Raw genomic sequence first — 144,179 nt, 5'->3', positions numbered from 1 at the left:
GAATGCTTTTAGAAATGCTAGTTAAATTGAGCGTAAGTAATTTACCATTTTTAAATCCCTTGCTTTTTTATATTGTACTTGATAATATTTGATTTCAAGCCTATCCATTGCTTATAGTCGAGTTCTGAAAGGACTGATGGAAAAGATGTTACATCCCATCACGTCTCCTTATTCTGATTAGCTCAATCGGAGCCAGGTTAATTTATTGTATGTGAATGAAACCAGTGCTTCCCACTCCCTCTTACTGGAGGGGTGGAGCCCAAGACTGAGTGGATTAGTATTGCAATTTGGGAACAGATTTGGCTTTAGCTCTATCTATTAAAGAAATAATATACTGTATGAGCCAAAGAGCTTCAGCAAAGGTGATGACAGAATGGAGGGAGGGATATGATGAGTGCTTGGTATGGCTTTTCAAATAACTGAATTTATACTTGGCTGGGCATGGCTAGCTCTCAAGCTTTAAGTATAAACTCAATTAAAACAAAAGATGGGAAAACAGTTCTCCTATGCAATAGATGCAATAAAGTCATCACAGAGTTAACATACAGTACTGTGCAACACATTAATTAATGAAGCTAGAAGGCTCCAGAAATGATTAATTACTTCTTTTCAAATGAGAATTTTGATGTTTTAGTAGCAAGCTGGTCAACTAAAATTAGTTTGCAATTATTTTTTTCCAATTTGGAAAATGTCAGACAGTATCTCATGTCTAAAACGTTCCATAGCTAACACCTTTAATTTGTCTGCCTGACAAAAAATACACCATCCATCCATACAAAAAACACCATCCATATACTTACAAAATCATCTGCATGTGACATATCATCTATTTGTTAAATTACCCAACAGTCTCTTGAAAGATAACATTTTTTCCAGATTCTAAATGAAAAAAGGCAGTGTATCACAAGAATAATACAAAAAGTACTATTATACCACTTTGGGGTTATAATTGATAGTTTTGATTTTCTTCTCTCTGTTGATAATAAGGTCATACCTGGAAGACATTTTTAGTTTATCAGTTGTGAATCTGAGGTTAAATTACATTTTTACTCAGTAACTACTCTTGGTTATCACAATTCATCTTTTGAGTTATGTTTTCCTTAGAATATATAATATTTCTGTATATAAACTGCTGGAAAAAAGAAATGCAACATTTTCTGGAATGAGAATACAATAGTTATAGCTTATGTACTTTCACAAAAAATTGTCAATTTGTTTTAAGCCCTCTGACCAGCAAGACAGCTTGTACAGTGAGGCATTGCAACTTGCCACTCACATGAAAGCTCGTAGGTGCACTTTTACCCAACGAGGTCCAGATGGAACAATGCCTGATAAGGTCACCTTTAAAAAAGCCTTAATTCAAGCATGTTTTCTGTGATTTCCATAATACCTCAAATGTCACCAGAGGCAAGGGAGAGGGCCATTGGCATGTTGCAGGCTGGCATGTCATGTGCCAACTTGCCAGACTCTATGGCGTAAGCCGCTCCACCAGGGACACGCAGAGCTAGATGGCTACAGTGGCTCAAGCCCCTGCTCATTTGCCTTCATTGGCCCAAGTGTCCTTTATTGCTTGTTTTGCTTGTTGCCACTTGACAATTCTGCTTCTGTATTTAGTACAGATCTCCCATTAGGAAAATAAATGTTAGAAACTAATTGATCTCATCCCAGCAGAAGATAAGATAAGATGACTTTATGGCCATATACCATGTTTTGTATTAGAAATTTGTCTTTTCACATACCCCAACTTGCTCTCCGTGAGACACACAGACAGGAAGAAAAGCTTGGGGTCAGAGCGCAGGGTCAGCCATTTATACAGTGCCCCTGGAGCAGTAGGGGGTTAAGGGCCTTGCTCAGGGGCCCAACAGAGTAGGATTCCTCTGCTGGCCACAGGATATGAACTGGCAACCTTCCAGCCACATGTGCAGATCCTTAGCCACAGAGCCACCACATTGCCCCCCAAGTCCCTGCCTCGTGTTTATTGTAAAAAGCGAAGAAAAAGCAGCGATAAGCAACGCAGTAGGCTACTACTGTACACCTCTGGAGGTCGTGTTAAACATTTTTGAACAGTGAGGAGATGCAGAGATTTTTCAGAAGGACTGTACAAATGTAACACACCAAGGGTGTCATTTTAAGCACTTTGTGTTTAGGAAAGATTATTTCATTGACTTATTCTAAGTTTGCAAACCGACGAACTCGCCACTTTATTGTCTGCATGGCTATGTAGCTACCTAGATTTGAGATTTCCTTAGGAAAATTTAGTTAGCTGAGTAGACAAGCCAGTCTTTTTGTATTTGATATAAACAGCTAACATGCATATTCTTTGTTGTATATACAGTATATGGTTCAGGAGAGCATGTCTTCTGAAAAAAGAAGAAGATAAAAAGAAAGAATTTAGGGAGGCAGCTAAAGGGAGTACATCGCTGCATAACTGAGTCACAGCTAACTGCAGACAAACAGGTAAATGGTAAAAAAAAAACATTCCTTAGGCTATATCCCACATACGCCTCAATAACAGAAGAGTCTTGCCTCACAAGAATGATTACATCGGTAAATGTTGCACGACTTAAATTTTGATTAATATCAAAACTCCCTGTACCCTATTTACAAAGAATATACAGGCTATATAAGTAGTAATTCTATGGGCAAAATTAAATGAATCAAACCTAATCAGCAATTATGGATGTAGCGGCGAGGCTTATTAATAAGGCAGAATTAAGTGTTCTGAGCCTTCCCAAATGAGGCCCCATTTCTCTGTTCATCTCTGTGGTGCAGCCACAGAGAAACTATTCATGCAAGATGTTTTCTTTTGATAAGGACAACTCCCAAAGGGGGATGCACTTAGCTAAGCCTGGCTATCATGATCAATGGTCATCCATTGGCGCCTATCTGTCTAGGGAGTGCCAGTTGGACATCTGGACTGCATTCCTAAGTGTCAGGAGTAAGTGACTCATATCTCACCTTGATCAACCAATCAGGGACTGGTACGGCCGAGTAACCCACGTGGGACTCTGATGCCCATGGAACTTTCAGCCAATCAATGAGCTGAAGTTCCTCCAGGTAAAAACAGGCAACACAGAGAGCCTGTGAGATTCAGATTCACAAGATTCAGAAGGGATTCAGGAGAATTCTGTGGACTGTTCTAAAGGGAATTCAAAGGAGAATTCCAGGGCAGGACGGCCCAGGAGCAGAAGGCTCCCAAGGGCAGGACATTCTCGCAGCAAATCCTGAGACTCAGCCCGGACAACCACAAAACGGCCAGTGTGTCCGAGTGCCAGAACTTTCCTTTGTTCTAAGAGTCTAGAGTGGAGGTTGCCAGAGAGTAACCAGCAGCAGGTCTCGTGAACAAGTCGGAACTGTGGAAAGCTGAATCACTATTCAGAACTAGCTCTTCATCAGGAACGAACCGGTCCTCTTCCTGACTTGCTGGGACCCACAGTCATCTTTTCTCCTGTGCACAAACTTTGCTAGTTAAAGCCAACAGTGAGCATCAGCAGCGCACCGTCGCAAGCCGCACAGCACAGCCTGGCACGGAGCCAGAGAGCGCTGATTGGACAGCAACAAGCCTGCAACTGTTTCTTTGTGCCCGCAGGAGATCTGAATCCCCAAAGATTGGATGAGTATTCAACTTCACTGCATTACAGCTCGAGAATTCAATTGTTATCAAAACCAGTTGATATCAATTTAATTCCTAAGAGTTATGTACTTGTTTCGAGTATCTAATGTAGAAATTATAACCAAGTTCACTTTACGAAACGGTCTTAATGAATGATATACTGAACGTATGTCCTCTTGATATGTGTAACACTTCGTAACTGACTGAATATATATCTTTTGTATTCTGATAACCCTCTCGATAAGATCTGTTAGTTTTACATGCATATTCTATGTATTAATAAATGTATCCTCGTGTATTAGTACCTGTGTGTGCGCGTTGTTTGAGTTATGTCGCATGGTTGGATTCTAAAGCCATCAAAAGAATCAACTTTGTGATTTACTGCTAGAATTAATAATTGTCTCAGTAAATGTCCAAACCCTACAGAACTGGTGCCTTCAGAGAGCCACTATGATTACATATTTGGCGTCCCTGAGCCGGTTTTCCTACATGGACAACCATTTTTTTTGCCAAGGTTGTGAATATTATAATGGCTCTGAAGTCACATCCAAACTTTCTGTAAAATTAAAAAACAGAAATTCAAGCGGGCACTTATTTGTGTCTAGGATACTCTAATGTAATAAATCCTGCCCTGGAAAGTGTCCCTTCTCCCCTTTGGAGCCACTGCCCACCAAAAGGTTTCTGCATGTTTCTACGCTCCACTGTGTCCCAACTGCAGAGAAGGTTTTAGCAGACCAGCAGGACAAATGACCGTCCAAGATCCAGTCTCCCTCGAGTGACCACACCAGAGCAGGACCGACACATCAGCCTGGTCCATCTAAGAGATCGTTTCAGATCTGCCACCCATACTGCTGCTTAAACTGCCAGCAGACACAATGCCTGCATCAATGACAGGACAGTGAGGCTCCATGCTGCTGGCCTGAGAGCAAGGCTACCTGTCAGAGGCTCTGTGCTCATACCTCCTAGATGTCACACCTGACTGGCTTGGCCCAGACAGAGGCTGCGATGGATTTGTCAGCAGTGGCATCAGGTCCTCTTCACGGATGAGTCACTCTTCAGGTTATTTCACGCAGATGGGAGGTCTAGACTGTGGCGGAGGAGGTGTTGCATTTCTTTTTTCCATCAGTTTATATATATTTGTTCAAGGGTAAGCTACATCAGTGTATGTTTTGGATGAAAAGGAACAAGTAATAGTTAATTCCACACAGAAAAATAGAATGGTAAACACGTTTTAAAAGTTGAGTCTTTTTTCATACTTTAAGAAGGACCAACAGTTGAAACTTCGCATTTCTTATTTTTATTTTTCAGTATGGGATTAACTTTTACTTGTTCCTTAATATATATTTTAACTCCAGAATATGACAATTCTTGTATATACAGATGCAGCCATTCAAAATGGGTGAGGTATTTCGCGGCATACTCCGGTGGGCGTGTCGCGGTATCACGCTGTATCACGCGGTATCACGCAGTTCACGTGTGTCACATGACTAACTATCCGGCGTCGCCTTGTAAAACCGCCAGGGGGAGCTTAACCTCTCATGTACAGCATTTGAGCCTTTAATTTTGAACTGTGTATTACAGCATGTTAATCATCAGTCATTAAAATGTTGGTATATTTTATGAAAGCAAGATTGCTCAGTTGGACAAAAGTACACAACCTACCTTTATCAGAAATATTTATGCATCAAAGCCTTTACTGAAGATATTACTAATAGTATTAATAATGGATGACTTTGGAGAAGCTGTATACTCAAAGTATAATTTCTTTAGCACATTTGTACAAGCACTTGGAATCTGTCCAAGCCATACTTTGTCAGGCATTTTGTTTTACTTCAACGGGCATAAAAACTTCCTTGCTTTTAACAGGGCGTTTCATAATTTCTAACTACGAAAATGATTTAAAATGCAACACCTATCATTCAACTAGAGCTTAAAATATCACAAGGAAAAATACACACCGGTATTCCATTTCTCCCTAAACATTGTAAGCTTCGAAGTCTTTAACTAACGTGAAACCGGAGTCAACAAGCATACTTTTAGAATTTGATTAAAAGGGAATATAATATGGAATCACGTATCTCAAGAATTTAAAGACCAGACAATCGCAAACTCGTTTTCAATAAAATTATTTTATTCATTCAGCAGTTTGTGAGAGGGACATCCAGCAGGGAGAGACACACACACCGGTCTTCATTGACAAAATTGTTTTTTTTCAATTCCTCTTGTCTAACAGGAATGTTTTGTTTGTGGACAGACTGTTAGACAAGAGGAAAAGACCGCCTCCTCCTACGAAGCATTTCGTTGATCCGATCACGAATCCTTTTACAGTCGTACGCAGCAAGGGTTGAGAATCTCCGATTCACCATCGTACTAACGGTTTCCCGGAGATTGCAAGGCAAGGCACTTTTGCCTCTGGACCCATCGAAATTTACAGACGTGGTCCACCCCCAGTAAATTTCAAAAGTCACAAGATTTCGAAACACGAGGGCGGCTTAGCGGTTGGCTCTTGCTTTCCCGTCTATGCCGATGCACTGCAAGTACAACCCCCCCTCCATCTCCTGGGTGATGGGTATCAGTTGGACATCTGGGAGAATTATTCGTCCCACTGGCATCTGTGAATTCCGCTGAGCTTCACTTTTCGGGAGACAGCTGCTCAACTGTTTGACTGCTGGAACTCTAGCCTCCCAATCCTCCCCAGTAATGCATCGTAATGCTCCCGCTGCTGCCGAAATGTCTCCATACAGGTGCTGCTTCTACAGGTTGGCACCCTGGCCAGTGGCCGAGAGCAGAGACCCACGGCCTGTGGCAAAATAACATAATTCATGTAAGAAATAAAGTCACACAGTAGTATTCATCAGTCACGGAACAGAAGTCAAAATAAACTTTTCTTTTTTTCCGTCTTACCGCTTTCTTTTTTACTGTCCTGGTGGTAGATCGTTTTGCCCGTGCAGTGTTTTCTTGAAGAACAGGCTACGAAGAAATAATTATAATTGAATTTAAAATTCAAAACGGCAATAATACCTTGTAATATGCGCTGTAATCGTGTATTTCAGATGAAGTCTGCTGTATTTGCTTACCCTTCGCTCTTTGGAAGCTGGGGCGGCAGAAACACCCCGTTTCTTCCCGTAAAACGCCTTGGTCTCCATACTGTACTATGGTCGCTGTAGTGCAGGTTCGCAGTTTTTTTTTTGTGATGGGAGCTCACCCAATCCCTTGGTGGATATTATGGAATATAATGGATGGATATCTTAGTTATCTTTCTAGTTCACAGGTTTGCATGCATAATTTAATTTTGAAAGCCACTGAGACATCAGGTACTACTGTTGTATTTATGAAAAAGAAACAAAACAAAAAACATACTAACAACTGTGCCATCCTACTCCTTAGTTAATACATTTTATTATTCATAAACAGTTAACATTGTTAGCAAAATATTTTGAATTATATTTAACCCTATTTTTTCTTTAGTTTTGTATTTAACTTATTATATGATAGTCAGACTTAATGTATATTTGAACAATGAAAATATATTTTTACAAGATTTTACATTAAGCACTTAAAATTAATATGGTTAATAATAGTAAACTGTAACATGCTGTAACAAGATCGGTTAAACTGCGAAGAAAATGCTTTCAGAGAAAATGTTTCAGGTGTGAAGAACATAGATCTCCAATGCAATTTCAACCAAACCTGTTCCCACACACCCTGCCCCCACTACCATTAGAATATACACAAACATTTTAGCGTTTCATTCTGAGCAGAAGACCCTCACACCTGAAGAGTGCTGGCTGTGACGAATTAAACCGGTTTTACAGGTTTCAATCACAGACCATGTGACATGGGACTCAGTAAACTAAAACACAGCGCCACTGGATTTGATAATACCTAACCAAAATCCGCAATATGGAAACAGAACCTGTGTAATTGTTGATAGATGACGTACTCGTAACATTTTTTCAAGACGAACTACAACATTTAAAAAATGACTTGTATGTACTTGATATGTCTAATCAATCCACGGGTTCCAGCACAAAACGAATCTAAAACGCATACCGTTTCGCGCTTCTTATTAGTTGCTCAAAAGTAATTTGACCGTATGAAATGCATAATATAAACCTAGAAACATATACGTGAGCAGTACTTAAGCACTGTAGTATCGGTGTTAAGACATACCTCTCAAATACTGTAAATCAAGTTAAAAATATATCAAGACTGATTCTGGTCGTAATGAAACCATGTTTCGTGTATGTTTTCTTTTTCATCTTGAAATAACTCATTTCTAAATACCTTTTTCACTGTTAACATCTTGCAGCAACTTTGCGACAAAATATACACTCTGACAGTTCATCCTGCTACCAACATTAAATAAAACAAATCTTAAGATTTCTATATTTATGTCTTTATTTAGTGGTTTCATTCGAAGCTTACAATGTTTAGGGAGAAATGGAATATTGGTGTGTATTTTTTTCTTTAAAGTACCGAGACCAGCCATATACTGTATGTTTATGTTAAGATTTTCCTTCAGTGGTAAACTTAGATATGAATATTCAATACTTAAACGGGCACAGTTAAGACATTAAATATACATATACATATTGTATACAGTACAGTTTGCATACGGTAATATGTTTATGTTATGCGATTAAAAAATAAATAAATAAAACTGAAAGGTCCAGCACCAGCTGGATTCGAACACACAACCTGCCAGTTGGTAGTCACGCACCTAGACCAGTAGGCTACAAGACAGCTCTCATGAACAGGCAGGCGAAACAGCCCTACACAGCCCTGCCGCAGAACACGGATATAATCATACCGTTATTAAATTCTTGAGATACCCGATTCCATATTATATTCCCTTTTAATCAAATTCTAAAAGTATGCTTGTTGACTCCGGTATCACGTTAGTTAAAGACTTCGAAGCTTACAATGTTTAGGGAGAAATGGAATACTGGTGTGTATTTTTTTCTTTAAAGTACCGAGACCAGCTATATACTGTATGTTTACGTTCCAAAATTAATATCGTTTATGGCCTTCACACGCGTTACAGTATGCTCCTATTCTTTTTATGCTCAGCTACTAAGATTTCCCTTCAGTGGTAAAATTCAATATCTACAACGGGCACAGTAAAGACGTTTACAGTAAGTCTTTCTACGACAGACCAACGGATCACGAGTGCCCCTGTCGGTCAACCAATCACGCACCGCGGTACCCTGTGTCATCTTACCTGCGGTACGTGTCTGTACCGCACACTTTGAATGGCTGCATCTGTACTGTATACAGTATACTGTATGACTCTTATACTGTAGTATTCACTTACTACTCAAGAATAAAATTTGTTCCATTTGTGTTTATAAAAGAAGTTAATTCTGTTCATTTTGGAGAAAAATAGTTCATGGTTGGATTCTTAAATATAAGCTATTTTCATAAGATAGAGTGAAATAATCGTTTCATTATTAGGTCAGTAAATTTCATGTTTCCTTTACTTTAATAAAATATGAAGCCAACTCAAAAATTAAGAGAATGATTGAAAAATATTATTATATAGTTTAAATTTAACATACCCTGGATATTTGATGATATACAGTATGAACACATAAATGATATACATACAGTTTGCCTGTTACAATAAGAGAAAAAGAATCACAAAATCCAAAGAGCCCAGAATTACATGAATTTATTCCCTGAAAACTTCTCTGGAGTAAAAGGTTTAGTACTGACTAATAAAGTAAGTAAATTAAATGGATGTTGCTGTGTTGATTCAGTGTAGCAATAACAAAAAATGTAAAGCGAAGCTTGTCAATATGAAATTTTTTCGACTTCCCAAACTAGACCACTATTTTTAAAGTAATGTGAGAAATACTATTTATGATTTAATTAAAGGGAAAAACAGTGTATGATCATTATCTCAAAGAAAGACATTATTGGATGAGTTTAAAGCAATCATATATATCCATTGCTTTTATTGAACAATACTATAAGCTTCACATTCCCACAATAAAGATATCATGTTCATATATGTATAATGAATAACTGTATAATGAAACATTAATAATGCTTCTTAGGATATTTCAAGCAGTTTGACTGAATAGCAGTCCATCAGATTACAGAAACTGATTAAACTTTAATAAAGCAACATACAGTTCATATTCACTTATTTTGTCTGTGTCTTATTTTAAAATTAAATTTTATGCAATGTTTATTGCTTTTATCCTTTGTAAATTTATTGGCCCATCTTGCTTTAGAGATCCAGGGGAATTCTTTTATTTGTATATCCTACAACAGAGCTAATATTGTTATAGCTACAACAAATGTTTCAAGGTACCTACAAATGCATCCCAAAACTTCAATACTACAAAATTGACATTTTATTTATTGTACAGTATGTCATAATAATTGAAACCATGAATCACAATTTATGTTTCTTACAGAATTTCTCCACAGCCACTGCACTACAACCTCTAAAAGCACATTATAGTTATCTTCACATCATGTCACATAACATACTATATACTTGTACTATACTTGCCCAGGTGGGTAGCAGCTCGCAGCTGTCTGTTGCCCCAGGAAACATTCTAATGAGTGATCGCGTTTGTCCCAAGGTCATCACAACATATTCAAGCCATTTTCCAATGTATTCCTCACGCATTCTAATCAATTCGTCACCCAAATAATCATTGATCATGACCTTCTAATAACCCCCTATCTCTGAATTGGATTCATAACTCTTTTCTCCTCCCCACTGAGAGCTGATGTGTGGTGAGTGTACTGTATATCCTACAACAGAGCTAATATTATTATAGCTACACTATGCACACTATAGCTGCCATCACATTATCCAGGTGGGTGCTGCACATTTTTGGTGGTGGTGAGGGGTCCCCATTACCTGCAAAGCTGACACTTTGAGTGGAGTGTCCAGAAAAGCTCTATATAAGGGTAAGGAATTATTATTATTAAATTCTCCCTATTTAAAACACATTACGCCATTGGAAAGGTGCTCTGATATTGAGTTTCTTCAGGAAGTGCTGCACTCCACTCTGTCCCAGTAAGTTTACTGATCTAATGGCATCTTCCCGTAACCATGTCTGTAGTTTCCACAATTCTTTCACGATGTCTGCCAAAACTTAACTCCATTCCTGTTCTTCCTCAGCTGTCTCCAGTGAGTCCCGAGTACCTTCAACATCTTTCTCCTGAGCCAACAAAGATCGCCAAGTCCCTGCAACTGGATTCCTGCCTGTCAGTTTCAACTAGCCGTGGTATAACAGTATTATCTTTTAGAGACTGTAACCAAGATTTTATAGAAATCATGAGTTCAAACCTTAGTTTGAGGGAAACCCTTAGTTTAAAGTATCTTTTTATCAATAACTCAGTTCCTATTAGAGTCATAGTAGTGGTGTAAGGTTTTTGTTGTGCCATACAAATCTATTAATATTCCTATTCTCCCTGCCTCAAAAAGAGTTTTGTAGGAATAATTTCACAGAAGTCCACTATTCTTTTTTCAGAGAGGAAAATGTGTGAAATATAAACCTTGTGAGTCTTAATAAAATGCAGACATTTCTAGTTGAGTGCAGTGGTGTATTTTTTGCCAAGACATTTTTCTCTACAATACAATCTTGTGTTTATGCCTTCAGTATACAAAGTCAAATAGTGCTTGGGTGGCAATGCAGAATCGCTCTGACAGTTTCTAAAAATTGTTCCATAAAAAAGACTCTTTTTCATGGTACTGTACATGATCTCAGTACAGTATTCTTCTTCTTGTTTCCTTTTCTAGTCTTCTGTATCTGATCATACCAACAAATGATTGATTATTAATGATTCAAACATATTTAAGTAACAAAGACAAATTAGGTTTAATTTAAAATAATATATGCAAATAATGTCACACTGTACTACTTCCATTTCAGGTCAAGGTGATCTTTACCATTTCCCTTGTGAGGTATTTTGAGTTGAGAAGTGTCCTAAATAGGCAGTAAAAAATTGCATTGGCATCTGGAGGAAATATAATGATGTTAAAGTTGAGGAAGGATGATTATGCAAGAGTAATGCCATATAGTACTGCTGGGAGCAGAATACATTTAAATAAAATTTATAGGGGCTTTCCTATGTTATTAAAATGATCATAAATGTCTTACTACAAAGGCTGAGAGAATCTTAATTTTCTTCTTTTCCAGCACTAAAATTATTTTATTTCATATGAAAAGGCTAAAATAAAATTAAAATTCATATATTTAACTAGTTTACAGTATATAACCAGGAAGAGTTTTATATATGTATAACATTTTACAGATTCAAAGCACAAGTACAATTGGTAGTTTGACCAAAAGATCTCAAACCCTGCGACTAATGACCAGGTGGTGTCATAATTTTGACAAACTGTACTTGCATTTTGCAGATTTCAAAAGCAGTATTTGATGATGACTTTTCACTACCTCCTCAGAAGCAGGAAGACTGTGTCAAAGGGCACTATGTTTTGGCTGGATAAAAATGTCAGTTTAATCATGGTGTGCATTATATTTTAATTCATTATATTATATTATCAGAACAGATAACGAGCATTTATGTAAAGTAACTGTTACTATAGCTTTTCTGTGAGATCCCTCAGCAAAAGAAACAGAGGGAAATGCAATTATTTTTAATATTTTATTTTAAGAACTTGAACTACTACTATTCTGCATGAACTCTCATTTCAGTTCCTTACCATACCCTGTCATTTTCCGTTTTCTATTTCTCTGCACCTGTTTTAGTTCACAGCTTTACTTTACTTCTTTCTTCATCTACATTTCCCTTTTTGAATACTTATTTTGATGTCTTCTGTTGTTTTCTTTTTGCATGCACGCTCTTGCTTTCCCCTCTCTCTATGGGTTCTTTTGTTCCCTTCTGCATAGTCTTTATTTACTCTATAACCACTCTTCCTTTTAGTTGGTGCATTTAAATTCCCTCATATCATTCCTTTATTTCCCATCTTTTCCACATTCTGGCTCATTTTGTTCCTTAAGAGTTTCAGATGTTTAACGTTTTAGCATTTTAATTTTCTCCTCTGTTTCATCTCTTAGTCTTTGGTGACAGGTCACATTTTACTCTTAAATTAAAAGGTATACGGCTATACAGTAAGCAAATTTTCTATTTCTTATTTCAATGCAGAGCTTAAAAGCAGTCAGATGTTACTATAATTATTGCTTTTAGTCTTTAGGATGCAAAATACTAAACCATCCATCAATTATGACATAACAACTAGTTGACGGTAAGGGTTGTGGTAACTCAGAACCTACTGTATGCTATAAGTACTGAATATACTCACATGAAGAAAGAGACACTATGCAAACAAACAATGGTCATCGGTTACCATGGTCCAGCAAATACTAAATTTTTGTATTTGTAAAACCTTATAAAAACAGTGATTGCATGGAACGAAATGCATGAATACCTATAATATTCGTTATTTTAGTTTTTCAAAGAAATGTTTATTTGTTAAAAGAAAACTCATAGTGATTGCTGGATTTGAACACCCGACCTCACGTCAATCACTTCAGCTAGCATACCACAGATGCAGTGATGTAGCATAGTGGTGAAACAGCCATACACATATCAATAGAAAGTCTTATACTACTGTTTGTGCAACAGTACATGAATATAATTATATCGTTATTAATTTCTTTAGATAAGCGATTCCATATTATATTCCCTATTAATGAAATTCTAAAAGTATGCTTTTGTTTACTCCGATAACAAGCATATTCTCAGAAAAGGTTAAAACGATCAATTTTCACAAAAGATAGAAACGTACAGTAATATGGACAGATGGAGCACTTAAAAATGTTTCCGAAATAACCACATGTAAGACTTTGATGCTTAAAACGTTTAGGGAGAAATGATATACTGGTGTGTATTTTTTCTTTAAAGTACCAAGACCAGCCATATACAGTACAGTTTACATAATATGTTTATGTTCCTAAATTAATATCGTTTATGATCTTCAGATGTGTTATCCTCCTCCTATTTTTATGCTCAGCTACTAAAAATTCCCTTTAGTTGTAAAATTCCATATAGATATTCAATACTAAGTGAATTAAAATGTTCACAGTAAAGAGATTAAATTATTAAATCTTTTCACTACCGACCAACGAGTGCCCCTGTCGGTCATTTTGGCCAGCCAATCACGTACCACCGTATGGCGCGGTGGTTCGTGCGTAGTTGCATGCAGTACGGGTTTGTACCGTGCATTTTGAATGGCTGCATCTGTATAGTATTGGTACAGATGCAGCCATTCAAAGTGAGCGGTACAGACACGTACCGCAGGTAATTGGCTGCGGTGTCGCGCATCATGACGCAAGATGACGTGGGGTACCGCGGTACGTGATTGGTTGACCGACAGGAGCACTCGTGGTCCGTTGGTCTGTCATAGAAAGATTTACAGTACAGTAAACGTCTTTACTGTGCCCGTTGTAGATATTGAATTTTACCACTGAAGGGAAATCTTAGTAGCTAAGCATAAAAAGAATAGGAGCATACTGTAACGCGTGTGAAGGCCATAAACTATATTAATTTTGGAACATAAACATACAGTACTGTATATGGCTGGTCTTGGTACTTTAAAGTAAAAAATACACACCAGTATTCCATTTCTCCCTAAACATTTTAAGCATCGAAGTTTTTAACTAAAGAGATACCGGAGTCAACAAGCATACTTTTAGAATTTGATTAAAAGGGAATATAATATGGAATCGCGCATCTAAAGAATTTAATAACGATATGATTATATTCGTGTACTGTGACAGGGCTGTGTAGGGCTGTTTCGCCTCCCTCTTCAGTAGCCTACTGGTCTACGTGCCTGACTAATAACTCACAGGTTGTGTGTTCAAATCCAGCTGGTGCTAGACTTTTCTTTTAACAAACATTTCTTCGAAAAAATAGAATAGCGATATTATGGACAATCAATTGACTTTTATATTTCAAAATATCACAACATGATCGATTTTAAGTCATTTTTCATAACAATGAATACTCACCTTCTTCCCTTCTGACAACGGTGCCTGATTCTGCTTCCTGCTTCTATTGTGTGTGTGTGTGCAATAGAGTAAATTTTTATAGAGAAATGGAGGCTGGACAGTATGCGTTACAATATAAACATTTATATTGATTTAAATCGTGTTCTGATTTAAATCGCAAACGCGTGTTTAATTATATGTGTTTTTTAATCATAATCAGGCTAATGCAACATAAATTGATACAGTATCTTTGTCTTCTAAGTATCTTAATAAACTTTCAGCATAGCTTTCTACCCGTTTAGATGTATATTTCTTGGGATTTTGGGATCAAACGTGGAAGATCAAACGTTTTTATTTGTCAAATACGTGATTATATTTCTGAATGTTATGTTACACCTACAGTAGTTCACTGCTTTAAATACATCGAATTAAGAAAGTTATGTGTAGCACTTTAGATCTTTTTTTCTGAACCAGGGAAAATCTGATCATGTTTCTCTATAACAATAATAAAAAACTTTATTTTACATATCACCTTTAAAAGTGGTAGTACCTTTTTTAGAACTATATTTTTGTATTATATTCCCTATTAATCAAACTCTAAGAGTATGTATCGGCTTGTCAGTCAGGTCTTTTTTCTCTATTTGAATTGTGGTTTAGACATCGCACGACTTTAAAAGCTAGAAAGACAGGTTTCGATTGACATTAGCTGGCGAGCCTTGTTAACAAAAAAAAACAGACAATACCCATGGAGGGGGAGGTCAAGCCAGAGAGAGAGTTTTTTACCCTCTGTCTAAAAACCCAAATAACCCGGGGCAGAAACTCCGGGGGGATCATTGCGTGGTACAGAGCGGAGCTCAATCAATTCTTATGGAATGTTTTCTTTCTTCTTTTTTTCAGCATGGAATAAACCTGTTACTTGATTCATATGGATGCCCGGTTCCGCCAGGGATTCAAAACATTTTTTATTTTTTAACATTTTATTCACAACAGCAACATATGAAACGTTTGCGCGTATAGTTAAGTTATTACTTGGTTTTCAAAGTGCAATGAAATACAATATTGTTGTTATTGCTGTTCTTGTTGTTTTTATCCTGTAAAGCGTTTTGAAAAGCCACCTTTAAAGGCGATATATACTGTAAAAGCACTGATTCTTATGGAATGTGTTCCGGCGGGGATTCAATTTTTTTTTTTTTTTTTTTTAATCGCCTATCTAAGGAAATCTCAGTATAACTTTGTTCATGAACAAACAGTGGCATGTTACATTATTATTAGTTTTTTTGTTAACAAAGCTCGCCAGCTAATGTGAATCGAAACCTGTCTTTCTAGCTTTTAAAGTCGTGCGATTTGTAAACCACAATTCAAATAGAGAAAAAAAGACCTGACTGACAAGATTTAAGATGTGTCTGTCAATGTTGGATTAAAAAAAACACATTGCCCGACGTTTGTTGCATTGCTTGAAAAATAACTTTATTTCGAGAGACTGGATAAGTAATTCAAGTGTTTTTTTTTAACTTCCTGAAAAACAACTAATAATTTAACTATATGTGCAAACGTTTTATGATATGTCGCTGTTGTGAATGTCTGTGGACATGTGCTGGCTGGACAGGAGGCTCCACTACACAGAGAGGGGTGGGAGGAGGGGACAAGCCGACACATACTCTTAGAGTTTGATTAATAGGGAATATATATATAACAAAAATATAGTACTAAAAATAAGATACACTCTACAGACATTCACAACGGCGACTGTCAGAAGATAGGACACAGCGGCTCAGGCACCTGCTGAATGGAAAAGGGGCACTTTAATGTTCTGTATGGCTAATACTAAAGCCAATACTGGCTCAATACCCTCAATGGGCTTTGACGTGCTAATGCGTTGGTTTAACAGTCCGTGTGTGGCAAGCTTCCAATGTCAACTCGACTCGATTGGAAAACAATGAACGTATTTTAGCCCTAAATGAATTAATAGCAAACATGGTTTACATAAAATATATTTTTCCAAGAAAGCGTATAATAATATGATCTATAGTTGAAATCTGAGCCTAAATATAAAGGAAAAGCATTTTCTGAGAGCAATCACGCAGTGTTTATGTAGAAAAAGCGATTAGGTTTATGAGCAATCTAATTACCTATTCGCTTAAAATGCTATATAAAATAAAGTTTATTTAGAGATGAATGATCAGTGTCGCAGTTAAAATAATTTTTGTAGGAGGGCTTGGACAGATTCCAAGTGCATTTTTGCAATTTACGTTGCATTGTCCTAATAAATGTTCTGCTGTAATACAGTTTAGAATACAGTTAGTCTAAGCTTTATCAGCTTATTTAAAATACATTTTTTGAATCCCCGGCGGAACACACTCCATAAGAATCAGCGCTTTTATACAGTATATCGCCTTTAAACACATATATTTAAACACGCGTTTACGATTTAAATCAAAACGCAATTCAAATCAATATAAATGTTTATTTTGTAATGCACAGGTGACTAGTCATTGTTATTAAAAAGACTTAAATTCGATCATGTTGTGATATTTAGAAATATAAATTTGTTTGGTGCGAGTGAGGTTTTATTTAATCTCTGACCAAGGGAAACGTTTCATTTTTTCAAAGAAATGTTTGTTAAAAAATAAAGTCATAGTTCCATGGGATTCAATCACATACCATGTGACATGGGAGTCAGGAAACTAACACACAGCGCCACCAGATTTGACAACACTATAAAAACGCTATAAAATAATGTGACTAGGCACAGAACAAGTTTACAGCACAGTACAATAATAAATGCTGACCATGACTTTAGAAGCATAAATTACCTTACACTCAATTTAAACACAAGCTGTCTTTAGCCCTCTAAGCTGGTTCATACAGAAATGTAGAAATGCATTAGCCTGATTATGATTATCGCTATTCTATTTTTTCGAAGAAATGTTTGTTAAAAGAGAAGTCCAGCACCAGCTGGATTTGAACACACAACCTGTGAGTTGTTAGTCAGGCACGTAGACCAGTAGGCTACAGGGGAAGTCACATGAAAAGGGAGGCGAAACAGCCCTACACAGCCCTGTCGCAGTACACGAATATAATCATATCGTTATTAAATTCTTTAGATTCCATATTATATTAGCAGAAAAGCTTAAAACTACCACTTTTTCACACGCTATTTCACATGCTAGTTAAATACTTCAATGCTTAAAATCGTTAGGGAGAAATAGAATACCGGTGTGTATTTTTCCTTTAAAGTACCGATTCCTGGAATCTGACTGGCTGACACCCTTCTGAAGTGGTTCCATAAAATCTGGTATACAGAAAAGAAAGCGTTGATACATACAAGTATCTTTTAATACAGTCTTTGCTGTGCTCTTGAGGATCCTTGTGATATTTTGAGCTTTAGTTGAATGATAAGTGTCGCATTTAGTTGGAAATTATGAAACGCCCTGTTAAAAGCAAGGAAGGTTTTATGCCCGTTGAAGTAAAACAAAATGCCTGACAAAGTATGGCTTGGACAGATTCCAAGTGCTTGTACAAACGTGCTAAAGAAATTATACTTTGAGTATACAGCTTGTCCAAAGTCATCCATTATTAGTACTATTAGTAATATCTTCGATAAAGGCTTTGATGCATAAATATTTCTGATAAAGGTAGGTTGTGTACTTTTGTCCAACTGAGCAATCTTGCTTTCATAAAATATACCAACATTTTAATGACAGATGATTAACATGCTGTAATACACAGTTCAAAATTAAAAGCTCAAATGCTGTACATGAGAGGTTAAGCTCCCCCTGGCGGCTTTACAAGGTGACACCGGATAGTTTCCGGCAGAGCGTCAAATGACGCGCGATTAACCACGTGACACTGCGTGACACCGCGTGATACCGCGACATGCCCACCGGGGTATGCCGTGAAATACCCCACCCATTTTGGATGGCTGCATCTGTACTTCTGCTCTCATTTTGCGTCCAGCATCTCCAATTCTTTAAAACTGATAGGTATGAAATTGAAAGATTGCAGAACTATGGTTGATGTGTAAAAATTGTTAACATTCTGGACACACATGCAACCAACTACAAGAACCAATGTGATGTCATTTAACAGTACAGTGTTATACAGTAGCTGTTATCTATGGTTGCTCTAATAAAATGGCAGTGATGACAGTCCTGTTGATTCATATACTATACTGTATGAATAAGCATAGTTAAAACACTAGGGCAATCCTCCATACGCTATACCAAAGAGTCGAGTCCAATAACCAAATCTGATCCGTAAAGCAGGTCTGTAGTCGGTGGGAAAGCAAAATCCGTAATCCAAGGTAGCGAGACAATCAAGCAGCGAGAAAGGTTTGGCTCAGGCAAGTAGAACTCAAGAGTGAGCATGGAGAGGTGCGGTAGAAAGGTTTAAGTAGAGAAAAAAGGGAAAAAGTGGTTGGATAATAGGTTAATTGTAGTGAACAGAGTGCCTTGGAATGTGGCGGCGAGTGCGTGGTTGTGTGGAGACTCTGACACATACAACACATCATTAAATTACCTGCATTTTTTATTATCACATACACGCATCAGTATTCATCTGAGATGAATCTATACTATCATTTTCTTAACTTGTACTTAAATATTGTAAAAAAAATCCAGGAGTTTAAAGCAAGAAATATCTCCATATTGTTTAATAGCAATCAGTCTCATATTGCAATAAATCTGGTGATCACAACATCATGATATTGCTACTGCAATTGCATTATATACTGTACTCCCATGTCCACTTACTGTATATCTTGCAGTAGCTTCTGTGTACCTGACTTTATTATTGCCCTGTGTATACAGGCCACTTATTCACATTATAAGTGCATACAATAAAGGGTGAACAGCTTAAATACAGCAGGAGAGTTGCCTGTCACTGCCTGTATGGTTGTGTTACAAAATTGCATCATATATTGTACAGTACCTCAGTCCTGATCATGCTACATGCATTGTTGAGGACAACACTGTGTGTGCTACATGTGCTCCATTTTAGTTTTGCATTCACATGTATTTGGCATCTTAATTCACAGGACAGCTGTTATCCACCTCAGTGTCCATGCTCAGTGATCTGGGACCCCTCAGCCCAGATCTGGGCTCCCCTTTTTTTAAGTGCTCCAGGGCAACTCCACCAGCCAGACTAGACCTGTTTTTAGCCTTATTTGTCATATACAGTAGGCTTTGGTTCACAGACCTATGGCAGCTTCTCAATGGTTTGCCTTGACAGATTCTTTTTCAAGATCATATCAGGTTAAAGGTACACCTTGTCACGAAAAAGTGCCCCTGCGCTAGAATGTGTACTGGCTTTAGGCTTGTTGCTAGCCATTCTAAGTACGCTCCAGAGGGCGCCTTGTATGAACCAGCTCTACTTGTAGAAATGACAGCTGGTCCAGTGTGGAAAAGTGCCAATTGTTAATTGCCCAATTGCAGTGATTTTTTGTGTGTGCTACTTTATAATTTCAGTTCTAAACATATTGCATAATTGCTGCATGTTTCAAATGTTCTCACATGGTACTGTATAACATACACATAGTTGTTAAGAGGTTATAGTGACAATGTTAATTAGATCATTGTGCTTTGAAAAGATGGAATGATGTGTAAACTCCTTTCCATGATTGCTTGGAAGTATGCAAGAATTATCTGGACAGATAAAAATTCATCCCACATATGCACAATTTACTATATTGAGTAATACAGTTTAAGGATGGAACATTATGCAAAATTTGAAATTATACAGCATATTATAATAGTTGCTAATATGAGTGTCACTTAAGAAGGGCACATTAGCCCAAAAATGTTTACAAAGCTCTAAAAGTAAAGCATTAAATGCAATATTCCAGTGAACACAGGAAAACTATTTTTTTTTTATTAACAATCCTGTTGTAAATTTTAAATAATCCACATGACATTTCAGCACTGTATTTTATTAGAAATGAAATATAGAGATAATATTGTGTATCTTCTGAAGGTACTTTAAACTTGGCAGGAACAGGATTTTAAAAGTTATTATCAACCATAGCTTTTATTACCAATTGGCAGCAGATCCAAATATTTCTTACCATCAGGATAATGCCTAGTTGGGGAGTTAGTCTGCAAAACACTACAAACTTTAACATCTGCCCATCTGTCACTTCAGATTCCTGCAATTATGTTTATTCTTGAGGCTTTACCACAAGTAATCTCCACCCTTTTAAAATATAAATATTTATACACATTTTTCATATACTAAAAACAAAACAAGAATTTGTTTTTAGTAAGTAAATTGAATTCACAGCTGTCTCAAAAGATTTTAGAAACAGCACCAAGTAATACATAAGTATTACAAATTCTATAATGTCATAATAATCACATGTAGTTTTTAAAAAAGGTAATAGTCTATAAAGCCTATATTTTTCATTTGGGTACAAAACAATTCCATTCCTCATTAGTTTTGTGATTTTTTCCAAATGTTGTATTACACTTTATATACAGTATATCATCCACAGCCTCTACTGTCAGGTATTCCTTGTCATAACCATCACCTACTGTAGATGTTTATGAAGGTAAAAGTCTAAAGAAAACTATTCACTTAATGTTACGACCCCAAGTGTCTAGGGGAAAAGGGGTGCAACATTTAGGATAATTCTTTTGGAAGCAGGGGGGTTTTGGTGAGGGACTAGGAAGCGTGATACAAGGGTTAGGAACTAGAGTGGTGCCAAAGGAAAGAAAATAAACAAAATGGAGCTGGCTAGGACAGTGAGGTAAAGCTAATCTGACTACAAAAGAAAACCCAAAACACATGGTCTACGGCGTCTTCAACACCCTAGCTAACCTGCACTGACTACCCAAAACCATACAAGACAAATGGCACTCACCCATACTAAACTAGTGTACTAATACAAAATCAACTAAGTGTGTAAGTGTACCCAACAACCTAAACTAACCTTATATACAAAAGTTCACACAAAAACACAAGTGAACCAGGAATACAAATAAGGGAAAACAAGAGTAATCAACAGGAGCGGGGTACAAAAGAACACAAAAGTTGAACATGTAACACTGGGGCAAGGTAATGGCAAAACAAGGATGAATACACAAACAAAGGAAAATACAAAGAAACTAACAAAAAAAAACAGCCGAAGCTTTACGAAAATACACGCACACAAAGCAAAACAAACCAACAAACGAAGCCGAAGCTATAACCAGAAGCGAAGCGATAACCAAAACCAAACGGGACCGACATGTTATATAGTGAATAAAATTAGTTCTGATTGGCTGAAGGCTGATTGATGATGACATCATACGGAAAGTGTGGTGTAATGGTAGGCCAATGGGGAAGGGAGAACAATCAAGGGTCAGCAGTGTGGAACATAGAAAAAAACACACACAGAACACACACTGGGTCGTAACACTTAAACTAACAAAATTTATCATGATTTACTATTATCATAAAGCAAAGTGGCTAAAATCATGTAAATTATTGCCATAGCATTGTATTCTTCATGAAGGAGAAAAAATTCAACAGAATAGTGAAAAGTTACAGCCAAAAGTGTATACTGCTGTCTTGATCTGCTTTCTGGTAGCAAAGCATCTGATCTTCTATATTTATTGTGGTATTTCTCTAGCTGGTTAGTTTGCAGAATATAGTTGTATTTCTTCATTTTAGGACTTTTTTACTGTTAAGAGAAGTCTTCAGCAGTGACCATATTCCTGGGAATACCAGCATCAATATCATTATTTCAATGGCTATGTGGACAGCTTTTCTGTTCATTACATCTTAAGCTTCATGTCCTACAGTAATGACATTTAGGTTTGGGGTCTGAGACATCCCAAGTGATGTGTCATTCTCAAAAATAGTTTGACACTTCCTATTAGACTCAATTTGACAATGCGGAAATAACTATACATGAGGGACTTTGTCTTGGTTACACTGTAAACAATTAATCATTCAGAAATACCAAAAATGTATTCCATAATAGGACATTTTTAAATTGAATACATTCTGTAATTCATGCTGAGACCTGTCAATTGCACATGATCTAGAAACAGAACACATTGATGTCAACTTGATTATTAGCATCTTAAATTTGTAGGAAGGCATTCATTAAGTACAAATAAAATTAAGGCCTTGAGCGCTCCTAACTTTAAATTTTAAAATGCAAAAAATAACACTGTTCTTGTTTTGATTTTATGAATACAATTGTGATGCCACTAGAGGTGCTGTCATCAAGGGGTGGTACTGTAGGAAGTGTGTCCTAGACTTCACAAAGCTTTTTGTCAGCAAAACGGCAGAATGGGTGTAATGATGTAAAACACCCAGAAGATGGTACACTGCAAACAAGGCAAAGATGTGCTACCTTCATTAGGGAATGCAAGTTGAGTCCTGGGCAAGAGATGTGGTAACTGTCCTGCTTCTGAGAAAATGAAAAACTGCAACTACTTCACTAACGCTGGCTGCTTGTGAGTATGAACTAAGTTTTTCCAATTAAGCAGTGAGAACTATGAGCACCATGCCAACTATGAGCACTCACTCAAATATTAATTGTTTGAAGGAAGAACAACCAGGGAACAAACACCTATCCTAATAAATGGAAAGGTGTTTTTAAATTAAAAGGAGAAAGCACTTATTCTTTTCACAATGGGTCAGTTTTTTGCTACTGCCCTATATTGAAATTTAGTCATAATAGGAATATTTCTAGAAGCTGATTTTTTTGTTGTTGATGGAACTTTATTTCTCATTTAATAAACTTTTTTGTATTAACAGTTCAAAAGAATTGAGGGTGCTTTTCTTGTAAAGGCCCCGTTGATATTTTGGCATGCAGGTGACAGCACCCCCTGTCACGGATGTCTGAAAAACGAGACGAACTGTGGAGAGGCAGAAGAGCAAAAATGACCCTATGCGTAGGGGCGAGACGGGGAGTTAGCCCGGGCTCATTAGTGCAAAGAGTTCAGGAGTGCCGTATAGAAACCTATGCCCTCAGGTAGCGGACCTGGGGCGACCTGGTGCTAGGCGGTTTTTAGGACATCTGAACGTCAATGCTGAGTGAGGGCAGAGTGCAAGACCTGGAAATATATAGCCCCAGAGAGAGAAACACCGGAAGGATAGCAAATAACCGGAAATGAAAGACAGGACAGAGTAGGAGCGCCCTCTGGCTGCAGAGGGCGTGATTCCCCCTGCAGCAACACACAATATAAAAAATATTACTGACTTCAGTGACTCTTTCTGTTACGTCCCAGTGTGTGTTCTGTGTGTGTTTTTTCTGTTATGTCCACACTGCTGACCCTTGATGGTTCTCCCTTCCCCATTGGCCAACCATCACACCACTGTTTCAATATGATGTCATCATCAATCAGCCCTCAGCCAATCAGAACACATGTTATTCACTATATAACATGGAGGCTTTCAGAAAGAAGAGGCCTTTCGTTTGACTTCGGTCCCGTTTGGTTTTGGTTTTCCCTTCGCTTCGCTTCGCTTCTGGTTATTGCTTCGGCTTCGTTTGTTGGTTTGTTTTGCTTTGTGTGTGTTTATTTTCGTATAGCTTCGGCTTTGTTGTTTTGCTGGTTTATGTTAGTTTCTTTGTACTTTTGTTTGTTGGTGTGTTCATCCTTGTTTTGCCATTACCTTGCCCCAGTGTTACATGTTCAACTTTTGTGTTCTTTTGTACCCTGCTCCTGTTTAGTACTCTTGTTTTCCCTTATTTGTATTCCTGGTTCACTTGTGTTTTTGTGTGAACTTTTGTATATAAGGTTAGTTTAGGTTGTTGGGTACACTTTACACACTTAGTTGATTTTGTATTAGTACACTAGTTTAGTATGGGTGAGTGCCATTTGTCTTGTATGGTTTTGGGTAGTCAGTGCAGGTTAGCTAGGGTGTTGAAGTCGCCGAAGACCGTGTGTTTCGGGTTTTCTTTTGTAGTCAGATTAGCTTTCCCTCACTGTCCTAGCCAGCTCCATTTTGTTTGTTATTTTCTTTTCTTTGGCACCACTCTAGTTCCTTACCCTTGTTATCACGCTTCCTAGTCCCTCACCAGAATCCCCCTGCTTCCAAAAGAATTATCCTAAATGTTACACCCCTTTTCCCCTAGACACCTGAGGTCGTAACACCTTCAGTTTAAGAAAGTGAAATTGTACTTTTACTGTACCTACTGTGCCATGTATTAATGTAAAGAACAAGTCATATACTGTATACTGTACACAGTGGAATCTGGTCTCAAATAAAGTGCAGTTGCTCAAAGGGCATTCTTGATGCCTAGGAGATAGTAAAAAAAAAAAACATGAACTGTACTGTTTGGTTTTACTCCTGATTAAAACAGGGAAAATGTGGCTTCTTTGTACTGAGAACATTTACATAAAATATGCACACAAATAAATAATTTGTTGTCAGTTGTTACCTTCTATGAATGCTCTAAGGCATAGAATAAGCACATTAACCATTTCACATTAAAAGCAGGATTCTGTGTGTAAAAGGGCTGGGCTGGGCTGGGATTGTTTCATTATTTCATGTGTAAATAAAGCTTACTGTATCATTAAATTCTCACGTTTGGCTGTTTTATTTTCTCCTGCTTGTATAAAGACCATGTAAATACAAGGTTTGGAAGCTTGCCTAATATCATCTGCGAATCATCTGAAACCATCTTTATTACTTTAAAGGCTAGTGTCTTGAATCGTTCTTTGAGTGCTACTGTGAAATGTTTTTTTTCTTCATGACACAGTATTTTTTCAGATCTCAATTTTGTCTGATTTCTAGAAGAGGTTCATGTATGTTTACTTCATTTTTAAAGTCCTTGGAACACTGATGTCTGGTGATACTGTATATTCTATTACATCTACTGTATGCACCATAAGAACATAAGAAAAGTTACAAATGAGATGAAGCTTCTGTCTGCTCCTGTCTGGCCTATTTGGTTGTATCAAATCAATTAGTGTCATGGATGTCAGAAGGGACAAACCGTGGAGAGGCAGGAGAGTGAAAAAGACCCTTTGCAAGGCGGTGGAACGGGGAGTTAGCCCGGGCTCGGCAGAGCAAAGAGTGCCATATAGAAACTTATGCCCTCAGGCCACGGACGGAGTGGCAACCTGGTGCTAGGCGGGTCTCAGGACATCCAAATGTCAATGCCGAGCGAGACAGAATAAGTGAGCCGGAAATAGATAGCCCAAGGAAAGAGGGAAACCGGAAGGACAGCAAAGCAGGAAACTAGGGACAGGACAGAGTAGGAGCGCCCTCTGGCTGCAGAGGGAATGACAATTAGCTAAAGCATAGCCCAAAGGTTTCTGTTTGTTTGTAACCTTCCAGGTTTTGTAACTAACTGAATCAAATGTCCTCTTGCATTTGATGCCTTCTTGTACTTGAGGAATACCAGACATGGTTAAAGACAGCATTCTCTGCACCGTTCAAAGACTTCCTAGATGACTTGAATTTGAACCATTGCAGGGACATGCAGGGCGGGGTGGCTTCAGTGGCTCAAGCCCCTTTGGCCTCATTGGCCCAAGTGCACTTTTTTGCTTGTAGAAAAAAAGTCCAACCAATTTAATTAAATTAAATTTTTCGCCACTTGACAATTCTGCTTCTGTATTTAGTACAGACGGGGAAAAAAAAATGTTGGACCTAATTGATCTCACCCGAGCACAAGTGCCCGCCTCCAGTTCATTGTAAAAATCTGAGAAAAAAGCATCGATAAGCAATGTAGGCTGTCGAGGTTGTGTTAAACATTTTTGAACGGTGAGAAGATACACAGATTTTTCAGAAGGACTGTACAAAAGTAACACACCAAGGGTGTCATATAGAGCACTTTGTGTTTAAGAAAGACTATTTCATTCACCTCTTCTAAGTTTGCAAACCAACGAAATTGCCACGTTATTGTCTGCATGGCTACTTAACTACCTAGATTTGGGATTTCCTTATGAAAATTTAGTTAACTGAGTAGACAAGCCAGTCTTTTTGTATTTGATATGAACAGCTAACATGCAATTTCTTTTTTGTATATACTGTGCATGGTTCAGTCACAGAAACAGGAGAGCATGCCTTATGAAAAAAGAAGAATATAAAAAGAAAGAAAAGATTTAGGGAGGCAGCTAAAGGGAGTACATCGCTTCATAACTGAGTCAAAGCTAATGGCAAATGAACAGGTAAATGGTCATCAAAAAAGCCAGTTCCTTAGGCTACAATCTACATATGCCTCAATAACAGAAGAGTCTTGCCTCACAAGAATGATTACATTGGTAAATGTTGTAATGCTTAAATTTTGATGAATATCAAAATTGCCTGTAGCCTATTTACAAAAAAGATACAGGCTATATGAGTAGTAATTCCATTATTACTTTTGAATATCTCTGCCCAGTTTTTTTTTAGGACACGATCAATAAATAATTCTATTGGAATTCATAGCTTAATATATAATGATAAAAATTGTTTTGATGTATAAATTAATGTGTAAAGTTTTAGTAGTGTATATTGAGCAATTTCAAGAGATATCCAGTGCATAATAATAATGAGATATAATGCTTTATAAGACAAGTACATTATCTGTATCATTTTATTTAAGCTGGCAGATGATAATTTGTCGTGGCTTCCTGAATATTTGTCCCACAATTGACACTTTTGGGGAAGAAAAAAGTATTTGATTTGATGTGCTATCATGTGAACTCTTGCTCTTAAGATGGAAAGAGATTGCATTTGGTACTGCATGTAATTAGATGGTTATTATTGTATTTGCTCTGTCCTCTTGTTAAGATGTGTTATATCAGGAAAATAAAATACAGTATATGTTCAGTAGAGGGGGTGTAATATCTTGTCTGTTAATCAAACAGAATCAGTGATTATAGACAACCATTTTTTTGCCTAGGTTGTGAATATTATAATGCCTCTGAAGTCACATCCAAATGTCCTGTAAAATTAAAAAACACAAAAATACAAGCGGACACTGATTTGTGTCCAGAAAACTCTAATGTAACAAGTCCTGCCCTGGAAAGTGTCCCTTCTCCCCTTTTGAACCACTGCCCACCAAAAAGGTCACTGCACATCTCTGGTCCATTGGGCTGTATTTAATCAGGAATCCTGCTTGTTTTCTTGGCTGGGTGAAACCCATAGTGTTTGAAAAGTGATGACATTCTATAACCTTTGATACAACAAGAAACTGGAAAATAACCAATATTTAAAATATTACCTGTTGGTATATTTTACTTTCTTGTTTATATTATGTTATGACGTTTTTCATTTATTAGATTTCAGAGAAAAATATACAAAAATCTAATATTTAGTTTACATAATTTTGTTTAGCTCTCTTGCTTCCTCTCATCTTTTCCAAAGAAGCCTTCTGACAGTTGTATTGGATCTGTCCAATAAATGGAAGCAACATTTCCAGCTTTTAAAATGTCTTACTAAGCTCAGTAAGTGAATATGATTCATTAATAATACTTTGACCTGTAATCATTAGTAACTATTCATTTGATAATTTATCTCATGATTAATGATTAATGATTAATGATTAATGTGTTTCATTAATAGTAATCACTCTAATTTAGTATTCTGCCTATACCTACAGGTATACCGTAGCTTTAGTGTTGATCAGTAACACTTTTTACAGTAACAGATTTTTTTTTCAATTATTTTCAGGACAAATGTGAAAGTACTGATACCTAGTCTTGAACGTTTTGTTTCAGGTATCCAACTCACAGTAACATTCTGTTTCTGTTGCCTCACAGCCCCTTAGCTCTCTGATATCAGCTTTAATCCCCTGTCACAAAAAGATTTAAGCTTATTTCCATGCTGTAACTAATCAATAGGCACAGGGTCTCCTTTATCTGCTAAGTCTCCTGCTACTAAGACACTAGTTATCTTTCTGCTCCTCCCCTTTCACACTGCTTCTTAAAAGGCCTTTCTCCAATTTAGATGTAGTGCATCAAGATTTCCTTTAATTTATTTATCTCAATTCAGCCCAATGGGGATAGTGGGATTTATTCTTCCATATTGATCAAAGTTTCAAAGCTGTAAAAGAACATGGAGATGCATCTTTGCTTGACGTATGTATATAAAATACTTTATTTCAGCTAGCTTGGTCTAAAATGTGTTTTAAATAATTCTTTTAAATTTGTTTTTTTATCAAGTAATATTCTTCACTTGTGACATAAGGTTGCTACTAAAAGGGTAATTATAATCAAACACGGTAGCTAAGCATACTCTTTTTATAGTCTCAAGTTGATAGAGCACTTACAGCCTAACAGCAGAATAACTGGGAAATTCCACCACCATGCTGAGAAAGATTAATGAAGATAGCCTGTGAATCTTGCAGGTTATATGTAATTGGTTGAAAATGTTTAATGGGCTCTTGGTGGAGGCATAGTAAATTAGTAATAAAAATGACCAGGTTCATTATATCGTGTGCAGTTTAGAATTTTTAATCTGTTTCCAACTGGTTTGGATTTTGTTGACTTTGAAGAAAAACAAAACATAAGGCAAATTCAGATTTCCACTGCATATTAGTTGTGTCTCTTGTCTAATATTCATATGTCTGTTTTAAAGCCTATGAAAATGTAAAAGAACTATTTTATTTCAATAAAGAAATGGCCCTATGTGGAATTCTTCTAGGCTTAAGTCATTCCTTCAGGATGAAAGTGGTTACTAGGAAATCAAAAGATCCCATGGCCTTCAGCTGGCTTCATTAACTGAAATTTCAATGAGACTCAAAGTAGCTGAAAATGGTGAAAAATTGAACGTAGAAACTGCATTGTAAATTTGTTTTATAAAATAAGGAGATTTCTATGATAATAGTTCATATTTCAACACAAAAGATACCAAAGTTCTTCAAATATAGAAGAGGATCTATTTCATCCACCAGTGATGTGTAGAACCCACCTGGGTGACACATGGCAGCCATTTTGCACCACCATCCCCACTACACAGCAGATCATAGGGAAAACAAATTAAGGGGGAACATTAGTTAGACTAGATTGTGTAAGCATAAAGTAGAATTTACTCAGGACACTGGAATAAGCACCTCTTCTCTTACAAACTATTGTGGGATCTTTAATGACAATGTAGTGTAATTAGGACCAGTGTTTTAGTATCTAATCAAAAGAGGGTACCACATACAGTAGTAAAAATTGTAATTTAGAAATTTTGGTTAAGAGGGCATCAGCCTTGCTTTATGTCCAGGTTTTGAATAAATCAGGCTACAAGGTGGTAATGCATTATACTGTACAGTATTTCCTTGCCTTGACTGCTATTAAAGCAAATCTGTGTACTAAGTAAAGCGGTTTCTCAATTCAATACTTTTTAAAAACATGATGTGCAGCAGGCATGTTATGTTATTTCCTATTAGTAACCTAGTATGAATTTCCAATGTTATTTTAGGGTCACCAACAGAGGCATTTTACATTGTTTAATTTATTGCTGTTGAACATTGATCAACAGATATGAGATCAGATTCCCATCCAAGAACTTAATATTAAAAATAATAAAATAGGAAAAAAATGAATAAAATAAAAAATATAAGAAACTTTAGCAAGTTTCCTCATAATTAAAAGGTTGAGCTTTTTGTCATTTATGGTACATGTACTGTGCCCAAATGCCCTTAGAGTAATCCCGATTGGAAGCTTCATTCAAACCTTTCAGCACACTATTACAGCCTAATGAATACAGTGAAATGAAGTGCGTACCATGTGGTTTTTCATCAATCTGACCACCGCAGTCATTCTCTGCACTAAGCAGTTTATACTCTGCTTTAAAATTGTACTGATATTGAAACGGAACTCCCCTTACTGAATTTATATTAAACTTTATAAGAAAATGTATGACATCAAAAACACATTGGCTGTGTTTTTTACTTTACATGTGAGCTAGATGTAAATGTTGTAACCTGAATAAGATCATCCCTTGCCCAGATCAATGTTCAATATTCAATGATCAGTGAAAGCAAACCTTACTGTAGTTCTATTACAGTTTGCACACATCCTTAGTTATTTTCACATTTTTCACATCATCTGGAAATGCTTTATTATTATCATGCTTAAGTTAAGACTCATGTCATCAATGGACAGTTGTGAAGGAATGTTTCATTAATAATAGGCTAAATCATTGCTTGAACAAGCTGGAATTATTGAAAACCTTGATTTTTTTCACACAAAGTACCTTAACATTCTAGATAAGAACCCATACAATAATCACCATGTTTGTTATACAGTACAAGTCACAACATATTTTGGTTCCAAAAGGTCCTTGGGAGATTATTCACTGCTTTTATTTTTACAAACTGCCAGTATCTACAAAAAACTTCACATTTTAATTTAAAATAAATTGAAACTTATTTTATTGATAAAAGACAACAATAACTTATATCATACTTGGTAGCTGAACAAACAAACCAACCACTGCAAAATTAAAACAATACTACAAGTCCATTTTTAGAATCTTAACAATCCCTTTCTATATAATATACACATAGTGATGTTGAGCACATGTATGGCCATTGTCATGACTGTTTTTTTTTTCATCCACTCAACAAAGATAATGCCAAACATGGATATTAGCTGGTCACAATATCATGATTTTGTTTAAACAACAATGCACTTACAGACAACAACATTTGAAGATCCGTCAATATACAATACCTTCAGCTGAATCTCATTGATGCTGCAGAGATATTTAAAATATGAACAGGTTTTCTTACTTCCAAATCTAGAGTGGATTATACAGTATATGTGTACTTATTGATAGGCATTAAAAATGCAACAAATGGTATTAGTTCTATTATTCATTTTTTGCATTTTCAACGTCTATTAGTATATATTACAATTTGCATAACTGGTGCCATAATTCAAATGATTTCACTGTGATATGAATGAATAAAACACTGACGTTTTAAAAAGAGCTTCAATATGAAACAGTTTTAATCTCTGAGCACTTGTTTACTTCATATTATAAGAACGGCTTCACACATTAGCCTTACAAAACTGAAAATTGGGAATTTTAAAGAAGTATGAAAGAACTGTACTCCATTGGATTCCTCTGCAGTATTGACACTGGAATATTGATCAGGATTTTACAAAATAGACGATCTGATGTAGTGGTCGGCAATCCTTTCACAGTATTTGGAATTGTTTATTGCAAAGCCGATGCCTTTTCATCTCATCTTCCTCAGCCTCAGTCTATTTTCCTTATCTCGTTTTTTCAGAGCATTTACAAACTGATTGAAGAAATGTTCCTGGTCTTTCTTTTTCTGTACTTGCTTGAAACGGTGGTCTCTGCCGTACTTCTCAGAAAAGTCCTTGAAAGTAGACCTACAAGGAAAATCAATTCAAGATACATGAAATCAAACGTCATATGATACATTTTGTTTTTAAATTGTTTATGTGGCTGATATTGATCAGTGTATTTAATTTTTTTTATTTGAAATCTGTTCAGTTTTGTTCCTGATTCTACTTTTTATCATCCACCAATTCTGTTCACTTCACTGTTCTCAATCCTAGACATTCTTGAGTATAGAGAATGAATATTTTGCTTCCATTCTGGAAATCTGTTCTGTTACATGAGGTGCTGCATTTATTTTGTATTTTGGCTGAGAACATTCAAGACTTTATAGATATTTCATAGCAAATATTTAATCAATCATGTAGGCCACAGCTGTCCAATACTGATCCTTGAGGGCCAACGTGTCTGTAGATTTTCCACTCAGCCCTTAATGACCTAAGTCATTTCTCACTGGCTTAATTGGACTATTGTCACCACTTCTCACTGCTCTTTAGGAATTGCTGCTGTTAAGATACCTAGAAACTTGCAACCACACTGGCCCTCCAGACTCTAGGATTGGACACAAAATAAGTATAAAATCAATTAAAATATAATTTAATCATTATTTATATAATATAATGTATTCTTTTTTAAAGTATTCAATGAAACATTTGGCAAAACTGGTGTTTAACACAATAATACAGCACACAAAAAAACTGGTTGAGTGACTTTGTTCTATTGTAATCCTATTTGTAGTACTATAAATGCAGAGCCTATCCCTGACTGGTTTAAAAAGTAATTGATATTGTGGGAAATAAGTTTAAGGTGCTATTTCTACATTTAAGTCTTAGCTGCTTGTGTCTCACTTGATAAGAAACAAAGGAAAAAACACACTGCATCACTAGCTCCACAGCACGCAATTCTGCTTTGGTTTAATAAACAATCCCACTGACACCCTATACTATTAATATGCTCAATGAATACATGTATCACAAGGTAGCAGCTACACAGATGACTCAGGATCAATGGATGTTGCAGATATTTCTGTTAATGGAAAATAAATCTATGCTTGCATATTCCTACTGTCTCTCAAGCTGACAGTAAACAATTCACAGTATCCTACAAAATCTCTCACCATTGCATGTTTTAACAATACCAGCCAAATTAATTATTGGCTTTTCCTTCTGCTTCTGATACTCTGATACTCATGTTTCTTTTTTTGTGTTAGCAATTTAAAAAATACTGTAGATTAAAAACCTATTGGATATGAAATTATGTTCAAATATTTAAAGTATCTATGTGCATCTACAGATAGATAAGGAACATGTTTAATTAATTTAGATGACGAAATAAAAAGTTCCCTTTTCTGGATTTTTCTTTTTCTTTTTTTTTACATGACAGATAACACATTTCAAATAATTTAATTTCTCCTGGAAGTAAGCAAAGTAAATAAATAAATCTATCATTTTAAAAAGTGTTTTATTTAAATAATCTAACGAAGGTATGATACATCTTGAATATCAACATATTTTTCATTGTACATTGCTCATTTACCTGGATGTTATTTTTGATTCCTCAAGAAGTTTCCGAAATTCCTCTTTGGCCTGCTGTAATTTACTTTTTTTCTCCTTATATTCCTCTTTTATTCTTGTTTTAACAAATTGTTCAAACACCTAAGACACATATGTACAAAACAGACACATATTTAGCTCTCTACCTGTGCCCATTAAGCATATTTCCATATATGAACATAAAGACAATATATATATATACATATTTAAAGTGTAAGAGCCTATATATGTAAAAGCAGATAGACAGCTGGATAGATATGATTCTATTTCAGCAGCCACAGACAGCAGTTTCTCCCTTAATTGTTCATATGATTGATATGCTGTATGTGATATTTACAGTTGACTTTGACTTCACTCAAAACAAAAATTAGAGATCTGTTCAGATCTATCTGCTTCCTTTGTTATTAAATGACCAGAGCTAATTAACATAAATTCCTAGAAATCATGCTGACTGTTCTTAACAAGACAGCATAAACCTGAAAGGTGTTTCTTGTAAGATAAAATTCAATAGACAAAAAGTATGGTAAAACAGAAAATGTTCATCCCCAGTGTGACAGCTGAGTAAACTATTTAACAAATATTATTGAAGGAAGCTGTGTGGGAATATAAGATATTAGACCCTTGGTTACATTCGCATGACATTAATAAATCAGAGAAAAAAGTCATGGGGATTACAAATCACTGAAATCAAAAACAGCATAACAAGGGAAAGGTTCATTTTTAATAATGTTTTTCTCTCATTTTGTACCTGTTTCCGTTCCTCTGAACCCAGCAGGAGATAGCGAGGATCAAATACTATTTTATGTAATTCCTTTTCCCAAGTGGAAAAAGCAGATACCTAGAATAGAAAATGGAAAATTATGTTTTTTTTTCCTGAACTGATACTTTTATCAATCAAAAATAAGTCAAGTAAATGTATAAAAAAGATTTAACTTTACCTCATCTATTATATTATATACCTATATATCTGGAAATGAACTTATTATAATGTAAACATGACTGGTGGCTTACAATGGAGTTGTCTCATTTCTTTTTTCCATATGTGAGACATTAAAATCTTATTTGATTGACCACCATTTTTGTTGCATTATGGTTTGCACAGTGCATGTTGGAACTCTGAAATGTTGGATTGAATCTGGTGCATTGACCAATGTCATTTCAACGCTTGAATACTAGTTAAACCAAATGATACAGTAACTGTCAAAGAGGGCGTTTTTTGACAATAATGAATTAATGAATGACACCCTTGTTCAGTCTGTGTAATGTTTTCATTACATGGTGAATTACAGCATTTTTATAAATATTTTTGAATATTTCATTAACTATGTATTTATATTGTAAATATAACAGATTAGTTTTGCACAGTTGATTTATAAAGTATGAGTGAAGAAGAGTTCAGTTGCAATGAAGGGTGAGCTACCACAAGCATCTTTCATAGTTAAGAAATCCATAGATTTTAATCTGTTTTCATTATAATTAATTTGCTTGATGCACATCAGCTCACATATGATTGGCATCTTTGCATTACCTCAAACTAATAATCCAACCAAGGTTTTTGTTTTTCTAAATACTGTTTACAGGGCATTGAAGTATTTGAGAAAAAAAGACCATCACAAACCTATAATAAGCTAACACACAGAAATATACAGTATCACTCACATTGGACATTGCTCCAGGAGAGATCGTAAAAGACCCAATTAAATATACAGGCATGACAAAACCCAGATTAATGTACTGTAGGAGAAAAGGACTAAGCTGCTAGGAGGCTTCTTATTCACACATGAGCATGAACTGAAATCCTACAAAAAATGAATTCTGCAATCCTAGGGATGAATTGTCTGAATGATAAAAGCATTTAGATTTACAAGGCAATTGAATAAAAGACAGCCAAGAATGACAAAGAAATGTGAAATGGTGCAATGCCATAGTTAGACCTTATGTGCAGTTTTCAGTTATGGGCACAACATCATAAGAAATTGTCTTTGAGAAAACTGATTATAAAATACTTTTTATAGTCTTAGTAAAAGATGGTTAAGGGTTGACATACAGTACACATTTCTAAAAATTACACATTGATTATTACTTACTATTTAAATATTTACTATTTTAGACAAACAAATCTTTCCAAAAACAAATCTACTGCACAATGCAGTGACTTCTTTGTTCTTATGTTTAAACTATTACAACTTTACAAGATAGTCAGCTTCAACACCTTCAAAACATGTGGTGGGTTGAATAATGACTAGAATATACAGTCTTTATCTCCAATAAAAGACATACTTTAAACAATGAATATAGCCTTACCCCCCTTTCTAGAAGCATATCTCTGAAGTGAGTGATGCGTACTTCTAAAGGAAGAATTGTTCGGTGAGGTGATATTTTGGCAGACTTCTCTTCTAAATCATTTTCCTGATCAGATTGCGGAGGTTCTTCAATTCTTATAAAAACGGAAAAACATCATTAGGAACTTTCATTGTGGCACTGAGAGAATTCTACAAAATCGACACTTTGTTTGCATATAAATATATCTGTGTTTGCATATAAATATTTTAGTGTAAATACAAAAGGTAGTGAAAATAGCAGTCAAGATATTACATCATTTATGGCTATATCTAAATGAGATTTGCAATATGAAGAATTTGAAGACTTGTTTAAAATAAAAACAACCAATATAACAAACTACAAAAATATATGAGTAGCTACAGTACAGAACCTAGAGAAAGCAGCTGGATTTGTCATTTATTTGACAAGCTCCTATTTTTAGACAGGTATCAGAGGTTATGGCATCAAGCTGAGATGGCAGATGGTAAATAATTACTGAAGTGCCAAGAAAATACTTCATCTAAGAATCCTGGAATGCTACAATGGCTAAGGTTAATTATATATTCTTTGAAAATATAAAGGTGGTAAAATATGCTATGATGGATTAAACTCATTTAAGAAAGTCTCCAGGGTAAACTATATGTGTTTCATATTATATCTGTAAATGACACACTCCATAACATTTCTTTACTCAGCAAGGGTACAGCTTCACTCCTTTGGAACAGCAGGCTTTGCTCTAGATTGAAAACTTATATGTATGTATTATAATATGTATGGTACAGTATAGGGCAAATAAGAAATAAAATTTTCTAAGTGACAAAGCACTAAGGAAAATATTACTGATAATATTACTGATAAGATTTTGATTGGACCAGTTGCAAAAGGTGATGATTTTGTAAAACTTTTGGATTTTAGATGAACTGCTTGTAAAGTGTACGTGAACTATTTATGCTTAACAATAATCCTATTTCTGTAAAAAACATTAATGAACAATAAAAACTGAAAATGTAATATTTTATTTGTTAATTGTGAGATGGTATACAGTACATGATGTTTCTATCAACATGGAAGAAAGAAATATGCAGATACTGTACTATCTTGACTATCTTGGATACTCCAGTTGTGATAAAAATCAATTTTTGAGTTTAACAAATAAAGGAATATTTCATTAGTTACTCAATTTAGTTGTTATTTATACAAGGTGCTGTATAAAAGAGATCTATAAATCCTGAATTTGGTATTCCTGTTTTAAAGCATCCTAAATGTTAGGACTTGCATTTCAACCTTTTAGCCTGATTTTGTCAGAATTCAGAAACTAAGCAATGATGGGAATGGCCAGTGTTTGGATTGGATATTTTTAAAGAATCCAGGCTGCAGCTCTAAGTGGTGCTGGTGGAGGTCTATTTTGGCAAGATCCCATTGCACTGTTTGTAAGAAGATGGTTTTAACCCGGGTATTCTGTCTTCCACTCCGTCTTTGCACAAACTGGTCTCCCTTTAATTCAACTGGTGAAGCACTTTCTTACTTCTCCACCTGATGTTCAGAGGCTCCTGTGCATTACATTATATATAAGTTATGCTACCCCAGCAAATGAAGTAACTACATACTTGTTCCTTTTTGTTTTTGCACTGTGATCCTCACTCTCATCATCTGGTTGAGAATTAGAGCATTCATCCTCTGAAACAATTGAACAGGGAAACATAAACAGATATAAGACATATTATGAAATATAATATGGCAAAAATGACAAAGTATAAAGTGAAATGTTCTTCACCTTTTTATAAATACTGCATATACAGTACATATAATGTATTATATACAGTATATACAGTATGTCCATCATACAAAAAAAACTAAAAACAATTCTTTCTGAGCTTTGCCATAATATGTTCCTTTGGCTCAGTGCTGTTTCCAGAACACAGAAAACATTCTGAACATTTTTTGCTCATAACCATGTGAATTATTTCAGTAAATAGTTATTTTATTTAGTGGTGGTCCTTATGTCTAGAATATTGAAATCTCATTCAAATCCTCGTGCACATTTTTCTGCATTCAGGACTGTAGCTTTCATATGCAGGCTCCCAGAAGATCAAGGTGTGGTCAATTAAATAGAGCTGTCCATTTCTAAACTATTCCTCTGAGGTGTTTAGCTTACTCAGTTTACGTGGCAGCTATCTGTTTGCATAAACAACAGATAGAAGTTCTTACTCATTCCTTATTGCAGGTTCTCATACCATTTTATGTTTAAGACCAGTAAGTGAAAAGATCACCTCATGTGAAATAAATGTAAAGGTGCTATTGAAAGGGTTGGAGTGGATGAAATAGAATGTGTCAGCCTTTCCACTGTGAAAGGTAAAGGTAAAGGTTTCTAAAACCAAAATCACACTACAATAAAATTGAGTTACAGTATAGCCAATTGTGAAATAAATGGCTTATACATAATTGCCATGTGTTTTATTTTTCCCCAACAATTAACGGTTTTAAAACTGAGTGTTGGGGTTAAACTTATTTTTTATTGTTCCCTTGATAATTCTCTCTAGAATATTATTTCCATCCATTTCATTACCACAATGGACATTTGAGTTATTCAAAAACAAAAGAATAAGCTAATGAGCTGTAATTAACATGTATGCTTTACAATTTAAATTTTGTGTCTGTAATTCTTATATTTAATTTCACAACCTTATCATTATTTCCATCAAACATTCAAATGCACCATTGAATCTGTAGCCTGTCTCAATAGTAATAGTCTCAATTTTTATTTTGGCACCTATTTAAAACAACCATAAAATGAAGGATATTTAGGGGAAAAAAAGAATTAGAAAAGCTGAAATACGTACCCCTATTGGGGATGTACAGTATTAGAAAGATAATGCAGTAGTCTACTTTATCTTCAACATTATTCTTAATCTCAAATAACCCCTAGTGTATAGAAAATAGACTAAAGCCTTAAGTATTTGGCTCCTATGAGATAATGTTACTGTTGTTTTGTTCTTATCAACACTTATTTTCCACTCTTTGTCCTTGTTCATTCTTGATGAAGCCTGTCACAAGTTATTGAATCATGCATTGCTAGATGAATCCTTCAACAGAAAATGTTTTGGAAAACTCTCTGTTTGAATAGTTCAAATACTTTAGGTCATCTAAATATAATCAGCCAGTAATTGGAATACAACAAAATCAATAAAAAACAAATTTAACAATGATTCTCCAGGGAAAACCAGTAGAGCAGATAAATAAATCCCCAGAAAGATTAAGAGTACTTCAATATTTATACAGCCTATCAAGCCAAATAAGTTATTAAGTCCTAATCTTTATGAACTCTAGTTAAAAAGTTGAAACAATTTGAAATAAAACAGCCCTGTTTAAAAATAATCAAAATGTTTTATATACTAATGAATTAAAAAGTGGATATTACCCACTTCAAGTTAATGATCTGGAATGATTTAATTTTATACTGTGAAAGAGTTAAATATATTGTATACAGTATACAATTGTGAAGTACTGTATGTAGTATCTGGAAGTTTTGTCCTTTACAGAACGTGGTCTGAAAGATCCTTCTCTGAGTTCATTTTGAACATTTGCCAACACATCATTTGTTCCAAATTGCCAAACACTGTTTTCCTGTTTTTTGTATCTGAATAAAATGTTAACTGGTGCTTAGTTTTCATATCATACTATTACTGATAAACAGAATTACTTAAATAAGAAACTTTCAATGTATACATCTAAATTAGTACTATATTTAACACTGACATACATTTGGAAAGGTATTGCTCATAAAGTATTAGGTTTTCAACAAAAAGAAATAAAAAATCAGGGCATCTGATTCTAAGTTGAAATCTTTAATTGTCAGATAATTCTTCTGCATTCCACAATACCAATGTCCTTCCTGATAAATAAAGTCTAACTGACTCAGGATCTGTCTTACTTGATAGTGATTCCTTTTTACGTTTGTGTGGGGGATCTTCAATAATTTTGTTGAGATCTCCACGACCTTTTAAGTCCATAGGCTTCTCCCATACAGACAGTTGCATTGTGGGATTAAAGAAGAAGACTCGGTCATCTCCAGTCCAGACAACACACCTATATACAGTATAAAAAACACAAAACTGTGATGATGGAAGCACATTAGATCTTCCAATAGTGAGTTGCTAATCGAAATACAATGTACCAGTGTAATTAAGCACATGCCGAACTAAAACACGTACTATTCAGGGGATCGATCTTAATACTTGCTACTAGAAAATATAGTTTGTTCTTCATTCTTGTCAATTCAGATTGACTAGAGTGAAGAAAAGTTTTGGAAAACATCACACAGATGTACAATAGACTTGCCCATGGGTGAGTATACAGCTGACAGCAGTCACAATCGTCTGCAATGCTGTAAGTTTGTAAGTATGCATAGCTAATGTGAGATGTTAGATTCTGAGAATGGCCACAGTCAGTTGTCATAGATGCAATGAGTCGATCTATGTAGAACACATTAATAAAAAATATTTTTCTTTGGGGTGAAAAATAAAAGGACTAAGTAAATGAAAAAGAAACATCTAAAAGTGTTTATTGTGAAGACAAAATTTACCAAAAGGATAACCTAATATAGAAGTGATTAGAAGGGTATAACTATGACTGGTTTTACCTACAGCGAAGAAGAGTGTTAAACATAATTACCAATTTTCAAGTAAAAATGTTTTGACAGCCATGGTTCAGCTTTGTAGATCTTATGAAGTGTCATAAATATTTCCATTTCCAACCAATAGTATATTACTAGAAAAACAATGCAGTTATTATATATATATACTGTATATTGTATATATTTCCATCCTACAGGATGATTCATCCATTGGGGCCCTCTTTTCTGACCGCCCCATCATCTCATATCGCCGACCACCTAATCTGCATAACCTTCTTGTTCACAGCTCCCTTGACCGCCCTCAGCAACCCTCCACACCAGGCACTTTCCCTTGCAACAGAGCTCGCTGTATCACCTGCAAGTACACATCTAACACCACACTCATTCAAGGCCCTTCAGGACAATTCCGGATCACTGAGATGGCATCTTGTACCTTCAGCATCCTTATTTACTGTATCTCTTGCAGTAAATGCCCAGCCATCTACGTTGAAGAAATGGGAAGGAGACTCGGAGACCGCTTCAGAGAACATGTTAGGGCTGTGAAGATTAAAGATCTCCCCAAGCTCATTGTTTCCCATTTCACCTCTGACGGCCACAACCACTCTAATCTCCATCTGTGTTCTCAAAGACGGTTTTCCAAACTCATACATCAGAAAGACTACAGAAACAAAAATTACCCTGCAATTAGGATCACACCTTCCCCTTCTCTTAACAACAGACTACTTTTCTTCTAAATTCTCTCAATTCATTGAAGGTTTCATTTCACACCTTTCTACACCTATTATGACTCCACACCTCTTGATTGGCTTCTCTTTCTGTCCCCTGCTCCCGCCTCTCGCTCCTCCTCTCTCCCAGCTTTTGTTCTCCCACTACATTACCTTTGCTTACTGCCTTGTCATTCTCACACCTGAAGAAGGCTTCACAGCTGAAACGATGTGTTTTCTTTCTCCCTTTTATTCAGCATGGAATAAACCTATTACTTGTTCCTTTGCAGCCTACACATGCTGATGCAGCCACCCACCTGAACTTATATATACAGTATATATGTAATCTTACTATTTGTTTTCAGTATTACACAGCAAAATAAGAGTTAATAAGTGTGAGATTGTTACAAAAACATTTAGACAAGGAAGGAGACATGGCTATATAAAAAATTAATACTTCACTCTGGTGTTCCCCATGAAGAAATTGACAACTTGCCTCATGATGAGCAAAGACAAAACTTTAAATATTATTAGCATAGAAGTGTTACTGTACATGTATTTGTAAGACACATAAACAGATCTCCAGGTAATGTGAGGTATACTATCAGTTAAGGTTAAGGAAACAAGGGATATTACCCATCATAACATAGAAGCTGTGTCAAAGCTGTTTTTCACATAATTTGACAGGTGATTGTATGGCTTTTCTGTTACCAAACGTAATCTTCCCACAGTCATATCATTACGCAGTTATGGAAAGACTGTAACCTAAAGCCTCTCTCTTTCTAGTGCATGTGTACTTCAGTACCGGATACCCCACTTCCTGTAATACCCTGGATATTTCTAACCAGGAACCTTACTTTGTGTGAATCTCCTCCAATATTATATAATGTCATGTCTGTTTAACCTCCTAAGAACACTCTTAGCTAGTTACTGAGGTCAGGACTCTGAATATCTTCAATGATAAACCATAAAAGGTTTCTTTGTTACCCATCTTACTCCACCAAAACAATCCAAATACTCATTTGTATTTCTAAACTCTTTTCTCTTGGATTCCCGGACTCAAGTATCAATATCTTACCCCACCTCGGCATGATATAGCTCTTCGATTCAGCGCCTATTGTTATACAATCCTAACTATTGTATAATAGTAACTAACTATTGTATAATGCCTCTCAGTTACTACTGAGAACAGGGGAGAATCAGTTTTCTTTTGTTACCACTTTCAGAGGAGTAGTGTTGTAACCACATCACACTGCAAGAGGACTTATCCACTAAAGGACCCATTGGCCCTTTGTTCATGGACTTTGAGCTTCAGGATGCCAACAGTTGTCTCCAGTGTACAGTGGAATTGCGAGTGAGTAACATTTCTCTTCTGAAGGGAATTACCCCCAATTCTTTGTGGAATGGTAACATTTCATGTTCAAGCTTATCAAAGATGAGAGAAGTTGCCATAGAGAATAAAATATTCACGTGTCAGTTAAAATAAACCTTTTAACAGTTTTAAAACTCATAATATTTTATATAGAACAAAATTTCATTAGGCTACTTATGATTCATACTGTATGTACTGTATTCTAGGTACAAAGTTTTGATATAATAATAATAATAATTGCTTACACTTATATAGCACTTTTCTGGACACTCCACTCAAAGCGCTTTACAGGTAATGGGGACTCCCCTCCACCACCACCAATGTGCAGCATCCACCTGGATGATGCGACGGCAGCCATAGTGCGCCAGAACGCTCACCACACATCAGCTATCAGTGGGGAGGAGAGCAGAGTAATGTAGCCAATTCATAGAGGGGGATTATTAGGAGGCCATGATTAGTAAGGGCCAATTGGAAATTTGGCCAGGACACCGGGGTTACACCCCTACTCTTTTCGAGAAGCGCCCTGGGATTTTTAATGACCACAGAGAGTCAGGACCTCGGTTTTACGTCTCATCCGAAGGACGGCGCCTGTTTACAGTATAGTGTCCCCGTCACTATACTGGGGCATTAGGACCCACATGGACCGCAGGGTGAGCGCCCCCCGCTGGCCCCACTAACACCTCTTCCAGCAGCAACCTTAGTTTTTCCCAGGAGGTCTCTCATCCAGGTACTGACCAGGCTCACACCTGCTTAGCTTCAGTGGGTTGCCAGTTGTGAGTTGCAGGGTGATATGGCTGCTGATATAAAGCTTTTATTTCGTCACCCCTTTTTGTCTGATTAATATCTGTTTACCTGCGGTGTATGCTGTACACAAAATATATAATAGTACACATATTTAGTAGTTCAAAGCTTTGAGATATTGTCAGGTTTATGTTTTTTAGTTTACTTTGAATGAACATGAATGAATGAACACGTTATGTTCCTATTACTGTCATTTTATTACTGGAACAGACAATATGGAATGTACTTAGCAGTACAAAGCTTTGAATAAACTGTGCCGAGTTTTCCTTAGTTTACTACGCCTGTTTTGAGTTGAGCCTGCTCATTGTATCACTACTTTTGTGCAGGGATAGACGAGATGACATTCAATGTAATCAATTCATCAAAGCAGAGAATGAAAAAAAATACGGTATCTGCCACCTTTGCCACTGAAAAGAAGCATTTTGACTTGTGTGACCAGCAATGTGACAGCATGAGAGGGTGTCCCATTACGCTTTTTATAACAGTGCGCACTTGAAGTCCAGACTTGCACTACGTCACAGAAGTGCAGACATGGAGGAAGGGCTTAGGGTGTGGTGTGACAATTAGGACACTGCCTAGAAAAGCATACACAGTATACGGCAATTATATTTTAGGGGGAAGTCATCATGATTTCAGAATAAGTAAATCATGTTTAACAAAATTATCAACATTATTTTGATTTTTTTAACAAACAATAGAAATAATGACTATAAGGCATATGATTAGGGATATTAAGATAGATAGATACTTTATTGATCCCGTGAGGGAAATTGCAGTGCAATATCTTAAAGATACCTTAAAGCAGTGGTTCTCAAACTGTAGTACGCGTACCGGCAGTGGTACGTGGAGTGCCGCCAAGTGGTATGCCAAATGACCCTGGAACTGTGTCGTGTGCGCTGAAAAACCGGGACGGGTTTTCATATTTTGTATTTTAATACGTGTCGAATACGCAGCCTACGTACTACGATACAGTGCATGCTAATAGTTCAGTGGACACAAGAGATACTCTGTAATTTTATACCACTCTATAGGAAGGCGTGCTACGGATGCAAATGACCAATTGTATTTAAAAAAAGCTACTGTATCTCCAGCAAATAGGGTGAAAGGAGAATGTGCGTGATTTTGGAACAATGCCAACATTGTAAACACAGGAATGCATAGAAATACGTGCTACGAACGCAGGTAATCTTGTGAGCACACGAAAGCGTGATAACAGAAAAATATTTAAGAACTGTTCTAATTTGAGAAAAATACACTGAGCGTCTCTGTGTTTTTCTCCCATCCGCATGAAATAAAAACTTTAAATAAATAAGGAAATAAAAACGGAAACGCGGGAAAAATGCAAGCTTGCGGATTGCTAAAGCAGGTAAGCTACAGTACACTATTTCTGAAGAACCTTATTTACCGTTGGCAAAAGAGCTGACACGTATTATGTGTGGAGAAAAAGCTGCTAAACAGCTCGACCTGCTGCCCCCCTCCCCCTGAAAGACACAGTCATTCATAGAATTATTGAAATGAAGGATTATATCAAAAGTACACTGAGTCTGTAGTCGATTTGGCCAATTTGCTTGTTTACGTTAGATACGAGTTTGAGGGCATGTCCCATGAAGACTTTCTGTTCTGTAAACCGCTACCAACAGGAACTTCAGGAGAGCACATATTTCAGCTTCTGAATGAATTTATCGAAGAGAATGGCCTCGACTGGATAAAATGCGTCTGAGTTTGTACAGACGGTGCTAGAGCAATGACAAGCCGACATAACGGTGTAGTTGCACGAATTAGAGAGGTTGCTCCAGAAATTAATGTACGCATTACAACATCCACCGCGAGACCTTTGCCGTTAAGAAAATGCCTGACGATTTAAAATCTGTTAGACTCTGTTGTGAATTGTATCAAGGCTCGAAAAATTAATTCACATCTGCTTTGCTCAACCAAACAGGCTCACCCCTCTCACTAAAATGGTGCTTTTTTATTAGTTGTTGTTAATGTTTTTTTTTCTGTAAAACACTTTGAGAAGCCACCTTTAAAGGCGCTATATCAAATTAAGTTTATTATTATAATATTTATTATATGTATGTGTGAGTGTGTGTGCACGCGCGCTCATGTTGGTCACTGAGAATTTCTGGGGTTCCTATGAGATGATGACTTGTAGGTGGTACTTGGATGCTTTGGTTGGATTAGGGGTGGTACTTGGTCCAAAAAGTTTGAGAACCACTGCCTTAAAGGATCTTGATGAAACTGCAAAACTAGGTTCAGCAAAACTCAAAACTTAATCATATTCTCAGATGATACCAAAACTGGTGAATTAGCAAACACTATAGAATCTGCAACAAAAACCTTTCCAGACAGAATGTTGGAATATATATACTGTAGTTAAAAGTGTATAGTTTAAATCAAAACATATTAAAATTGTACAACACAGTAGTAAGACCTACTGTATACAATTTTGGTAACTGTTTGTTAATTTTGTCCCATATTCTAAAAACTATTGCTGCTCAAGAATCAATCTAGAGAATAAATACCAGATACAGCTCTGGGCATGAAGAACTGCCTTACGCTTATAGGATAAAAAATTCTTTATTCTTAAATGAAGAGGACCTCATCAACACAAATGAACACATTGATCAACAGAATCAACAGAGACACATGAACCAGAGAAAACAAATGGAAAAGGGAGTGAGTGCATTTAAAACAGAATACGATTTTTTTTCTCATTCATAGGTAATGTCCTCTAAGGACAGAGCTCTCTCTCACACAACATCAGTCTGGGTTGAACAAGTAAAACTGTATTCCAGTGGTAGTCTATGCAGAGCCACAAACTTATATGACACCTAAGGGACCCCATCTAGAAATTGCATAACTTTGTTTTTATTTTAAATATATTTTGAGTTTTATTTTTTTTAATTTATATTAATTTGAAAATATCATGAGTGGATGTGTATCTCAGGGAATAGAGTATGAATGCAGCATACATTTTGCAATTTGTCTTTCATGTATAATTTAATAATATTTAAGGGAGAAATGTGAAGCAGAGTCTAGTAAAAATTCAGATATAATATTAACTTAATTAAAAATGGAATTGGACTTTCTAAGAAGATATCTTGATGACTGCAAACAGTGTGCGTTTAGCCTTCTGGCATTTAGGTGGTCTCAAAACTATTTTACCTTTCCCAAGCATGATGTTTTCACCATGATGATTTATGTCATTTATCAGTAAAGCCTTTTCATATTTGCAAAAGAAAAAAATAATTTGAGTTTTAGAACCTTACTTATAAAGTACATGGCACATTTATACTTAACATGACTCATTCTGAACCCCCTAGTGCATTCACTGGTTTTATATGAGTATCACTAATCATTCACTGTGACTCTTCATTTTTTCCACAGCTAAAGATTTGTGACATTTAATTTAGAATTAGTTTTTTCACATTACACATTGCTGGCCTTTTTTCATTTGCAATACAATATATTCCTCATCCTAGGGGAAAAGTTATGGTTTTTTTTTTTTTTTTAACCCAGGGCTTACTGATAACCTAACATAAACAAAACACAGGTTAAGCCGGCAATTTTACAATTGCAAGTCTTAGGACAATTGTCAGTTTGACTTGAATAACAAAGATTTATCTACTATCCATCTCTCCTCAATCTCTTTTAAGTGTAACCTAAAATGCATGCTGGTATAATAAAATATAAAACTTTTTTTCTCCTAGGAGTGTTGTCAATATACAGTATAATATGTTTCAAAATTCAATAAGGAAACTCATTGCCTCAACAACAAGTAAATGAAAATAATTGTATTGTTAGAGATACTACAGTATATTGTCCTATAATGTTTTTTCTGGTTTTACAATAGATACTGATTATGTGCTTATTATTATATCAGATCACCTTAAAAAAATGTATACATTGTTTTAATAAACCAGAAAGACAAAAGCTAAGTACATACATAGACCTTTAAATATTACGCAATTACAAGTGTAAACACTGCATACTGGTTAAGACACTACTGGCAAAAATGTATTGATTCATAGTATATTATTTAAGTGTGTTATGTATTCCTCACTGTTTTAATTTTCACAAATATAAGTTATCTCTTCAGGACAGAAAAGCCTGTGGAAAACTTACACGATGGTTGTTTTCAAATTGCTGTGTACAAACTGAATTCCAATACTGCTGCATATACATGATCATAGAAAACAATAATAGAACAGAATATTTTTAAAGCAGTAAGGAAATCCATCTATGTTTGCTTCCCAAAACATGCTGTTTAAAACTTATAGGACTGGATTCATATCAGAATCCTGGTGGGTCCAAGAAACAATGTTATCTTTAGAACCAGTTATGCTGTGCTCAGTGACAGGTGTACAAAACATTTATCTAAATTATTTTAGGTAGCGTGTAAGTGTATACTTCCAAGTTCACATGGCATAAAACAGTAAGCACATTCACATCTTGTTTAGAACCAATAATTCCATGGAGCTAACTACCAAGAGCAATTATCTGTGAAGTTCACAAAGAAACTAACAAAACAGATGGCTCTGTTGCTCAGTAATATGATAGAAAAACAAAGCAAAATTAGAAAAGCAAATGAAATACAAATGTATTCAAATCTGCAAGCACTGTCAGAAGCATCGTCTACCACTCTATTCCCTCAAGTAGAATTCTTTAGGGTACACCAAACATTATGTGATTTTTAACTGAATTTGGCCCTAAAGGCTTCTTTGTTCAGTATATACAGTACATTTCACCTATTCAGTGAGGAGAGGACAGACCATTCTCAGTGTCCCTCAATGTTTGTCATCAACATTAATATTTATTTTTTTATTTTACTATACAGTTAAGGTTCAAAAGGAGAATGGTCATTTGTACCATTGACAAGAAGTGTTGTTCTGTCTCAAGAATAACCAAAACCAAGAGTGTAGTTCCCCTAAGCATTCACTAGAGGGAGAAGGGAGTCAGGTTTTCAGCTGTGATCTGGGGCAGCAGATGAGCACCTGACTGTGGAATGTTAAGTACCTGCATTCTCAGGAGGGATTCAGCCTGTAGGCTGAATCAAAGGTAATGTAGAACAGCTGAGGGAATGGAGCTCCTCTTTAAAAGAGGCAATTCTGCCAGAGCCTTTTTAGTCTCAGTATGTACAGGTAGTAGTATACTATAGCAATAGGGTTCTCAAAAAAAAAAAAAAAAAGGTTGTTTTAGAAGAAGTACTGGGTGGTTCTAGAATTTAGCAAATACTGTACCTAAGCATCTTAGAAGTGTTGTAGTGTTGATTAATTGATTAAAAAAAGTAAGAGCTTTTATCTTGGGTGTGTATAACCTGAAATCTGTAGGCACAAGGTGGGAATACGTGGGACTGTACAAAGCCCTTTCTGAACTCTGGCCAAATGCACCTTGCTCGCAAATTGTTATAGCCTGAGAAACTCTTCTGCGACAGTCAAAATCCTAGTTTCTAGAGATGTATTTGAGGAGCCCCCTCCTTGACATTTCTTATAGCATCTGGTAGTGATCCTAACAAACAAATTCATACAGTACATGTTCCTGGTAGATCAGCATTTGACTGAGGTATTATTACAGTTTATAACTCCTTGATGTGTCCCAGAAAATGTCCGATAGCTGCTTTGTCCAGGATGAAGGATGATAATTTTGTAACGTATAAGAATAAGAATGTGGAGTTGGCCATTTTATTTTACACTGAGTGTATAGATGAGAACCACAGTTCCAAAGGAATGGAAAAACAATCCTGATGCCTTTAATTATGACCTTGATTTCCCCACAAGACTTAACATCCTGTTTGAAGTTAAGAATCATGGATGTGTCCTATGACCTGGTGTACACTCATCAGATATGCAAAAACATAGGAGTAGTACCATGGTCTTCCTGCCCCACCCCCCGGAGATGGGTTGCTATGCAACTAGACATTAGGTCAAACAATCTGATGCCTACAAAATGCCCAGAAGTAATTGATTACCAGGCAGGAGAAGTGCAAATTTCTTACTACCCTTGACCTTTGCTAAAATGTACTGGCAGGCATGCCTTGCTGAGACCTCCAAAGGCAAGACAGCATTTGTCTACCCAATTGTTTTTTTCATTCTATGGTATTACCATTTGGTTTGCTTGAGACACAAGAGAACTTGAAATAACTTAAAATCTTTCATTCTGACACAAAATAACTCCACCTAACTGGAAGGTGGAGTTTGGACTGAGATGTTTGACAAGTGGGGCTGATGGTAAACCCCATTAAAAGTAGAATGGGGTTTGCTACCAAATTAATATTTAGACCCCAGTTAGATGAGGCTGCAGCCATTAAGGACTGACCCTGACCACTCACAAAAACAGGCCTTCTTTGGACTTATCGGTCACTACCACTGTTTAGGCTTGGTTTGGTAATGTTTGCAGATCTGGTTATAGACCTCTCAAAAACTCTGCTCCCAACTTTGATGATGATGATGATGATGATAATAATAAACTTTATTTTATATAGCGCCTTTAAAGGTGGCTTCTCAAAGCGCTTTACAGGATGACAATAACAATAAACAAGAAGACTACAACAATAAATAAGAAGATTTCACGAGATAGGACCCAATTATAATTACAAAAATACAACAATAACAATAGAGGAGACCGTGGAAGGTGGTATTAAGAAGAGCAGAGGGATGAAGAATGGAACCAGTTAAGTAAAGGCTTTTCTGAAGAAGAAGGTTTTGAGTCTGGATTTGAAGAATTTGAAGTTTAGAGAAGGTGACTCTCTAATATCCTTGGGCAAAGAGGATGTCGCCCATACAATGTAGACGGGCTTGGGGGACAGTAAGGAGGGCAGAATTTGAAGAGCGGAGGTTGCGAGGTGGAAAGTAGGGCGATAAAAGTTCAGACAGGTATTGAGGTGCCAAGCCATGTAAAGTCTTATAGGTGAGCATGAGGATTTTAAAGTCTACGCGGAATTTGACCGGAAGCCAGTGCAAGGACTCCAGGATAGGAGTAATGTGAATACTTGCACTAGCCCTGGTCAGGATTCTGGTTGATGAATTTTGGACATACTGCAGCTTGTTCAGAGTAGATTTAGATACCCCAGGGAGTAGAGCATTGCAGTAGTCAATTCGAGAGAATACAAATATGTTGATAATTGGACCCCTGAGGCAGAATCGGTGTTTTACTGACTTAAAGTGGGTTCTTTTCACCAATCAGGAATGTTGGGAGTAGATCACCAAGTGCTATTCCTAGGATGCAAAATTCTATCTCATTAAAAAAATGCTGTATAAGTGATAAGGTCCCAGTGAAGTAAACTATTGGTATTGTCATGATAACTAATAGAGTTCTACTCTTCCAGTTTCTGGTCGTATCATTTTGGATCTGTATCCCTGTATCTTCACCATGATACTTTAGGTGGGAACACTCCATAGTATTGCTGATATTTTCAAAATGCATTGTCCCATGGCAGCTGAAACATTCCCTTTGGGCTTAGCTTGGAGGGAGGATATGATCATCTCTGTCTCTTGGACAGGTTTTGGATAAGCTTTAAGCTACTGTATGATTCTGACGTACAGTAGCACATGGGATTTGAATATGGAATTTTGGTAACCGTATTCTCAGAAAGTTGTAAACTGTGTCAGAGGTAATGCAGTACAGCTGAGGAAAAGGATTAACTCTTTTTAAGAAGCGTCACAAACGACCAGTTTGTTCAATCTTCCACAGAATCTCATCACAGAACAGCTGTAGCTCTTGGGTGTCTATCAGAAATTTCTGAAGCTGATTCTGTAGAAGTACAAAATTATTTCAGAAAGAACATGTCAAGCCCTTGAATACAGAAAAGGTTTTGAACTAAAGAATTGAGAAAAGTATGGATGTTCTGAGTATTGTGTTAGTTGAGAACTAAAGGCAAAAGAAACAGGTCTTCAACTGTTTACAAAAAAAAGTGTACTAAACACAAAGACATATCTCATCTCCCAGCTAAATCTTAGTTGTGGGAATTTCCCCTGGTGGCACTACTTGTACTATAGGGAAATCTCTCATACTATCTGAAGAATTATAATTAAAATTTATTATTTAAAGACAATGGAGGATTAATTAGCTACTGTGGAAGCTGACTTTTATTAATGTACACTATATACTGTATACAGTATATGGCCATGTTTTATTACTTTGATCATGCAAATCTGGAAACCTCAAGAACTTGAGCAAACATTAGACCCTGTACTTTAATTGAACACATGCATCTTGCAGCTCACTACAGGACAAGCATCATTGTAGTGTATTTCAGAGTTCCTTCTTTTAAAATATTTTTTTCAGATGTGAATGCATTAATAGTTATTGCTTGAATACTTTAGGAAGTTATATTTATAAAATAATTTAGAATATTTTTTTGGCAGGAAGGGTATGTGATAGATCAGCTCCAGAATATCCAAACCCAAGGGTGCAGCTGTTGACATTCAGGGTAAATGGTAGCATCAGTACATGAGCCAAGACCTCCTTTGTCTGTCTTATCTCAGAAATGACATTCAGAACAATGAGATACTCCCACACAATAGACTTGCTTGTTTATTATTGGATGCAAGACCAGATGGCACAAACTTGCCTTATAACCCAGCAACTAGGATTGCATGACCACTGTCCTACAATAAATTGTGACAGTTCTGACCTTTGCTGATTACTGATAACATCAATTTTGTATGCATTCTAATTAAAAAGAAACGTCAAGGCTTCAGTGCTGGGCACATTTACTCATCAATTACTATCTTATCATGAACAGGTGTCTTTTAGTAAGAAGTCAAACTATAGAGGTAGTACCAAATTTTCTTTTTTAAGTCTTGCATGCATATTTTTCAAAGAAAACATTTAAATAACATTTTCTCCCTACTAATTACATTTGTTTGACAATATTTCATGCCACTAGGACACAGAGAGTTTACCAGGGTGATCCAGGAATGGGTGTTGAAGCCACAGGTCTGTTGTCCTTTGGAGTACTTGCTTCCTCAAGGGAGATATTAAGAGCATCATCCTTCAAGAATCCAAACAAGCATTTGTGTGTAAGCTTACATCATAGTGTTAATACACAATAAAGAGCAGTGAATGTATAAACAAGCTTACCGTTTTCAGCACTATGCCGAATTTCCAATACAATTTGGCTAATATTTGGAAATATGTTAAAGTACATTCCATGTAGGAAAACCATTTTTAGATTATAGAACATCAGTCTAGACACTAACCATCATGCAGACCTTTTTTTTAAGTGTCTTTGGCACAGGTTTGCATATTCTTTGAATGTCCAATTATGTGTCTACAGGGCACATGGTTTCCACCAACTTTTGGAAGATTTTATTGCCACCAGCTACAGTACATCACTCTGCAGCTCACAACTGGCAACCCACTGAAGCTCAGCAGGTGTGAGATTGGTCAATACTTCATTGACCAATTGGTCAATAATCCCCATATATGAATTGGCTTAATCTATCTATTCTCCTTCCCACTGATAGCTGATGTGTGGTGGAGGGGAGTCCCCATTACCTGTAAAGCATTTGAGTGGAGTGTCCAGAAAAACACTAAGTGTAAGGAATTATTACTACTTATTCTCATACAATTATTTCAAAACAAATGTTTTTAAATGGGTCATACCTTTACTTCTCAGAAACATACAGTAGGTGTTAATTATTGGGTCACCTGTTTCTGGTACTTTGCACAATCCCCTCTGGCATAAATAGCATCTTAAAGTCTTTCCCTATTACATTTAATAAAGTTGGAGAACAAAATGGGTGGAATCTTGGACCATTATTCTATGTAGAAATTTTCCAAATTATTTATGTCCTTGGGTCTGAGCTTATGTACTGCCCTCTTTGATTGAAAACCTGTGGTTTGAATTGAGTTTATGTCCGGAGACTGAGATTCATTAAACAACCATTTCCTTGTTGACTTTGAGGCGTGTTTTGAGTCACTGCCATGTTGGAAGGTCCATTGGCTACTAAGTTGCAACTTTCTGGGGGAGGCAACCAGGTTTTCTGCCAGAATACTCTGATACTAACAGTATATGACATCATGAACTTCACCATGACCTCAGGGTCAGTGGTAGCAAAACAGCCCCACAACATCAAGTCTAGCACCATATTTCACAGTGGATATGTTCTTTTCTTTGTATGTCTCCCTCTTCTGAGACTATACGTTCCAATAGTGTGGGTGCCCAAGGAGGACAATTTTGGTCTTATCTGACCATAGCACCTGTTTTGAATCAAAGTCCCAATGGCATTTATCAAAATCTAGCTGCTTCAGTTTGTTTTCTTGTTGTAAGGGCTTTATTCTGGCAACCCTTCCAAATAGCCTGATGGCATGAATGTATAGTACTGTTGATTCGGTGACTTTGCGAGCCCAAAATGCAACCAGACACTGCTGTTCTCCAACTTGTCCTTGGATTATTTTTTGCCTCCCTCACCATCACCTGACTGTACATGGGAACATGATGCACTTGCGTCCTCCACCTGGTACGTTAACCACTGTTTTAGTGGTTCTGGAATTCTTGATTATTGCCATACGTGTTAAGAGGTGTTTAACATAAGTTACATTTAACTTATGTATTTTTGTATCCATTTCCCGGTTTGTGAAGCTCAAAAACCATTTATCTCTTTGATTTGTCACTTATTGATCTTATTCCATAGTAATGGATAACAAAACATTTTCTCATTTACTGTATGTTACCTTTTTTGTTACCAAGATGAAACAAGAAGTCCTGAGTTGCATTTAAGTAAGCAGGATTTTGTTACAGATTACATTTTCTTTGATTTTCTTATAAAAAACATTGGGTATCCAACAATTTTGATGTCTATGTTTTTGAGGAGAAATAGTACTACTCATTTAAAAAAATATTTTGCTTTCTAAAGTGCACCAATAATTTTTGAATCCACTATATATAACATTCTGTAGGATTTAACTAATAAAACATGCTGTGCTTTGTCTTTAAAATCTTTTCAGAATTTTTACTGTATCTTTTTATTTTTAGTTGATATAAATTAGTTCCACTCAATTTACTATATGGTATGAAAATAAATCCAGGAAAAGCCAAAGGGGTGTAAAAATAGTCGATTGTTCTTCCCTCTTACCATTGAAATAAATTTAGCTGATATTGCATTTACTGTATGTGTAGTTTTTTCTTCATTACATTATATATTTAGTGAAGACATGATTGTTTAAAGGAGTGCAAATCTAGGACTAATCCACTATAGTTTACCCACATCCCTGATATCAACATTTGGGTTTTCAGACCTTTTGGTTAACTACTGTATGTAACTACTGAATAACTGCTATGGTCATTCTATTAAATACTGTATATTATTTCAAATCAGGGATGCCCAATTCTGGTCCTCTAGAGGAACAAGCTTGCTTTTGTAGGTCTATCTAAATCCATAAGCAGTTTTAATTGGGATAATTCAACCCTCGCAGTCTAAGACTCCAATGTATGCCTCTCACTAAGGAATCTCAAACTTAGTCCTGCATGGTCTCTGTATATTCTGGTTTTAAACCAAGCTTGAATTCTCAATTAGCTTAATGTATTTAATTAAATGTATTTATCCACAGAGCTGACAACTCTTAAATATGCCACATATTACAGGTACAGCACTTTCAGAAAGTCGTGGTCTTGGGAAACAGTACTGCAAGTTTGTCAAACAATTAAAGCAGTTTAGTAATTCACAGCTTGGGGGGAAGAAATGAAAGCTAGAAGACACTGTGGCTCTCCAGCAATAAAGAGCTACAGTTGTTAATGACTTCTGTCTCTGCACATTTTCATTTTAAATCAGTTCTTAACTACCTAATTGATCCAATTTGTGGCTTAACTGGGATATACAGTACAATAGATATAAATAGATGTAAAATACCAGTATATTTTAGTCCTAAAATTCAAGAGAATAAGAGCTACAAAACTTGTTGGACTGTTGCCCTTGAGGATTGAAAATGTGAAGTCTTGCTTTAAACAAATTACTGAACAAGTGGATAATGCGTTGATACCTTAATACTTGGATTGATTCCTTACTTTGAAGAAGCCTGATTTGGTGTATTGAGGTTTTTTATTTGAAAATCAGGCTATTTAGACCATTTCAATTGCCCATAAATTTCATCAGTCCTAAGTAATAGATAGAAACACCACTAACAAATGTTTTAAATCCGATTAGACCTTCCAGGGACTAAGTTACTTCTGGTCTTTATTCCATCAAAGTTCTCCATTACTTGGTTATTTTAATCATTTAATTAATTGTAATATTTTTAGTCAGATTCCAAGGTTAAGGTTCACAGGAAACTATTTTTAGTGAAGAGAATATTTTGAGTAAACAACAGTATAAGAAATTAAAAATCCCATAAATATGTTAATTCAAACACTTAAGCTTTTCAAACCCAATTAACAACTACTGTATAAAAAAACTTTGACACCTCTGGTTTTAGTTTATGAAACCCTTTAAAAAATCTTAGAGAAGTTAATCAATTTTCAAATTTGCTTATGCAATACAGGATTGTGGTGGCGTCGAGTCTAACTTGGAAATCAACAGGCACAAGGTGGGATACGCCATGGATAAGCCAATCCACTGCGGGGCACCCACAGACAGTCACACTCACACCAGGGTCAATTTTTAAAGAAGCCAGTTAACTTGCCAGCATTTCTTTGGACTGTGGGCCCAGGGCCCCAACTCTGCCCCAACTCTCTAAAATACTTCTTTGTAAACCCTACTAGACTATATACTAGTATACAATCATAAAGTCAATGATGCTGGAAATGCATGGCCAACTTTGCACATTAGGGACAGTATGTTACTGACTTTGTTTTTGTTTGTCTTAAAATGGGTAGAACATTTAGTTATTTTTTTACTAACCACTATGAAGAGATTATTCTGGAGGAAAACATAATAAAATATGGAGTTTCCCTGTATGAATGTCACTTTTTCCATCCTGGTTTTCCACTGGTGAAATCTGACTATGTATGAAAAAGTGAAATCTTCTTTTGACTCCAGTAAAATAATGTGAAAAGTTCTCTTTGTGAACTCCATAGTCACTTGAACCAAAAAGTGGTGAAATATTTGACTAGAATTCTGGATATACAGACCTCACTTTTGCTTTCAAGTGGTTTAGCCTTCCAATCTGCATGCAGCACGAATGTCCCAGTATGTGAAGTTCTATTCACTTCAACATTTTTATCTGTAAATATTAAACAGAAAGACTTTTTGGCATTGTGAACATAATTTTCTTCATTACTACAGTAAGATTCAATATACAGTATAACCTTATATAACAGTGCATAACCTTATTATATTATTCAATATATAACCTAGAACTTTAAATTAAGATTCTGAATTTTGTATTTAGCTTTGTTAAAGAGGAACTGGAACAAAACAGTTAAATGTTAATGTATTAACATATCAGCTGTCAGTTACTCTGGAGAATCAATGTCTTGATATACACCCAGTAAAGTGCCTTGCAAAAGTTTATACCTCTAGTAAAGTTTCCTTGCAAAATTAGGTAGTTTAGGCAACCTTACAATTATATTGAGAATCTACACAAATGTGCTCCATACTATAAAGCTACAAAATGCTTTTTTTTAAATGCTGACAGGTTCTCTTTTTAAGAACCCCTTTGCTATGTCAACCCTAAATCAGTTAGGTGCAAAATAATGCTTTGAGAGGGAATAAAAATCATATAATGGTCTTTGTGTATAAAGAGCAGTTTAATTTGCTTTAGAGTAAGTGCAAGTTTCTCCAGACATTAAAAATTAAGCCACAATTCGCATAGTGATGCAAAAAGTCATTAAGTTATGAACACTAGTCAATATCAAATTGTTTAGCAGTACAGGTGAAGTATTACTTAACTCCATTTATTGCACTAAGATTCAACATTAAGAAGTGGAGTGGAAATCATACTGCCTAAACACTACTTGTATCAGGTCACCCTTCCAAATTGAGCAGCTGGGTAAGCAGGAGACTGCTTAGAGATGCCACTGTAAAATTAAGAGTGGCTTAAAAAAAATCATATTTGGAAGTCAATGGTCATCCTGGTAATTATATTGAATTGTATTATATCCAGGTTCCAGCACAAACCTGGCCTATATGAGTGAGGAGCAAGAAAAAAGCCTTTATGGTAAAAGACTGACAACCTTAAGTCTCATGATGTATATCATCCCAATTGTCAAGCACATAGTGGCAGCATTAATTTGTAAAAACACTGTTTACCAGGGATAAGGAAGCCTATCAGGACTGAGGTGCAAAGGCAAAGGATGGCAAAGGATGGTGCAAAGGCAAAAACAAGGAAAACACCTGAACTTTGTAAAGAGGAAATGGCCTTGAGTAGTCCAGGCCAAGTCCTGGTTTAAATTTAAAAGAATTAATGGGGAGGCGAGACAATTGCAGTCTCTTCGCTATTGCCAAGGAACCTGTCAGAACTGGAACAATTTTCCATTAAAAAATAAAGCAAAGCTAGAAGAGACCTATGCAAACCTACTGATACCAATAATTGTGGTGCATTTTCTTTGCAGGTCTTGCCACTATTCAACCTCCTTCACATATAACAGTGTTCTATTTGATTATTATTCTTTAGAATGAAAAACATATTACTTGTAGTTAATTAAAGTGTGATTACTGGCAGGAGATGAATACTTTTGCAAGGCACAATGTACAAGTTCCTTGTATACTGTATACAAGTTGTTTTTTTAATATACCTGTGAACTGCTAAGTCAATCAGAAAACCTGTTGTCACATAATAGATGGTTAAGGCTCAGATGGTTAGGTACTTTAAACTCAGCCCTTGTTCAGCCACATGTTCCAATCTATACAGTTTTCCTTTAGATCCCCAGGTCTGTTCAAAGTGAATTAAAATCATTACCTTGGTTACAACTGAATAAATTGAAAGGTTATGTTCATAATCATGTAAGCTGTACTTCATGACATCATTATACACAACTCCAATAATAAAAATAAAATGAAGTATTTAGGTTTTTCCATTCAAACTTGCTTCATATCCAATATTAGATCATTTACTTATTTTGTCTTCTTTTGTAGTTTTTATTAATACATTGTACTGTATGTTACAAGGTTCCAAGGTTTTATGCTTTCTAAATTTTTATATTTGTATTCTTGCTCTTTAGAATCTTAACCACCTGCTTTCTGGAAAAGGCTATTGTGCACCCAAAATGGACACAAAAGTTTGTGGGTTTTTTTTCAACAAAGGAATAATGAGTTGAAATTTTGTGGAAGCACTGGGGCCACTACTGAGTAATATTTGGATTTCAAGGAAATTATGGAGATGGGTTTTGAATGTCTCAGTATTCTAGACTAGATGCTGCACAAATCAGTTCAACGGGAATATGCATGTGCCACAGGGACTAATAACAATGAGCATTCTGCAATGGGTACATAAATCATTTTAAAACATAGACAAAGGTATCACTAGACACATAAACATTGTAAAAATTGAATCAATATTTCATATTCTACTACAGTAAGTGCTTGAAATGGATATAAAGCAAGTGAACTAGTAGCTTTTAACCTTCATGCAAGGATTGGCATGATGTGTCCGCAAGAAAATGAAAGGGTAACTTGTCATAGAACTTTTACAACTTTCATTGTGTGCCCAAGAGTCCAAAGTTATTTTCTGTAAAATGAAATAATATACTAGGAATAGACTATAAGAGATCAATAGGTTCAGCAAATATGGTGGTTCTCATCTGAAGCTACATTCCCAAAAAGGGGGAACTACATTCCCCAGAGGAACTGCAATCCTCTGTCACCTGGCTATTTGGAGAAATGTCTGATTGATTGTTTTGAAGCTGGAAAGAAACAAAGCTTCCCAGCTGTGATTTAGAGAAGGATTGAATAAGTCAGTCAGAGCTCAAGAGCTAAGGATTTTGTCTGGTATTTTGTTTTTGCATTTTTGTTCTATGTTCCTGCATTGTAAATAAAGAGCTCTTTTTTTTTACTTGAAGCTGCCTTGTGTGTCCATTTTCTCTGAGAGCCTGCTATTCTAAAGATCCCGTCAGGGCTGCTTTCCCTCCCACCTTTTCCCTCAGGTATGCCACAGTATATAAAACTATTCTGACCATTAATGCAAGAAGAAAGTGGAGCATTTTAACTTCTGTGAAGCCCTAGAGCAGTTATTGATCTCAGCAGAATGGAAATCATATGAGATTCTCTGAAAAAAAAGAAAGATGCCTACGAGTAAAAGAGATCAGACAGCTATCTACTCACATATTAATATCAGAATAATTTAATTCTTTGTGGAACAGAGGGATCTGAGCATTTCAATAACTGATTATACCCAATGTCAGTTAAATAATATTGCTCTAGCTGAAAAGATTTTAACTTCTGTTTGTGACATGCAACAAAATTACCAATCTGATTTGATCAAATTCAATGGCTTTCTGAATGTTTGATGTTCATATTTACTGTACCTTTTTATTAAAGCAATTTAAGAAGTCCAGAACAAATTAATTATCCTAACGGTGACTGTGGTATGAAAACTTACTAGGAAGCAGTACTTTAATAAAACACTATACAAACTAATTCCTGCACCAGTCAACGCACCATGGCACATAAATGTATTGCTTGCTATTTTTTACACTACCAGAAGGTGCGGGCCCTACTTCAGGTAAAGAGAGGATGAAAGGATGACTTAACAGCTGTTGAAAATAGCAACCCTTTTATACACAGATGTCATGTCTAATCCAAAGGGGTACACTAAAGAGTGCTTTAAAATGTTATTCTGAATAGTCATTTTTCTGTGTAGGCATATTTTAATAAAAATAGAATAATCCCTTTGGAAATTAAACAACTTCATAAGTTTAAATATAATGCAGCAATTTTCATTCACCTCAGTTGTATTCAAGGAGTTATGATAGATTTTCTGGAACTGTATAACATTGATGATACTGAAACTATAAAGTTTAAAACTGACATTTGAAGACTATGCACATAAGAAAATGACCTGAAGCTCGTGTGAACAAGTTACAGTACATGTGATGCATTTATTCTCAATTTGTGGAAAAGGCATAAATAAAATGGATGGAAAAGTGGTTCTGATTAGAGTATAAGTAGAGGCTTGTACAATACCTTCAGTAGAATTGCCATATTAAAATATGTATGGTAAAAACTAGCAGTTGTTAACTAACTAGTTTGAATCTAAAATTCAGTGGATTGGAGACACCACCATCATCTACAGATCGATAGGCTGGTACAATCCATTCTAACCTTTTGGCAAATATTTCTGTATTTTTTTATTTGTGTTGCTAAAATTGCTTGGTTACCGCAGATCCCCCCAAATCAGGTCCTTGAGGTAAAGATTTTCAGCAACTTCAACAGCACTGGACCACAGGGAGAGCATTACTTTAGTTTGTTTAAGGCTTAACTGAAGAAATTTAACACTTACGCATGAGTATGAAAGTACTTTTGATCTAAGATCTACAAGACCTGCTGGACTGTTACCTTCTGTAGCTAAACTTTGGCAGACCTAGCTCACCATTCACCCATGTTTCATCAAAAGAATGACAGTTTTCTTTTGGATACAGAAGCCTTTTGGTCAATTTTGCTTAAAAATATCAAAAGGGCTTATTTTGTAGGAAAGCAGTACCAGGTGACAAAAGTTTTATTTAGGATCGTACCTGCTGGTGTTTGGTCTGTCCAGTCACTTGCCACGAAAGTCACAGCTGGTGCTGAGACTGCTGTTATCCTGGTGACTTGTGCAGGCTTCACTGGGCCTATCTGTCCGTCCAAGGCAGAAATAGCCTCTGTGTAACAAACAGTAAGTAAAGTAAGGACTGGGCCAGGCACAAGGCTTGAGCAAGAACAAACCTGAATTCAAATATTAATGGAAAGGTTAGGCACATTTTCACATGTCCTGACCTACCAAGGTAGTTGTGTAATATTTTGGTTTATACCTTAGCATAACTTCATAACTCTTTATTTTTTTCTGTTTCAATGCAGCAAAATCTGCATTATAAAGTACAGAAAAAACACAGCAAAGTGATAACAGTTTGAAGTTACCGGAGGTGAAGGATTTAATTGTAAAGCTTTATGGAGAAAATAACATAAATCCACTTATAGCTCAAATTGTCCCTGGTGCTGAATCATGATTTATTAATTCTGACCTTTATCGTCACGGTAGAGTGCATTAAGTCCTATGAAACAGGGGTAGATTACAACTGGATACTTTGAGAAAAATATGCTGTTCTCCTTAAAAATCTACATCAGCCAGCAGCTATACAGTATCACCCTGCATCTCACATATGACAACCCATGATTGAAGCTGGAAGGTGTTAGGGGGCAAGTAGGGGGCACTCACCCTGCAGTCTGTGGGGGTCCTAATGCCCCAGTATAGTGATGAGGATAATATACTTTAAAAAAAAAAGGTGCTATCCTTCAGATGAGACATAAAATCGAGGTCATGACTCTCAGTGGTCATTAAAAATCCCAGGGTGTTTCTCAAAAAGAGTAGGGGTGTTACCCCTGTGCTTTGGGCAAATTCCCCCTCAGGGCTTTATAATTCGTGGACTCCTAATAATCCCCACTTATGAATTGGCTTCAACACTTCATTTTTATCCCCCATTGATAGCTGATGTGTGATACTGTAAGTACACAGGCACACTTTGGCTGCCATTCCATCATGGTGGAGGGGAGTCCCTATTACCGGTAGAGCATTTTGAGTACAGTGTCCAGAAAAGCGCTATGCTGTACAGTATGTACAGTAAGTGTAAGGAATTTTAATTATTATTATTATTAAAATGTAACAGCCAAAAATGTCTTTTATTTCTACCTTTCAGTATGAGATTAGCCTCTACTTGCTCTAATACATAACTACTTTGTTTCCACTTTAGATGTATAGAATAGCTCAGATAGTGAGTTCATCTAAATTTAAGTTAGTGAATTTGACCCAGACTTCACATATGTGAATAAGATGCACTTCCTCATAGAAAGAAATACCTGTTACATTTATTTTTTAATTGAATTGTAATTGAAATCTGAAGTTTATAACTTTGGCAGATTTTTAAAAACTGAAATACTGTAATGCTTTGGTTTTAGATCTGTTACTGTAAGTCTCAAAATTATTTTGCTCAAGAGATCAAATACCAAACTCCAGGTATATAATGGGTCAGTAATGAACTTTAAATTACATGGAGATTAAATTGACCAAAAGTAATGTTTTGCATTGAGAGCTTTAAGCTTTTTGAGAAGGTGACTCGGGAGCTAAGTAATGAAGGATTCAAGACACTGAATTGATTATTTTTCCTATCTCTGCACACACAAATATGAATCTTTTAAACTTATGATTGCCATTCTGTTTATTCTACAGCATTCAGACTGACATGTAAATTAAAAACAAAAGCAACAAAAGTGGTAGCTGAACTAATCAGGGTTTTCTATAGCTGTCAATAAAGTTATTTGATTTTTTTTAATGTCCTTACATCTGCCACAGATATCTGCTTTTCAAGCTCTCCAAAGAAAAATGCTAGTCTCTTCCCTAAACAAGTCTTATGGTTTGCAACTCGCAATGGAAAACAGACTATGTTGTGAGCTGTTTTGAGCACCTTAGTATACTGTACATGTAGAAGTGGTAACTTCTGTGGTGAGGTCTATTTTCAACATCTACAAATCTACACAAGGTTATACAATATCTGAAATAATTATGGAAAGAAGGGGAAGTTGAGAAATTTGATGAAAATAGGTTTAAACATAATGTGTAATGCATACAAATGCATAATTACAGTAAATATGCACAGACAAACAAATTTATTAAAAGAATTAGTATAACATTATTGCATTTTGCTTTATACAAGCTTGACATCTTGCCTTCATGTTTTATGCAAATATCCTGTAACATTTAAAATTCAACCAATTTGCTTGGCTACGTTTTGTAAATTTCACACTGCCCCATATGGCCTTTGCTATTCATATCAGTAATTTGAGAAGTCGCAGCATCTCTGTTAGTGTTCCATCAGGATACTTACAGGTATGTTCCAAATACAGTAGGTTTTCAACTTTTGACTATACTTTTGAGGTCATTGTCATGTTGAAAGATGAATCCCTGCCTTATGAGATGCATTCCTGAGGTTATATCATTGTGAATAACAACCTTCTTATACCTATCTTACCAGTAGTCAGGATAACCTCAATATTTTGTACTATACAGTAAGTTTGAGATTTAGCCCCACAATTGTATTGATCTGATGTTGTGCTTCTCTGTGGCTGTTGTCTCTACAACATTTGTGTGCTGATTGTTAAACTAATTTCCAGCTCACCATTTAAAAACAAATTACTAAGCACTCTGATATACTGTAACACTATTAAGTAACATTTCATTTTTACAAAAAAGATACAACTATATGTCCTGTAATTTGTATTGTAAACTTATATTTTTATTTCCAGTACTACATGTGTGTGAATGAGTTATTTACAGTAGATATGAATTGTTCATTTCTGTTCTCCAGACATTGCTGATTCGGTTGTCCTCAGGCTTCTTCTGTTTCTTTATGACGCTTCCTTCAGGCACTTATGTCATGATAGACTGTCATTCATCACTAATGATAACCACAATGTATTTCATATAATGCCTAAAGGCAAATCATCTTGACTTGAAATTAGATCTAATTTGATCAAATAGCTTTACGTAGGGGCTGGTCAGAAATTGTCAATGCTCAAGTTAAATAAAATCAAGTCTTAAAGGAATGCATGTTAGATAAATTAAATTTGTTTTTTGATATTATCCTGTCATTTGCTAAAAAAAATAGCTTTAGCTGTAAAAAAAGAGTGCCTGTAAAAGAGAAAGGTCTATCCCATAGATTTCAAATATTGCAGCTTCTCTAATTTAAATACTGTAATTGATAACAACATTACTGAATAAATGATAATAATAGATGTTTAGATGTTTTCTTACAAACATACAAGAAAAACATACAGTACAAGCAATTCTTGATTTTGTCTGAAGAAATACTTATCTAATATTTGCAAAAATATTAATATCAGTCTTATTTCCATCTTCAGTAAAATAAAAAACCTTCAGGAGTAAAATATAGATTGCCCGAATTATAATACAGTATTAAGTCAAATGTAATATTATTAGTATTATACATGGAAATCAGGCATGGAGGTCTAAAGGAAGAAATGGTTATTATGTTTTAATATTTTCTTTCATAGATTGGGAAAAACCATCAATGGTAAAGACAGCTGAAAAAGACGTGATTGAATCTTTGCTCAGTTTGTCAGGCTACCTACTAGAGGGAATGCCTGTTTGGTTTAGTGTTCTCAAACAATCAAGATAGAATGAAGGAAACAGGTGAGAGAACCATATAGGGCAAGGGAAGTTATTTCACTTAACAATTAAGTGTTATGAAAGATGTCTAATAATCTTTGTATGCCTTGACAAGGCAGTTTGGTGCCTCTCTGTATAAGTGCACAACAATGTCCTAAAGAGGTTCCTCTGATAAGAAAAATTGGAAAACTGTATCTCAAATAAAGGTCAACAGTGTATCAAAGCTCAACAGCTCATCAAGTCTGTTTTCTTCAGAAAACCACAGGCTCAAGGTAACTGTTCATCTCTGAAAGGAACATCCACCAATGAGTTACCAGCAATAAAACAGTATTTGATAGCATTCTGACCAATCACCAACTTGTGATGTCAGACATGTACCTTAAAAGCAAGAACCTAGCTCGTTTCCATTGGTTAACTCACTGGCTCCTCATCTCTCCAACTTAACTGGCAATCTGACTTTTGCAATCATGTGACTGCAAGCAGTCCAACTAAGGACATAAAAGTTTCTCCAAAATACCAGATGGAAAGAGGGAGTCGGTAAAGTACAGAATCTATTTCTGAAAAAAAGAAGAAATCTTGGTTCACGAACCCACTGTTATTTTTGCCTGATCAACAAAACTAAACAGGTGGACTTTTTGTGTCAACATCCTGAATATCCAGGTACTGTATATTCAAGACCAAGCTACAGTATAGCCAGAATGAGCTAAGTTTTTCCCATGTGTCTAACTTACAGCTAGACCCCAAGAAGACAAACTGTGCACAGACAGTCTTTAAAGACCTACTGTAAGTTCAGCAAGAAGCAGAGTTTGTTGAGTAAAGCAAAGCTCTCTCTCTCTTTTGTCAGCATTGGTACGGTACCTTCCCAGCACAAAGCATCTGCAAGTTGGACCATGGACCAATCCACCCAAAGTAGTCAAGTACTCTGGTAATTTATGGTCAAAAGTTCTGAAATTTTACAGTAAATTAAAACACCACATCACCTACAGTATTCACAGAAATAGATTTTAAATCTGTTGTTTCCATAACTGTGTTTATGAAATTCCCTGTGAAAGGAAAGGTCGGAGGGTATAGTAACAACAAGATTAGGATTAGAGGAGTTATATATGCAGTACATGCTGTATACAGTATATAGTATAATATTAGTGGGGGTCACTATAATATCATTCTTAAAGGATTTTGTCTGAAATTTAACACCTTTTCCATTGACTTGGACACCATCCAGAGTAACATTCAGAGACTTCTTCAATGTTTTTCAAGATAACTTTCTACCATTTTCTCCCTCAAACAACAGATTAGCTTCTTTGATGTTGTTGTCAGAAAGAATACATAATTTTAATGGCTAACAGCTCCACATCATCTTCCCTTCATAACTAACTTAATCAAATTCCTGAACTCCAAACTTTACCAGTTGCTCACTACAGAGAAGGATAAAAAACTCAATCATCTTTTACAGAAAAAAACATCAACACCCCCACTACCTCTAATCTTGTTGTTACTATACCCTCAGACCTTTCTCTTTCACAGGATGAGCAATCCTTTCTCAGCAAAGGCCTCAGTTTTGTACCAGTCCCCAAGATGCTGGACATCCCTCAAACACAACTGCTCAACCTTAACCATTTTTACCCAAGGATATGGCTCAGAGCACATTTTGCTGATGGCTCCTCTTCACCAGCAGCTGTCAACAACCCGGTTATCGATCCCATTAACGATATCAATCCTAAGCAGAGCTGTTGACTTCCCCCTCCGGCTGTTTTCCGTCAGTAGATTACTTTATTAATCAATACAGCAATCAAGCTCCCAAGACCCTTTCCACACCCAGGAAACACAGGTCTAACCTCACCCAAGAAGAACTTAAGTCACTCCAACTCTCCGCAATAGAGATGATACTGTCATCAAACCAGACGACAAAGGCAGCGCTGTTATGGTTTGGAAAAAATGTCATGGTGTGGCTTGGTGTATATCAATGAAGCCTCCAGACAGCTAACCAAAACTTCTGCCTCCTATCCTCTCCCACAGGATTGTACCACTAACTACCAAAAGGAAGTGGTATCCACACTCACTCTTCTGATCAGCAACAAGAAACCCCCCCAGGAGGCAAACCGTCTCATTGTTGAACATCCTCAGGCATCCAAACCCGACACCCCTAGACCCTTCATCATATCAGCATGTAACTGTCCCACAACTCACATCTCAGCCTTCCTAGACAGCTTTACGAAACCACTGGTTGAAGGGGTTCCTTCACATATCAAGGACACCAACCATAATTTCCAATGTTTTAATGATTTCCAGTTTTAGGGCCCAGAATTGTAACTATGCACATCACATCCTTACACACCATCATTACCCACAATATTTGTCTTACAGCCCTCAAGCACATGCTGGACAAATGCATAGTGCTTGATCCACCTCCCACACTCTTGTATGTCTTGTAGAATTGGTTCTCACACTGGATGCGTTTCTTTCTCAACAGGTTAGTAGAGTGCCTACCAGGATAAAACCCAGCTATGCTAATTTTTTGTCGACTGGTCAGAAGAATGCTTCTTCGCTTCCTACACTGGTTTTGTCCCTGACCTCTACAGGTCGATACATTGATGACTGCGTCAGTGCCGCCACAGGCTCTAATGACCAGCTAGAGCATTTCCTGCATCACTTCACCAACTTCCACCCTTCCCGTCAAGTATGCAGTTAACATATTTTCCACTACTCTTCCGTTTCTGGACAACCTATCAATTAACCATCAATGACTCTCTACTTCTGTCTACTACAAACACACAGATTCACACAGCTATTTCTTGTACAGCTCATTTCACCACACACATAATAAAAATTCTCCCCATTTTTCACAGTTCCTCAGGCTCTTACCAATTTGCAGTGATGATGTTGGACTTCCAAAACCAAGCCCCCAAATAAAATGCATTCTGTTTTCATTAACAAAGAAAACCCAACCCATGTTATTGACAGGGTCCTTTCCTGAGCCAAAAATATTACTCCATAGCCCTTGGATTATCAACTCAATTAGGAACTCCCAGCCTCACAAATGCATTCCATTAGTGCTACCCTACCACACTATGCCCTTTCTATCCCCAGGACCATTAATAGGTTCCCCATCTTACAGGATGATTCCTCCACTGGTACCCTTTTTTCTGACTGCCCCATCATCTCATATTGCTGATCACCTACTCTGCGCAACCTTCTTGTTCACAACTCCCTTGATGCCCGCAGCAATCATCCACACTAGGCACTTTCTCCTGCAACAGAACGTGGTACATCACCTATAATTATATATCCAATGCCATACATAAGGCCCCTCTGGACAATTCTGGATCATTCAGATGATATCTTGTACCTCCAGCAACCTTATTTCCTGCATGTCTTGCAGAAAATATTTAGCTCTCTACAGTACATTGGTGAAAGAGGAAGGAAACTGGGAGACTGTTTGGAACTCCTATTGCAGGAAGACATCTGAAACCAAAATGATCTTGGAACTAGTATCACACCTTCCCCCTTCTCTCAACAACAGATTTGTTTCCTTCTAATCCTCTCAATCTCTCTCTCTAATCCTTTTTGCAGGTTTTGAATTCACGCCTCTCTTCACCTCTCTCAACTTCATACCACCTGAGTGCCCAATCTGCCTCCCCCCTGCTCCCGCCTCCTTTCCACTCATCAGCTGTCAATTTTCCTCTCTTTCTCACACCTGAAAAGGGCTCCACAGCCAGAACATTGTGTTTCTTTTGTTTTCAGCATGGAATAAACCTTTACTTGTTCCTTTGCAACCTACACATGCTGTCGCAGCTGCCTACTTGAACTTCGTTATACGAGATAAGTCATCATGGACTTAATAAAAGTAAGTCTTGCTTAACCAATTGTTTTTAGAGTTCTTAAGCAAGAGCAATAATGGAAATGGAGCACATGATATACTGTAGTTTATTTATAGTATATAGTACTTATTGGATAGAAAACTGATTACAGTTAAGAGATGAATGTTCTTACTGGGATCTGTATAAGGATCACTGCTCTTTGTAATTTCTATCGATGATCTAGATTCTTGCATAGATACTGTACAGTATGGTTTTGTGTGCGGTGTGGTGGCTCTGTGGCTAAGGATCTGCGCTTGTGTCTGCAATGTTGCCGGTTTGTGCCCTAAACTCTAACAGCTCCAGGGGTACCATATAAATTACTGACCCTGAACTCTGAGCCCAAGCTTCTCTCCCTGTCTGTGTGTTGCATAGAGAGCAAGTTGGGGTGCGAAAAGACAAATCCCTAATACAAGAAATTGTATATGGCCAATACAGTGATCTCTCTCTCCTTCTCTTTAGCAAAAACACTAGAATCTACAAAGGAAGTTCTAAAGATTTAGATGGTACTCATAACTGGGCAAAGACCTGGCAAATGACATTTAATGTACTGTATAAAAGAACAGTGTGTTACATGCTGATAACAAAACAAACCATACTGTAAGTATGAAATCTGAAGCACTGAGGTTGAACAATCTATCAAAAATAATTGATGTGTACAGTATGTAAAGACATTTTCATTTTTTAAACCAGAGGGAATAAACCTCAGCACACCATGCCTTTCCGTTTTGTAATAATTTAAATACTGAATTGATCCTTAATTGCTAATTAATCCAGGTGCTTTCGATCACTTTGATAATTAAGGATTAGCTAGAGCAAACACTTGCGATGGAATGGCATCTGTGTCAAAGTTGACAACCCCTGTTCTAGACAATATGGGGAGGCAATAAAACACAATTTTACCATTTCATCAAAATAACATAATTTAAATTAAGAGATGCTATGTTAAAATTATACAATATAATTGTAAAATGCACAGACCTCATTAAGAATGTATAAAATTCTCATTGTATGTTATAATAATATTTGTACTCTGGAAATATTTCAGATAACAGAAATCAGATACATTCTTGGAATCAAAGGATTATCCTACTCTGGCATACTGAAAGAACAAAATCGTTTTAGTCTCAAAAAGAAAACTACAGTACAAGGAGAACTGATTTAAGTATTTAAAATCCTCAAAGGCACTGACAAAGTCAATTCTATGGACCTTTTCAGAATCAATACAGAAACGTGCACCAGAGTGCAAAAACAGACCAGAGTACACAAGTTGTTTAAAACTGAGAAAAGGAATGACCCAGTCATGTGGCTGCAATTGATACCATCACTTTTTTTCAAGAAATAACTGAGATCCTCAGACCTGATCTCATTCGCACATTTTATTCTTATTTACTGTGGCTGGTACATACTGTATACAAGAAATCAACAATTTACAGTGAATAAGCTAACCAACCTTAAGCACCAAGTTTCAAACATTCAAAAATAAATCTAATTTAGACAGGATGCACTTTTGTGCAGGATATTAGGAATCCATTTGTCATAAAGTGATCTCACTTACTACATTTTCAACACTGAAAAGATATTTTCAAAAAACATATAATCTTTGTTTCCCAATAAATGTAAAAGCTACTGAAAGCTTATTCCACACAAAATTATGTGCAACAATTCAGTCTTTATTTTCATTGTCTGCCTAAATCATTGCTGATAACTAAAGTTAGGTTAGTTATGAGAGGTTATTTGTTTTTGTAATTAGCTAAGGATGGGTGAAGATTTTACTGAACAGAGTGCACGCCCACTCCTCTATCCATATTCAACAGCATAGCACCATTGAATTATTTCTCTTGATAACGTATTGTCATTCGTTAAATAGTACAGGTTAAGCGTGTGATTTTTTACCACATATTTTCTTTGAAGAACTGCTTCAGTCTTCTGTTTGCAGTTTCCTTACATTCTCAATGCCATGGTAGCTACATTAACCAGCTTGTAGTACTGTCTTGTCTCCTGTACTTTCAGTATAGGTTCCAGGTTAGCACAACCCTTAAAATAATTAAAAAGCTTTCTTATGATAAATGACTTAAGTTGTACACCATTTCTACTCCGTGTAATGTAGTGGAAAAAAAGAAAACTTCTCCTCCACCAGCAGTTATTTTACTTGCCCACACAATGATATGGTAATTGTAAAACATGTCATTGTTTATTTAACAGCTCAGAGCTTTTTATATTGCATTTTTATACCACAAAATCAGGTTTGAACTATAAACAGCAAAAATAAATGAATTTGTTTTTAAATAAATTGTTCTATCCAGCTGGAACTATTCAAGAAGCACGATATGGTATTGTATGAAAGGATTAGAATCTGATTAACCTAATTTCACCGCTGGAACAACACATCTGGTTGATGTATGCTTAACAGAAACTGGGACTAGAAATGGGAATACATTAAAAACAAACCCAAGAGAAAAGATAAATGAATGATGGAGGCAGAGAAAAGGACAATGTGTTGTCCATAATTATGTTTTTTTTTTGCAGTGGAATTTGGCATATCTACTGTAAGTATATCATTGTGTTCTGTTGTTCTCCTGTTGCACACTTTTTTTTTCTTGTACATATAATCAAATATATTATGTTATCTGAAGGAAGAAGCAAAAAACATGCATATAGCCTTCCTACAAAGTCCACTGAGTCTAGGGCATCACTATATCATAGACAAAACAGTGTTTATTCTTCAGTGGACAGTTCAACAAGATATCTGGCTTTCCAAGATTCATTTTAAGGGTGATGCTCTATGTCACTGGCCCCTTCATTGTCAGTGGCTTCTACAGTATATCAAAGGAAATGTTTTTTTTTATATGCAATAGTGGTCGACTAAAACAAGTATTATATATTTATTGTATGGTTTATTTTTTTGTGTGAAAATTATTTACTTGTCATTAAATACATTTTGACTGGCAACAATACACCATTACAGTTCTGTATTTGTACTTAACATTATATACTGTAGTGCAGTACTGCATTAATTTTATTGTGAGGTTACTGCTCAAAAGCATTTTTCTAAAATCATGGAGCATTCTACAGTAGCCTGTTACTGCGGCTGTTGTCATTATTACAATTTGTATTGCTTTTGCGGTTATGAAATTTTCCATTTTATGAGTGTATGTCATTACTTTGTATATGATGATCCCAGTAAAACACTTTGCATTCAAATGTGAGAAAGGGGAAGGAAAGAATTGGAAGGAGGAGTCAATTATAGCAGAAAGCATACAGCTGATACTGCGCAAATTTAGTGACGGTCTGCAGTATTTCAGTGTTTGCATATGAGCTAACTGGTTCTGTTGTTTTATTAAATGAAGTTAATTCTTTCTACCAACATTCCCTAACTAGTGGCCTGTGGCACTATCAGGGAAGGAATTTGTTTCTAAATGCATTAATGATTAAAATGTTAGCTTATTTAACAGTTCATGAAAAAAATCCATCAAACAATGCCTTTTAGCAACTTAGTTTTAAGAGGAGAGCTTTTCATTTAGTGTAGTTGTTCTGCAGCAACATTCCTTAAGTAATCTCTTTCTAACTGCTTTATGCACTACAGGATCATGGGGGAGTTGGAGCCTATCCTGCCAAGCAATACATGATCACAGGATACACACAGACACACACACAAGGACCAATTTTCCCAAGAGCCAATTAACCTGCCAGTATGGACTGTGGGTGAAACCTAGAACCCTAATGAACCATCACAAGCATGGAGAGAATATACAAACTACAAGCAGGTCCACCCAAGTCCAAAATTGAAGCCAGGGCCCCAGCATTGTAAGCCAGCAATGCTAACCACTGTGCCACCATTACCATTCTGTTTCTATTCCATTAGATGAAAATATCAGTTGCTTTTTAACACCCAACACTGTCTTAGAGAGTTTTGGATGGTTCATAGATTAACAGGTACAGTAGCATGTTATTACACAAAGCTAATCTTTCAATAAACTAGAACACAGAAAATCCTGACTTTAGCTGTAAACATTGCTCCTGGCTTGTGCAATTATGACCTGCCTTTGTCCTCAAAAGCAAGTCAGCAGTAACACACTAAAGGTTAACAATGTATATTAACTATTAACTATTTATTATAAAGCTAACAAAGAAATTAAAATACTAAATAAAGCTCCTTTATATAAAATCTGATAGACAACAGACTAAAATTGTAGACTATGTTAGAACCTGAGAAGACACAAAGCTTCTAAAGATAATTAAATTAAGATCCTGTAATCCTTAATTCTTCATTTAAATCCTATTTGCCTAGACTTCATGCGACTTTCAGAGACTTTTCTCTTTTCAATTATACTTAATCAACTGCTAATTGCATTTACACCCTTACAATAACCCGGGAAAAATGCCTGTAGGTGAGAGAGAGACTGGGATAAACAACTGTTTAATCATCACAGATATATAGATTAAATAACATTAATGATAATTGCTTATAATGCTCCTTAAAATGTTTTTAGATAGATCTGTAATAAACTGTTGTTGGCATCCTATTCCAAATATTTTAAGCCAAAATATTATATATATTTTATTTGTAAAAAAAGCTTTACAGTACAGAGATACAGGATTATTCAAAGTGATTCTTATTCATGATTTTTAAAGCATGTTGAATCTGTGTGAATTGTGCTCCTCAACCTATCTTAGAGAGAGGAAATGAATAAGAATGATTAAACTACTTAATGGAGTATCACCTACTCTGTGACAATGGGAGGGAATGTACTGTAGCTGGAACTTTCTATAATCTGCTTTGTTCTCAAAACATGGAAATTGAACAAAATCCATGTTCATTTTAATGTCCCCTCACAGACATGTTAATTAGCTGTGTGAAAAACCCCAGTATTGTGTTACCCTAGAGATAATTAGTGCATATGTGATTGGTTATGGGAAACACATTACCATAATTGAAAAAGGGGACAAGAATTTCATATTTACTTAAATTTCAACATGTAATATCGGATATATTTGTTCTTGAGTATGATAAGAACACAGATATCCAATGTAATGCAATATTACAAAGCATCTGCTCTCTCTGCTGGATAACAGAATGGTTTTCAAATAAAAAAAATAGCATTTACAAGCTCAATTAATTTCTTCACACGCCCTCTGTATTTTTCTGCTTGGTTTGATAATTCTGTTAATCGTCTCAATGACCTGTAGTCCAGCAAAGCCATGGGGGGAGATTTTATTTTTTTCCTTATTTGTTTAGAATGTCATTCTTGAAGCTCTTTTAAAGTGAAGGTTTCCACAGGTTAAATAAGATTTAGTGCTAAACTTCAAAAGACTAAATATTTTCTTTGAAAAAAAGTTTGTTTTATTTTACTCAAGAGTGTTTGCTAACATCTTTGCAAAGTATTGACCAATCCATAAAAGAAAAAGTGTTCTATTAAATGATCACTAGCAGCAATTTTAAACCTTTCTGCACTCATAAAGCACAATTCTTAAGATGAGGTCAAATGTAGTGCTGAGGGTCGATGAACACATGGTATTACTTAAAGTAAGGCATGAGGATTTAGAAGCGCCACTGAAGCCTGAAGTGACTTGACAGAGGATGACAAGGGAACAATATCTGCAATCTGTTATAAAAAAAACAGCACAACCAAATAGAGAAAGTGACCCTTTAGCTCAAATGACCCATCCCACTAATTTGTATAATGTGAAGTGAAAAGTGTATGGGAGGATATGTGAAACAGCTAATAAAAAAAATCCCTCTTTAATGGGGTTAAAAAGGTGACCCTCATCTATCATATCTGAGACTGAGTCAAAGATGTAATAATTCAGGCTTTTATGTTTATAAGAAAAAATTAGGTAATCTGAATGATTACTTCAAAAAACCAACAATCCTAATGTCCTTGAGGCTTGAATAGTGATTTCCAAAGTAATTTCCTCTACAGTGTATGGATCTTAGTGTACAGTTAATACTAATGATTACAGCTCATGTGACAGAGACTAGAGGTTACTGTTCTTACCCGTATTGCATATCCCATATCACAGACTTACTTTCTTCAAGCCTTCCTTATGGTTTTCCACAGGACTGTGCTGAAATTCAGTATTCACTTGACTTTGTTGTATTTTTCGACTGACATCCATCCATCTGTTATCTAACCACTTTATCCAATACAGGGTCACAGGAGTGCAAGAGCCTATCCTGGAAAGCAACTGCAGGATACACCATAGAAGGGATACCAGTTAACCTACCAGTATGTCTTTGGCCTCTGGGAGGAAACGAGTGCCAACATATAAACTTCATGTAGACAGCATCTCAGGAATTAAATCCTGGGGCCCAGCGCAGCAAGGCAACAATGCCAACCACTCATTGTGTTCAGTTCACAATGTGCCCAATTACTGTAGGTCCCTGCCTGCTTATCATCCCCTGGGCTCTTTTTATTGAAAGCAAATTCAATTCTTTTAAAAGAAAACCAGGTGCAAGAGGTTCATCTTTATCCAGTTTCATGCAGACCTCTGAAATCCTGCCACACTAAATATCGATCATAATAAGTGACTCATAATAATAGTCAACAAAAGGATCTACGAGAGCTACTTTAGGACTTGTATGCACCACGGTTAAACTCATACTGTAACCGTTATGTATACTTACTGTATATTGTTATAGTTTTGATGTTAATGAAATTACATTATTACATTTTTATAGATGAATACTGCGACATTACACAAATTTTTAATGAGTCAATTCCTTCACCACCTAATTGATCAACACCTGTAACTTGAAGATAAAGTTTGGCCTCAAATCAGGGTAACAGCTACTACAGTGCCTGTCCTCCAAGGTTGTAACTATGATTGTGCTCCAAGGTTGTATGAGGAACATAGAAATAATTATTTTATTCATCTTGCTAAAGAATATAGAGAACAAGCGTTCTAATTCATTTATAAAGGCCATGGGTCTTTTAAGCTATCACTTTGTATACTCTTTTTTCCATAATGGGTGTTTTAAAAATAGTACATGGACATTAACTATATTATATATATAATATACTATAGTATATATATGAAATATTTTAATTGACTGAAGCATACAGACATGATTAATTAATCTTTAATCAATTAAAAACAACCTATATATCTAAGAAATAGTAATTGATCTCATGATAAATGAGGACCTGACAGCACAGTTAGCAAAAGCACCTTAAGCTCTTTTTCACCAAGTGACCTAGAGTATATGATATTGTACAGGATGATATCCAGATCATGAATATATTATGTTTCTCACTGATATGCGTTTGTTTTAAACCATGAATACTGTATACCCTGGGACATACATGCAATAGCTATTAATTTTTAAAATACAATATTGAATTAAATCTCATAACCATTTCTAATGACGATTAAGTTAAACAGTGATGATAAAGTAACGTTTGATCATTTTAGAATCAGGAAAATGCCCATTTCAGTTTTTTTAATAAAAATTTAAAGAAGGTTTTAAAAAATACAAGGTAAAGAGAAGTCTTAAAGCCAGGTGCATAATGAGTGTTTCTGTAATCCACAGTGTCAATACTGTAAATGGGTTTCTTTGCAATGGTGTGTCAATTGCTTATTAATTGCAATGTTGTGTTAAGAGTGGCATATGCTTTGAAAATGCTGTCCAGGGAATCTTTCCATTTCCATAATCAAATGAAATCACAAATTTAGTATCTGGTCTTGTTGGTTTGGAAGAACAGCTATCCAAGTATTATTTGTAATGACCACACACAGAATAAGATTTATGGAGTACATCAGCACCTTCAAAGTAAATTAAGATATAAGCAGGGATGGAGGCGTGGTTGAATGTAGGTTCTTTCATTATTACTTCACATTCAGAAAACTGTAATAAAGGTCTGTTTTAATTCAGGGTGTCTAAGCTAAACCCTAGGTGAAATTAGAAAAAAAAACTCAATTACTTAGAGTGAAAATAACACTTTCAAATGTGGTATCCTCAGCTTAAGCTTTCAGTGATAGAGGATGGTGGAAGTAGGCTTGTCCACATTTGCAAAGTGTGCTAATATTATCGCATACCATAATGCCACTTGAATTGTGAACCCAGAGTCACTTTCTCTGTGAATTCAATCATACATGTACATTGCATTTAGATTGCCCTGTATTTATTCTTTCAGAGAAAATCCATCGTCATAGCCATATCATTTGTGAAATTAACTTAACTTCACTTGTTCTTGACTGACACTATTGTGTTGCTTTTATTTATTTTTTATCTCCATGTTCCTATTTCTCATTGCTTTACATTATTTGCCTACTGAGTTTCACCCACCAGATTACTCTATAGCAAAGCATTTACACAATTTTTAAGCTACCCTATTTCAACACAGATAAATCCTTTTACAAATAAAATTAATTTTAATAGGGTCAAACCTCAAGGTAAATTGTATCCTCTGTACATGAGAAATAATGAATACATTACTTTTAGGGTCTTCTAATTTAGACTTTGCCTCTCAGCTACAGTACAAGTGTAACCAAAGCTGCATATTCTTTTTAAAACATACTGTATGCTTTTAGGTCATGTTTTAATACCTACCATAATATGACAGTGTTTCAAGAATAATAAAGAACCCAATCATGTCACATACTGTAACACAACAGGGTTCAGGTGGGCGCCCTTGCCGCATTAGGTCGGCCCCACACCGTCGGGGGCTTGAACCCGGGACTCCCGCATCACTTAACAGGGACCCAGCCCAGTGAGCTAAAGAGAGATCTCTCCTCAGCCCAGTGGCTGTAGTCCTGCTATCACAGGGAAGGGCGGTGACGTCACCTGCTCTGGTACGCCGGCTCTTACACAGTACCTGGCGGCTATATGCGTTACAATACTGTAGGCTCATTTTTAGGCTCATTACAAATGGCTCATTAAGTTACATTTGCAAACAGATGTAGTTCTTATCTTGGCAAACAATGGAATCAGAAGACCTAATGGATGAGACAAAGGTGCATTTGAACAGGATTCTAGACAGATACAAAAATAAACCCTGATGCTGAGTTATGTTATTTGAAAGTAAAAAAGGCAGTCTGACACCATATGTCTGTGAGGTTTTTCCCAGGATTCTGGTAACTTAATTTCTTCTGGGTCAGGCATTTGCCTGACTCTACACATTCAATTTGTCCCACTCCTGAAATCTGAAATATCTGACAATGTTCTATCTTGATAGAATCACAATTACTATTACTATTGCATTATTTTTTTATTCCAACACTATTGTATTACTATTATTGTAACAAACATATACGTTCTGGACCTCAAGATGAACCTGAAACAAGTGAGTTTTAAGGCATGCAAGGAACAATAAAATCAAAGAATTGTTCAGAGATATAGGTACAAATCACAGTTTATATAGAAAACTTCAGCCGTTTCAGATGCAAATTGTTACTGTGATACTGGTGGGAGGTCACCTGTGTTCGGACACTCTCCAGACCATGAATATTTTGAATGGTGATCTCTTCTTCCCATGGTTAGGGAGTCTCTAGCTCACACTTGGAATCTCTTATCGGTTAACTCCCATCCCTGCTCAACTCAAAAGTACTTAAGCATGGAATGTCTTGTACAAAAATAAGTATTTGTGCAGAAAGAAATAAGTTAACTCTTTTTTCACCTCTTGTATCTTTCTTCACTATGTTCAATGTATTGTGATGATTTTCAATTTTTATATGTTTCAATCTTGTTTTTTATAGTGAAGCTTTGGTAGTGATATTACTTTTGTTTTGCACAGTTAATAAATATGTAGACTTTTTTTCAATAATAAACACAAATTATTTGTCCTTTGAATTGACTTTGTTAATGCTTTTTAGGATTCTGAATACCAGGAATTCTCTATGTTTAAGATTAAAAAGGTTCAGTTTCTCAACCTGTCAATGTAGGACCTTCCCGTAAACATCAGATTGTATCTGGTTGCTCTTTTCTGGACTGATTCCAGAACAGCAATATATTTCTATAATGTGGTGACAAAATGTTTCAGAATATACTAAATGAGACTTTTCTCATAAAGTCATAACATTTTACTGTACATACCATCACTTATTTTAAACTATTAATTTTCTATATAATACTAGTGACGAGTTAATTACTGTATACAGAAACTAGATTATTGATATAAATTAAAAGCAGCTGTGGTCCTTGTACAGATCCCTTGGGACTCCACTAATTGCGTCACCCCAGTTTAAGTACTTAACCCTAATTGGTACCTTCATTTCTGTATTCAATAACCAGTTCTCAATCCAAACACTCACATTTCCCTGAATACCTACATATCATCTGTAAATTTGCATTAGGTTGAGTCTTCTATAAGCAGAGTAGATGGTGTGCTGGGGATTTAGGTTATCATTTTTTTATTTATTTAGATTTATTCATTTTCAATTGTTGCATACATGTAGCAAATTTGTAAATGGTTCTGTTCTAAGTACTTTTTATCATACACAAAAAAGTATATAAAAATTGGTATAATCTGATTGTTTTTTATGCAATTAAGTGCATACAATTAAGTTTATCATACTTAAATTCAATGTAATACAAAACTTTATCCAGTTCCTAGAAATTTATTGTAGACTTCTGGCAAAGATTTTAAGATATACTTCAAAAAACTTTCATAAAACTTTTAAATAATCAAGAGACTGAGAGAAGTGAATGTGACCTATTTAGCTCACATTGGAGTCCCAAGATACAGCAAACTAAAGATGTGTTTTGTGTCAAAACCAATGAAGATTGATGTGCAGTGCAGCTAGAGGTAACAAGCTATCCCTTTGTTTCTCAGCTTCACTACCTGGGTTATGAAGAAAAAAAATAAGAATTTGATTTCTGGTATTGGAAAATGTTTCTCTGTTTTGTGAAAGCAATATCAATTGTCTTATGAAAATATAACTAAATTAGTATAACCTGTTAACTTTGAAAGGATGAAAAGGAGTGTTTCCAAAATTATAGTTTTTATAGGCCACAAATTAACAGGAAAGCCCCTTATGTAATTACATTTACTTTTTTCAAACAACTATCCATTGTCTAATCCATCCATAGGCATTTACTCATCAATATGTTCAACTGATGTCATTAATACAATATGACAGAGCCAGCAACTTGTTGTGTTTTACTTTATGGGTTTGCACCACTATCAATATGGCACACTGGTGTGGTGGTCAGCCCAGCTCTTGGGTCCTGGGGTGCCTTCTATGTACAGCTTGAATGTTCTCCCCTTGTATTAAACCACTAAATAACCCATAAGTGCTTGTGTGTGTCTACCCTATGAGGGACTGGTGCCCCATCCAGGGTGTAGTCATACCTTATGCCCTGTGCTTATGGATAGTGACCGTTAACAGAAATAAGTGGCTTTCTGGTAATGGATGGATCACTAAAGCACTGCCACTGGTGGGTTCCAGGCAAAAGTATTACCACTGTTTCTAGAGTGTGCAAAGGTACTTTGTTGTCATTTATATAAAACCTGAAAATGAAACATGGGAGAGAATGCCATTAGGGCTGGCATCAGACCTTGGTCAGAAGACGATTCTCTCTTCTTTGTGTTTGACAGATGAAAAGAGCAATCCTAACAGTTAGAATGCTGATTTCTGGTTAGCAATCTGACACCATCACCTGAACATGACAGGGAAGCAGAAAAATAAATTTTACTGGTGTATTTGCTTAAATTGTGCTTTTTATATAAATAGAAGATATAAATATTACAGGATTACTGTAAAATGAGACCACTTTAAATTGTAAAGACATTAATGAAGAGGTTCAGAGAAAATCAGAGACATAAGTTTTATTATTTAAGCAAAACAATGCTTCCAGAGCAGTACATAAACTCTTACAATTTTAGTACATTTATAACTTGATCTACAGGTTTTACCAGAATTAGTTTTAATAACAGTCCTATGTCATGTCATTTGCCAAACTACTTTGCCTACCCGGCAAGCAATGAGCACAAGGCAGTGTACACCCCGGACACTGTGCTAGTCCATCGCAGGGCAAGTGCAAGCCAATTATACACGGGGACAATTTGGAGGCCACAGTAAAGGCAGAGGGGGAAAATTTGGCCCGGGCCCTGGGATGACTCCCCACTTATCAAGAAATGCCCGGGAATCTTTAATGACCACTGAGAGTCAGGACCTTTGTTTAATGTCTCACCCGAAAGACGGCACCCACTACAGTATAGTGTCCCTGCCACTATCCTGGGGCATTAGGACCCACACAGACTGCAGTGTGGGCACCCTCCGCTGTCCCACTAACACCATTTCCAGCATCAACCATAGCTTTCCAGGATGCCTCTCATCCAGGTACTGACCAGGATCAACCCTGCCTAGATTCAGTGGGTAGCCAGTTGAGAGATGCAGGGCGATAGGGCTGCTGGCAATAGTCACATGTATGTTTTTTTTATTGGGTCTTGTTGTGAAGCAGACCCATGAAAATCAGCTTGAATCCAAATAAAATACATTCAAAAGCTAAATTGCATTTTGTTGAAATAATTGACTTTCATATTGATTGCACTGGAATTCAGAGCATAGGGTTCTCATATTTCTGTTTCATGATAAAATAATTATCCTCATATATTCAGAAAGTCAGTATAGATTGAATCCATTAAAAAATGTTTTTGATGATGAGGAGGTACATAAAAAACAGGTTTGGTTAACATACATGATTGCATTAGTCATAATAAATAGGGTATTGTTACTGTACGGTATGTACAGTACATATTCCCTATTCCTTAATAGCATTATTTTGATGGTACTGACCACAATGGGATTGTATTTTAAAGATTCATTTTAACATTGTGAAGACTTGACATGAAGGGGTAGGATGTAGAATTAAAATTCCAAAATTTAACTGCTACTCATGAATGATTCATAATTGGTTTCTATACGCAAAGAAGATTATCTTCTGTTTCAGGCAAAACCTTTAAGAACTAGATGAATGTGAACTTGATATTTCTCATAATATGCACTGCTGGATGTGATTTCTTGGATATGATTAAATTGTCACATTTTCATGCAATGCTTTCATACTTGACAACAGAAAAGGAAAGCTGAAAAATCTGATGAAAGGGTATGCATAAGTAAATGTATTTTTTTTTTACTTACAGTACTTTACTTGGTATTGGAGTTCATAATGAAAGTATGGGAGAAGGAAAATCACTACAGTATAAATGCAGACCTTTAGGCCTTTATTTCTTTGCATTCATCAAACTAAACACCCCTCCGCTTAGCACCGCAGCCGATTCATTTGCCCCTTGGCTGATTGGGAGTTACAACTTCCCTGTCCATAAGGCCGGGTGTTCATCCCTCAAGCCAAGCAGGCTCGAGCTTCAATTGTTGGAATGTTTCTAATAAAGTGTTCTTGCTTTTCATCACAATGTCAGGGCTTTTCTGCATCCTGACACATCCTGTCGGAAATGCATGCAAATGTGAGTGATTGGCCTTGGCCAGATTATAGGATTTACAAATTGCTGTACATTCAATGAAAAAAGATCAAAAGGTGCATTGGAGGTCATAAGATCTACATTATGGGCAATTACAATTAAATACCACTACCTTCCTCAGACATAAAAAATCACTTTTTCAAAAGGTCATTTTGAACTTGCATACCACTGAGCTGGAAATGAGCAAAATCTATTTCTCCTGCTAGGTAAACAATAGAAGACATTTTTCCTAATGTGCTTTATGTGAGCTGCCTTTTACTGAACACATGAAATGCACATTGTAGATATTGTGCAGTCTTCTTTTAAGTCTGACAAATTGAGTCAAATTATGTTCTCACTATTCTGAGAGTTAAATTCTGTTCTCATTTATCAGTTTTTTTTTTAGCTGAGCTTTTTTGCTATTCATATTGCATTGTTTTAATCAATTACAATTTGGAATATTTAGCAGTAATAAAACTCTTGTCTTTTGCATTTTCACATTCAGAACTTATAATTGATTATACTAATATGTATTTTGAATTTAAATTACATTAAATATTTTAATCTCCTTCAAATTCATGCATTTAACTCATTCCAGAGTATTTAATAAATCAGGTTGCTTTAGGCATATTTCGAATGACATCACAGATAAGATTTGTAGTAAAAGATACAGCATGATTAAAATAGCCAACTATTTAAAAAGCCCTAAGAAAAATGTAAGCTACAGCCCCTATCTCAAAATAATAAAGAACTCCTTATTTGGCTCACAGATGTCCCTTTTAAAATAGCTAATAGTCGGAATTACATTCATAAAGGCATAGTTTTTGATATTGTGAGAATATTTTTTTATTTGTGGAATACATTTAATCTAGATGTAAAAATATTGCAAACCATTAAGCACGCCAGTTCAAATAATGTCCTCTAACAATCAGAGAACCAGGGAAATGTTTCCATAAGAACGAGAACATAAGAAATAGAACTTTCTAACATACATAAAATCACCTATTCAGTTTGCAGCTAGACCTCCAACATCCTTGTGTCAAAAGATTTGCTTCATAAACAAATCTGTTGCCTTTTGCAAAAGATGGAGAAACTGAATATAAAGCTACCATGTCAGCCAAAGCTGGCTGCATTCCACTGTAGCTGATTGTGCATACAGTACATGGTTCACAAGGTCTGATCACATGAAACTTCAGATGGCAAGCAACAATACAGTGTAGGGGAGCCCTTATTCAGCTAACTACTTCTCAGTTCACACAAGTCTTACCCTACGAACAACCTCACCAATTAATATTGTTAGTCCCTTTATATCCCAAACATTATCCCCAAAATTTATCCTTATGTGAGTCTGTGGCTTTGAAGTCCTATACCAATAACTAATTAGACAATTCCCCTTATGTGGTACTACACACAGATCATAGAGGCCAGCCTCTAGTGGTAGGATAGCTAGCCTACCACACTGATATAAGACTTCTCACAGTGGGTTGGGCAGAGGCCATCCATACAGTAGCTTTGGTATCATGTCCACCATAAACTGCAACCTGCCATGATAAGCCAGCAAAGAAATAGGTGGAAGTACCTGCAGGAGGGTATCCTCGTTTTCTTCAAAGCTACAGTCAATAGGGAAAACTACTAAATGTGCCAATCCCCAAGACAAGGGTTGAGAATTCCTGCATTAAAAGAGCTGGAAGGTTTTCTTACAGTATTTGCCTTCACCAGAGTCAAAGACTGTGTGGAGCAATCCAGAGAAGAGGAGAAAGCCAGGTTCACGCAGACTCATTGAAAAATATGAGATATGGGCTGTTCTTATGAGTGGGATCAATCACATATACTTTCTGATAAGGAAACAAAAGAGGAAGTGCAAGCAGCAGATCGACCTTACTGTATAATCTCTCAGGAAACAGATGTTGCTGGCAGCATTAATATAAATGCTTACTGTATATCCCTTTGGTGGATGCAAGAAATGATAATGAAACTTGGTCAGAAGATTAACTCACTCAGATCACAAATTTGCTCCCTTTTGTAGGAGACTATTATAGGTATGAAATTGGAAACAAACTGCCCCATGTTTCTTTGAATGCAGTTATTTTCTTTATTTACTATTTAATATAGCACAGTGCAAGATAACCTATAAAATATTTCAAAATAACCTAACAAGTAATGATTTACAGTTTACATTTAGATTTTGTCTTTCCTTGCTGACCTAAAACAAAAATAGCAGAACCTTTTTATGCATCTTGTTTTGCCAATATGTTATATATAAGGACATTATTGTAACATTCTGTTGATGCCTACAAGGAACTAAGCACCACTTTTTATCAGCAACTCTTGCTCACAATAGAATTTAATAATTGATTCACAAGCATTAACACTGATAGCATGAGTCATTCTAGACACTATAATGAAGATCTTCTCTGTTACCTGTCTTCATTAAATGTATAATTCCCTCACTCCTCACATTGTTCCTCAAGCAGCAGAATAAGGTAAAATAAATATGCAAGCACTCTAGCAGTAACCTAAAAGTAAAAGATGAAAGCTAATCATTTGTTGGGGGAGAACTAACATTTATCATTTACTTGGTTGTCATGCTGAACTTAAAATAAACTAATTAAAAGCACAATGTTTACATTTTACAATTATCTATTTTTATTTAACTAAATATTCCCGTATATAACTACCAAGAATTAATATGAAATGTTTTAAGTTTCAGTGTATTCGTGTTCATATGACTTACTGTATGACATACTGTATGATATATGACCCTTATTTCTCATGAAATAATCATGAACAGCTACTTACTGTATTATAAAGTTTTTCAGAAAAAAAAACACAACACATCCCTGGTACAGTCTTTAAAATTCACAGATACAACTCACTTTAACAGTGTGTTCTTCCCTCATTGTTCATCTGCAGTATATAACACTTTACCTCGGAATTAAATCAAGTAGAACAGCAATGACATTAACCTTGTTAGGTCCAAATTGAGATGGATGGCTTAACGAGCAGGTGGTGTTCCAGTAGCACCCCCCAGGTCTTTTGATCAGATTTTGATTGCAGGATGTCATGCAATGTCAACACTCTAGGCTCAGAATCAGATTAACATAACAGACAGGCTACATCCTAGGACAGAACCTCACAGCAAAAGGGCTGATCTACAGTGTTCCAATCACAGTTGTACAATCACTCAGTATTCTTTAATACAGACGTATCAATTCCAAAGAACTCGAAAGAGAAAATATACGAAAGTATACATCAAATACTAGAATGAAGACATTGAAGGAGTTGGGACAGTCAGTATTGTTTTCTAAACCCAAGCGGTTTCAGAATCAGATATGTCCATCTGTAGTGTTCAGGTCAGAGATGCTCCAAAAATCATTTTTTTCTCTAAGAAAAATCAGCAGGCTAGAGCTGCTTTTAAAAATGATTTGAAGTTGAAGACTGAACTCTATTTTATTAAATACTAACAACATATGCATTTTGGTGTATGTAGGGAAAAGTGTGATCTTGGAGAAAAACAACAAATTGTGAAGTTAGTGGGCAAAGAAATACAGCTGGTTTGTAAAATGTACTATTTTAGCAATAGCACCAACAGTAGAAGTAAACAGAAGTAAACAAAAGATAGTTGTTTCAATTCCTTACTTAGATTAATCTTTCTAATTTGTAATCAGCAATAAAAAAAGAAATAATAAAAGCTGAAAGAGGCTATTTTTTATCTTAAACTAACTTTCAATAAAATAAATAGATGGGTCACACAGATGTCAATGTATTTCATGATTTGAGAAAAAAGATATAAGACTACCAGATTATACAATGACAGACCTCCTTAAAGCCACAATGTTTATTACAAAAGAATCAATATCCCATACAGTTTTCATTGGTTTGCATGTAGGAAAGCTGATCCTGCAAAAACGTTTATATATTAAGCCTGTTTTCTGCCCATTCAGATATCAATAAAAACTACCACAAATCCCCAAGGCACTGCCTATTAACTACAAATTGTTAAATTACTACTGGCTGGCTCGTGCGGAATTTATTTTGGACAAATTGACACTTTCTAATTGCAATATACAAATTATGAAAATCGTACAGTAATGGGGTTCTGTTTACTAACATCAGCACTTTCTTGGAACTTTGTACTATAGTAAAATCTAAATCTTTGTAACACAGATTATATTTCCTATGATCTGCGCCTAATGGTGGGGGGGGGGGGGTATATTTAGAAAGAGCCTGACTCTAGTTAAAATACAATCTAGAGATGATAATAATAATTAATAATATAATCATTATTCATCATCATCACATAGTGCACTTGGTCTTAAATATAGTGTGCATAATAAGAATATTTTTCTCCTCCACTACAATGCAGCATTTCACTAGTAAATGAATGTCCCTGTGAAATGAAGTTATTTACTTTATCACTAAGCAAGGTGATACTGAAGATCAGTTCATCAAGGTTTCTGGTGTTTTAGTTGTAACTCAAATATGACAGACACTCAAGTAAAAAGATAAATCTCATCGGTGCAGATGAATTACAAATTCTTGTTTTTATTCAATGTGATGTAACATTGTTTACTGTATATCAATCTATACTTGGTTTATGATTTTCAAAATGCATCCTTCAAAAATATTTCACTAAAACATCATGTACATAAAAATAAGTATCCAGGTTAGTTCAATGTACAATATACAGTTTCCCAAACAACCAAGTACATTAACTTTTAGAAAACAATGAATCAAAAAAGGACTCTATGCTCTTGAGAGCAAGTTCCTTGCCCAGCTTGAGAGCAAGTCAGGAAGCATAAAAAGGATCAACCTGTATTTCTGTTTGTTGCATTGCCAAAAACAATAATCTCAACCTATATCAGCTTTTAGGGGTTGATAAATATTCCTTTGTCCTAATGAACAACAGATAAGTCATTTTGACAGCTGTTCTAAAAGTATTATACTATATAAATTACTATTCTTTAACTTAGTTGTGTATTCAAGACTTCCATTACTCAAGATTAAAAAAAAGAATATACAGTATATCCCTAAATTTACACCCCCCGCCCCCCCATTATTTTTACCTAAATGGTGGCCTAGTGGTGTCCTACAGATTGGTTGCCTTGGTTCAGATTTACACCATCTGCAGCCTCCTCAGTTTTTACTCAGCATATTGGGTAGGAGTAGGAATAATTGTTGAGTCTAGGGCACATGGCAGTTTCAGCAGGTCACTTTTGCCTTTCATTGTCACAGAGTACCTGCTGTCTGATGGTACTCAGATAGTGGTCCAAAATTACCTTCTTTACTGATCACAATAAAATAATTCCATATCTTTAGAAATGGGTGTACTGTACTGACCTTTAAAACATGCTATAAATAGAAACAGACTTAAGCAAGGCAGAAAGTAAAATACATATGGCTAGAATATAAACAGGTTATCTGAATTCCAAGACTAATCATTTCTAAACTAGTTGTTCTAATTTTCAAATTTCAATATCACATCAAATCTCTATTTAAAAGCAAGTCAGTAAAGCAACATCTTTGAAAAGCTGTCAAAAGATTGTAAACCTTATATGGGGATGAGAAAAACATAGTTTTCCTAGAATGGAACAAGTAATAGGTTTATTCCATGCTGAAAAAAAGAAGAAAGAGAACACAACGTTTCGGCCGTGGAGCCTTCTTCAGGTGTGCCTGAAGAAGGCTCGTTTTCCTAGAATGGATAGTAAAGAAATAGAATGGTTACTAAACCACAATGATCAAAATAACAAATAAAAAGTCACGTGAAACATTGAATGAATCTATCCCCTGCTTTTTTTAGATGATCCATAAATGTTTATGCAAATCCAACCCACGATTTGGTATTTCTTACCTCATTAGTTGTGCTTTTTTAAGATTCTCCTGGTGAGGACATAATATTGACCACTACTGTACTGTAGGTCATAATCTTGCACTAAAGTATAAAATACAACTCACTGAAATACAGACTCCCCACAACCAGAATTATTTAGCTAGGTTGTTGCAGTTTTTGGCAGTCATCCTTCGCTGGAAAAAATATTCTGTGTTCCCCAAAGCAAGTATATATTTCCCTAAAGCTTTTTTTAATCCTTTGCGAATGGACTTCTTCTAAGGTAAACCTCCAGATGATATATCTACAACTACATGAAATAGAAACACTACAAAATATTCCCAAAGACAACTAAGAGTGGGAGGACATGCACACTGACAGTTATCTGCAGTGCTAGAGACAGAATCCCTACAGCATCACCACTGAATTAGTCTGTGTCTGTTCTCCTTGGTTCTTACTAATCCTCCCAGATTGCACATCAGAAAGGCCATTACTGTAAAATTAAGATATGAGAACATCTGTGCACAATGTGAATGTAGCTTTGTACTATTTTTCCAAAATTTAACACTTTTTTGCCTGGGAGAATATATTCTTTTGTAATGTATCTGAACAATCCCAATATCACTATCATTTTAATAGTTTAGCTCTGTTTCATTTACATATTTGTACACAGATTACTTTAAATTGTCTACGTTCACAGCAAAATCACAAGTATTTGCATAGTAATTGCATTGCAAAATCACTGTCTGATAAATAGAAGCATTTATTTTCAGACAAAGGAAAAAGAAGCAAAGAATTGGCACAGTGTGAAATTACCTGTTATTCAAAATGGAATTGGATGAAAATGTATGTTCTCCTAAAAAACATTTTATTTGATTAATTCTGTTGAACCCAAACTAATAAATTCTAATCACTTTTCTGGAAGAAAAGTTAACACAGAGCATTAAAGGTGTTTCAATGTATTATACTTCAACGATTGTGCTCAGCTATTGGAAATCAGATAATATCTGACATTCACTGAATACCACCAGATAGTGCGAGACCAATAATTGAGATAGTCAAATATGCATTATGGGACTGTTTAATTTTCACAGCAACAGATGCTAATTATGCCATTGCATTTGTCATGCCATCCTTGGCAAGCACCATGACTACAATGGTAAATAAGTTTGACACTGGGACAGATGCATCATGCTTTTCACATTCTGTCACGGCTTGCTCATGGCGCTGTGCTCTGTCGGCCCTTCCAACAGCAAGAGGCAGAAAGAGGAAACCAAATAAACATCCCCGGCAGATTGTAAGTCAGGAACAACAAGTGAAATCACAGACCAACCTGGCTGTTCTTTTTTTTTTTTGACTGTCTACAAAAAAAAATCCCTATCCACTAAATAACTGCAGGAAATATGGGGTGATTACTAGTGGATTGAACATGCCAGGAAATTACAGGTTGAGTGTTTGAGGAAGAGTGTTTAACCCAAGTGAACTCCCTCTCACCACATTAACTGCCCAGGTGTATCTCGTGTAAGAGCACAGCAGGGGTAGAAAAGATGGCAGGTTTGGTTGCTCCATATTCCCCAGAAACCTTGGGGTATTGAACTGCTGCTGTCACCTGTCCAGTTTTGTTCCAGACCAGTGTTTCTACATATAGTAAGTGATACTCATTTTCTGATAATTTCAAAATACTTTTTTGTTTTAGGTGTTGGAGTGCCCATTAAATGGCACAACCTATTTAGACTTAGGCTGCATTTGAAACATCATTTTTACATTGCAATAAATGATTTAGAAATGATGGTCTCTGATGCCTCCTTACAAACATTAAGGAACAATGTTTTATTCATTATTGAGTTAGGTTTATAGAGAGATTGAGAGATATTGTGTATTTGAAAATTTGCTAAAATTAAATAAATAATGTAATGTGTAATGATCTCCATTTAACTATGAATGCTTGCAAAGCTGGGCCATTGATATTCAAAATTTGCATTTTTAAACTGAGGTTTGCATGTATGCATAGCTTAACCATCCAAGCCACACAACCATTACAAAGACACAAGCAACAAATTGAGATGGTTTTCAAATTTCAGTATCACATCAAATCGCTATTTAATAGGAAGTCAGTGAAGTAACATCTTTGGAAAGCTGTCATAATGATTGTAAACCTTCTAAGAAATGAAATACTTTAAAATGGATACTAAACCACAAATATAAAAAAAAACATTGTGTCATGATCGCTACTCCTCCTCTTAAGGGCACTCCAGCCCTTCCTTGTTCTGCCCCATTACCCGCACCTGTTCCTTATTCCAGCCCCTCTTCAGTTCCCCCTTAAAAGCCAGATGCAGACGTCATTCAAGGCTCTTCATTGAATTTCGTTTAGTGAGAGCCCGGGTCCTGCTGTGTCTGGCTCCGTTATGGTTTTAACTTTCTGTTCCTGATCCCCCCCGCCAGTTCCTGGTTTTTAATCCCCTGGATGGGTTGCCTGGCCATGGACTTATGCTTCTGTTTTGGTTTCCCGTTTGGACTTCGTCTTGGATAGTTTGCCCCGGACTCACTTCCCCTGGACACCTGCACACCTAGGACATGCCCCCCTGTCTCCATACCCATCTCCTGCATGACTTTTTCCTAGTGTTTCCTCACTATTCTGGATTGTGTCGTATGCACAGGGCCCAGAAAGAACTGTTCGTGACACATTGGAGAGAATTGATATAGACACATGAAACGTTGCATGAATCAAAAATAAGAAGTAAATTAGGAAATAGTATAACATATGAAAAAGCAAACTTTAAAACAAGTGCACAACAGTCAGTAATTCTATGCCAAGTCAAGAAAGGAAGGCTGTCACATTTCATTTCAAGACACTAAGGATACATAAAATATGTGGAGAAAGTGTGCCCCCTCAATTTGATACAGCTCGACTGTATGTAGGAATTAGCATTTCCCTTGGTCTTTAGCCTCAGGCATTTAAAATCTCCATCTAGAGTCAAATCTTTTTGCTTAAAGTGTTTTATTTTATTGTGTGCTACATTTTTTTCATTTTTAAGTCTTGATCTATTATTTTGGGGGGTTTTAAGTGAATGCTGAAAATGTATATTTTATGCTGTTACAAAGTAGTGAGTATAAAAAATCGTCTGAGCAAATTAATCAATCAATTAATCAATTAATTGAAATAATCATACTGTAACTTCCAGTTTGGCCAGATTTTGCCAAAAATATACCCAAGTGGCTGGTAAAGTTTGAGCCACCTTGGTTCTTTGTTCTATGGTACAGCTTTGATGAAAAGAGTAATAACTCAAGCACACTGGGTTAAACAAATATTTATCAATAATGACGATACACTCACTAAACAAAATACCCAACACGAGTTACACTATTTACAAACTTAGAAACTAGGTATCTCAAAGGCCTACATCCTGAAAAACCTGAAAAATCCCATACTGCTACCAAGTTTTCGAATCCTACATAATGCTTAAACAGGCCAACTGAAAGAAGCTGCCTTCTAAACTAAAGAGAATATGACCTACAGTATAGTTAAATCTCTCTATATATCAATCAGGATGCTACAAAGTGAATCGCAAACCTATAAACTTATAATAGAAATGCATCCACTAACCAGGAATTACCATTTTAACCTGGAGATTCTTTACAAAAGAAATTAGTTTCCTAAAAACAACTGAATGGCATGCTCTTTTAAAAAGGTTCAAATACATAACTCAAATGTTGTCTTAAAGGCTGAATTGAACAAGGAGTTTCCACCTAATGTCTTCTCACTTGTGTCTCCCCTTCTGTCTGTCTTTTTCTCTCTTCTGTCTACCTGCCTTTTTTATGCTGTATTCCTGGAATGTTGATGACAATCATTTATTCAGAACTTAATTAGAGGATTCCTTAACAGAGGATTCCTTTGATCAGTGTGTCTCAGACCTAAAACAACACAGGAAACACAGTTCCACTCTTGCTTTGAAGCTCCCTGAGAACCATAAATGTTGACACTAGCCAGTCGATACTGTCTCTAGATTCTTAAAATATTTCAATATTCACTTCTGATATCTTTAATAATCTAAACAATCCCTAAATCTGAAATAGGAATAAATACTAATACATAATAAAATACAAAAATATTGTCATATAAAGAGTGCAGTAAGTACTGTATATAAAATTATTTTTATCATTTTAAATTAACCAAACAATATGCTTCCTGGGAATCAGTAGAGAAAACATTTCAGAATAAAGATTAATATTTCAGAAGCTGTTGTCTTAGTCTTAGGTAGTCACTGAGGTTTCAGCCAGTTCACAGAGTAGCTGGAGAATAGCAATGTAAAAGTGCATGATGTGTACGCAACAGCAGAATAGCAGTGGATGGATGGCTCTTGAATGGCCTTATGTCTTGGTGTTGCAATGCTCCTGCCAGCACTGATCCCAGAGTATATTTGCTCTATTTCACTTTGCTGTGGCAGTGTTGTAATGTGATTAATACTGACATACCTATGTCCTTTCTTTCCATGTATAAACATTGCCATTGTACTGTATGTGTGTCAATGCACATTTTTTCACATCTTGTCATTTTGTAAAGCTAATAAACAGCTGTAAAGGTGACTGCTAAAAGTTTCTAAAAGCACAATTAGGTGTAATATACTGTATCACACTTTTGATCATTAAGAATGAAAAGTGTGTTGTGATATCTTTAACTAGATACAAAAAGTTATGAGACTTGAGGACAGACTATAGGTCCCTGTAGATTTCTGGTTGCTCAACATGCATTGACCATTAAATTAAGCCAAATAACACATATTCTGCTCCATAAACCAAGCTTTTAAACATTATTTAGTTTCAAATGGTTTTTATTTCATTCTATACTTTTGTAATTCATTTTCCTTTTTTTTCCAGTTATTCAGTTCATAAACCACAGAAGAATGGAATAATTATAAACATGCAATTGAAAGAAATGAAGTTGGTTTTTGTTGCTCCCCTGATGATGTTGTGTAACTGCTGTATCTTAAATGGTGTTTGCTATTGGTCTGCTGAGACAAATAATCTAAAACAAATATTTGTAACTATTACTGAAAATAAGTTCCAGCTAAGCTCTAAAATGTGAGCTTTTGAATGTTGAGTACAAATTCATATTCTTTTTCTGTTTTCTTCTAAATGGTTTACTCATATAATGTAAGTACCATTCATTTTTGGACTGATTGCTCCAGTGGGTGGGAAAAGCTGCCTGGCTTCAATATAAAGTAACCAAAATGACCATTTGGAAGTGGCCAATAAGTATAGTAAAAATAACCAAATGAAATTCACTTCAGAAATATAAGATGAACTGCAAAATCTAAAATTAAAATCCAGAATATCCAAAGTACAGTATGAAAACTATATCAAGAATCCTTAATTGTTTTTGTTGATTATAAAATGATTTTAGATCCATCATATGATTGATCACTGATTATATATTATTTATCTCAGCAGACCAATAACATTTCATTCTTCTGTGTTATATAAACTGAATACCTCCAAGAAGGGAAATTAAACTGGCCAGCATCTAATTTATAAATGGTGGCCCACAATTTATTTATGCTTTAATAAGAAATTTGCAATTACCAAATTCACATTCTGTATACTATTTTGTAAGAGTAAGAGTAAGAAAATCCACAATTTAACATCTCTATATCTACATTATGATACATGTATTAAAATTGATAACTAAAAATGCTAATCTGATCCAATTAATCCAGAGTGATTTTTCTTATTTATACATTAAGAAAAGCAAAGTTAAAGAAGCACTTCAAGGAATGTTATCCAGATTCCTAACGTTCCACTTCAGTATGTTAATCTGTTTGTATCGCTTTGAATAGCCAGCAAACCACTTAAAAACAGATAAAGAATAGCAGCCAATTAAGGATAAGCAAAATATTTTTAAAAGTTATTTCAAACCACTACAGTCTCAGTGATTTTTGGATTTCATCAGGTGAAAGAGTGGGATGCCACAAGGACTCTCAATCCAGGGATTGCCGCTGTTCAAACTGACCAGACATTAACTGTTGGCATTTGAATCCCAAAAGGTGAGTCTAAAGGCCAAATAATGGAATATACTGCTGTAAATGCCTGAGTCTGTGCATTCATAATAGCTAAGCACCATAGTTCACCTGATATAATAAGACTGTATAGGAAGCAAAAATTAACTCTACAGAGACTACAATACTATAGACAGTAAGGGCCCAAATATCTTTTAATGTGTGAAATCAGTTTCTGTATTTCCTTCTGCTCTTATCACTGCCTCTATTGTCTGTAATCTTGTTTGATAAAGTTTGTAGTCCTTACATTTAAGGCAGGACAGGGGAGACTTTATCATACAAGAAGGCAATTGGAAGGAAGCTGGCTAAATCACTGAAGCCTTAGGATATGCTAAGACACTGTTGTTTTCAGTTGAAGCTGTTTCAGGAATAAAGGGATATAGAAAACGCAGGTCTGGGACTTTTGTTTGAGACCAGTCTTTGTGTTGGAATTCTGTTTGTCATACTAATGTTGGTGAGTGGTCACTGGGGAAAAGAAGTTTGTGGAAACCCTGAGAAAAATATAGGTAATGGCAAAGACTTGTAAATGGTCTATAAAGCCTGTGTTGGATTGTAATTGTTTAATGGCTTATAAGTGGTTTAGTTGCCTAACATTTCAAAAACTTTCAGACTAAGAATTGAAAGTGTAGTTACAGTAGGTTATAGGTCTTTAGATTATACAACATTATACAATTTTGATTTGCAAGAATGTTTCTGAAAAATAAACACCATGTTACAGTATATGCCTTGAAAATAAAAACTTTGTCAGTTTTTACACTCTTTACATCTGAGGACAAAGGTGAAAGAGACCAACTAGTTGACTCCTGGCGCCCCACATTGTCACACTGGTAAAGAACTAGGAAACATAGTGATTACATAACCTCCAATGACAAAGCTTTGCATTGGGCTGTACAAAAGAAAGCTTCAGAGTGTAGCTCACAGCCTTCTTTTGATCTTAGAATAATAAAGCATTATACAGCAGTAAAACAGTCTTTCTGTCTCTTTCTCATTTTAAGTAAATAGTATTTTCAGTTCTTGTCTTGGAACCCAGCCTCCCCTTCATGTGAGCTTCAAAAAGGAATTGAGCCCTTTGTTTAACCTGGTCATAGATAACTGTAGTGTCTTGTGGAAAACCAATCTCATTTTGAAAGATCATTTTACATCAACATCAACAGTAAGGGATTATTAGGTGCTCATAAATAAAATATATTGTGCCTGACATGGTGTAGCCACAATGTAATTAGCTGTCTTTGGGTAATGGATTGTTAATTATTGTGTGCAATATCTACTACTGCATGTCTCAGCTAAATCTTTTTTGCCCTTTCTCCCATTCAAGTTCATGAAGCAGACAAGCCTGAAACTAATTTGCAGAGATCTAAAATAAATAAACATGCAAACTGATTTGACAGAACACCAGTTAATTTTGGACCCAAAATTTAGAGTGGTATAGCATGACCAGGTTTAATGTTTTTTTACTTCCTTTCACTTTCTAGCAGTATTAAAAGTGCTAAAATGTGGTGTGGATTAGATTTTGTGCATTAGAATGTGTATGTTTCTTATATATATATAATGATATAAAAACAAATATATTTGTATCCTAATGATAGTACAGTTATATACAGTAAAATCAATGCTGTAACTTTGTTAATTGAAAGCATGTGAAGAACTGAGGGGTGATCTTTGGCCCTGAGTGGACATTAGAATCCCATACAGTAGGTTAATATTGTAAAGACTGTTTTTTCCAGCTATGAAATATTGCCAGACTAAACTCTTTGCTGTCGCTGGCTATGGTTAAAAAACTGGATCGTGAGTTTGTTCACAAATTGAATATTGTGTTATACTAGCAGGAAACTCTAAAACTACACCATTCCAGTCATAGGAATGCTTGCATTTGACACTTGCCAGGTATTAAGTTGATTTTACCATCCGTCTGCTTACTGTACATTAAAAGTTCTATATACAGTAGCATGGCTCCCCTTATATTGTATCACTATGTAATCTGTTTATTTGCCCTTTGACTGACCTTTGCTCAGCTGATTCTGGTTTATTTTATATTCCCTCTGTCTGCCTAAATTTTATGAATGAGGAGGCCTTTTGTTGCATGTCCCAAAGCTTTTAAACACCAAGTTTCTGTAACTACTTTGTTGGGTTTTTTTGGCTTTGGAGTTTTCATTACAGAAAAAGCACATACCATGTTGTCAAACATTAAATGAAACATTAGTAGAAATCAGCTCCTACAAAGATACATTGTATTAATGGTCTTTTACTGATGCAAGTTAAAAACGAAACATATCTCAAGAGAGACCCACTAATAGCATCACATACTGTAACTGAAAACAAAAAGAAGAACATACTGTATAAACATAATAATCAGGAGTTTATTACTGAGGGCTGTAATAAAGCAGATAAACCTGAATGAGGCAAAATAATGCAGAGATTTGCAAGCATTGCACCTCCTTTTCTAGATTTGTATTAAACATTAATTCAGAATTCATATTTGTCACAGTGCGATGGTAAAGACGTGCAGCGATCTTCTGACGATATTGACAATGAATTAAACATTAGCTGAATATTGTCAGGAATAAGAAACATCTTTAAACGAGTTTTGAATATGTATTTGTCACTTTCTCAGCAACGTTTTCTTGAGTTATGATTTTTTTAGTGGATTAGAGAATGAAGTCATCCATGAACGCAAAGAAAGAAACACTGCTGATAAAAAATAGCATATTCAACATGTGCATTCAGAATAGTAATAGAACAGAATATGTAAATCCTAATTTCTTAAGATACCCCCAAGTAATAAAATAAATACCACCTTCACATCATTATGCAAGAAACAGTTTAAACTGGTTAAAATAGAAAACAAATTTGATGCATACAGTATGTTTGTGGCAGAGCTGTTGGATTGAATTCTGTTTAGAGAACTGTACATTTACTTAGCACTTCAGCACTCTTCTCTGACCATAAAACTTAAAAAAGCACTTTTAAAAACTTCACAAATATACAAAGATACACATGGTCTATATGTAATTTATTTAAGGGGAAGGTTTACAACTATAAACAATTCAAGAGATGCATTAGAAAGTGTGTATTACAATTGGTTACACACAATACCTACAGTACCAGTAGAACATAAAAATGTAATTCTTTTATCTTGCCTTGTCCCTGTGGCGACAAATAGCTCTTTCTTTCAGATAAACTAAGCTCTTACTGCTGAAATATATATGAAATATGCCCAAGTGAAAACTAATCACTGAAACAAAACACATCATCGTCTATCTCACACAAACAGAACCTCATGTAACGACCATCAGAGGTTATTTCCGTTTCCCCATCACAGCCAAGTGTTTACCATGTCATCTTCCCCAACCTGCATGAAAGCGATATATGAGATAGATGGTATCCACTTATAAAATAGATTGATAGAATTCACTGAAACTGCCTGCTGAATGTGTTTTTAATAACAGTTGGCAGCAATTGTTTTACAATATCTGACATGCATGTATTCTGAAAAAATGTAATCCATTTAGACTAAATGTATTCCTTTTGCATCAAATGAACTGAAGTGGACACAGTCTCTAAAGATTAATGCTTGATGAAGATTTTTAAAAAAATACTGTTTAATGTTGGGGGTTTTTACAGTTTCTCTGAGGAAGAACATTTATTTATTTATTTTAGATATTATCCTATACCCACAGTCAAATCTGTCCCCAGTAGTATTTAAACCATAACAGAAGAGTCAGAAGGGTTGATTAATAAAGCATAAACTGTAAAATATTCACATGTACATATTGATAGTCACTGGTCTAGACACTTCATCAGAGCTTAACGGATATTTAAATCACAATGAAAATGAATATTTAAATAAAATGAAATATGAATTTGCATATGTGTGCTGTTCTCCCTGAAATATTACGTGTTCTCTAAAATTGATTAATTCGATACAACATGACCTTACCTAATGTTCTAATCTCTACAGATTAAAACCTGATAAATGGTTTAAAACTTCAAAACATGAAAATTTACTGTATTAAATTTCCTTTAATTCTTCCTTAAAGGCAGCCTTGATAATTAAACAACTACCGGTTACTAAAATAACTCAGCTGATGTACTGTAGAAATGGTTGATTATTTGACAGATACCATCAATACATAGATAGCTTTTCTCTCAAAGACAATTAAGGGATTTCATTTGCATTTCATAATATAGACTACACTGGCATAACAACCATTTTCTGTTTTTCAGTTGAAGGCACCCACACACAGCCTGCAATAAGACATTGATATGTCAGCATATTGTAAATGAACATAAATATTTCACAGAACTGTTTCACAGTGAAAGGCAAAGGCAAGTTTTACTGTAGAAATAAGTAGTCTTCACATTCTAATGGAACTGGTAATCATAAAATTCATTGGTATTAATAAAAAATACATAAACCCCCTGATGTATAAGGAAAAAAAAAAGCACAATCCTTTATGAGGAATGTTTAAAACCCAAGCCTGGTGGCTGTTTCTCATTGGTTTTTAATTATATCTAATAGTGCATTCAGGTGGCCATCCAGCCTACTTAGGCAATGATAATGAAGCACCATAAAGTCCGAATAATGAATCACACTATAACAACCTTCATTAGGTAGGTATGTTCTCTGCAGATAAAAGATTAATTACAATTTCTAACAAACTTTCTGGAAATATCCAAATGCGTGTTAAGATTCAGAATACATTCTAGTGCAGGGACCTCAAACTCAATTTCTAGAGCTTTCTCCTTTTGTCTTCTGGTTTTTGAGGAATTGACCTGAGAGTCAGATAAGCAATAAACCTACTTTATTTTTAGACACACACATTTCACAGCTGATTGATCAGAACATTCACTAAATTAAAAGAACAGTTACTGATAAAACACTTTGGAGTCTGGTTAAATGTATCGCAATTATGCAGTTAATAAAATAAATTAACCAACCATGTAACTTAGAGCTCAGATGGACCAAAAACTACAAGACTCTAGACACTAGAAAAATCACTTTTTTTGTCACTTTCAGATTCAACACTTTATCCGAAACCAAGTGCCAAATTTCCCTGCTCTCCCTCCAGACTCATCTATTGATTTTATGCTTAAGTTAACTTCAAGTGTTAGAGGTGTCATTTCCCAAATGTATTCCATTATTCTTTCTCTAGATTGCACTACATTGGCTACTGTGAAATTCAAATGGAAACGGGATTTAGGATTTGAACTTTTTGAAGAATTATGGGAAACCATTGTGGCTCAAATAGATTTCTAATCTATATGTGCAAGGCTTGGTTTAATACAGTTCAAAATAGTTGACCGCCTCAACTTCTCTAAGGTTAAACTGGCTAAAATATTCCCACCGATCTTAAGTGTGCTAAGTGCAAGCAAGCCCCTGCTACTCTCTTCCACATGTACTGGTCTTGTTCAGCTCTGGAGTCATTTTGGAGCTCTATATTTGAATCACTTTCAAAAATTGTAGATGTGCCCCATGAACCCTCTCCTCTTATAGGTATCTTTGGTGTCCCTCATAATCACATTTGATGTAATATCCAGTTTGGCACCCTGGCTTTCTCCACTTTACTAGCAAGATAATTGATTTTGCTCCACTGAAAACAACTGGTTGCACACACCTTCAGTCACTGGGTAAGGGATGTGATGTGTTTTCTCCACCTTTAAAAAATTAGGTTTTCCCTCTGTGGCTCCACTGCAAAATGTTATTCTGCCTGGTAGCCACTTTTAAACTTCTTTAAGAACTTGCAGTTCAGCCCAGACATACTGTAGGAAAGACCTTAATCAAGGTGGTGGGTGTGGATAAATGTGGGTGGATGAAACTTAAAAAAAAAATACGTCTCTGCTTTCTGCAAACAATGGATAAGCCAACAGTAGCACTTAAGTGTGATGATAAAAGATTTCTGCTCCCAAAAACCAACAAATGTAAAGAACACATGGTGATAAAACACTGACTTGGTCAACACACTGTATAGAAAAGAAAAAATAACCTTAATATGATGTATCACATGTGCTACTCTCTAACTTAAATCCAAAACTGATCTGCCCTGTGGCCACAGCTCTTTTCTGTCCTAAGCCCCATCCCATAAAGGAGTATTTTTTATGCAGGCACCTATGAAGGCAGCCTCCTCTAGGGGCTCTGTATTCTCAGGGCCCAGAGAAGAGGATGTAAAAAGGTGGATGCTGTTCATATAAGTATTTGTATGATGTGCATTAACATTTACATAGCAGCATATCTAGCGATGACCCACAAAGATACACACATTAGATACAAAGTAGTAAATGTTAGTGAGATAAATTGTTACTACTATTTTTACTTAAATAGTGGCCTTGTTGTGAAGCCTATGTAGTGTGGATGTGCTCAGTGAGCAGGGAAGGCGTATTCTGTTATAGCATCTTAAGTAAAGAACTACAGTCATGCAACTGCAACACTACTTAGGTTTCTGTAAAGAACACACAATACTTCTGCTCAGGCCTGAGCCATGCAAAATTTCTATGTTGTCACTTAGGCCAGAACTACATAGAAAATACACCCAAAATGTAACTAATAGTTTAATTTTATTCTTAAAAGAAAGAGATGACCTATTTAAGAGTAAATTTTGATGTAAACAATATAAGTTAATTTCATCCTGATTAAAACAAAAAAAGTGAATCAGACTGAAAACATAAAAGGGTCAATCCCAGAAAACCTAAACATGATTCAATAATGTGAACTTGTCTCAAGAAAGTCTTAGAATGTAATTTAGTGTGGTCTATAAGTTTGAATATTAATATACCATAACATTTTCTTTATAGGATTAAATTGACAAACTCACTGGTAGTTCACTTTGTATCAAACATATTTAGTTAAAAGGTTACCTGTTGTTTGATTAGATAAACAGATAGTGTATACTTGGTTTAACATGTTATAACACTGTAATGTACCTGTGAACACAGAAGAATTCTTTCAAACTAGGTCCCAGCTATTACAATTCTGAGACACAATAGCCTTGAATTTTTGTTAGCGTGATATAAAATATACAGACTTGTTTGTGTGCTGTCAATGAGACATAACTGCAAGTTAAAAAAAACACATAAATACAGTACGTGGTTAGCAGTCTACTAAAAACTGTATCTGGAGGAAATGCACCACACACATATGATGAGAACATAATATAATATTGTTAAATTAATTTCAAGGTGGCCCCAAGCTGAGGAAGAACAATGGTCAATTAAGTGTTATAGCTAGCTCATAGCTTTATGTTGCAAGAAGATGGTATACAGACCCTAAGAACCTTCACAGAGGAATGGAAAATAAATACTCTGAATTCTGACAGTGATCAGTCTGTAAAGACATAGTACAGTACATAGCAGAGTACAAGTAATATAATCCACACTCATTACCTTATTTTTTTATTTAGTATTGAGGTTATTTGGATATTTTCATATATATACTGTATACTACCAGTGCATCTGTTCAGAAATAACTTTCAATAATGTTGTCCTTTTGTTGTGAGAAGGTATACATACAGTAGCACCAATAAATCAAATAAGTAACTATCCTGTAACCATGAGATAAGATGAATATAGTCAGTAAAGAATGGATGGTAATTCTTTGGAGATAATCTGCTTAAAGCTCTGATTCGATTCTTCCAACATGTAAATCAAAGCCTAGGTAAGCAGTGACCCAAATGTTTAAAAAAATATAATTCACAAAGAAAAGATTATAGTAAATCACACAAACAGGTGAAAAAGGAAGAAGAAAGAAGAAAGAGAAAATAGTACTGAAAGGCTAAAGTATATGTTTTTCTTAGTAAAATAAAAACAAGCAATGAAGCACTTTTACTTTTTCTTAGTAAAAGTAAAAAATAAATAAATAAAGAGATAGTCCTGGTAAGCTTTTAGTATGTGAAAGAGAAATGACTAATGAATTAAATATTTCAGATGTTCACTAAGCAAGAAATCAACAACTATCCTCAGGCTGAGGAAAGACAAAGTTCTGTGTTACAAAGTATTTGCTTAGAAGAGGCAGACATGCTACTGGAGCTAGAAGCACTTTTGATAAATTTCTAGGTGCTTCTGGTATTCTACCAGTAGTACTTAAGGAAATGGGATGTTATTCATATGATTCAAGGATTCAAAATCTTTAAAGGTATTGCTAAAATTGCTAAAATCTGCAATTTCCCTCATGGGATCAATAAAGTATCTATCTATCTGAAATCAGTGCAATGGATTTAATCAGAATCATCAGTCAAACAGAATTGGTTTGGAGTTTGGAGTGGAAACTATGAGGAATATAAAATTGTGAGAAAAACCACATCTCTACCAAACAGGAATATACTGAGATTCAAGCATTGTAAGCATTGATATCTATCAAAAATATATGTACCTGTATATTTTGTCGGTATTGACATTTAAAAGTACATTATTTAGTGTGGACAGTTCCCTGTAAAATATAAGAGATGAGAAAATATCACATGGTAATTTCCTTTGTAAAACAATATAACAATATAAATGTGCTCATCCAAGTGAGTGGATTACAACCTAAAATTAACATTTCGGTTTTGTTTACATGCTTGAGTCAATAGAGACTGTAACGACTTGTAGTAACATTTGGGCTACAGTCAGTAAACTAACAGCTGAGTAAAACAAAATGCAGAACATGTCGTACCTTGTTACACAGATAGGGTATGGCAGTTCCACTCCTATCAGTACAAAGTAGAAGGTGTGGTTGCAATGGGCTACACAACATAAACACTGGACAATGAAGGATTGGAAAAATCACCTGGTCTGATAAATCTCAGTTCCTGCTGTTTCACTCTGATGAAAGGACCTGAATATGGTGAAAACCGCATGACTCCATGGATCCATCCTCCCGGGTGTTAACAATGGAGGTTGGTAGGAGCAGTGTAATGGTCTGGGGTGTGTTTTCATGGCACACATAAGTGTCCCTTGATATGTTTGAATGCCATAGGATGTTTGAACAGGTGCATCCACTCATGGCAGTAGTGTACCCATCTGTGAATGGGAGTTTTCAAAAGGATAATGCTTAATGCCACAATGCTAGGAAAGTCCTGGAATGTTTCCAGTAACATGAGAGTGAATTGAGCTTAATGCTATGGCCTCCCCACTCACCAGATCGCAATCCAATCAAGCATCTGTGGGATAGGATTCAACAAGCTATTTGATGTAGAGATCCACCACCAGCTAATTTGCTACAACTATGGGACGAATTGCAATCAACTTGGGCCAACATGCCTGTACTGCTCTTTCAACACCTTGTTGAATCCAATCCCTGACAAATTAGTGTTGTTCTGAGGGCAAATGGGGGACAAGCTTGCTATTAGGCAGATGTACCCTATAAAGTGGCCACTCAGCATATAGCAGTAATTAAAGACAAGCAAGCTCAAACTTCCCATTAGTCACATTAAGGCTTTTCTGTTCAAAATCCATCTTGAAACTACAGTAGCATGACAAAGAATATAGGAAATTCTCAAGATGTGAACGTCTGAATGTTATATTTTCCCAACTAAGCTGAGAACATACAGGAAATGAAATATTACTATATTAACCTACCTAGGGAGTTCTCGCAGGTTATTGTTGTGCTGGTGTATGTCCCGCCCTCTGCCGACGCAGCCTCAGCTTGTGACGTCATACGGACTGTTACAGCTGGACTATAGACTCATCACTCACAAGCCATGTTCTTGATAACTGGCGATTTTAATCATGTTTCACTCTCCTCTACTCTGCCTACTTTTAGTCAGTTTGTTAAATGCCCTACTAGAGATAGAAAGACTTTGGACTTGCTGTATGCTAATGTCAAGAACGTCTACAGCTCCACATCACTCCCGCCCCCCCACCGGCAGATCTGACCACAACCTTGTTCACCTCCTATCTCTGTACAAGCATCTTGTACTACAGCAACCAGTAACCACCAGGACAGTGAGGAGATGGTCAGCTGAGGCTAACGATGCACTGATGGACTGTTTTGAAACAACGGACTGGGAGATACTCTGTGAGCCTTATGGAGATTACATTGATGGTCTTACCCACTGCATCACTGACTACATAAACTTCTGTGTTGACAGTGCAGTGCCCACCAGGAAAGTGCGCTGCTTCTCCAATAATAAACCCTGGGTCACCAGTGATCGGAAGGCCATCCTAAATAGGAAAAAGAGGGCTTTCCGGGCAGGTAACAAGGAGTAGCTGAAGCGAGCGCAGAAAGAGCTGAAGGTGAGAGTTAGGGAGAGTAAGGTGGCTTTTTGGAGGAAAATAGAGGACAGGCTGATGGAGAGCAATCTTTTCTTTAACAGATTCGATACAGGGTCCACTGTCCATTCACCTCACAGGCCTTCACCCCAGACACCCTCTTCATGTCCTCAGTCACCCCATCATGAGATCCGTCCTACTCCTACTCCATCTTCCCCTGCCCTCCTCAGCCTATCCATCACAGCTGACCAGGTCAGAAGGGAGTTGAGGAGACTCCATGCAGGGAAGGCAGTGGGTCCTGACGGTGTCAGCTCCAGGGTGCTAAAGATCTGCACGGACCATCTGGGTTCAGTGCTGCAGTACATCTTCAACCTCAGCCTGAGATTAGAAAGGGTTCCGATGCTCTGGAAGACATCTTGCCTGGTTCCAGTACCCAAAAAGGGGCACCCTAAAGTCTTGAATGACTACAGACCAGTGGCACTGACATCACACCTAATGAAAACTCTGGAAAGGCTTGTACTGGACCACCTCAGAACCCTGGTGAGTACAGCACTGGACCCCCTGCAATGTGCCTACCGGTCACACTTGTGTCTGGAGGATGCAGTCATCTATCTGCTACACAGAGCTAACTCTCACCTGGAGAAGACAGGGAGCATTGTGAGAATTATGTTCTTTGACTTCTCCAGTGCCTTTAACACCATCCATCCACCTTTACTGAGAGATAAGCTAAGGGCGGCGCAGGTGGACACTCCCCTGCAGTGTCTAACCTGCAGGCCACAGTATGTACGGCTACAGAGCTGTGTGTCCGAACAGGTTGTTAACAGTACTGGGGCTCCACAGGGGACTGTCCTTGCTCCATTCCTGTTCACCTTTTACACCTCTGACTTCAGGTACAACTCTGAGACATGTCATCTGCAGAAGTTTTTGGATGACTCTGCAATTGTGGGGTGTATTAGAGAGGGGAGGGAGGAGGAATATAAGAGCTTGATTACCAACTTTGTGGAGTGGTGTCATCTTAACCATCTCCAGCTTAACACCAGCAAGACCAAAGAAATTATCTTGGACATTTGAAGGAATAAGTCTCTGCTGAACCCTGTTTCCATCCAGGGTGAGGACATAGAGGGCGTACAGTCCTACAAGTACTTAGGGGTACACCTGAATGATAAGCTAGAGTGGTCTGGTAACACTGACGCCCTGTACATGAAAGGTCAGAGCCAACTCTATTTTCTTAGGAGGCTCAGGTCCTTTGGTATGTGTGGAACACTGCTACACATTGTTTATGAATCAGTGGTGGCGGCAGCCATCTTCTACACTGTTGTGTGCTGGGGCAGCAGCATCATTACAAGAGATGCAAATAGGCTCAATAAACTTATCAAGTAGGCTGGCTCTGTGTTGGGGATGAGCCTTGACCCCATGGAGGTGATGGCTGAGAGGAGAATGCTGACCAAGCTCACAGCCATCATGAACAACGCCTCTCATCCGCTTCATGGGACTATTACTGGGCAGCGGAGCACTTTTAGCAACAGACTGCTCCAGCTATGGTGTTCAAGGGAACGTTTCCGCAGGTCTTTCCTCCCGGCGGCTGTCAGGGTGTATAACGCTGCCCTAGGCTAAGACTGTTAGCCCTTCATTTGCTCGTCTATGGACAGCATGTTTGCTCCACTGTACTTTTTGGACAATCAGTCTGTATAAACCTATGCACATTTTGCACATATTTTATTGTTTTTACAGTGACTATGATCATCACATTTTGCACACACCTATGTATTTATTTTTTATTAATTTTTATTGATTTTGTTGTCTTTTGTTTTATTCTGATGTCTGTTTTTGCTTGTCTTGGGCTGGACTGCTGTAACACATCAATTTCCCTATGGGATTAATAAAGTCTTATCTATCTAAATGTTACATTTTTACATTTTAAGATGCAAGGTAATATTTGAGGACAAGGATGATTTTTGAATCAGGTGCATTTTTGTACATATTTCATTTTAATCTAAGGATTGTATGTATGCACAGGATTGAACAAAACTTAACAGCTGCATGTCAGGATCCTTTCTGATGCTTGAAGAATTTCAAACTCATTTATGTACATGGCCTTTGCACAGTTCTAGTGCTACACATGCTTTTTCCTACAATGGCAGTACAATGCCTCAAACTGCCAATGTAATTAATTACTGCCATTCAGTATAACAGAATTAATTTCCAATCTTTCCAACAAAACACATCTGGCCCAAGGTGTTTACTATCTATTTACAAAACAGATGGATGTTTCAGAGAATAAGACAGAAGTCAATCTGCCCTCTAGGAATATCATGTTCAAACAATCCATGAGGAATCCAAAATATTCTTGAGAACCTATACATTTGAAAAGGTTTGGCATTAAGAGATGCAGGGAGTTATTGTGCTTCATCTTTACCTCTTTATACAATCCTTTGAGTTCTAACAGTATAAGACAACGGGTGATCCTCACTTAGCCTGTATCTCTCAATTATTTTCCACAATTGTTTGTTATTTCTGCATGTTGAACTCAAGGATACAATATGTTCAGTACAAACCTAACAAGGTAGTGACTGAGGACTGAATGGGATCAAAGTCAAACATATGTCAAGCCTGAAAAGTCAGGTTACTGTGCAGACACACGTACTTACAGTACATGCCTAACTGCTAATATATTCCAACATCTTAAAAGAGCAAGCATCATCTAAGATGGGGCAGGAACTGAAACAATCTAGAAATTCCCAAAGCTTATGTAATCTTAGTTTGGCAGATAAGCCATAAAACACATCTCTTATACTGTAAATTAAATTCTATTTTGGTTAACCACAACCCTGCCATAAGCTACCCCAGTAAAAAGAAGCATATTGAGAATTGTTTTTTTTTCCATTAGAAATTTGTCCATGAATGTGAAATATAACTTTTCTTTTACATATAATGTATATGAGGCTGAGCATCCAAAGGATTTCATTTGCCATTGTGCCTTATAGAATAAAACTAAATTACTGTGTGAGAACTGACCTAGTCATTTCAAATACTACCACTTGCTTGGATAAAAGAAATAGAATTCATGTTTATTCTAAAATAGCTCTGCTTCATAGTAAAATTCTTAGAGCGCTAAATTGCATCTATCACATCATATTTTAAAACTACGGGCAGTCAAATGAGAATGATCAAAATTCACATAAGCACAAACATGTCAAAAGGTTTCAGGCTTATTTTCAAATCATATTTTTTCTAGCTCAAACCAAATTTGAACATTGTATTAGTATGGAATCAAAATATAATCAGAGTTTGGAACATTACAGGCTTTACATAAGACATAACTGCAATTTGCTTCCAAAACACATGTTTTGTAAAAGGTCGTCAGTTAAAGCTGTATTTAGGGCATTAGAATAGCATTGAAATGCAGCACTGAATCATGGCTGCATTGTTTATTTAAGAAATTGAATATGCATAAAATCCTAATTAGTTTTCTGCTTGACTTCTGAATAAATTACAACTGAATATGTATTGACTGAGGTCCTGGATTCTCACTAAATTAAACAAGAGATATTATGATTTAGAAAGTGGAAATTCAATATTTTAAAATAAATGAAAACTTTTCTTTCTTTGGGTTTCTTATTTAACACAACCCTTAAAATTCAGCTTTGCCTGTGTTCAATTTCTAAATTTGTTTTACACTTTTATAGGTTTTGGTCCATAATTGTTGGGAAGCTACCAGTGTTAATCAGCAGGCAACTGGCATCCCAAGAGAAAACACCAGTGGGATTTATGTATCGGGAATAGGGAAACAGTGTTATTAAAAATCACAAGCTGGTGATATTTAATTTGCCTTCCCTTCAATATACACATGTCTCTCTTGTAAATAGATACCTGCTTATCATTTTGACCTGCTTTGCTCTCATTTATCCCTGCATTATGTTGAGACGAATTGCTCTATATAAAGCCTGTAAATAAATGAGAAAATACACATGCACAGCATTCTCACTAGCATATGAACTACAAGCCATTTTACTTTCAAGCCATTACTCCTGACTAAACTGGTTTTACAAAAAGAATGCCTCCACTTCAACAGGGTTACAATTCCATTTGCCTTATCTTTCAGAGAAAGAAGCTTTTGGGGTCAGGAATGTGTACAAAACCATGCAGCTTTAGACTTTCAGCAAAAGCACTCTGTGGTATTCTGTTTCTGTAATCTCTCAGAGACATGTGAGTTCTGGTAGAGGCTAATAAAGGCTAGAGGCTTTAGCAATCATAATAGATTTTTTTTGTTTTGAGTTATGATCTGAAACCATTTGAATTAAGCGGAACAGAAAAAAAATCCTTGTACTATATCTAATGCATTAGTGGGAGACAGGAAAACCCACAAGCTTGATAATTTCTTCTGTCTATTAAGACAGAAGTAAAAATGTAAACAAATACAAAATAAGGAAAATACACATACTGTACTTTAAATTTATTTGTAGAAAATAATTCTAGATTAGCGGTATTGATTTAAAAATCCATCAACACTTCTTTAAGTTGACTGAATAGCTGGTAAAATGTCTTTATTTTCTAATTTCTCAATTTCAATTTTGATGGAAGACATTCTCCTTTTTGCAGATGTTTTACCATAGCTCCTTACTATACAATGTTTTGATATAGTATTACAAGTATAACATAGTACCTGATTGTGATAAAAATCGAAATGTCATAAAACTTGTTTTGGTATTTTTGAAAGTATCTTTAACAAATTTGTAATCAGTATTTCAGTACTTTACAAGTTTCACTGAGGTTAGAAAAAACAATTTGTCTGCTATGCATTGTTGAAAATCTTGCATTAAATCTAGACATTTTTCATTTTGAGATCTTTAGGTCTCAAGTTATCTTCCAGTAGACTTTAACAAAGATACCAAGAGGCCCAGCTGTCTATTTTGGCTACGTTATTTGTTTTGTCAAAATTCTAGTTTCTGTGAACAACTAAACTGCTACAATTTAAACACTGTAAAAGCAGGATTTGTAATACGATAAAACCGATATTCACAGTCACTCATCATTTTATTGTTGTTTCTGAAGCCAACACGTTATAGAGTTATAACGGTGTTGTTACCTGAAACAGGAGCTGACAGAATTGGGATCTTGATGGGAGAAAGCCTCAGAACGTGGAAAGGCTGAGTAGTGCTGGAAGATGGGCCCTGACATGCTTCCGATTCCACCGTCATCATAGCAGCTGCAGCCAATGCAATCCTCTTGTTGCTGCCAACGCGTTTGATAGCCACTGGACACCCTCCTACAGAAAGGAAACACATGCAGGTTTATAATCACTCCCATCATTCTCAGGTAGCATTCAATAGTCAGGCTATAGTACAGATGTTCTTCCAAATCACACAGAATGCTGTCACAGGAAGAGCTCCTACAGAGATACCAATCAGGTGTTTGTAAGGACAACAGCACTGAACACAACTGTTTGCACTGATAACATTAGCAGCCCACTCAACAAAATTATTCTAAATTTCTGGACACAGCCTAAAAATAGCCTAATTCAGACATATGCCTAATGGTGACTGGAAGTATAACATTAATGAAAACTGAATAAAATATTTGCCATCTCACAAAAAGGACATGCCAAGAACTTTCTGTCACCGGCTGTGTGTGTGATCAGCCAGCAGTTTCGATCAAAAGTAATTTCAGAACATTACCCTGTGACACTATTGCAAAACTGACCACTCTTCCCGTGATGTGTCATTGGGCTTACAGAATTAGCAGGACCATGGAAAGAATACTTTATGCAGTCTCAGCCATTTAAGTATGGCTAAAAATAATGTACTTGAATAATAAAGGATATCTTTGTGTCAATCAGATTTTATTTTTTAATTTTTAATTTTTTTTAAGAGATAAGAACATTCTTGTTGCTGGATAATGAATGGGCTCCCTTTGTTCTTTACCAACATTCTTTTAAAGGTCTTTCCCTTCTTTCATGTTTTGCTGATGTACTCCATCACAACATACTCGTTCAGAATATTTTATACTACAGGAGGAGCCCCCTGAGTAATAAAAATCTTCTGTATGAAAATCTATCAAGAAAGATGCTTAGCATAGCATTTTCTCTCCACAATGCAAATGCAGTAATATAAATGGGCTTCCTAATGTACTCTGATTTGTATTGTATATGCACTTCTAAGAATATTCTATACATTTGACTGAATAGCTGATGAAATTATTCACCCATGACATTTTCTATAGAAATATGTATAGTACGTAAATGTTTAAAACACAATGAACATTAATTGTAAAGAAAAAGGAAGGTTATTTAAATATTCTGATTAATGTCATTTGGGATACCAGCAAGTTATTCTCTATGTATGAAGACAATAATATAAATCACTGGCTGACATCACAAATAATAAATAGTTTAGACTTAAATTATTTCTAGTTACAAGCAATTTTCTTGTCTTAAAAATCTACAGATAACAGAACAGTTGTTGAGGCACGGAGTCAGGCAAAGGGAAATTGAGATCACACAGGTGTTTCAATTGTCATTTTGGTACTTCATAGATAAACAGGAAGTCAAAGAATTTTACATTAGATGGGGCAAAACAGTGCACTTTATGAAAATTGGATCAGTCGTTCAAAAACCTTTTAAACCAGAACAATTTTCCATAATGCCAACATTATTAACAGCTAAGAGCTGAGACAGAGTTCTTATATTTGCAAGAAAATACATCTCAAACATGCCCAATGGGTAAATTTAAAATAAAATAATGAACCTGTGGTCTGGAACTGTTAAGATGCGAAAGGAATATTTTTAAAAAACAGTAGGGACAAGAGAAGTGGCTTAAGCTTGAGTAACGGTTATTCATAGGTCACTCCAGTTTTATTAAAAATTAAAACTAAACTCTTAGCATAGATTGTAAGAGAAATGCTACATAGCATAAATAATGTAACTCTCTTTGCTTGGTTCACTTTTCCTCTCATAGATATTTTACAGAAAGCACAAGAGAGAAATCTATCCCAAGAAAAATGTAAAAGAGCACTGCAAATTTAACAATGTTAAAACTATGTAGCTGTAACATATACTGTAGTAGCAATAACTTTGTAGCTATAACAAATTAGTGAACATACAGTAAGTGTGTCATTGACATTAAGTCAGTTATAGAAGGGGATGTCACCTCCATTTCACAGAAGACAGCACCAGTGATAGTGCCTACTTCTCCGTCCCTGGGAGACCTGTCATTGGAATTCACCATTGTCTGGGCAGTGGCACTGTATGGCCCTATACAGGTAGTTGCCTATGAGTAATTGTGATCAAAATCCCAGAAAGGACAGAACTTTTACATTGATGTCTTGACTTGGATAACAGACATTCATGCCTAGCAGTTACTTAGATTGCTGTGGAGAAGTAAGGATTTTGAGGAGGAGATTGTTACAGAGCTCATTCAGTAAAAAGCTTGCTGGATAAGGTGATTTCACTGCCTAGAAAACACAGGTAGTACTGAAATCTCATGTGGTGGGAGAGCCAGTCTTTTAGTGCAGCAGAGTTCACCACTGCTGGGAAATTGGAGTTGTGTGACAAAGATCAAATCCTGGCTGGTGCAGAGCTGAAGGTAATGTGAACATTTGAGTTGTACATGTTCAGCTAATCTGAAAACAAGTAATCACAGACTCTCTAGTAGGGATAACAATTAGGGTCTTTTATGATTTTTTTTGCTATGAATACATTGTTTTTCTGTATCCCCAATGCGATCTAAAATCAGACATTGAAATCTCATTTGAGATACATTGAGAGCATTTTTCATAACGATAGTAGTACTTTTAGTGTACAAACTCAGTTTAAGAGGATAGTTATGTTTCTTTTTGTCCATCTTAGACTAGATTTTGAAGGTTACTTTTTCGGATTATTAGATAGGGTTTTGGAGAAATGTTATTTTTAAATTCAGTTGTTAGTACCACCTTTCAATCATTACAAGAACATTTCTCCGTCTGGGGTGTAGATGCAGGAATGTGCTTATGTTTGGTCTGACTTTTGTCATGCTGTCCTTGTTGGTGCTCTTAGTTACAGAAAGGACAAGGTTTAGCTAATTATCTTCAGACAAAATATCTCCTAATAATAATCTGAGAAAACTCATTGCTTTATGCTTACATATACAATCTATTTATAATTATGATGCTTTTAGGATGCTTTTAGGATGTAAAATGGTCTGAAACCATACAATATCAGAGACTTCATATTTAACTAATCCAAATCAAGACTATGTTCGATGGGTTTTAGCTTTCTGCAGTAATGAAGCATGATTGTACAACTTTAATCCAAAGGTAAACAGAGACTAGAGTTTTAACCGTTCTTATATATTTTAGTTCTATAATTAAAAATGTTTAGGTTTAATAGTACCAAATTTATGGCTATCATTAATGTGAGTTTAAATTATATGAATAAAGAACAAAAAGTAATCTAGTTATATGGGGACACGGTCACTAGAATGGAACTGTCCACTGCTAATGTACTTATGAAACAGTACAATGAAAAGCTCATACTGATTATTGTTTAGCTATCTATTTCTTTGATTTTCACCAATAAGACTTCTTTCTATTTCCGCATTCAAGACCTCAGAACTGTCTTTACTTTTTGTTCACTGCAGTATGTGTAATGAAAAACTGACCTTGCACAACACTGTTTTTTTTTGTTATACTGTTTTTACTGTTATACTGGTTTATACTGTTACTGTTTTTTACTGTTATGCTATTTTGTTAAATATTGAAATATTTTCATAAATGGAGTTGCCATTTTAAGAATGTTGAAGGTCTTTGTTTATATTGGAATTGGATCAACAGAACCTGTTGTAAGAAAAGCTTTCCCATGCTGATCTGCACGAAAACTAAAGCTTGCCTTAGAGGGAACACTTTCTTTGAGAGTAAGGGAACAGATTAGTCTCCGTACATTTACCAGTTATTGGCATGTCATTCTGAAATAGCAGCTGTACTAAATTTACAACTAGGCTCTAATGTGGAAGTCAGAGAGATAAGACAAGGCTAAAAGAATGCAAATAAAACAGTTATAATAAACATTCTTATTATTTAAAAGATCATTGCTTTTAAAATTTAAAATTATTAGTGTTCTGCAAGTTAAGATTGTCGTTTGCTCAAAACTTCTGATTAGAAAAACATTATTTTTTTGGAAAAGTGTGTTAAATTTTTTTTGGATATGCCACAACTATAAAATAACAGATATTTTCATGAAATATACATGGACAGCAATGCACCCAGGGGATGTCTGAGGTAGGACTGTGACTACAAACATCCAGCATATATTAAAGATAAAAATATCTATACAAGATTGAATTTGATTAAATATACAGTACAAATATACTATATAAATTTGATGCTAATACCAAAACAATGTTACTGTAACTGTATACTGTATATTTTTCTGATTATTAAAAAACAAGCTGCATCTTTTAGCTTTATCTGTAAACAATAACAGATAATATTTAAAAGACATATCAATTGAGGACAAAGCCAGATAAACTAAATGTCATTTGTCCCATTATACAATTTTTCTTACTCACGATAATGTTATTATATATACTGTACTTTGAGGCTCCACAAAGAGACTGATTACAGTTTGTATTTTGTAAAAGTGCATAATGTACTGTAGGTATATTTACTTTACAAACTAAAAGAAGATCAGAACATTCAATTATTTTGCAGATATTTTCTAAAAACATACATGAGGAATACCACCTACTGTATCAATTTGTTAATATTATTTTGCTTTTAATTGCCCTTATATACAGTACATGAGAACAGGTATCATTCCTCATTCCAATGTTTTAGAACACAATGTCCAGGACACTTAAAACAGATTTTCATAACTTATCTTAAATTAAATCTTGATTGGCCTTAAGTTATTAATAAATTATTTAAGTGCTTTTGTGCAGTGAATAAAGGCATCTACAGTATAAATTGCCTTATAACAGCACGGAATTTTAGAATCAATACAAAGATAATCAATTATTTGCTTTACCATTGATCTCTTATATAATCCTTTGAATTTCTCAGACAAAATGCTAAATGTTTCACTTTCTGTTTTCATGACACCATAAATTGTTTAAAGATATTAAACCTGCTGGAATCTCACTTTGAAGACAGTTAAGAGTCAGAACAATTAACGAAATGCAGTTCTTTTGCTCCATCAAAGCCAATTATGTCAAATAATTAATGTAATCAAATATATTTTTTATAAGGACAGTGTGACAGCTTTAAAGAATTGTAGTCTTATCTAAAATAAAAACTGCTTTTCATTATGTTTCTGATTGACTTTATATAACTCAAAGTTAATTTCAGTCTTCTTCTGATCTTTGTATAGCTTTATTGCTGAGTTGTCCTGAAAGCCTTGGTCATCATGGTTGAATCTTTGAAATGCACTATTGGACTCAGGGACCTCACAGAGGCCACTCAACTAATCGTGTGAAGGCCAATCCCAGGCTGTGTTGGAAGCTGGCTCTGGCTTATAAAAAGCAGAAAAGCAGGCGTTTGAACTAATGAAGTGCTGAAGGGATTTACAGTATGATTGCCACAGCTCATACCTGATTAGAATGTCTGACACAAGCAAAGGCTGTAAAAATCACACAATCTTAGATGCTTAAGGGATTAGTAGCAGTTTACTTATGCATTTTACAGCCAGTTTTTGTGTATTCTTATTGTTGTAATTGCTTCTACTATTAATCTAGTTTTTACTTAATTGACTTCAGTTGTTCCTTCTTTTTAACTGTCAGGTTCTCAAGCTAATCCTAATGGAGCCTGAAAATATGCACACAACATACAGTATAATTGCTGTTTCATGAGCGCTATTATCAGTGTCTGTTATATAAGCAATATAAGACTACAAGAATGTCATAACATTTGTAAGTAAGAGGATGTCATTAGGCCTATTTAGTTTGGTTTATGTGGCTATGTAATATAAAGATTTGAGTCATTTCTTTAAAAAAGTCATGGTATCATCTTCAACAACATGGTGTTCCATACTCCACCATTTGAACGAAAACGCTTGTTCTCTTAACCTAACTGTCCTTCCCTTTATTTTCCGTTTGTGTTCTCCCCTTCATATTGTACTGCTGAATAAGGGTACCCTTCTAGTTTAATACCTAGCTGACTGAAAATTAATGCTTAGTTGCACAGTTACTGTATATATACAGTACTGTAGCCATTTTCTTTCATATGCAACGAAATAACTACTGTAGTTATGTTTAAGACACTTTTACTGTTCAGTAGATCAGTCTCCTGTTGGGCCCACACTTTGTGGTGCTGTTTAAAAGTGCTTATTTTTTAGCTCAGTGATTTTGTAGCTCAGTTTAGGATGAATTCATCTACAACCACAAGTTTACAGTCATGTTAACACGATATTATTCAGCAATACCTACATTTTTTGTTATTGCAATTTTTGCCTGGCAATCTATGACCCATGTCTGAAAATACTTTATATAGTTTAACCACAATCATATTTTACACTTACTTTTAAAGGATGGAAGGTAGCAGGTGTTTATATAGGCTTATATTGCATTGTTATAAGACTTTAATAATACTAGGCTAAAAAGACCCTTATTTTTGTTAATTTATCACAACAGTAGCTGTGGGATAAAAATGACTTATAGATTTGGAAAACGTAACTATTCTGTTGATTAAATTCTACAGTAATATGTGAAAACCAATAGGTAAAATGATGAGAAGAATGTGTCCTAGTGTGTAATAGCTTCAGTCTTTGTCATGTATATTGATTATTATTGCTTATCCTGACATCATCAAAACAAAGAGGAGCAGTGATGCAAAACAAATCAGTATATACTGTATCCTACTAGAGAGAACACTGAAGGTCATTCATTCAAAGCAAATTCCACAGATAAGGGTAGTTTATAGCTTAGATTATAGATGCCATTTTCCAAAGGATCTTAAATTGTACCGAAAGTTATTTTTTTTTATTTTACAACAGCATTCTTTAAATTTCTGAAGCAGCCCATTTAACGCATTATAGACAAAATGTGACATATAAAAATGCAAGACAAATAAGCATTTATTCTGGAAATGTTACACAATTTTGTGTATAATTGTGTAATAAATATTTTATATAATAAAATATAAATCCAAACTATTAGCCATGAACACAAAATATTTTAAATATAATGAAACATATATTGAACATGTTTTACAGGTACCTTGAAATTTAAAGAGTTTACAAATAATAATAGTAATTTGAAATCATACTAAAATTGTATATTATTTTATATTTAATACAGTGTCCTCTGATTCTTTGTCCCTGATGAAAAAGTATAGATTTACAGACTAATGTTTCTTCATTTGAAAAATCTAAAAATGTTATATGTCATACAGTATGTTGAACTTAATATCATTACACAGTGTCAAGTTCTATTTGTCATAATTACAGTCACATGTATTCACACCCCTGAAGTTAATCATTTGTAAATCCTCTTCTAGGGGTGAATTCAATGAGTAGACACCTTTTGTAATGTGCTACGAGGGTCCTGGAACTTCTGAGGGGGCATTTATGAACATGTCTCCATGTAGATTTACTTGAAATCCTTCAGACCCTTTAGTTAGCATTAATGAACTGCCAACTCCACTTAGAATGGCAAATGTCCAGTTAGATTGAAGTATGCAAATTGAGATGGCCAGACAAGAACATATATTTTATGTGCAGTAAACCATTCCTTTGTCAACCTAGACATACTGTATACATTTGATAATTGTCATATTGCAATGTCCATTTTCTGCCAAATCTGAGTTTCTTGGCGGAAGGAACCAGGTGCCTGTCTAAAACACTCTAGTAGAGTTGAGTTAATGATTTCCACTATCTTGACAAGGGCTCCAGGATCTGCAGATGCATAACAACCCCAAAACATTATAAACGCACACAATGCAGTATTGCACAGTGGGCAGGAGCATTTTCTCATTATGAACATCATTTTGATGCCAGATATGAGGCTGTTTGTCACGCCCTCTACTAGAGGGCGATCCTTCTCTGTCCTGTTCCTAGTTTCCAGGTGCTTTACTTGTTCTTCCAGTGTGTCTTGTTGTCTGGGGCTAAATATTTCCATGTCTCCCTATCCTCCACACTCGGCATTGGGATCGGTTGTCGAGAGGCTTGCCTCACCAGGTCACCCCACATCTGCTACCTGAAGGCTTATGTCTCCCCCCGATACTTTGAGCCCAGAGCGAGCCCCCGTGTTTTCTCCGTTCCTGCCGCTACACTTGGGGTCTCCCTGTTCTGCTGGTCTCTCCACAGCTAGCCTTCGGCTTCCGTGACACTGATATCCAAAAATCGCAATTTTCATTTAATCATTTCAAATGTAATTCAGATTATGTTTGGCAAGTTTCAGTTGTCTCTTTTTGTGATTCCTTCTCAGAAGGGGCTTTTTCCTTGCAATCCAGCTATGAAGGCCATATTTATGCAGGCAGCTTTGAATGGTAGTTTTCAATTCTTTTTTCCCTGAAGATGCCATTATATATTGCAGATCTTAAACTGTTGCCTTTGGATTTATGGGTGCCGGAGGTGCGATACCAGATTAACACTGATAAGTTTTCAAAAAACTTGCCATTTCAATAACATGCTTTGGTATTAAATTTAAGTTTCATTAAAAATAAGGTACACAACAAGGGTTGCAAATGAGAGACAACCATTTGGTACATCTTGGTTAGTATGTTAGTAAATGCTTGCCATTTGTCAATGGAGCCATTAATCATTTGGTCTGGAAGCCTACTCCAGATACCACCTTTTTGTCTAAAAGACATTCTCAACTGTCCATCCTAAATTATTTGGTTTGCAGTTTTAACCATGTGTTCCTTGTTTCACAAGTGAATATGAAATAGTTCCTAGAGTTGATCCTATCTATACCCTTTAGGATTTTATATAATCGGATCAAATATCCTGTCTGTCTCTTGTTTTAGACAGAAGAGATTTAGGTGCTTTAACCTGTCCATATACTGTACATATGACAATCCCCTGAAATCAGGAATCATTCTTATTGCTCTTCTTTGAACTCTTACTTAGACTACAATATCCTTTCTGTGATTCAGTGACACAAGTGGAACACTTCTAAATGAAATCATGATAGTGTATTTTAAAGCTTGAGCATAACTTGCCTTAATTTAAAGTTCCACAATTTTTGCCTATATACCGCAGCATTTTTGTGTTTGTATGTTTGCCTTTTTCTTTCCAACACTGACACAATGACATAGAAGAATCTACATTTACACATAAATCCCTTTTATTTGTACTGTAGCTCCCAGACGCTGTGTACTGTATGTTCAGTGCATAGTGCAAATTTCTACTTCCTGTGTGCATCACTTTCAATGTTGAATTTCATTTGACAAGTGTCTTTCAAATCTTTTGTTTTGTCTAAGCCTTTCTGTAATTCCCTTGGTGCCTTTTCTGTTTGTCACTCCACTATTTTTGTATCCTCTGCAAATTCAGAAAAGTATAAGAGAATCTAAATCATTTACACAGCCTGAGAAGAGCAATGACGCTGAAATGAATCTTTGTGGCATATTACAGCTTTCCAGAGAGTTTAAGACAATCCATTGTTACTTGTTTGTTAACCAGTTTTCGATATATACAGTTAGGTTATATGGTGTATATGGTACTTTGAATTTAATGGTAACCTATTATGGGAATTTCCTGAAAATATAAATGTATCATGTCAGTTGGCCATAGTGGTATCAACTGTCCTTGCTGCATGTTTCAAGAAGTCACTTTCCTAAATTATATGTATATGCATCAAGAGCTAAAGAAAAAGTAAAATTCAAAGCTGTAAAAATATACTCTTCATTCAGCTGATAGAACTCAGTGGATTGATTTGTGTTCTTTGAAAATGGCTTGCTCCAGATGTTCACAAGACAATATGCAGTATACAGTATTAAATATACAGTATTAAATATACAGTATATACAATATACAGTATTAAATCAGAGAACATGTTAGGGCTGTTAAGATTTTAAGATCTCTCCAAGCCCATTGTTTCCCATTTCACTTCTGACAGCCATGACCACTCTAATCTCTCCATCTGTGTTCTCAAAGACTGTTTTCCGAACTCATACATCAGAAAGACTACAGAAACTTACATTGCAGCTAGGATCACACAGACTACTTTTATTTTAATTTTTCTCCATTCATTGGAGGTTTCATTTCACACCTCTCTACACCTATTCTGACTTCACACCTCTTGATTGGCCTCTCTTTCTGTCCCCTGCTCCTGCCTCTCGCTCCTCCTCTCTCCCAGACTTTGTTCTCCCGCTACATTACCTTTGCTTACTGCCTTGTCTTTCTCACACCTGAAGAAGGCTCCATGGCCGAAATGTTGTTTTCTTTCTTCTTTTTTTTCAGCATGGAATAAACCTATTACTTGTTCCTTTACAGTATTAAATATGCTGAAATACTGTATAAATATTATGAGATTCTATTCAATTTATATTATAATATATTTATAAAATATACTTTCTGGATATGGTTGTATACAGTAAATATACTGTATACAGAATAATGCAAAGGGGTAAAGGGATTTATTTCAGAATGTCTCAAGTCACTGGGTTATCTGACCAGCTTATCTAGCCAGTTTCTCCACAGAGAATCCTAATATCCTACTTGGGTATGTATTTATCCTACTATGGTATAACTTATTTTATACATATCCAAGTACTGTTTTTTTTTTGCACGGTCATCTATAGTTTTACAGTACAAAAAAGCAGAGTGAGTGGTGAAACAGTAAAGCAAAATTAAAAAGCTATCACTTATCAAAGCAGACTAGCTCAGTTTTATTTCAATACCAATGCACCACAAGTCACACTATACTGCATCTTTAAAAATGTATGATGTCTTCTTGTGCTGAATGAAAATAACATTCCACAGGCATTAAAACACATATTTTTATAATTTCATTTGAAAGTGAAAGTCCTTTTTCAGATTGATATGCTCATTTGTGGCCATCTATTCAGCAAATGGCCTGAGGGGATAGTTTCTTAAAGTGCTTAGAATGCCCCTGGTTTTATGAGAAGAAAAGAAGCAAAGTAAATCCTGTGAAGACTCTGTTACATACACCTTGCAGACAGTTAAATGAATATCACAGGTATCTCAGGCTCGAATTTTATTTTTTTGCCCTTGTTTCTGCCTTGAACCATGGTACAAATGGGTTTAGATCAAAGCCTTACTGATGAAGTTTCCATAGCAATGTCACTTACTGTGTTGGTGGAATCTTGAGTTCCACACAGAATCAATAAGAATCTCTGAGTTTCGTTATTCAAACATTTCTTGATAAGGAATTCCATTTACAGTATTTTGCCTTCTACTTTTAAGACCTTACTATACTAACATGTGAAATATAAATGTAGAATATTAATGAAAGAACTACAGGAGATCTCGTTTTTTTTTATTAATTGAGGATTTTCCTATACTGTATATTGTAATTTGCTAACCTTTTGAAAAAGTTGGGAGGGCTGAAACTTGTTCCCTTTTTATTAATAGGAGGAGGAATTCAACTGGTCTGTAAGTCCTTCAACTCAAAATTCTACCACTACAGATCTATTGCCCATAGAGAGTAGATGCTGACCAGAAACATTTACCATTTGGTATCAGTACAGTAGTTAACAACTAAATCAATTTCAGACAGAGCTTTTAATACTAATAATAAAATGTCAGTAGAATGCTGTTTACCAGCAGACCTCCAATGTCTGTGTCTGTAAGAGAATGGTAACCTCTGATTCAGTGTTTCCACACTGGGAACAAAACAAGTAGAAATAACAGATTATTATGTTCAAGGTAACAAAACCAACAGAAACTATACCGAGAGGCCTTAAATGAAACCAATGAGTACTGAAATTAACTTTAATAAGTGTTTTTAATGCCCCTTAGTTGACATTAATTAAAAGGATTTCCAGCTCTAGTTTCATTTACTGTACATTTTCTGATTTGTCTTGAGTTATTGCTAATGTTTCTGCTGAAGGACAAAAACACAGGAAATAATTTACAGTATCTGAGATTTCCAAGGAATCCTTAAACACATTTGTGTCAGTCATTACCTTTTCACTTTATTTCTGTTGAAGATTAAATTTTAAGAACAGATCCCAATACAAAATTGAAGGAGAGCATCTGATAAATAGAGCCCCATTTTACAAGGCCTCACCTTGTAAACTTGTTACATGTAATAAATTTTAACACTAACCTGATATAGGCTGAGGTGATACAAGTAGTGTATGAAAATTCCTTGAGGCAGCAGCTGGCCTAGATATACTCATTGCCACTTGATTTGTCATCAGCAGTGGTTTTTCATGCCTCTGGAAAATTCTCACTTCTTCAGGATTTATCCATGTTGTATCCATAGCAAGGGCATTATTTAAGTAAATCTGAAATACAGTTAAATATTTCAATATAATTTCTTCACAGTAAATCTGCCATTATACTACATGTGTTAGACTTATCCGTCTTTGCAATGCCAAATCCAAAGTTTACATTTAGCTTTCTAATAGCTATATACAGTACAGTACATTTATCATAGCACATTCAAGAACTATTCCTGTTTTTTATAAAGTGATCATTTAGTAGCCAGAGCTGAAATTAAGCAAAAGTATATCGTATATATTATTAAAAGATGACTGATCCTTGCATACTATCATTACTCTTTAATACCTTGTAATCTGGTGTCCTTTTTTCTACCCATCTTTTCCCCAAATGAGGGGGCAGCACTGAGGTGTAAACATGAGGGATAATGGGAAGCAAATCCACATTTGTCGAAGGCTGGAATCCCACAACAGGATGTCGAGAGGGCATGTCCCACTGAAAGTAACAGGGAAAAATATAATGACAGCATTTTGAACTAGAAAGAAATTAGATACAAAATAAACTGAGGTCACTTACAGTATGTAACTGCTACCTCAGGTTTCTGCCAAAAATGTGTGGATTTTTTATGACTAAAACCTTTTTATCCTACTCAACACATTACAACAAATCACTCTTAATTTTCCCACCCTTAATTAACACATCAATATTTCAATTAATCATTTTAAAGAAAGCAGATATAAACAATATCAAGGAGATAAGAATTACACATGTTATTAGAATTCTCACTAATGATAATGAAGGATTGTAACACCCTTTGTTAATAGTTTTATAGCTGGTAATATAAATCAAAACTATAATTATTTATTTTAAAACATGGAAACTTGAATGTGATAACAATATAAACAAATATTATTGTTTTTGACCATACAAGCCATAAACATCACTATTTTAATCCCTAATTTTCTAAGAAATTAGGAAAGGTTTTTATGGCCATACAGAAAAGATCATATTTATAATAAAAATGGATGTAGTTGTATATTTATGAGACAGGTTTAACTGGTTGCATTAACCATTCAGATGGTCCTTCTTCACTAAAATTAAATTTCTTTTTTACTGGTTGGAAACTGAATTGATTGAATGTATCAATGACAGAACAAGTAATAAACATTAAGAATGATATAAAATGAAATAAAAATATTATTTTTTAAAAAACATAGATAAATAAAAAAACTGCTAGATAAATTAGCAGTCTTTTCAATCAAACTGTATTAATATAAATATCAAATTAAAACAATACAAGCAATTTTACTTTGCGAAAATGAAAGATCTAACCTACTTTCAATTACAGAATCCATATGCTGTTAATTTCAAATGCAATCAATTTTAAAAAGTGCTTTTAGCTAATTCTTATCCATGACTGATGATAAATATTCACATTGTCTCTAGTGTATTGAGTTTCTCTTAGTTTTACTCTGGTGATACAGTGACTGAATTTATAAACACGTTTTCCATATGGTACTGTTGCAAGCCTGTCAGCTCTGTTCAGCTCCTCTCTTTGAAACATCATTACTGTTGTTGTCAAGACATGAAAACTCCTATTAAGTATGTTTCTTCAGAAGATGCATTTCTGTATGGCACTGAAAATAACTAAGGTAGCCCTATCTCAGTCAATGTGGCTTAGCATGAAACAATGGATGTTTCACGATCATAAGCGGTTACATCACTTGGATGGAAAATGTGACTATAAGGCTTTTAGAATACAAGGAGTATGTGCTCTTTGTAAGTATGTTAAGCTACTGATATGCAGTGCCCTTTCTGAAATAGTAACAAAACACATTACAGAATGATAAAATGTCTTAGAAATCTACAAACTGTCATACTGTAATCTTAACAGCTTTGCACAGAGTCATATTTATCATAATTAAGTTCTGAAAACATGAGGGTCACAATTTATTCATGCCCTTGTAATTAGTATTTTCCATCTGGCATAGAATAAACTGGCAAGATGCCTTCTGTGGCATGCAGTAAGGTGGCACTTCTGATGGGAAATTTTCAACCATTTCTCCAGGAAGAACAATGATGGAGTTTGAATAATGCATGCTCAATCAGACTTGTGCTCTAGAGCTTGAGATAGCCAGTCAAGAACATTTATTTATTGTGTAGTTAACTACCCCTTTGTTAACTATACTCTGGATCATTTTGACCATGTTTGACCTTCTTGGCAGAGAAACCAGGTTTTTGGCCAAAATGTGCTGGTACAGTAGATTCTCCCTGTCTTGACAAGGGCTCCAGAACAATAGGTACAAAACAACCCTGAAACATAATACTGTATAACAACAACAATATTCCACAGTGGGTATGAAGATTTTCTCAACATGAGCTTCACCATTGCTTCACCTTCACAAAGGCCTTCACTACATGGCATCACATTGGTTAACGAACATCACCACATTCACTCAGGGGACATTAAATGGCTGTTTGCGACACTTTGTATCCCGAATAAGCTAGTTTGTGCTGAATATTTCCAGCTGCTGCCTTTGGATTTATAGTTTCTCCCAAACTACCTGTTTCACAACCCATGGTGACAACATACCCTTCCTGGCAAGGATGTAACTATATCAGACTCCATAAATCTCATTGTAATTGACACTACAGTAGAAAGTAGTAGAGTTACCTTTTTGTGTTTTTACAATCATCCCCCATACAGTATATATGACTTTGAAGGGGTATCAATAAATCTGCAGGCCAGTGTGAATTATATTTTCTTCCAATCTATTGTATCTATATGGAAAAGTAATATAAAGATGTATATACACAGACTAGAGTTTACATATATATACAGTATATAGAAACATAATTTAAAAAATGGCCAAATAACTTACAGTATATATGGTAATGCTTCTGGATATATTTTGACATTTAAATTTAAATTATGTCATTATTTGAATCTATTTGTCATATTTTGTCAGTGAATTACAGTACATGAAGTACTTGTCAAAGTGTGCCTTCAGAATATTTTTAAAACTAAAGGAAAGACTGGTTTAGACTTAATATATATATATATGCATATTTCATTATATCATCAAATATATGTCATAGTATTGAAGGCTACAACTTTTATATATACTGTACTTATGTTCTTTACATATTTCCATGTAAACTCAGAGATGATAAAAAGAGAAAATCAATATACTGTACCAGTCACTGGCTTGAGATTTTTTTCTTTCTCTAAATTTCTTCACCAATCTAGTACATACCAGCTGACATTTAAGTACAAAGCAAATAGGTAGTAGCATGAAATGTCTTGTTAAAAAATATCATAACATGTTTTAATTTTAAATATAAAATGGATCTGTCAAAATGATTGCTGAAGGAAAAATTTGTAGCTAGTATAAGTAGGCGATAATACTATTTGCCATCAAGCAATTATTAGACGGTGTGTTGTGGTAGATAACATTCTGAATAGAACTGTAATACGCATAACTCATTTCAGGCTCTCTATGGCAAGCCAAATTACTATTTTACAATACTGTACTTCCTATTCATTTAGAGCTATTGTGTTCATATCAATAAATCAAGATACCATTAAACAATTTGCAGATATAAATTAATATATCTTTGTTGAAAGAAAATGTAATATAACATTATATAAAATAAGATCAGATGTCAAATGTCAAGATGTTTGAAAATGAAACACTTATATTAAAAAACAGTTGTTAATAGATGCAGGGTTATCAATAACCAAAGAGTTGTTAAATGTTAACAGGAAGATTTCAAAGTAAACAAGAAGTCATTCAAGATACACGATCTCTAGTTTAATTTGAGATACCTACTGTTAAATGAGCAAGAAGTCATTTCAAATTATTTTTAAATACACATTTCATTTTAAGATATCTTCATTCATATTAATTTTGATATATCTTAGTATTGAGTTAATCTGAAATGATGTAAACATACATAAAATTCAAAAGATAATGAATAAAGGATAACACAATCTTTTAAGATGTTATTAAATTTAATTGGGGATATCATTCAATAATCTTGTCATATAAAAAGTGTTTTAAGCTGGAGCAAATCTGCATTGAATTACAGTTTTTCTTTTTAATTACACCTTTATTTAACAATAAAATAACATTCAGTAAGATTGTAAGTCAATTATCTTTACTTCAAAAGAATAAGCCATACGGTTTCCTATAAAAGAGCATTTGTAATAGTAAATTGACAGTAGGTGTTAAAAATACAGATTGCATAGTATAAAGGCATATTTTCTTCTAATAGTTTATGCAAACAAATACATTAACTGGAGACAATACTAATGGCATCAATTTGTTGATGCATTATGGTGTTACAGCAGGTTATGTGATATAAAGTCCTTTGTCTCTGACCATGGTGTTATATTACATAACTAACACAATATATGACTTGGCAGGGAAATCTCTAGCTTCTGAGAATACTCGCTACTAATACTCAATTACACCCCTCGCCTCTTGTGTTATTATATTCAGTTTTTTGTTTAGAGAAATTCTGTAGAATATAAAAGGAAATTATATTGCATTATATTCTTGTATTAACAATTTTCTTTTAATTATTGGACTAATACAGTAACTAAGCATATATATAGTATATATGTCCTCTCACTTGCTGGATTAAAAACAGTGCTGCGTTTCACCTTAAATTTGGCACAAAAAAGCCGGTTAAATCTGGACTACAGTATATTGCAGAGTGCGCCTCTAGTGGTAAAAAGGGCGCCATGACAGACTACTGTATTTGCAGGTTATACATTACGTGCTGCATTAGACTTTCAAAAGACTAACTATATAGGAATTAAATAAAACATTCTAAAGCTGCATGTCTGTGTGTGTACACCGTCACTGTATCCATGTACTAATTCATTATAATAAAAAACTTCAAACTCGATGATGTTTGAAGAGTTGTCTCATGGCATATTTATAGTGTGAGCACGTTTGCTTGTGTGCGCGTACTGGGGGGACCATCTCATTCAAGAATATCAGAGAAGTAGGGAAATAATTTACAGACAAAAAGTTGGTGATCATCACAGACCTCCGTACCTGAACGTTTGGCAAATGGAACTGATGAACAGCCGGTTCTGGTGCAGAGGGCATCCGTATCAAAGGCAGAAAAGGGTCACAGGGAAGTTGCCAGCCAGTTACAGCTCGCAGCAGCGGAGGTGGGTGCGGAGAAGACACTAAGAGTGGAGGTGGAGCACCCCCTATCCTGTACAGCCCAGAAGCGGCTGGGATCATCCAAATCCACGGAGGGGGCTCTCCATTCATCTGCCAGAGCTGTGGTTGTCCTTTTAATCTTGGTATAGGAATCATTCTACATTCTATACCCAATGGATTCAGTGGGTAGCCTTTAAGGGACATTAGCAAACAAGATATAAAACAAGCAAACGTGTGGCCAAACAGCTACAGATATTACAATATATAATTAAGAAAATCATGAAACGGGTAATGATAAACATAACAACTGCAAGGGTAACGTATAGTAAAATTGCTTAAGAGTTTTAAGAAGCATTTTCAAAATTATCTGAACTACAAATAACGAAAAAGCTAGTTTCAACCCTACATAATTGTTTATAAAAGTACAGTATACACAGATTACTTTTGATTTACTCGCTTCAAAATTAATGTGCTAATTATTTGATACATGTGTGCTTGATTGTTCTTTTTATGGAGAGGTCATAAACTTAATGCTGAACATGTTATCGGGAAATAGCTTGCTTATAACCAGCTATGGTTGATTTTCGTTACGAACACCCTGCAGTCACGCAACATGGTAAAAACATAAACTCGCTCTAAGACACGTGGAACACATTAACTGCAGGTATTCCTTAAGTATCGGATGTGTTCAGGGGCTTCTTTTAAAGCTCTCCCCAGACGGACTCTTTTGGAACAGCTAATCAATATCAATTCACATAATTCAAAAAATCCTTTTCCGTCCTGACAATTTCAGTTACATAAAAATCAAATAAAGATCTGTATTATTTGGAAATGGGCTTTTTTCCAAATCCAAATGGAAAAAAAATAAAACCGTATCCCACCTTTACTCTGCAGCCGTGGCGATCCCTTTCAAACGCATTGACATTTAAAGTACTGTATTGTGAAATAAACGATACCAAGAATACTCTTCTGTTACGCATGAAATGACTTATGAATACCAAGTATCACCAAAAGGCGTATATAGAATATTTAGGGAAACTTCATATAAAGTTGTTCTAAAACCACTGCTTTTTTTTCAACACTATGTATACAGAACATAGTATAAACTCACCTCAAATGTGGTTCATGAAATGCCAAGAGCAGGTATCTTTACTGGTCCATCATATTTGCTTAGTTCCCCATGAAATGGGAACCGCTGAATTACCTCGAATATCCAAGAATCGTCCTTTGAATTTAATGTGTATTCAATTCCCAGCGCATTCAGAAATGATAGAAAATTAAAGTGCTTATACAGAAAACTGAAGCTGCACGTTTTCCAAATACATCCATGAAAATATCCTCGGCGGAGCCTGCTGTTTTTTTTCTTAACTGCGCTCTACAGCTATCCAGCAAAGGAGATGCTCGGAGACTGTCACTGATTTAGTGATGATAAACCACAGATCTCTCACTCCCCATTTCAGCCTCTCTGATCTCCTCCCTGCTAAAAGAACGCCACCTCTCACACAAGATCGCTCTTCACATTTGATATTAAAAAGCAAAAATCTGAAAATATGAAACACAATAACGACTTATCTCCGTTTCGACTTTCTGTGCTGTTTCATTTGTACAATGCTTTACTGTTCTAAACATTTTAAAATAAATATACGTTGCTGTTGCTTTTGTTTTGTATAATCTAAACTAAAATCACGACGTTTTATAAACATGAAACCTTCCGCTACCTACTCAGCAATGCAAAAAACAGCAACTGCTCACATCAACCTACCTCAGCCTGTACCAGCTGGAGCGCTATGTATGTAATACAGTACGTGCTCTTTGGCGTATAAAAGTCGTTGATTAGTTTCGAATTATATACAGAATCTTGAGTTCTTTGAGAATTACCTTCAGTAGAAATTGAAATTGTCGTATGATATATTTGGAGAGTGTGTCTTCCATTGATTAAAATACAGATGAGAACATTCTACTGTTTTCTAAATGACTTTTTTTTCTAAATGTTAAAAGAAACTGCGATTCAATGCTGTCATAAAAAACATTAATTTAACATTTCATATCGAAGTGGCAATCAAACTCATCATTACGCTATTGTCAGTCACCTTAACTAGTCAATCTTTTAATCAAACACCACATTAACTAATTGCCGACGTACAGTACATATACTGGTTTGTTTACACGTTTATATTATTTAAATCTTGACAGATTCCGAATGTGAGTGAAGTATTATATTTTTCTTACCAGTAGAGGGAACATCAGAACTGTTATACGCAAACAGAGCTTCTTCCTATGCCAACTAAAAAGCTTATTTTCCATTAAATAATGGAATGATTCTTCTGTCGGGCGTCTAATCATCGTTAATTATTCGTGAATATAACATAAATTCCTAACGGGGTACGTTCTTAAATCAGTATGTAACTACAGTATGTACAGTAACTGGAATGGATATTATTTCTGTGGCCCCTTTCTCCCCTCTCAGAGAGCTAGGGGTTGAAGAAACTCAAGCAGGGGTATTTGTAATGTTCTTTGCAAAAATGATTCTTCCCATATTAGTTTTTACCCAACGAAAAGGTATCTTAGAAATATGTATTTTGTTTAACTCTTTCCTGTGTACCTCTTACAAATATATTCATACATTAATTAAAAACGCATGATTTTATAAACTCATGTAACTTTCACAGATGATAAACAGCATTCTTCAACAATGCCAATGATATGTCCTCATCAGGCCTTACTGTATAGATATTGTGTATAAAAATATCCAACTTCACTAATCATTAATCCGAGCTGTAAATAATCCAGCTATAAATATCTTACATTTTTAAAACTAGTTCGCACCATCTTTTCATTTTGTTCACTATTCAACTAATTTACTATAATATTGTAGGCAATTTGTATGTGTTATATCTTCTGATGAAAGAGCTCAGAAGCAATGGAAAATCAGGTAAGGGCTTAAAAATCGTGACCAGTAGTAGCTAAATGCTAGCATAACAGCATTCGATATTACAAGAAAAGACAAGGTCAGGCCAAGAAATAGGAGGTTAATGCCTTACATTTCCAAGAGGGACAGAAAAAGAAATGCATGTCTGTGGATGGAAAATAGTACTGAAAATAGTGACCTGTTTTTAAATCCTTTCTGTTAAAAATAGAGAAAATGTCTCATAAGAAATATCAGAATTTTCAATACTTAAATGGTGTGTGACATACCTAATGCACTATTTGCACTATTTTTACCTAATGCACATACCTAATGCACTTATTAGTACAAAAACCTCATTTTACCAGTTTGATTCTAAAACAGGCAAGAAGGTTGAATAATCCTAAATTATATTTGTTTCTTTCTGTGGTTGACTTCCTTCTCATTAGTTATGGAAAACAAGCATAGCTTCTTAAAGATAAAATCCTCAACTGCAAACACTGTATTGCATCCATTTGATACGAGCAGTTAGTGATGTTGTTTTGCTGCAGTTTCATTAATTAGATAGGTGTCCTTGAACAATATGTAATATGACTAGCAACAACACAGTATGAGATTGTAGTCATTTATTAACCAACAATAAAATAGGTTTTAACTTTAGATCTCCAAACTTGCATTAGTTGTCTGGAGTCTACCACCTCCAGTCCCTGTCAGAGTTCAGTCTCAAGATCATCTGTTTACTAAACAGTTTTTCCTTGCTTCTGATGAAGAATAAAAACAGACTGTGAGTCATTAACTTTCTACACAATTGAAATGTTACAGTACCTCACCTTAAATTAAATATTATAACAACATTTACAAATATTTCTGGAAGTCTTTTATTTAGTTACATTTATTTCACCGTAGTTTTCAAAATGATATTAAAATGGTGGTCTTTGGTTATGTCAGACATTCAGTCATGATGTTGGGGCCACATTCCAAATATATTTGGAACCAGCAACTCACAACTGGCAACCGACTGAAGCTAAGCAGGTGTGAGCCTAGTCAGTACCTGGATGGGAGACCTCCTGGGAAAAAACAAGGTTGCTGCTGGAAGAGGTGTTAGTGGGGCCAGTAGGGGGCACTTGCCCTGCTGTCCATGTGGGTCCTAATGCCCCAGTATAGTGACGGGGACACTATACTGTAAACAGTCGCCGTCCTTCGGATGAGACGCTCTCTGTGGTCATTAAAAATCCCAGGGTGTTTCTCGAAAAGAGTAGGGATGTAACCCTGGCATCATGGCTAAATTTCCCATTGGCCCTTACCAATCATGACTTCCTAATAATTCCCATCTATGAATTGGCTTCCTTACTCTGCTCTTCTCCCCACTGATAGCTGATGTGTGGTGAGCGTTCTGGCGCCCTATGGCTGCTGTCTCATCAGGTGGATGCTGCACATTGGTGGTGGAGGGGAGTCCCCATTAAAGCGCTTTGAGTGGTGTGTCCAGAAAAGTGCTATATAAGTGAAAGCAATTATAATTATTATTAATTATATTTAAGTTGTGTATATGTTTTTGACTTGGGGATATTTTATACAGGTCAAGAAGTCAGAATGTCCCAAATCAAAGTGTGAACATTGAGAAGTTTTGTTATATTGTCTTTTACAATGTCTTCATATGGTTATGACCACATCCCTTGAAGTGTACACATTTTCATTGCCACAATGCTCCTTTACTGTTTCACAATCTTATTTGATTATCTGGGATAACTCTCCCTGGCCAGCAGGAGTCTCTGCTACATACCTCTCCCATGTAGAGAAAGATACCGAAGGACCACCTACACACCCAATGTTACTAAAATGGTATCATGTTGAGATTTTGGCATATACTGTACACCAGGGTGAGTTGTGAGTTGAGATCAATACTGGTGCTTCTGTCATCGATTGAAAACATAGGTGTGTGACAACAAAGTCTAGTGACTTTATGTTTAAGTTTGTACAGAATGGCCAGTGTCATGGCGCATTGTCTTTTCTTGTTCTGATCCTTCCCATTGATCAAAGATTATTCCACAAGCATTTGTTATCTACCACACAGATCAGAGGTGACATGGGAAAATATTGATACAGTACTGGTGATGTCTTCTCTTCTTTGGGACATGAAATGCCCTCTCAGACTGAGAGGGGGGTTCTAGATCTGGGTGTAAATACACAACACATCACATCACTACTAGTCCTGAGCCATGGTTAGTGGGGCTTCAAAAAACCTCAGTGATATGGACTCACCAGAACACAAAGACAAAGGAAACAGAGGACGGGGGCATAAGGAACTACAGTACATTCCTCAGGATTGCCAGGATTAAGAGGATGCCTAGGACCCACCAAAGGACTACACTGAGTTTTACCCTTTCTCTACATGTTGTGGAAGGACGCACAATAGGTAGAAAACATTAATGTACCTTTTGCTGGAGAAAATGAGTCCTAGCAACCTTATGATGATAGGTGGTGTAGTCAGCTACAAAAGCTAAATGTTTCCTGCATTTAGTGGTCACCATTCCATAACACTGTGTTTTTACTTTGGTGTCAATGGCCAATTCATCAAGTATTTTTTGCTCACATGACTAATGAAGGAATCATTAACAGTTCACAGATTTCTGTAAAAGGATATTTTAGCTCAGAGAAAAAAGATTTTGACCCTTAAAGATATTTTTACCCATCTTCAACAAACTTTCTATAATCCATTGGTGGACAGGCACCTCAGGAGCACTGAAACTAAATAAAATAAACACCATACTTGACTGTTAAGATTCCAATATTGCTTCTTTCAAGATGAAATACAGTACCTTATTAGCAGTTCGCACAGGACAGTCACAGAAGCGTATATAAATAAGGATTTCAAGTAGGTAACTGCATCAGCATTCGTAGGCTGCAAAGAAACAAGTTGAAGCATATCCCATTCTGAAAAGAGAAGAAAATAAACACATTTAAGCTGCCGAGCCTTCTTCAGGTTAATGAAGAATGGAAGGTGGATATAAGGATGCAGCAAACAGAACCACATAAATATGTTTTAAAATGTTCATCACAGAGTAGTGTGACAGAACAGTTATTTAGGACTGTTAGCATTTATAACAAATGCTTAGTGACATCTTAAGAATGTTTTTCACTATCATTCTATTTAATTTGAAGTACAAATATACTGTAATATGTTGAAAGAATGTTACTTGTTACCCCTGAATACATGAAAGGAAAAACATAAAAATAAGAAACAGTGTATGCTAATCAATCTATTTTTACTAGTTATGAAAGCATTAATACCAATTGTTAAATCAAAGTATGTTGTGTGAACCCAGATAGACGGCTAGAAGTTGTTTGTAGGGAGGAATTTATTACACTACTTTAAAACTACGCAGTCAAATTCCCAAAGGCCAACTTGAATGTAAAAAATACCCTTAACAGCAGAGAGACAAATGGGAGAAGACATTCTTAAACACACCTGACTTTTCAGCGATTAATAAACTAGAAGAGCATTTGAAAGCTAAGAAATCCCAAGCTAATTTACAAGAAATGTTCCTTAACTGTATGTCTTTTGTAAGAGAGTTATATTTCATTCAAGTGTGTGTGTGCTGAAGTGAGGGGGTTATTAGGTTTTATGTCTCAATGGAGCCAAATGTATATGAAAACATTAATACTGAGAGCTTTTTAGAAATATTTGATAGGAAATGCATACTGTATAGTGAAAAGCAGCATGAAATAATGTACTGTATGCTCTTTCTTCTTTAACATATTAATACTATAAAACAATATATATTTTTTAATTGTTTAAAAATGCTGTTTTGTTAAAACTGTACATTTGGGGAATTATTGATCGTTGTATTTGTTTAGAGTCGAAGTAAATGAAAAGCTATGAAAATGTTTCAAACATGCAGGAAGTTGGTATTTCATACATCCAAAGACATCATTTCTTTTTCTACAGAAAATGTATAATATTTCCTGTGAATGACAATTTGTGCTTAGTATACCAGACAGAATTTTTTAAAAATAATGTGTTATCCCACCTTTAAATTGCACTTAACAAAGTAAGAAAGCCCGCAAATAAGTGAAGGTTGTTTAGTCAACTAGCTTATTTGGTAGTAATTGGTGTTATCAATAATTGAGCAAATAATTGATCTAAAGGTCTCATCCAACCATTTCCAGAAAGAAGCCAGGGTATCAGCTTCAACAATATGGTTGTATAGCTTGTTCCATACTCCAACCTAGTATTTCAGGTTAATCTACTGAGGTAGATCTGCCCTCAGTGGTGGTTTGACTTTGACTTTATAGACCCACCCACAGTCTATTTCCAAGACAAAATTGATTTTCAAAGAATATGCTGCTCAGATTTAAATATGTGTATGTAAAATATTTTTATAACATGCAGAGAATGAACAATTTTTTTTTTCTAGGAGGTGAGCGCCTTTACATTTGGCAGATAACTGAAACAAACATCTGCAAGAACAGATTGTAATAACTGTGCATGATCTGAATTTGATAATGAAGCTTGAATATCCATGAAAACATATTGTATCTCTGCACATACAAAACACTACTTTAAGACAATAGAAACCCTTTTTCTATTGATCCGTTTGCTCAAAATAACAATAAATTGAACAGAAGAACTTCACTCGCTTCTCCTAAGTACTGGTCAGTGAGAGAAAAGCTGCTGTATGCCCCCAATGAGCACTTGTTTTCTGGAAGGCACCGTGAAGTTTGCAAAAAATAGTCCATTTGTTTTTTTAAATGGAAAATTGCTATTGGAAAACAAAATAGGTACCTATAATAACCTACAGTGCCTTGCAAAGATATTCATCCATTACAATGTTTCCACACTTTATTACTGTCTGGGCTTGCAGTCATAATGCTTTAAAATACAGTAGTTTATATATATGGGGTATATAATCCCAATCTACCCCGAATTTCTAAAGTTACTAACTTCTAATAGCATGTGCTGTAGATATTTTATATTTTTAACAACATTTATTTACAAAAATTAGAAAATGCTTAATTGCTTAAGTATTCAAAATTAATTTTTGTTATTTTTTTCATCTCAATGCATTGCAGTACATCTGGTCCCAACACAGAACATCACCAAGTGAACACCATCCCATCTGTCAAGAAAGGTGATGACAGCATCTTTTTAAAGGAATGCTTCTTGTGAACAGGGACTGAGTAAGGAGAAGAATCTGGAACTAAGTGATGACTGTGCAAAATATAAGTGAATCCTGCTTAATTTTCTGGGTCAACCAAGGCAATGATCTAAAGCACAATGCATATGCCACAGTGGAATGATTTGATGAATTAATGCTGTTGAGTCGCCAGTCAAAATCTTGCCTTGAATCCAACAGGATATTTATGGCAAGACTGAAGACTGTAGTCCATTAGTGATCTATCTCCATCAGACATGTCAGAACTGGAGGAATTTTGTCAACAGCAATGGCATAGCATTACATCATCCCTCTGTGAAAAGCTGGAAGGACCTATACAAACATACTGAGAACATAAAATGCTGCTAAAGCTGCTTCTATCAAGTACTCAGTAAATTTCACTCATTAAATTTTGTTTACAGGTTTTGCTGACCTTTTTATATAATCTATAATCTATAATATAATTGATATAATCCAATTTCATCATTACAGTTTTTAGAAAAAGCAGTATTCATTATTTGTAATTTACTGTATGAAAATGTAATATTACAGTATTTGTAGGGCAGTTTTATATACATAGTGTCCCAAAGAAAAGATGATCTCCAGTATACCAGTTCTATCATAATATTTAATATGAGGAGCTCCTAGAGATGCTAGCGGCCCCTGCAAAGGCATAACTACTATCCTGTCTGAATATACCAAGCAATGCTATCTATTGTACATTCTACTGTATACAGTATGACTTATACAGGCCCTGGCTTAGCCAGCCAATCACCAGCTGCTCCTTACAAACAATCACCAAATATATTTCTTTCTCCATGCTGGGGATGTATCTTTAAAGTCTTAAAGTTGCTGAGTTGAAGAAATCATGATTATTAAAGTTCAGGAACTGAAGAAGAACATCCCGATGCTGGGCAACCTTATCAGAAGACAAAATGCATCTGGGTTTGCAAGCAGGATGCCTCACTCTGTTCCACCAAGGCCATAACGATAACATAAATATTCAATCAACAAACTCACTTCACTACATACTGTATATCTCAAGATCATGAGTGTCTATTTCTCTATTCAATTCCAGAGCTTGAACTCTTAAAACTTGCAGTAAATTCAAGCATCAAGTCTTTCTCCACAGTTGGTACACAGTTGTCTTTGCTGCCTTAATATTCATTAAGCTTTTCAAATAAAATATTTCTATTATAGAGAGTTTTTACCATTCTAAAGTAACTTCAAATACTTACACCTTGTCTATTGCAATTAGTAATCTGAGGGCAACTGAAGTTCCTGAGTTAAGAGGCTGGGAGATATGTTTTAACCCTTCCAAGTGTCACAAACAGAGTGTTAGGGCTCTGAAACACATTGTTTGTAAATACTGTACATAAAGTAACTTGTGTGTTGTATGTTGTGTGTAGTGTAGTTTGTGTTTTGGCATTATAATAAATATTTGTTGTACCAAGTGTGCCTGGATTGTTACTCTTCTCAACAAAGCTGTGCCGGAGAACAAATAATTCACATACCTTGAATTATACCAGCTGCTCAGGTATATTGCTAGAAATTAATTACAAGTTGGGGATTATGAATAATTATTTTACTTATTGACTAAACCGCTTGGTCTAATCCTGATTTTCACCAATTTTGTAACCCCCTATGTGTAACATTATATACAAGGCTGGACCAATATGTGGATGCTTAGATCTAAATGTTTTTCACTTCTTACCCCATGTAATAAGAGACTCTTTAAAGAGGCATACATAAATGTTTAATTTAAAATAAAAAAAACGTAATTGATTATTATTTATTAATGTTATTGTTACATAATTATAGAACAGTTAAGGATTCATCAGTTTACAAGGGATTTTATTTTTCTAATACAAATGAGTAGCTGGGGTAAAGGTAGAAATATTTAACAAAAATGAAAAAAAGATAAGAACCTCCCTCTAATATTTTTTGGGGAGTTGCTGTTTAGTACATTTCTCTTGGTTCTGACAACTTGACTTGTACCATACAGTATACCCCAATACTAAATGAAATTGATGATCTAAAGCATTTCAAATATCTGTAAATTAGTCTGAAGCAACAGCATTCGGCTGTTTTATAGAATTCAGGATGAAGTTCTGTTTTGTATATTATATTTGTTTTTTTCTTATTTTTAAACTAGTTTACATAATAATGTATGTCTTCCTGTCTATTTCATTTTTGTTTATTTATCTTTTCTGTAGCATAAAGGTATATATGGAGATAAAAGCAACATGGACCTCCACTGCTACTAATCGGATTTAATTTTGTCCTTAAATCCTTTGATATGAACTGGAATTGAGATGAACATCTACATATTGGAATGTCTATAAAAACATGCTAAAATCATCCTCCAAAATGTTATGTAGCAACTCATGTCACAGATTGTTTCCCAAGCTTTAGTTAATACGAATTATCTATCAAAGCAAGGTATTGCCGTTAACTTCAAATAAATTAAGAGTATCAGAGTTACATTGTAAACTTTAGTGCCCAAATTAACTCTAGGAAAAGTAAACATTTAAATCACAGTTTAAAAGTGTTGTGACTTGCTTTTACTCAGTTTTTAAAATAATTTTCTAGTCTCTAAAAAGTGAGAATCTGCTGTGAGGTTCTGCAACATGTAGACTCATGAGATTTACAATTTCATCAACATACTGTAACTTGTGTACTAAGAAAGTTGGTATGTTTATCCCCAGCAGTATAATTTAAATGAGAGTCACAAAACTGTCAAGCATGGGGTGAAGTATGTCATCTTAGAAGGTGATTGCAATAGTTATGAGATGTATAAAAGGAAAATGCATAAAATAATGGCAAAGCTTTTAAAAGAAAGATATTCTAGGGCTTGTATTGATTCTATTGACTTGATTAATTCCAATCATCCATTTTTCTTTTGCCAAGTGTCACTTTGAGGTTTGTTGGTACAAACTGTCTGGCAATGTTGTTGAATCTGCCTCCATCACATGAAGAAACTGCTTCGATTCCTGGATTACTAAACTATCAGCCAACAAATGATAGTAAGAGTGGCCTTTTCATATGCTCTGTGATTGATAATTAAGAAAAAGAACCTGATAGTCCTATCGTGATAGATAGGACACCTGTCTAAGAAGGTAGAACCTAATATAAAAAATGAAAAAAAAAGTAAATTCACAATACAAAGAAAAATTGAATAAGGCATATAAGGATCACTGAAACTAAATTATGGTTTGGTTTTAAAGCTAAATTAGGACTAATATTATCCCTTCAAACAATTTAAGAAAATAGTGATGCTAGGTTTTTGGCCTGTAATTTCTTTAAAGTTGTCCCTTTTAACCTACAATAAGTTAAACACAATTTTAACCATTCCACTTGTTGTCACTCCCTACTCCTTGCCCAGTGGGAAATTCTTCTGGGTATAGTTGCAGCATGAATAGCCACAGCCCATTACACTACCAATTACCCATGCAACCTTAAAGTCATCATTTCCCCAGTGACCTTCCAAGGGATTTTATTTAAACAGCACTGATGTTTGAAATCTGCCTTATGAGTATAAATGCCATGGTATACTCAGGCTAAACTAGCCATCACCAACTTCTTTGGGTCTGCAGCACACAGATCTACAGCAAACAATGGTAATGTAATTTGCATTACAAGTATGTATTCATAGCCATTAGATGATAAACAAGATGACAGCAACTTACTTTTCCAATGACTGACTCCGTCATCTCCCAAAGCCACTTACAAATGGAAAATTGTATTTGTGTGTATATAATACATCTAAAACAATCAATCCAATTTTATGGTGTTGTTAAACTGAGAACCATTTAGCACAAACACTGACGATGTTATGTCTCAGAGGGATTTAACTTGTGTATTTTTTTCATCTCAATCAGTGAAGCAGTGGCCCCTATACCATTCAGTACAGTGATTTTCATCAGGAGAATAAAGTTCCCAGATAAATGTGATAGTGGTAATCGATGATGATCATTTTGAACATTTGCTGCCCAGTTGCAACTCCCAAGATTGTCTTATTAATTCTAGGACTGTGATAAATTGGCATGTCCAAGTACAATGCATCATTGATTACATATATACTGCCCTCAAGTGGATGTAAGACTTACATCATCTAAATTGCTCTGAAATACAAATGAGATTCTTCATGTTAACCATATTTGCAACCAAGTACAGATCTTAAATTAAACTGCATTAGGCTTCAGGAAGTAAAGGCCTTTTTTCTCTTCCTGAGTAAAAGATACTAGAAAAAATATACACTGAATATGGTACATTGTGAAGTTTCAGTACTCAAATCAGAACTATGTTATCATTTTAGAACTTCATCTCAGAAATGCACTGTCCTTGGAATTAATTTAGTTTTCTTTTTCAGTTTTCCCAAGGCAATTGTAGGTGGACTGAAAATGAGAAAAATGGCAAAGCTTTAAAAAGTACTAGATTCTCCCAGTGGGACACAGGCAAAAACAACTGCTCCAGATTTTCAGTTCAGCCACGTTATGTTTATTAATGTAAGGGAATGTTTTTTTTAATATATTTTCACATTTCTTTTCAATACAATATAAAATAGAGACCAATGTCAGTATTTCTGTAGTTATAATAATTCTCAGCTTTTATATGGTGCTCATTCCAAATCATCACATCACATTACCACATTTATACCTTTCAATCTGTAGCATACTGTGTACTTCCTTCTATCTAGATATTGTAGAACTATACTTTTCTTTTAATTTGGAGTGTACAACATTTCTTTGAGTTCAATCAGAATAAAAGAAACACCTTTTAACTGTCAAATAAATGTTTAAATCACAGGCATTGCACAATGTGATTGGAATTGGCCCTCTAAAAAAGGAAATATAATTTAAATCCATTTTAGCCAAGGATTACACAATAATATGATACCCAGACACTACTTTGCTGACTAATTCAAAACCCAGCAAGCAAACAAAATTTGAGAATAAAATGATGATATGATTCCTCTGTGATAATACTGAATTATGAAAGCACAACATCGATTATTTCACTGAAGTCTGGCAGATGCATTAACAGACAGCTCTCTGTTATGGAACAAGTAATAGGTTTATTCCATGCTGAAAAAAAGAAGAAAGAGAACACAACGTTTCGGCCGTGGAGCCACCTGAACTACATCTCTCTGTTATGTCTGTTACACTTTCCATATACACAAGAAACACCTGCTGATAAAATATATAGGGTATATTAAACAATGTTATTAAAAAATACAGTATATTAAATTTAAATTCATTCTAGGCGTAAAAGTAAAACCTAGCACACCAAGCCATGTTCATAATGTGAATACACAGTGTATGAATTACACTGTAAATATACAATATATGAGAAGATATCATACCTTGGCTAGGGCACTGTCTGATAAGTACAATGTATTTATTAGGCAGCACTATCATATGTACATTACAGAGAAATCACCAGTTTAGAAATGGAAAAGGTCATAATCTGGAGATAAAGAGCAGGAAGAGACTACTTAGAGGAAGCACTTACTGTACATATCTTCCACGACGGGGCCTTATTTGAGATCCTGACTTTAATTAAATTATCACAAGCAAATGTAGTGAAGCAACATCTACAGACAAAATTATACAATAACTTTAACAACAAGTGTCCTCTACCAAAACGTCCAAAGCTGCAGATAAAATTCCAATAGAGAATAGAAGCCACATGTTTTTCTGAATCCTTATGGTTGCAAATATACATTGGAAAAGTATAAATAAAATAAGTTATAGAACAATTCATATAAATTGTAAAAATTACAAATTGTATTTTTTTACTTAACGTTGGCATAGCTTTAACACTGCATTTTATGTATTTCATAATGTTTAATCAGAATGACTTTTGTCTGAATCTTCTTTTGTCTAAAACAATTGTTTATATTATTTATTGTACATTCATCCATCCATTTCTTTTCACATGTCTGAGTGAAAGTCATGGCATTAATTATTGTATGCTATTTGTAGAAATGGACCAGCTAAGGACTGTAGAAATGGATATAATATAAGTCATGGCCCAAGAAAGGGTTAACTGGGAAACTGGTTGTTTCTGTCTCTGAGGTCATTGGAAAAACTCTGAGACAGGGAGTAAAGGATCAAAAGGTAGAAAGCATAACCATTCTAATTAAAAATAATAGCTGAAACTAAGGGAGCTATATGAAAAAGGAACAAGTGAGTTAAGGAAATGAAAAAAAATAGATTGTGTTTTTCTGAATAACTGACAAATAATAATCTCTCCAGGACTGTTCATGCTTACATATAACCAATCACACTATTGATCACTCACTTGGAAAAACATGGCATAGATTAAATAATGGGCTCAAGAAACACAGTATCTTGGGCTTTTTCAGGGTGATGCTTCAACACATTATGAAGTCTCTGTAGACTCTTACAATTCTAACTTACAAATTGTAATTTTTATAGTTTGCGTCTGTTAGGTGAAGCCAGATAAATACTGTAACTCTAGGACTTTAATTTTGGCTACCAAAATAAAACTGTGTTGTGCTTGAGTCTTAGTCTTCTCTCTTTGTTGATTTGCCATACATTAATGAAATATAATTTACTATTAAACAGCCCTTGGTCAATTATTTAAAACATGAGTCTATGGCACAATTTTAACTATAAAGTTTAATGTTTATTTGAATTTGTTTAATCTTAATATGGGAATTATCATTTGGTGCTAGAGCTTCAATTGCCTCCTGCTGGAATTGTTTTTAAAATCCCTATAATCTTAGTTTGCATTTTTTATATATTATGCTGTCTGAGATATCAGGGAAGGGGAAGACATTTGACTGTTCTTCCCAAATTCAAAAGAAATTAAAAGAACGAGAAACTACCAAGATAGTTAAAACACACAAATCTGATCACTCAATAAGAAAGTGACTTTGCTTGTTAAAAATAAGTTGGTTAGCTCTGTATTGAGCTCAAGGATTCTTGTGGTAGCAATGGCATTAACCACTCATGCTGTCCACTATTCTGTAATTGATCTAAAAACTGGACTTTCAGTGAACAGTGGAAACAAAAAGATTAAATGCCTGTACAATGAAGCTTTGAAGGATTTGAAATGCTACAGTAAGTGGAAAAGCTAAAAGACTTCCCATTTTAAGAACATCCAAATACCGGACTTGCCAGAGGCGACAAAGTGGGACAATTGAGTTAGATTTTTGTGAAAACAATTCCTGAGTATAATAATTATAATAATAATAATAATAATAATAATAATAATTGCTTACACTTATATAGTGCTTTTCTGGACACTCCACTCAAAGCACTTTACAGGTAATGGGGACTCCACCACCACCAATGTGCAGAATCCACCTGGATGATGCGACGGCAGCCATAGTGCGCCAGAACACTCACCACACATCAGCTATCAGTGGGGAGGAGAGCAGAGTAATGAAGCCAATTCATAGATGGGGATTATTAGGAAGCCATGATTGGTAAGAGCCAATGGGAAATTTGGCCAGGACGCCGGGGTTACACCCCTACTCTTTTCGAGAAATGCCCTGGGATTTTTAATGATCACAGAGAGTCAGGACCTCAGTTTCACAGTACGTCTCATCTGAAGGACGCCACCTGTTTTACAGAATAGTGTCCCCGTCACTATACTGGGGCATTAGGACCCACATGGACTGCAGGGTGAGCTGCTGGACCCACTAACACCTCTTCCAGCAGCAACCTTAGTTTTTCCCAGGGGGTCTCCCATCCAGGTACTGACAAAGCTCATACCTGCTTAGCTTCAGTGGGTTGCCAGTTGTGAGTTGCAGAGTGATATGGCTGCTGGCAAGCAGTAGTTTTAATCTTTGGCACAATGGGTCTGTGTAGTGGAAAAAGCACACAGAATCTATGGAGACTGCTCTTCTGGAAGCTGTGACAGGTATTTGTTTTCAAGCTTCTTAATTACAAGTTCCCTCTGCTGAAGAAACCTTTACTTTATCTTTTCAGGAGAGAGGAAATTACAGAAAGAGGCTGGAGTGCAATCTTTTTTTTGTAACTCACAAGTATCACATTCCTCCATACTATCCTGAAGCATGTATTTACTTTGATGCAGAAAACCAAAGAGTTTATTAAATATGAAGAGCTAAGATTAGACATACAGTTTGGTGTCTCCCTTATTCTGGTTTTTCATTCTTGTCATGTTCACTTGTTAATACATGTTGCGTGGGTTGGTGTAATTTCAGTTTTCGTGTTAGGCCTGATACTGGGAAGCTGAGACTTTTATAATTGTTAACTTTTTTCTTCATTTCTTTAAAACTGATCATAGTTCCTTTTGCTGATTGCATATTCAGTTATGTATTTTGAAAGGCTGTTCAAGTTCTTGGTGTTGTTTTGGACAGAGTGGGAGGTAGTATCCCATTAAAGAATATAGTAGAAAATTTCATTTTTGTCTGGAAGAGTCAAGAGAGTGCTTTAATTCTGTCTCTCTACTTTCACATAACACCTGCTATGTATACTTTATTAATTCACAACATCATTTATTGATCTTTGGCATTGAATTTGTTCACTTATATCTATGAATCATGATTAATGTTTCTATTTAATCTTAGAATGTATTCAGCCTAGATTCTCCTACGAGTTGTTTAGATTTTCTGTGGAGGAAAAAAAAGATATGGCCATGATATAGTAAATCACATTTGAATCAGAAGTCTTCTAGTGTACCAGTCAAATCCCTGCTTGGACTCGCTAAGTTTGATAGAATTCTGGGCGAAGAAATGACAGCTGTCATGAATCATATACTTAACAGATCAAAGCTGTGTCTGGCATCCATGGCATTGAGAAATTGTATATCTGATGGGATTTGGTAGATATATAGCATGTGGATATCCCCTTAACCAAAGATATGTATATTTGTGTTGATGAGACATTAATCGTATATATATTATATTAAGCATATGTTATAATGAGACATAAAATTTTCCTCCCAAGCTCTAAGTGTTGTACGCAATCCTGAGACTCTGCCTTTGCCACTATCAGGTCATCATGCCAAGGTCTCTAGAATTCTACTCAATGGTAATTTTTTATGTGCTCCCTACTGCAACCATAGTGCCAATGTTATTTAAAAAAATGAAATCAAACATGATTTCAAGCTAAATTGGATAACTTTCTGGCTAATATTGGCTATTGAAAAGGCCCAAATTCTGAAAGTGTCACAAAGGCTTCATTACAGATAATTGTGCTGTATTTAACTCACAACTGCATAAATCTCATAGGGTTTTTCTAGTGCTGCTCCACAGTACACCTTTTCTGAGACAACTGCATTACAGATCAGCCATGTTAAAATAATTTTCTGCTTATACTGTACATTGTGCCAAATTATTTACACCCTGGTCAAGGCAGAATTATTAGATTAATTTCAATTGGTCCTAGGAAGCAGTGAACACCTTGCAGATATTTCTGCAGTTCAGGGATATCAGCAGAGGGATTTTAAGGTCAGGTCCTCTGCAGATAAAATTCCACATTTCACCCTTTTGTCACCAATTATACAGTTTGGATATTCAATTTGATACAGAAAAGTGTATGAGGTTTGCTTAATCTCTTCATTTACGTATTCCTTTTCCCGAAGGGCCAGCTGTTAGGAGTGCCTATATCCTTGTCTGTGCTGAAGGAGGATTAGGACAAAGGGGTAAATCACATGGTATTGACCAGGGGTACCATATCTGAACATTCATAAAAGAGAACACTCTGTCAACCAGGAGAGGGAGGGGGGTGATGGTGGTGGTATTTGTACTAGTATCCATGTAAAAATATATTTAGGTTTTATTATATTTTGAAAACTCCTCCCGGATGGAGAATTAAGAACCTAAAGGGAAAAAATAAAGGAAAAAATAAAA

General features: G+C 35.5%; 1 protein-coding gene across 2 annotated transcripts; it reads right to left on the bottom strand.

Moving 5' to 3' along the window:
- Positions 1–30,541: 30,541 nt before the first annotated feature.
- Positions 30,542–128,274, bottom strand: tcerg1l (transcription elongation regulator 1 like). 2 transcript variants are annotated; one of them, XM_015346537.2, is made up of 14 exons: positions 127,383–128,274; positions 126,158–126,462; positions 121,437–121,583; positions 120,973–121,153; positions 108,861–109,040; positions 60,812–60,937; positions 56,273–56,364; positions 52,107–52,195; positions 39,625–39,779; positions 37,301–37,370; positions 35,676–35,808; positions 34,120–34,209; positions 33,355–33,473; positions 30,542–31,850 (listed from the first exon to the last, which is right to left on the bottom strand). In XM_015346537.2, exons 2-14 carry the CDS (start codon positions 126,425–126,427, stop codon positions 31,694–31,696), a joined length of 1,809 nt encoding a protein of 602 aa, XP_015202023.1. In that variant the 5' UTR covers positions 126,428–126,462; positions 127,383–128,274; the 3' UTR covers positions 30,542–31,693. The 2 variants fall into 2 exon arrangements, with proteins under 2 accessions (XP_015202023.1, XP_015202024.1); XM_015346538.2 differs by lacking the exon at positions 126,158–126,462.
- Between the last annotated feature and the right edge of the window lie 15,905 nt (positions 128,275–144,179).

This window comes from Lepisosteus oculatus, chromosome 4 (assembly GCF_040954835.1).
Source record: "Lepisosteus oculatus isolate fLepOcu1 chromosome 4, fLepOcu1.hap2, whole genome shotgun sequence".
In the NCBI taxonomy this organism is placed as follows: Eukaryota; Metazoa; Chordata; class Actinopteri; order Semionotiformes; family Lepisosteidae; genus Lepisosteus; species Lepisosteus oculatus.
The sequence above is the reverse complement of the archived record's forward strand: the minus strand, read 5'-3'. Positions and strand labels throughout refer to the sequence as shown.

Coding starts and splice junctions, on each gene's coding strand:
- tcerg1l (XM_015346537.2), bottom strand. CDS start 126,427: ATGATTCCTATACCAAGATTAAAAGGACAACCACAGCTCTGGCAGATG. Junction 60,938..108,860: donor TCTGTCAGCTCCTGTTTCAG/GTAACAACACCG, acceptor TTTGTTACACAG/AGGCTATTTCTGCCTTGGAC. Junction 52,196..56,272: donor CACTTGAAAGCAAAAGTGAG/GTCTGTATATCC, acceptor GGATTCTTGAAG/GATGATGCTCTTAATATCTC.